The 144,179-nt window shown below is 45.5% G+C and overlaps 1 protein-coding gene across 1 annotated transcript; it reads right to left on the bottom strand.

Annotated features, from left to right (window-relative positions):
• Window positions 1–42,507: 42,507 nt before the first annotated feature.
• Window positions 42,508–136,901, bottom strand: LOC138259796 (homeobox protein SIX5-like). Its single transcript, XM_069207687.1, has 3 exons — window positions 136,205–136,901; window positions 107,063–108,549; window positions 42,508–54,158 (listed from the first exon to the last, which is right to left on the bottom strand). The coding sequence occupies exons 1-3, from the start codon at window positions 136,852–136,854 to the stop codon at window positions 53,383–53,385; spliced, it is 2,913 nt and encodes a 970-aa protein (XP_069063788.1). The 5' UTR covers window positions 136,855–136,901; the 3' UTR covers window positions 42,508–53,382.
• Window positions 136,902–144,179: the final 7,278 nt, after the last annotated feature.

Below are 144,179 nucleotides of genomic sequence, written 5' to 3'. Positions count from 1 at the left end.
GTACAATATAAACGCAGCAGATGCCGCAGTTGAAGCTCACCTTCTGGAAAGGACAAGCCACCCTAACTCTTGGACTTGGCAAAGATAAAGCAAGGCTGTGCGCTCAGAGATCCCATAGCAGAAAAGATCTAGAATCCTTCCTGGAGGTGAACTGAGGATGTACTGGAGCGTAATCTGTATATGACTGAGACGCGCGGGTTCTATCTTCCTCTGCTGGAGACACAGAGTAGAAGGCTCTCCCTTTATAAAGCACCTGTAAGCTCCGCCCGCTGAGCCACACCCCGTCCACCCTCGAAGTAGGTAAAGGAATTCCCGCCTTTTACCAGGATGATGGATGGATGACTAAATATATTTGTACCCATGATTCTAATTATGTATTATATGTGCATATGTGTGTTGTATTCATATGTGTGTGTGTATAAATATATATATATATATATATATATATGTGTATGTATGTGTATATGTTGTTTCTGTGCCTGGCATGTTTGTGGATCTTTGCATGGCTCCTGGTTTTTTTTGGGTTGTTATACTAGATATCTATGAATTTCTGCTCTCTTTTATCACACTTATCTACTCATCACTCTTATGTCATGTCTCTATCAAACTATCCTCCATTCTCACTCGGACTCATCCCAAATCCCTTCGACCACTTTCATCTCCTAAACATCTCTGCCTAAGCTCTTCCCTCCACCTCCACATCTAACTCACCAAACCTCACTGTACCTCTGTGACCTCCCACACAACCCTACTAAATTCTCCTGCATTCATCTCACCCTCCTACTATGCTCTCCCTAACCCTTCCACATCCTCTTTCCCCTCCGCTCCCCCTTTTATTCATCTCAAGCCTTTGGATTGAGTAAATGAAGGATAAACTCCCAATTAACACTTCTGGATTTCTTTCCTCCTCCACCCCTCCATTACTCCAGTCAATCTAACTAACAAACTCTCATATCCGCAACTCAAATTAACTCATAATAATACTAAAACTGTACTCCTTATTAAATTATACTAATCCATCACTAATTCTTTTGGGTACCGGAGTAGCGTGCTACTCATCGAAAAGCGCTTCGACGCCTCGTCAGGGGTAGTAAGCGCTATATAAATACGATTACAATTACAATTACAATTGTGAGCCCGGCGGTATGTACCGCCAATGGCTTACCACCGTTAAATGTCCACCCTGGTGATTCGTGGCTCATAACGTGGTGGGCGTTGTTCTGTTGGCGTAACGGTGTGGGTTTTGATACCGCCACTTTATTACTGACCTTTGGTCTGGCAGATCTGTGTATGTGGATGAATTCCGACGGATTGGTGTGTGTGTGTGTGTGTGTGTGTCATAATATGGTGAACGGATATCTGCCGCCGAGGCGTTAGGTTGGCAGCCGTCAGTGTGGCGGTAAGCAGGATTTACCGCCAATGTCATAATGAGTGGCCGCTCAAATATTGGGCTCAACGCAAATGCAGGAGGATGCATCTGTTAACAAAACCTTATCACTAACTCTTCCTTCTCCAATGGCCACGGACCAAGGTTTAATGCTCGAACCCCCTCTACAAAAGTTTTCTGATAAACATGCGGCCGCAGAGCATGGTTCAGTCTTAGACCCTGAACATCCAGCTGGCCCCACAGGATATGAAGATAACGTCTAGTAATACATTGGCTCAAAGGAAGCCACAGACGAGCAGTACTCGAGTTACGGCCCTGGTCCATGCTTCAACGATAATGAATCGGTATCAAAGCATTGGGCAGCAAAACACACAACTAATTACAACAGTGACAGATAAGCCACACAGTCTACAGCTGCCAATTACTCTTGAAAATCAGGCGGATGCACCCAACAACTCGCTGTTTATCGGAACTCGCCAGCAGTCGACTCCTATGTTGCAGCAAAGCCGAGATACACAGGGGCTTAAAAGGAGGCCGAAAGCCTGCAATAGTCTATCTATAACAGAGCTGGAAGACTCCTGGTTGCATTCAGTTTCCATAAAAAATGATAAGGATCTAGTCCAAGCCCTGGACTTGAAAACCTTTGTCTCGCCCAATATTAAAGAGCAGCACTTGGATCAATTACTACGGCTGCAGGAGACAAATCAATGCTCTACCACACTGCAACAAAAAAAAGGTATCCATTACGGGTATCGAAGTTTCAAGCGGCTAGAGCGATCTACACCAACTAAGGGAACAAATGAACCTAACAATATGGATATTCCAGCCAGTAACACCAGCCTCCCTGACACCAACAACAGCGAAAATCCACCAATAAGACAACATTTAGCTGGCCCCAACAGTTGTAAGGTGGGGGATCTTACTTGGTTGCATTCTTTGCTCCTAAGTGCCATCCACACCTCAACGACAATACTCAATATGCAATCCGATAAATTGGATCTGCAAATTGACCTAATGAACGTCATGGCATCACATATTGCTGACATTAACAGCAAACTGGACAAGTTAGCTAACTGGCCGCCTGTTTTAATGGCTATAATGGAACTGCAGCAAGATACCTGTAAGTGTGGTCCAATTATTGATAAATTGAGCACGCTGCCCAGCATTTTAACATATATAGTAGATGAACTAAAAATAAATGAGTGCAAGTTCTCTCTATCTAGTCAGGCAAAACAGCAATTAACTTATCCAGTTTCTCAGCAAATTAAACCAGAATAAGAATTAATCAAGGATCAACATCTGGACTGTCCAACAAAAAATAGGGAGAAGGACTCTGGCACCACCATCTGCCCTACTGCTGACCCAACAGCTCAAAGCAGCCCATCTACAATTTTGGACACCTCTAACATCTCCCGGGCCAATGCAATGAGGGGCCAGATGCTAAAAAATCGTGTCAACTGGATCAAAGAGCTCAGTCGAACCATCAGCGCAGATATCTAACCTATTAACCAAAAGGCAAAAAAACAAAAACAAGCCAGAAAGGCAAGAAAAAAAATCCATAGCAAAGAAAGCAGTTGTAATTTTTACCCCATATTGATAATGCATTCAAAGCCACAACACAGACTTCCCTCCCTTCAAGTCAATTGCAGACTCAAAACCACACGGAAGCTACACGGCCAGGTTTAGCAAATGACTCAGTACAGTTAATTTCCCATGATATACAGCCAGCAACCTCCCCTCATTAAATAAAAGCATGCAGTGCTCATGATGATGGAACCATACAAACTTAACCCATTGTGTCAGGATATGAGAGAAGCAATGCACAAGGACTTCCCTTCATCAACAAAACAACAATACAGGGAGGCATGACAACAGTGGCAGCAAACATGTCAGCATACACAAGCAGTAAGAGGTCGTAGGTGCAATTCATTCCTTCACTATCACCGCAGGCCCCCTCAAATATACCGTCAGTATTGACAATGAAACCAACAGATGGCTCTCAGATAGTGGCACTGGGAGTCAAGTTATGACCCGGGAATCCGGTGCCTCCGGCATATTTAAAGCTGCCTACACAAGACGATCACCTTGTGTAAGTTATCCGTGTTGCAGTACTAAGAGCTCCCAGGTCAGGGAAAACACCACAGAAACAATCCCAAATTTGAACTACTCCCCTAAAGTGGTAACAATTAGTAACGAGCAGGGCCTAACAACCACAAAAGTAACTTTACAATATATACGAACCGCTACAATGGATCTGCAACATAAGACTCCTCGAATCAGTCAAGTAAGCCGGTCTACGGTGGTCCAAAACAGTGAACAGCGTGAAGATGAATGGCTGAGGAAGTTAGCACCACATGAAACCACAGACTACGCCCTCCAACCTTAGTACAGCAATAATTCAGTAAATAGTTGGGAATCAAGGAACATCATTCTAATCCCACAATACACGTCACAGGGCCAACAAGATTGTCTGAACAGAGGTAACATCCTGAGGCTGCTGGCTGAGTTGCCCTCAACCCAGAAAATAACATCTACGGATTTAATATCGCTGAAAAAAACTTCCACCTGTAACCGCAAGGGGCCAGAACAAACATGCACCATCTGGAGATCAAGGGAAATCACTATATTGATCCTGGATTCTAAAGCTCATTTTGAAGCATGGGGGATAGTCCTTGCAGAGCAACCTAGGTGGCGCTACCCTTTTCCTTTATTGTCCATTGCTTTGAAAAAAACAAATTACCACTCTGACTCAAAGGATTAGGCACCTGCGTTGAAGACAAAAACCATGGAGACCCACAGAATGACTCCCAGGTAGAACGGAGGTGGATGACTCATTAAATGCTCCAAGGAGTAACTGACTCCAAAACCATAATGTAGAAAATAAAGATCAGGGGAGTGCCGTAAACGTTCTGTCCTGGAACATCGCTGGAGCAAAAAGCATTATAGCAGATGGCTTCACATTAGTAAACAGCTGCAATTACAAATTAATCATATTGCAAGAAACATGGTTAATAGACCCAATCCATCTATGTGGTTACATATTACACCATGTGTGAAAAGAAGAAAAACCACGGCATATCGCAGGATTGTAGTGAAATCCATTTATTCCTTAGTGATGTCTCAAGAAACAAGTCCCCTGATCCAATAAAACACACTAGGTAAGTTGTTTGAAAGCCAAAACAGTTTTCATGATTGTAAGGAAACAGCCGACACGTGTTTCGTCAACATTAACTTTTTCAAGGCTCCTAATATATAGAAGTTGAAGATGTATTAATAGGCTCCAATTCTCAAAGATGTTAAAAAATATACACATTTTGGCATGAATGATAGGAGAGTCCAAAGACCATGGTAAGTCTGCAACCGGCCTGGCGCCAAAGACCATGGTAAGTCTGCAACCTGCCTGGCGTCTATTCCGTCTGTGTGCGATGCAGTGTTGACGAAACACGTGTCGGCTGTTCCCTTATAATCATGAAAACTGTTTTGGCTTTCAAACAACTTACCTAGTGTGTTTTATTGGATTAGGGGACTTGCTTCCTGAGACATCACTAAGGAATAAATGGATTTCACTATAATCCTGCGATGTGCCGTGGTTTTTCTTCTTTTCATACATGGACTGTGACTTTTCTCAGGTGACAGCTTATACACCCTGTGGCTGGGTGTACAACCACTCGAGCACTCCCTTCTTCAAATAAGACTTTCTCATCATGAACTTTGTACATTGAAAGTAGCGGAAATTTTGGAAGTGCGCACCACTTACACACAGCCACAATTGTCGATGTACATATTACACCATGTCAGTGCTGCAAACCAAACAGACCTGGCAGACCAAGTGGAGGACTGGCAATTTATGTTTCGACGGCGCTATGTGTAACAACAAAGCAATTGCCATTCTCAAATGATGATCTGCAGGCCATTAAACTCACCTTTAGCGATAACCGACAAGCAACTCCTTTCGTAATATTTGTTTACGCCCACCCACATAAACGCGGTAAAGCCCAACTCTTCCAGAAAATATTGAACAAAACTGAGGAAATTATATATGCCCATCCATCCTGGGACATCCTAGTGACAGGTGACTTTAACGCCCATTTAATTCATACTCCAGAGCCCGGTGAACAGCTGGTCGCAGAAAACGCTTTATGGTCAGTCTTGCCTCAAGTCCCGCTACCAAAGAAGAAACCAGACGGCATTGGCATGTAACTGGTCAATGCACTAGAACATCTGAGCATGAGGGTCCTAAATGGTAGGACCAGACATTATATGCCACCAAGTTATACTCATTATAGTTCAAAGGCGGTCTCCAAAACAGACTATACTGTTGTGAATCTCTCTCTGCTACCATGAAAATTGAAACCACTCTTTACAGCGATCACTCATACCAGCGTATAGAACTGAATTTGAATGTTCCAGATTCTATGCCTGTCGCTGTTGATCTTGCTAGTCTTACATCCATTAACTTAAAACATTTGAAGCCAGTCTGACTTAGGATACAATGCAAAGGCAGTATCTTTAGTCATTAAGATGCGGCGCAGGGACGGTGCGCCTGGCCTCAACGGCCTCCGCCAGTTGGTATTCAAGGCTGACCCAGACTACTAGTCTACACCGATTGCAATTCTCTTTATGGAAGTAGAGAGAATCAGAACCATCCCAGACAGCTGGAGAGAATCTATTATCAACCCGATATTTAAAGAGCGGGGGGTCGAGCAAATCCAGGCAACTATAGATTGATCGCCTTAATTGATAGCAAGGCCGAATACTTTGCTTCATTGATCCTGGATGACCTGCTTGATTGGTCCAACTCAATCAATCTAGTTCCCTTGAATCAAACCAGCTTTAGGAAAGGCTATGGAACTTTTAGACTTGGCATCCTTGGCGTGGTCTTCCGTAACTTTTTGCCTCTGTTTCCCAGGTTGTTGATGTGTGCTGGACTCTGTTTTTGTTACTCTGGGCACTTTACCACTGCTATCCAGTGCTAAAGTGCAAGTGCTCCTATACAAAATATGTATGTAATTGGCTTATCCATGATTGGCATATTTGATTTACTGCTAAGTCCCTAGTACAGTGCACTAGAGGTGCCCAGTGCCTGTAAATCAAATGCTACAAGTGGGCCTGCAGCATTGGTTGTGCCACCCACAATAGTAGCTCTGTAAACATGGCTCGAGCCTGCCACTGTAGTATCTGGGTGTGCAGTTTTAAACTGCAAATTCGTCTTGGCAAGTGTACCCACTTGCCAGGCCTAAACCTTCCCTTTTCATACATGTAAGACACCCCTAAGCTAGGCCCTAGGTAGCCTCAGGGGCAGGGTGCAGTGTATATGTCCTAAAATTGAAATACTGCCAAATTCGTTTTTCTCTGTTGCAAGGCCTATCCCTCTCATAGGTTAACATGGGGGCTGCCTTTAAATATGATTAAAGCATAGATTCCCTTTGGGAGCAGATAGACATGTGGAGTTTGGGATCTCTGAGCTCACAATTTAAAAATACATCTTTTAGTAAAGTTGATTTTAAGAAGGTCTGTTTGAAAATGCCACTTTTTGAAAGTGGGCATTTTCTTGCTTAAACCATTCTGTGACTCTGCCTGTTTGTGGATTCCCTGTCTGGGTCAGTTTGCCCCTTGGGCTGTTTCAACCTCTCTCTAGACAGTGACACAAAGGGAACTGTGGTGTAGCCTGCATATCCTGATGAGCCATCGGTGCCAGGAGGGAGGGGAGTGGTCACTCACATCTGAAAGGGCTGTGCCTGCCCACATAATGCAGTCTCCAACCCCCTGGTGTGTGTCTGGGGCCTGAGCAAGGCAGGATTTCACAGACAAGAAAGACTTTGCTTTGAAGTAAGCCTACTTCAAAGGCCAAAATGGGTATAAGAATGACACCTAAAACCACAGACTTAAGATCACTTCAGAACATCAAGAGGAACCTCTGCCTCGAGAAGAGCTGAGGAGAAGTGTTGCCCTGCCTGTGACTGTGCTTTGTGGAGCTATCCTGCAGTTACTGCTTCTGCCTGGTGAAAGGGGACAAAGCCTGGGCTTTGTTGTGCATTCCTGCTTGTGAAGAAATCTCCAAGGGCTTGACCTGAGCTTGCCTCCTGTTGTTGAAGTCTCGGGGCCATCAAAGACTTCCCCTGCCAGGACTTGGACTCTCTGTAGAGACTCCTTTCCTGCGCATTGGTGCCCAAACCAGTACTTGGGGCCTTGACAGGTGAAGCTGGCAGCCTGAAAATCCACGCACAGACCGCCGTGCGGGTAAGTTTCCGACACAACCTCCAAGAGAGGCTAAAGAAACGATGCGCCACCGGCACACAGTGTGGTTTTGCGATCACCGTGCGGCATGATTTTCAACGCAAACATTGTTGGGCGTGGAAAAACAGCGCAACTACTGCCCGGACCAGAGTGCTGCCCGGATCGACGCATCACTTCCCTGCGGGGAGGAAAAACGACGCACGCCGGTCTGACCGGAGAAGGAGAAACAATGCACAAGCTCACTTGCGGGTGAGAAATCAACGCACCGCTTACCTTTTTTGATGCACACTCACCCGTGCGTGTTATTTTCACGTGACCCAGGTACTTTTCAATGCTAACAGTGTTTTATCTGTTCACCAAAGGATTTAAGACTCTTTTTGCTTTTTAATTAATAACTTGACTTGTGTATGTTGGATTTTTGTCGTTTTGGTATTGTTTTGTTTAGATATATATTTCCTATTTTTCTAAACCTGCGTTGTGTTATTTTGTAGTGTTTTCATTAAGTTACTGTGGGGGTCATTACAACATTGGCGGTAAAAGCCGCTTACCGCCGTGCAGAAGACCGCCAAAACACCACCGGAGCCGCGGAATTCCGCCACAGCTATTATGACCCACATCTCGGAATCCGCCGAAATTCAGACACCCACACAAGTCCGCCACACCAAAGGTCAGTGTTAAACTGGCGAAAACAAAACCTCCACCGTCACGCCAACAGAAACACGCCCATGCTATCAGGACCCACGAATCCACGCGGCGGTCTTTCAAACGCTGTATTCCATTGGCGGTACACACCGCCACGCTCAAAATACACACACACATCTCCAAAACACCGCCACATTGGACAATTCCAAATACACACACCTGATACACATACAAACACCACTCCCACACACCCAACACAATATAAAACACACACCCACATCACCCACAAACCCCTACGACCCAAAATCAGAGACGAAGGCGACAGACAGAGAGCACAGCAATAGAGAACCCCACCACACAGAGGCACACAACACCATCACCCATACAACATTCCACGCACAAAACACCACACACCACTACACATCACCACACTCATCAACACATACACCACCCCACACATCACCTACACCACCCCATGTCACGCCAAAGACACCCCAGGTTTTCCGAGGAGGAGCTCAGGGTTATGGTGGAGTAAATCATCCGGGTAGAGCCACAGCTATTTGGATCACAGGTGCAGCACACCTCCATAGTCAGGAAGATGGAGCTATGGCGAAGAATCGTGGACAGGGTCAACGCTGTGGGACAGCATCCAAGACATCAGGAAGAGGTGGAACGACCTACGGGGGAAGGTGCGTTCAGTAGTCTCTAGGCACAACATCGCGATTCAGCGGACTAGCGGCGGACCCCCACCTCCTCCCCCACAACTAACAACATGGGAGGAGCAGGTCTTGACCATTATGCATCCAGAGGGCCTCGGAGGAGTCGGTGGAGGAATGGACACTGGTAAGTCAAATCTTAACTATCATATCCCCCACCCTACCTGCATGCCAACACACACCCCCACCCTCACCCCCTCCCCTATCACTCCAACTCCTCACTAATGTACTAATAACACAAACCACCCATCCCAACACCAAGCCCTGCATGACACAACTAAGCATGGACACCCCTCACTAAAGCATGCTCACTGCACATACCCATAACACCCCCCCAACCATCATCACACAAGCCCACACACAGGAATGCTTGCACTGGGGTACACGCACACCCACCCATGGCACACCATGAGACACACACATGCAATAATCATGCTCTTATACCCCTGCAGGACATCTACGTAATGTCACCAGACAGGAGGGTCCAGACATCTCCACCCACAGAAGAGGCCCACAGTGACGACAGCAGCTCTGGCCAACTGGATCCTGATGACCAGCCCGGACCATCGTGGGCCTCGGGACAGTCGTTCCGCTTGCAGAGGCACAGCCCAACACCGACCTTCCACCCTCTGGTAACACCAGCACAGCGCCCACCCAGCGGGCCCATACCTCCGTACCCAGGACACGTCAATCAGCTGTGTGTCCACCACTACAGGGAACCCAGGATAACCCACCACCCCAACAACAACAAGGACCTGGGGGCAGTGGTAGTGGGCACACAGTCCAGGGGACGGGGGCACAGGAACACAGGGGAACTGGGAGGACTGCTGTGCGACAGGGGGCGGACAGGTCAAGGGAACCCACTCTCCACGAGGCCCTATCCTCCATCATGGGAGCATACCACCACTCCCAGGAGACGATGGCTACGGTCCTGGCCAAGTTTCAGGAGACCCAGCACAAGCATGAGGAACAGTATTTGGGTTTCAGGGAGAAGCTCAGAACCATCAGCTCCACCCTGGGCACCATCGTAGGGGTGCTGAAGGACATACAAAAGACCATGAGGGACGCCGTGGCACTCCAAGGGGCCCCTGACACTAGCCTGGACTATGAACTGCCCACCACCTCCGCCGGCCCTAGTGGACAGGACGCCCCGCCACAGGACCACCACACCAGCACCCCATCCCCTGCAGACGGAGAACCACCCCGCAAGCGGTCCCTGAGATCCAGGAACAGGACAGAGCAAGATGGCAAGACCCCCGCCAGGAAATGAGACCACCCTGATTGTCCTCCCACTGTCCCACTTTGTTACCCTGTCCAGATTGCAACTGCCCCAGCTCCACTTCCTATGCCCATATGGGCAAAGCACCTGTGAGACGAATAGACTGGACTCTGCCATGGACATTCCTCCACCATCACCCATCGCCATTTTACTACCCCCCTTCATTTTTGAGCACTTAACTAAACACCCTTGAAGCACAAAACAACCTGGAGTCAGTCTGTGATTTTGAAAATGTGTATTAGCTATGACTATGACAAAATCAGTTCGAAAGTTTAATGTCAACATACCTATGTCACACATCACAAGTCCATGAAGGATGCAAGCAGATGACACACGTTGGTAACCACACCTGTGAAACCGTAATAGAAATGTACAACTCAGTTACCAAATACTGCTTCAAATTGACAGACAAGATAGAGGTAGAAGTGTGAAAGTGAATATAAAAGTAAACACATTTTCTCACCTGTGTGTCACTGGAAATATTGCTGTATGACTGACTCCCTGTTGTCAATGTCTTCTTCCTCAGCTTCCTCCTCATCACTGTCCACAGGCTCCACAGCTGCCACAACACCGTCATCTGGACCATCCTCCTGCAGAAAAGGCACCTCGTGTCGCAAAGCAAGATTGTGAAGCATCGAGCAGGCGATGATGATCTGGCACACCTTCCTTGGTGAGTAGAATAGGGAACCACCTGTCATATGGAGGCACCTGAACCTGGCCTTCAGGAGGCCGAAGGTGCGTTCGATCACCCTCCTAGTCCGCCCATGGGCCTCATTGTAGCGCTCCTCTGCCCTGGTCCTGGGATTCCTCACTGGGGTCAGTAGCCATGACAGGTTGGGGTAACCAGAGTCCCCTAATAGCCACACCCGGTGCCTCTGGAGTTGACCCATCACATAAGGGATGCTGCTATTCCGCAGGATGTAGGCGTCATGCACTGAGCCAGGGAACATTGCATTTACCTGGGAGATGTACTGGTCTGCCAAACATACCATCTGTACATTCATCGAATGATAACTCTTCCGGTTCCTGTACACCTGTTCACTCCTGCGGGGGGAACCAGAGCTACATGGGTCCCATCAATAGCACCTATGATGTTGGGGATATGTCCCAGGGCATAGAAGTCACCTTTAACAGTAGCCAAATCCTCCACCTGAGGGAAAACGATGTAGCTCCTCACGTGTTTCAGCAGGGCAGACGACACTCTGGACAACATGTTGGAAAACATAGGCTGGGACATCCCTGATGCTATGGCCACAGTTGTTTGAAATGACCCACTTGCAAGAAATGGAGCACTGACAGCACCTGCACTTCAGGGGGGATTCCTGTGGGATGGCGACATCTTGTCTGGCTCCAACTGGGTACACAGTTCCTGGATTGTGGCATGGTCAAACCTGTAGGTGATGATCTAATGTCGCTCCTCCATTGTTAACAGGTCCACCAGCGGTCGGTACACTGGAGGATTCCGCCATCTCCTCAAATGTCCCAACTGACGGTGCCTAAGAAGGACAACAGCGACCACAGAGTCAACAAAATCTCAGGTATGTACCCACAGCTACACAGAACACGACACCAAATACAAAACTCTTCCTGTATGTGTGTTGAGTGTTGGCCAAGGTATGTGTGACGCAGTAGTAAATGAAGCCATGTGGGCCCCTGAAATGGCGGCTGCCTGACCTCTAAACTGGGACAATGGGATGTGAGGTAACTGCGCTGGTGTTGTACACCGCCGCAGTAGGCGGTCGTAGACCGTGGCGCAATGCTGCATTGGTTAACATTGGACGCTATGGGTCCCAGGAGCCAATGATGAAGTGCGCCGGCGGTGATGATACGCACCGCCGCAGACGTCACCGCCATTTTCTATCTGTTCAATCACTCGATACCTGATCTTCGACAGGAGAGGACCTACACTGCAAGTGCTGCTGTGACCTCGGTCTGGAAGAGACAATGGCTGCTGCGTCTGGGGAAAGGGCCCCTGCCTTCACTGCTCAGGAGTTGGAGAAGCTCGTGGACGGGGTCCTCCCCCAGTACACGCTACTCTACGGTCCTCCAGACCAACAGGTAAGTACACAGGGAGCACGTTTTATGCGCTATGGCTGGGTGGAGAGGGCTTGTTGTAAGAAGGAAGGGGGCAGAGTTCTGCGAGCATGAAAGACTGTGAATGCATGTGCCACATGGCAAGGGTAGGGATGTGGGCCACTCACTTCGACGGTGCAGTTGGTAATGACTTCTCTTCTTCCCATGTACATGCCATGTAGGTCGGCGCCCACCAGAAGAAGGACATGTGGCGTGCCATCGCCAAGGACGTCCGGACCCTGGGGGTCCACCAGAGACGGGGCATCCACTGCCGGAAAAGATGGGAGGACATTCGCCGCTGGAGCAAGAAGACGGCGGAGGCTCAGCTGGGGATGGCCTCCCAACGTGGGACGGGTGCCCGTCGCACCATGACCCCCCTGATGTTCCGGATCCTGGCGGTGGCCTACCCTGAGTTGGATGGGCGCTTGAGGGCATCACAGCAGACACAAGGGGGTGAGTACACTCTCATTCTGCGGACTTTGCGCGCAGTGGAGGGGTGTGGGTGGGCGTGGAGGGCTGTGTGTTTCCCTAGGCCAGGGCCAGTTCCGTAGGCTGGCCCCTCCCTAATGCAGGCCATGTGCCACTCCACCCCACCTCTGTAGAGTGCCAAGTACAGGTAGACATGCCCCCGTGTCATCTATGTGGGCAGATGACACCCATAGCCATGTAGGCCATATCCCAGGAATTGCATCTGTAGAGGCCAAGAGCACGGCGTAGTGCAGGGGGCTGCTGTGTGTGTAATGTTCGCCAACGGTAGCGGTACGCCATACAGTCAACCTGTCTTTCTTCTGTCGTGTCCCCCCCCCCCTTTTTCTGCTCTCCCTGTTCTTTTGTGCATCAGCATCATCAGGCGGAGGTACAGTGGCACCGGAGCACGAGGGAGCTGCATCCCACATGGCCATGGAGGGCCACACCACAGACTCTGAATACACCAGTGGGACGGAGGGTGAGGGGAGCTTCACGTCGGTCACCGGATCAGCAAACAGCGACACGGACTCGTCCTCCGATGGGAGCTCCCTTGTGGTGGCAGCACCATCTGTGCCCCCCACTTCTACAGGTACAGCCGCCACCCCCCCTACCAGCACCACCCTCCCAGCAGCCCTTCAGCCTTCGCTCCGTGCCCGCTCACCCAGGAGGGTGGGCATCACCTTCGCCCCAGGCACCTCAGCCCCTGCCCCAGTCACCGCTGCTGCCCTCAGTGAGGAGGCCATTGACCTCCTCAGGTCACTCACTATTGGGCAGTTTACCATTGTGAATGCCATCCAGGGTGTAGAAAGGGAGTTGCAACACACTAATGCATTCCTGAAGGGCATTCATTCTGGTCAGGCGGCCCATCATCGAACCATGCAATCTCTGGCCTCAGCACTGATTGCAGCCATTGTCCCTGTGTCTAGCCTCCCCCTCCAACTTCCTCCACCCAGACCCAATCCCCTGCACCCCAGCCTATCCCAAGCACACCATCAGACAAGCATGCACACACCTCAACACACAAAAGTAGCTCAGGCAAACATAGGCACCACAAAACCCACAGGCACTCACACAAGCATCACCCACATACAGACACAACATACACTGCCTTCACTGTGTCCCCCTCCTCGTCGTTTCCCTCATCCCTCCCAGTGTCGTCTACACTCTTACCTTCATGCACTACATCTACAAGCACTAGGACTCGCACCAGAACACCCAGCACCACACCCCGCTCACCTGCACTCACCACCCCCACTACCATTTACATGCCCCCTGTGTCCACTCCCAGTGTGTCTGTGACGCCCCCTCCCAAAGTACACAAACACGGGCACCCACACACCCAACATCCATCCACCTCACGACAGCCTCCAGTACCTGCACCTGCACCCAAATCACCTAAAGTTACACCTCCTACAACCACCTCCTCTTCCTCCACTCCCAGACCCCCTCCAGCTACCCATCCCAGTCTTCGTCAGAAACCTTTCCTGAGCAACGTTGACCTCTGTGCCACCACCCCCACCCCTCCAATTCATAGGTCCCGTAGTAGCACCTCAGCCAAAAAAAGTCCGGTACCAGTGGTGCGTGTTAGAGGTCTGTGGAGTGCACCGGCCACCAGGGCAGCCAGTGTGACACGGAGCCAAAGCACTGCCAGTCCACCCCCTGTAAAGCAACTTAAGTTGGACAGTGCCAGACGGGAGGGGGTCAAGACTCCTGCCGGCAAAACTGCTCACAAGGGTCCCGGGGGGAGCGCAGAGTCAGCTGTGACTCCTCCCAATCTGGTGAAGGGGCAGAAGAAGTCTCCAAAGTCTGGTAGGAGCAGCACGGCGGGGAAGGCCGCCATCCTCCCCGCTGGCCAGGACGCCACCGCCAGCACTATCGTCACTGGTCCGGAGACCACCGCCAGTGTCAGCGCCCTGGAGGGCACCAGTATTGTCACTGGTGCGGAGACCACCGCCAGAGTCAGCGCCCTGGAGGGCACCAGTTTCGTCACTGGTCCGGAGACCATCACCAGAGTCAGCGCCCTGGAGGGCGCCAGTATCGCCACTGGTCCGGAGACCACCGCCAGCGTCAGCGCCCTGGAGGGCACCAGTATCGTCACTGGTCCGGAGACCACCGACAGCGTCAGTGCCCTGGAGGGCCCCGGCAGCCACAACCCCGCTGGGCACTGAGGGACTGTCATGCCACACACCAATGCACAGGTCAGAGACAGCAAAGTCAAGCACCGCTGAACAGGGCAAAGACCGCCATGGTAAAGACCGCTGAACAGGGCAAAGACCGCCATGGCAAAGCACTGCTGAACAGGTCAGAGACAGCAAAGTCAAGCACCGCTGAACAGGGCAAAGACCGCCATGGTAAAGACCGCTGAACAGGGCAAAGACCGCCATGGCAAAGCACTGCTGAACAGGTCTGAGACAGCAAAGTCAAGCACCGCTTAACAGGGCAAAGACCGCCATGGTAAAGACCGCTGAACAGGGCAAAGACCACCATGGCAAAGAACCGCTGAACAGGTCAGAGACAGGAAAGTCAAGCACTGCTGAACAGGGCAAAGACCGCCAACTCACGCATCATTAGCCCATGTGCAGCTGGGACAGTGACGGAACTGGGACCGTAACAGGGAGCGTGATGCACTCTGGGTACCAGTCCCCCTCCAGAACCAGTGGAGACATGCATCCACTACCTCTGTCCTTGGCAGGATGAAGCACTCTGGGCACCAGTCCACCTCCAGAACCAGTGGAGACATGCATCCACTACCTCTGTCCTGCACAGGATGAAGCACTCTGGGCACCAGTCCCCCTCCAGAACTAGTGGAGACATGCATCCACTACCTCTGTCCTGCACAGGATGAAGCACTCTGGGCACCAGTCCCCTCCAGAACCAGTGGAGAATGTTATCGACTTGAGAGACTGTGGTTTTGCACTCCCCAGGATGGAACAGTGGGCAAACCACCCACTGTAGAGACTTGAGAGACTGTGGCTTTGCACTCCCCAGGATGGTACAGTGGGCAATCCACCCACTGTAGGGACTTGAGAGACTGTGGCTTTGCACTCCCCAGGATGGAACAGTGGGCAAACCACCCACTGTAGAGACTTGAGAGACTGTGGCTTTGCACTCCCCAGGATACATCAATGGGCATGGAGCACCGTCGTGGATTTGGTGTGGTGCTGTAATCCGGCTGAGGTGCCCCCCCCTTCCATTCCCCCTGAGGTGCCTGTTGTATTTCTATCCGATGCCCCTGCAGTGTTCTCTCCGTTTGTGGACAGGTATCTAGTGTGGGCGTCGCCCATGCTTTGTGGGCCCAGTGGTCCACGGACATTGATATGTGCATACCTGCACTACTAATCGTAATGTATACATTCTAGAATGTGTATATATATCTGTATATATTTGGTTACTGTGTGTTGATACATTACAATGGTTGAACTAATTTCCTTTTGTCTTTGCATTCTTTCGGGGGGGTTGTGGGTTGTTACTGTGATGTTTGGAAATGCATTGGGGTGTGTGTGTTGTAATGTGCGATGGTCGGGGTGGGGGTGTTGCGTGTGTGTCCCCTTGACTTTTGCCTCCCCTCTCCCCTATGTCGTAGGTGCAGTACTCACCGTTGTCTTCGGCGCCGCCGTTGCTGGTGTTCGTAGACGAGCAGGAAGACAAGGGCAGGGAGTATTTGTAGTTCCGGCTCCATGGTGCCCTCCCTCCTCGTGGACTGTGTTAAGGTGAGCGTTTTCCCATTGCAAAAGCTGTTTCCGCCGTGTTTTTATCCACGGTGAATCCGCCCCGGAAAAGGTGGCGGATTGGTGGGTTGTGATACTATGAGCGGTACATTGTCTTCCGCCTGTCTGTTGGCGGTGACCGCCGTGCTGCTTGTGTGTACCGCCGTGGCGGTCGGAGTGTTAAAGTGGCTGTATATGTTGGCAGTTTCCGCCATGGTCATAATTCCCTTTTTTTTTTCGCCGGCCTGTTTGCGGTATTACCGCAGCTTTAACACCGTCCGCCAGGGTTGTAATGACCCCCTGTGTGTGTTAGTACAAATACTTTACACCTAGCACTCTGAAGTTAAGCCTGCCTGCTCATGCCAAGCTACCAAAGGGGTGAGCGGGGGTTAGCTGAGGGTGATTCTTTTTTACCCTGGCTAGAGTGAGGGTCCTTGCTTGGACAGGGGGTAACCTGACTGCCAACCAAAGACCCCGTTTCTAACAGGCACCACGAAAAATGTACTAGCACTAGGCGATATCGCAGGCAAAGCAAACCACCTAAAAAAAAAGCTACATCTATGCTTTATAGATTTTAAAAGTGCTTTTGAATGTGTGGACAGAGCCCTTATTTGTCGTAACCTGCGAAGGTCAAGCCCGCACAAGAGAATTTTTCAAAGCATCGAAATACTATATGATAAAACCTGGGTGCAGATCAAGTTAGCAGACAGCTCAAAAGTCTCAAAAAGAATCCCAACTAACATAGGCCTGAAATAAGGATGTGTCCTGGTTCGCACCGGTTTAATCTTTTAATGGCTGAAGATGGACGTGATAAACTCACACTCCCCGAAGCTGGGAAATTTGATTATATCACACCTCTCATATGCTAATGACATAGTTTTACTGAGCCATACAAAAGTAGGGTTACAGTGGTTAGTCATATCCTTGACCGTTTTTGAAACATCAAATAAACTGGAAATTAACATCACAAAGTCAAAGGGCACCCACATTGGGTGCCCTTTTAATTCTGCAACAAAACTTAAGCTAGGTAATACAGGACTGGAAGAGATCAGTCACTACAAATATTTGAGCTTCAATATAGATAACACACTTAATTATGTGCCACAAAAGCAGCACATTGCACAGAAATGCAAAAAGTTGACATTTACCTTTTGTGCCCTAGCCAAAAGGTAAAAAGGGCCATCGTATAAACCTCTACTGTCTGTTATGTCTGCCAAACTCCTATCAGCCATCACATATGTAAGCACAGCTCTATACGGGAAAGATGCTTTACTCCTGGAACAACAACAAATAAAAATCTACAAGCAAGTTTTCTGTCTCCCTCGCACTGCCTCTCCTTCGCAAGTTAGGCTAGAGTTTGGCCTTAAACAACAACAGTTTGACATGAAATTCCATACGATAAGGACCAAGAGGAAACAAAACGAGCAGTCTGGCTGTAGCCTAATGGAATTCAGTAGTCAAAGACTCAAAGTCAGTGTACAATAGGTATCTACAGCATTCGCTTCACGAGACTCAAATGACACATCTATGGGAGTCCAACATGACTTGCCCCCTCTTGTGTTGCACATTAAAAAAGGAAATCAGACTGCAATCCTTATTGGCCGACAAGCAAAAATGTGCAGGTCGCTCACACGCTTGGATCGTCATGCACAATTACAGGAGTTTGGCACCATCGCAATACTTGATCTCAACATTTCCAGTGCACATTAAATGCTAGCTGCTTGCAATACGATTCAGGTCTCTTCCGTCCCATGTGCATCAACCACCATGGAAGAATGGGGGTGAGATGTCATGCAGGCTATGTAATGCCATCAGAGAGGGCATGGTTTACTTGATTTGTATCTGCCCGGCCATAAGAGAAGCACACCGTCAATTGCTAAAACCAGTTTTTATCATGAATGGGGTTCGTACCTGTCAGCCAGCAGTAATGAAAATGTTCAATCCAACTGAACCACAGACAAACTGTAGGCTTGTGAAAATGTTAGCCTTGCAAATTAAACACTTGAACTCACTGCCCGTGGCCATTACTTCATAGCTAATGATAGTGCATTGAGGATTTAACGACTTTTATGTAAATGGTTTTGTGCAAATAGATAAGATGAATTCACCATTTTAGAGGATGAGATCAAATAACAAAAGTGGGCTTGGTAATTTGTAGGGTTCCTCTCTAATCAGGCCCCATTGAAAAGTACCCGCACTTTCTTCGATTCATCGTCAATGCTCACCTCTGTTTAAAACTCCCAGCACGGGATGAGGATTTTTGGTATAGTTTCAATGGGCTCATGTAAATTATCTTACAGTGTATGTAGGGTTTTTTAACTGTGTACCAGACTTTAATACATTTTAAAGGATTTCCATGTGACTCAAGGCCTGCAATAGTTTTAACGGTTTTATCCAAAAATGTCATGCACCGTTATGAAATTCTCTAATCGTTTATAATTTATGTACTTTGTTTGTTCTTTTGCTAAGATTTTAATTAATCATGCCAATAAAGAATCTATCTATCTATCTATCTATTGTACAAATGTAAGAAATAAGTAATTTTGAAAAATACCCTCCAATTCACATGCTGGTATGGGTACCCCTATATTCAGAGATGTGCAAATAACCCCTACTTCTAAACTCCATATCTTGTGCCAATTTCTGAAATACATAGGTTTCCTTGATACCTAGTTTTCACTATTTATATTTTACCTTATGGATTGCTCTATTCCTGGTACACAATGAAAAACCATTGCAAGGTGCAGCTCAGGTATTGGCTCTGGGTACACTGAGTTCTTGGAAAACCCACAAACCCTATATATCCTCAGAAGGGTCTAGCAGATATAATAGTATACAGCTTTTGTGACTCGGCCATCATAATGAAAAGTTACAAATGAAAATGTTGTTAAAAATGCCTGTTTTTTTTCTTTTCTAATTTCCAATACTTATTTATTTTAACACTTGGGGCCAGATGTAGCAAGCAGTTTTGCCCATTCTGTGTCTATGGGAAAATGTGTTCGTACATATGGCCCTTGGTGTCTTTTTCAGAAAACCTTGAAGGATCTACACCAATGACCCCTTGCTAAATTCAGAATGTTGTCTAGTTCAGGTATGTATAGCTTTCCAGGATCCACCATGGGTTTTACACCTGTTCCTACCACAAACGGTAGGGCGGTTGAAAGCACAAAAAAGTAGGAAAAATGGGCTATCTCCCAGTAAAATGACACAATTCTGTTAGAAAATTTGGTTTTCTGCATCAACTATGCCTGTTCCTGAAAGTTGGGAAAGTGGTGATTTTTTCCAGCATGAACCTTTCATTGATGCCATTTGGAGGGAAAAAACTGACACTTTCTTCTGCAGCACTTTTTTGCATTCCCCCCCCAAAAAACAAAATGTAGCTATATTTTGGCAAATTTATCATTCTCCTCCAAAGGAATCCACAAACCCTAGGTGCCTTTAGAATCCCTAAAATGTTTGAAAAAAGAAGGATGCAAATTTGCTGTGGATAGCTTATGTGGACAAAATGTTATGGAGGCCTTAGCTCAACTGACTCCTAATAGCCAAAAAAGGCTTAGCAGGTGGGAACAGGCTTTGCAGCAAAGGGGTTAAAGGGCCATCAGTATACAACAAAACACACCTCTACTTGTCCACTTGTTTAAACAGTGCTGCGTTTCTACGAATCACAAAAATAAATGGGAATTTAACAATATGTGTTTGATGTCAGCTGAGGTTCTGAGATAGACAGTGACATTATTCATTGCATGCCCACTTTAATGCCAGAGTCCAGTGCCTCCAAATGGTTGCCAAATGGCAGTGTGCAACACTTATCTTTAACCTGGCATTTTGATGTCATCAGACCCACAGCCTTTCAAACAAGCATTTGCAATGCAATACAATAGGTATTGCATTTTCTTGAGTTAGGCCTACTGGCATTGCAAATTCATAACTGGACTTTTATTGCCAGATAAATTGGTCAACCCTGCCTCATATTTTTGTCTTTCCCTGCTATATAATTCCAGTGGCCCAGCATTTAAATAAAGCACTTCCATTGACCTTCTTCCTCTATCTTTAAACATATACAATTTTCATATAGATCTTTTTCAGAAATAAACTTTTGCCATTAGAGTGTAATGGTCCAAACACCATTACAAAAATATAATTTGGGATGGATTGGAGGATGAAAGGAAAGAGGAAGTTAAGAGAAACAATGGAGAGGACAAGTGGTGTAGTAACAGTGTCATGGGTCCTGGAGTAAGAAAGGAAAATGGTTGACTGCATTTGCGGTAAGAAAATATAGCAGTAACTAGAGTTGAGTGAAGTCCATAGATCTCTGGGCCCCAGTGCCACTGCACCTGTTTCTCCATTGATAACTAGGCCTCAGGAGAGAGAGTGGACGGGGCAGAAAAAGAGAAGCAAAAGGAATACAACAGACAAAAGGAAGAAAGAGAAGTGGTCGCAAAGCAATGAGAGAAGGGAAAGAAAGAACGAGAAAATAAAAACAAAACTAAGAGAAGAAATAGAGTGAACGTGTGAGACAAAAGAAGAAAGGTACAGAAGCTGGCGAACGAAAGCTAAAGAGGAAAAAAGATTTTAAAAAGTGTGAAAAGAAAGAGAAAAAAGAACATTAGAGGGAAAAAAGAGCGATGGTGAGAGAAACAAGCAGCAAAAGAACCAGGTCATGTATGTACTGATACATTTCCCACATACACAGAATGGGAAAAATCACTTTGACACTTTGGGTCCCGAGAAGTAACTTGTGGCTTCCACATACAGACAGGAAAAAAGAGGGATTTATAGTGAAAGGTGAATTGACAGATAAAGCTAAGAAAAACACCAGAGAAAGGAAGGAAGAAAGATCTAAAAAAGAAAAAAAAAAAGGTGAAAGGATACATACAAAGTCAAAGGAAAGATCAAATAAAAACAAAGAAAGAAGGGAAGAGAAAGAAATAGTGAAAGAATGAATGCCAGATGAAAAAAAAGTGAGGAATGAAACAAGGAAAGAAATAACCAAATTTTTGCAAGTTTGAAAGAGAAGGTAGCAAGAGGAAGAGGGAAATATAAAAAAGGGAGAGGAGTAGAAATAAACAGTTGAAAGAAAGAGCGAAACTGTTAACGTGTGGATTTTAAGAGCTAGAAAGTGAAAAGTGGGGGAGAAAGAAAACATCAGGACTAAACAGAGGAAAGGAAAGAACGGACATAGGTGAAACAAACCCTCCCAGATAAAGATGGCAGCTAAAAATAAATTTAAATGGCTCCCCCATGTCCTCAAACAAAAGTCAGTGTGGAACAGCAGGGGACACTGCAGAACAGCAGGAGGTGCATTAGCAGAGTTGTATGTGAACCCCAATACAGCAATATTGGGGCGCTTCAGATTGTGGGTATAGACAGAACTGTGTCCCGCCCATTGCTGGAATAACAAAAGGCAGCGGGTGAGGAATGAGAAACGGACGCCATGTAATACCTAGTATTGGAATAATGTGGCGCTGCAGGTTAGGTTTGAGGTGCACTGATAGAAGTGAGGTATGTTAATGGCGCTATGTGTGGAACCTAGACTTGGCATGCTAGTGTTGCCAAGTGTTAGCCTGGAGGTACCCTGGTGAAGCTGCCAGTGGGGGCCAGTATGGGAGTGGCATTGTCTCTGAACCACAGAAGCGAGGAGTCCTGAGGAGCACGTGTGTGAGCCTTAGTACTGATAAGAAATGTGGACTGAATGTTGGAATTGATGGATTCTGGCGGAGCTGTGGTAGTTCCCATCAAATGTAGCACTGGATGTTAGACTTTAGGTGCACTGGCTGAGATGTATTTTGCTCTTTTGGGTCCAGATCTGGCTTGGCAGTGGGACAGAATATTAGAATTGAGCTGCTGTAATGGTACTGCATGTGAGTGGGGTCTCTGTATAGAAAAAGGAAGTTACCTCACCAGGGTAGAATAGAGGTGCACTGATGGAGCTGTGCCAGAGATCCCAGTACTGGAGCAGCAGAGTGTACTGACTAAGAACTGAGGTGCTCTGGCAGTAAGCATGTGTGGGGTTCTGGCAAGGCTGATGGGCTTGGAGTGTGTGAACTGAGGTGCACTGATGAAGCTGCGCCTGAGGTCCCAGTACTGGAACAGCAGTGTGTACTGACTGTTAGACCTGAGGTGTTCTGTCAGGACAGCATGTATGAGGTTTGTGGCACGGCTGAAGGCTTGGAGTGTGTGAACTGAGGTGCACTTATGGAGCTGCAATCGGATCTCAGTATGGAGCAGAAGGGGGCACTGTCTCTAAGGATTGCGGTGCCCTAGTAGAGCTGGGTGCGTAGGCTAAAAACAATTACAAGCGCCCTTGCTCTCAGTACACATGCAGGCACAATTGGTAAAGAAAATACAAGCCAAGGAAGGGGAGGAGCCAAGCATCTGAGATGGTGCAGAGAGCCCACAAAGACCAAATGTGACCAAGATAACAGCCTGATTTATGGCCTTGTTTCCAGCTACGCTCAGAGGAAGAATGCTCAGCAAATTAAAAGGTGAGCTTCCCTGGACAGGAGCAGGAAACAAAGTGAAAACAAGTCCCCTAGAGACCACATAAACAGGACAAAGCATAATTATACAGTAGTAGGTCCCTGCTCCCATACAGGAGGGACACGAATACTCTATTGACCACTAGCAAGCAAGGATTTTTAAATGACACTGACACTAACATAAGAAATAGCTGGAAGCCCACAGAGGAATTATACTTAAAAGTATACAAGCGGTCGTACGCTTACGCTCGACCCAAAAAACATTTAGGAATTGCTCACTCAGTGAGAGGTCTCTCAAACAGGCTGAACTGTAAGAGAGAAAGTTTTTCTCACCACTGCGATTAAGCCATGGCTTTCATTGACACTCTGTGGTTAGAGGAGACCTAAAAACAACTACTGTGCAAGAATAAGTTCTAGTCCCTGACAGAAATCAGAAATGGGATATGGAAAGTGACATCGACGTAATTCATTGTGTAAAACCGGTCCAGTAGCTGCAAAGTAGAAATTACTTATGCTACAGTTCCCAATTTACATCTTTATGAAATGGTACAAGGCATGTCTGAGGGACAGAAGCATCAATATCCTTCTTTCACTACACAAAGGGGTGACGTTTCGTGGGTAGTTTCTCTAACGTATAACATCTGAGAGATGTTCACAGTACTGGAAAGGCGTGATATTCAGGGCAAGAGGGCCGAAAAGGGGCAACAAGTGAAGTTTGCTTACTTTTTTTTCTAGATAAGAAATTGAATGGAAGGTGCTTGAAATGTCCTCCTCTGATCTTCGTTTGATTTGTCCCATTATGTCCAGAGTGGGTCCTGACCTTACCATGTCTTTGGAAGATTGCTGAAGTAGTGGGTGACAGGCCTTTCAGTGTCCGCACAGCCATTTTACAGTGGACAGAGCCTGTCAGTACACTCTTATCATATATATTTAGTGCTTCATGCCCTTAATGAGGCCCCGAAATGCACCGCAAGGTATGTAGCATACTACTGTTTGGGAATGCTACTGATGAAGTGTGTATGTCAAGTGGTCTACTTGTTTAGTATTTTTTCATTTTGTGCGAGGACTGTAGATGTGCTGTTATTCTGATTTGTCACTACGCATGCATGAGAATTTGAAGCGAAAGTAGTGAGAGGTGGGATTCCTTCTTGGCCAAGGCATTACATTTTTGATGTTATGGTATTGATGCTTGTGTAGAGTGCTGTTCATCCATTGGGTATGCAAGTGTCCCATAGCAGGTGTGAGAGGTCAGCTCTGGAAGGCTTACTTGAAAAGCCAGTTGTTTAGCTTCTTGGGAAAGTCAAGAAAAGGGGAGGAGGCTCTGTTGTGTTGTGGGAGGTTGTTCCAGTCTTTAAGGGTCAGGTCAGAGAAAGCGCAACTCTGCTTTTGTGTATTCATGGGGTGTGTGCTAGTGAGAGACCGGCAAAGTAGAGGTGTCTGGAAGATTAATGGAAGTGAATGGAGCTGTTCAGGTAAGCAGGGGCCTGTGTTGTGGAGTGCTTTGTAGTAATGGGTGAGGAGGCTGAAGTGTGCGCACGTGTATCAGGAGTGAGTGGAGTTCCCCTAAGTATGATGTGATGTGGTCTTTGTGTGGGAAGTTGGGGACTAGTCTGGCTGCTATGTTTCGATGGTCCGCAGTCTTCCTGTGAGTTGGGTGGTTATCCCTGCGTACAGAATGAATGAACGGACCGGTTTGTAAAGCGCTCAGCTACTGCGAGTGTGTCCTGGCACTAAGCTCAAGGCCATCAAGAGGGTCATTGTCACATTAATCTTTAAACAGATGGGTTATTTGTTTACGGAACAGGTTTTTTTAATCTGATATGCATCTGAGGGGAAAGGGGAGTTTGTTATGTTGAGTGGCCAGGACTGAACATGCAGAGCGGGTCCATTTCTTTCTTTTGGTGAAAGGGATAGTCAATAGACAGGCCAACTGAGAGCGCAGGGATCTTTGAGGGCAGTATGTGGTCATCCTTTCATGTAAGTATTTGGGACTGGTCTTGCAGAAAGCAGAGTGGGCTACTATCCAGGCTTTAAAAAATGACCCTCTTCTTTACTGGTAGCCAGTACAACTGGTTACAATACTGGGGGATTGATGCAGGTTTGGGGAGGTTAAGTAAAAGGCGGACTGACATGTTTTGTACCATTTGAGGTTTTTAGATAAGACAGTCTGGAAGTCCTATGAACAAAACATTGGCATAGTTCAGCCTGGACAGGATCAGTGCCTGTAACACTGTTTTCTGGGCTTCACAAAGGAGAAGTCTGAGGAATTTCCTCAGCATCCTTAGAATCCTGCATGCGGATTTGACCACAGCAGAGATCTGCGGTTTAAGGGACAAGTGTGTGTCAAAAATAACTCCCTAGGTTCCTGGCCACCTCCATAGTGTGGGGAGGAGCAGTAAAGTTGGTAAGGCCATGCCCCGGACCATACAGGAAGTGGCCGACGACGAACAGCAGGACCTCAGTTTTTTGAGGGTTGCATTGCAGGGAGACGGTTTTGAGCCATTCCGTCACTGCTACCATACAAGCTACAAATGTATTTTAGGTCTCAAACTCATTGTTATTATGTGTCAGAAGAAGATGGGTATTGTCTGCGTGGGACAGGGTGTTCCCATTGTCTACTCTGCTGGTATTGAGGGCTTGGCTGATCGTTTTCCTGGTTTCGATGGGTAGCCAATTGAAGATCTTTTTCAGTATCAGTGCTGAAGCAGGACGAAACAACTGCATTGTCTTGGGAAGTCATGTACAGTTTGTTGTCTGTGATGATTTAGGAATTTCTCACTTACAAGCAAAGTATGGGGTTGGTCCAAGGCCTGTGGGCCACCTAGTGGAGCCCCACAGCGAAGCATTTTTCCCCAAAGACCACCACTTTTGTCCTGTCCAAGTTCAGTTTGGGGCAACTGGATTTCATCCAGATGGCCACTTCTGTCATGCATGTGGTGAACTTGTTCCTAATGTTGGGTGTTTAATCTGAGTGGGACAGCATAATTTGCATGTCATTGGCGTGAGTGAGGATGTTTATGTTGTACGCTCAAATGATGACGGTCAGTAGATGTTGGGTAGCGTCAGGCTGGGCAACAAGCCCCACGGGACTCTGCAAATAAGATCTTGTGTTTCAGGGGAGTACATGGCATGTTCACAGTTTGGGTTTCCTCAGTGGGGAAGGATCAGATCCATTCAAGGGTGTGTCCTTGAATGCCTGGTTCATGGAGTTGATGGATAAAAATAGGACGATAAAGGTTGCTGAAGGCTGCTGCTAGGTCCAGAAGGATGAGGAATGCAGTTTCCCCCCTATCATCCGTTGTTGCTAGAAAGGCAGTTTCCATGCTGTGGATGGGACTAAATCCGGATTTTGTACTGACAAGCTGGTGTTTGGCAAGGTGGTCGGAAAGGCGCTTGTTGAGGGCTTTTTCCTAGACTTTGGCTGGGTAGGGAAGAAGGGATAACTGTCACTAATTGGTGAGTTTGGTTGAATCAGCCGAGTGTTTCTTTAGGAACGCGTTGATGGCTGCATGTTTCCATGGTTCTGAAAATGTGGTTTGTACTGATAGAAATGTTGAGAATCGGGTGAGGCTCACGCTGACAGCGATGCCCCTTTGTGAAAGGTGGGGGCAGGGGTTCGCTGGGATCCGAGAGGCAATGGTCTTTATGATTATTGTGGTTTACTCTATGCTAATGGGGTCTCATGTGGTGATTGTGCTGTCTTCATTCATCACTGGCAGAGTTCTGAAGAGGGTCAGGTGGAAAGGCTGCCTTATATGTTTGTGATCTAGCTACAAAAGAAGTTTGCCAGGTTGTTACACAGATCTTGTGATTGATTGTTGGTTGCAGGCGCCAGCTGGGGTGGAGTGAAGTCTTTGACAATCGAAAAGATTTCTTTGCTGCTGTTGGAGTTGGACTAGGGCCATCCTCTTGGTTTATTGGATTAGCTGGTGGTACCTTCTCTACGTGGCTTTGTGTCATTTTGCACTTTCCCTTTGCTGTTTTTCCATTTCCGTTCTAGTTGTTTGCAGTGTTATTTGGTCATTCTGAGGGCTTCTGTGTATCAGTTGGCTTGTGTTCTGATTACTGCTGTCCTGCTTTGTTTCAGGGGAGCCAGTGTCGGTGCAGCTGGTGATGCACTTGTTGAAATTCTTGATGCCGCGTTCCAGGAGGGCCATGGGTTCCAGTTTGCTATCTCAAAGGGCAATGATCCAATCCGCCTCTATTAAGTTGTTTCAGCGTCTGCATGCTATGCCTGCTATGGGGAGCCTTCTGGGTTGATGGATGTCAATTGTGAAACTGACTGTGACGTATTCTGTCCAGAAGACGGGCCTTGGTGCATTGATCGAGATTTTGGTAAAAGATGTGAAGACAGGGTCTAGGACTTTCTGGGTTCCCCTTAGTAATTGTAATTGTAATCGTATTTATATAGCGCTTACTACCCCTGACGAGGCGTCGAAGCGCTTTTCGACGAGTAGCACGCTACTCCGGTACCCAACAAGAATTAGTGATGGATTAGTATAATTTAATAAGGAGTACAGTTTTAGTATTATTATGAGTTAATTTGAGTTGCGGATATGAGAGTTTGTTAGTTAGATTGACTGGAGTAATGGAGGGGTGGAGGAGGAAAGAAATCCAGAAGTGTTAATTGGGAGTTTATCCTTCATTTACTCAATCCAAAGTCTTGAGATGAATAAAAGGGGGAGCGGAGGGGAAAGAGGATGTGGAAGGGTTAGGGAGAGCATAGTAGGAGGGTGAGATGAATGCAGGAGAATTTAGTAGGGTTGTGTGGGAGGTCACAGAGGTACAGTGAGGTTTGGTGAGTTAGATGTGGAGGTGGAAGGAAGAGCTTAGGCAGAGATATTTAGGAGATGAAAGTGGTCGAAGGTATTTGGGATGAGTCCGAGTGAGAATGGAGGATAGTTTGATAGAGACATGACATAAGAGTGATGAGTAGATAAGTGTGATAAAAGAGAGCAGAAATTCATAGATATCTAGTATAACAACCCAAAAAACCAGGAGCCATGCAAAGATCCACAAACATGCCAGGCACAGAAACAACATATATACATACATACACATATATATATATATTTATACACACACACATATGAATACAACACACATATGCACATATAATACATAATTAGAATCATGGGCAAAAAATACTTAGTCATCCATCCATCATCCTGGTAAAAGGCGGGAATTCCTTTACCTACTTCGAGGGTGGACGGGGTGTGGCTCAGCGGGCGGAGCTTACAGGTGCTTTACAAAGGGAGAGCCTTCTACTCTGTGTCTCCAGCAGAGGAAGATAGAACCCGCGCGTCTCAGTCATATACAGATTACGCTCCAGTACATCCTCAGTTCACCTCCAGGAAGGATTCTAGATCTTTTCTGCTATGGGATCTCTGAGCGTACAGCCTTGCTTTATCTTTGCCAAGTCCAAGAGTTAGGGTGGCTTGTCCTTTCCAGAAGGTGAGCTTCAACTGCGGCATCTGCTGCGTTTATATTGTACACTAGGGGTACGTGATGGGCCATGGGGTAAACGTCTCCAGCAACCTTGTGTGCCTTTGGCAATGTTATTGTTACTAGTGCGTCTTTGTGGAGATGTCCTCGTGCTTCTGAGCATCAATAACGCACCACGTGAATCGGCGGTAAACCCAGTGGGGTCGTTTTGGAAGGATGACCATCATCCTGGTAAGAGGCGGGAATTCCTTTACCTACTTCGAGGGTGGACGGGGCGTGGCTCAGCGGGCGGAGCTTACAGGTGCTTTATGAAGGGAGAACCTTCTACTCTGTCTCCCGGAGAGGAAGATAGAACCCGCGCGTCACAGTCAGATACAGATTACGCTCCAGTACATCATCAGTTCACCTCCAGAAGCTAAGCTTCAACTGCGGCACCTGCTACTATTATAATTGTAAGTACTTCCTTTGAGGATTAGTTTCTGTAAAATGAGCATCGTGGCCTACTCAACCGGAGTATTTTCTACGAGTATGTCAGTAAGCGTTACCTAGCATGTTTCATACGCCCCGTTTATATTGTACACTAAGGGTACGTGATGGGCCACGGGGTAAACGTCTCCAGAAACGTCTCCAGTACCTAGGCTTGACATTTTATTTTAGCTTTAGACCCATAGCCTGTGCTTTTCAGTACATCCACACATTTTATTGTTTTATTCCTTTCAATATTTATTAGCACTGCTAGTTTTTTGACTTGTTTTTATACTTTTTAATCAGTTGTCTTTCCTGAGAAAGCATAATTTTTCGGGTTGCACAATTTATCAGTACCTTCGCATGCATTTCACTCAGTGCCCTGCTAAAGGCTTCCATGCTCGGTACATGAAATTCTAAACAACAATTTCATCTCCATCAGTTAGGGGACAACCCTCAACCATAGACATATGATCATGTCACGCCCGTTCTTAAGAACACTGTTCAATTTATTATATAAAAATCATATAGGCCTAAGGAGGGTAGAGGGCTTTTCATTCACAGCCGCCCAGGAACAAACACCATTCCATTGACACCTTCGCTGATCCTGGCACTGACTCTTCAGCCAACCAGGAGGATTGCTAGCAGACAACAGGCAGACCCTAGCCTGTATTTCAGGTATGGGGTCGGGACTCCTTTCATAGACCGGGATAGGCAGAGGGACTAACTGTACTATGCTCCCTGTTTTATACATTAGGGAGTAGGTAGGAATAATTAGGTTTTAGAGTCATACCAGTATGGTGGGATTGTTTCTTTTCTTCACTCTGTTGGTAACCATAATCAATGTTTTATGTTACATCTGCCTAATTATCGCACCCCATGTTTTTTTTTTTTTTATAATTAAATGCAAACGCTTCAAAAATTATATTGAAACCTATTGTGCAACTCTGCATTTGCCTTGGTATGTGTGAGACTCTGTGGCACCGATAGAAAGGGTATGATCTACTCACCACGACTTCCCTGAGGAGTCAGAGGGTCATGTCTTTAGGCTACGACAAATCACCTTTACTCTAGGTCTGCGCAAGGTGCTGCAAGCTAGCTGATGAAGTCAGGCCACAGTTTCCAGGCGGCGTAGGACAAAATCAGTTACCCCCACTCAGTGGTACTGCCACCCTAAACTACACAGTCTTATCCTCAAGGTAAGAGTCCTTCGACAAAGGTTCTACCCATAGTGAAATTTACTGTGATCTGTAATTTAAAGGTGAGCTGCTCCATGTAGCTTGTTCTTGCTTCAGCGGAGGCAGTGCACATGAAGGAGTCTTCGTATACAACAGTCATTCCACCTCCTGGCCTTTTTAGGCAGGCTTGCCTGGTGAACATGTATCTGGCAGGGGTGGCGGTATCAACATCAGTTATTGAAGCTGTGGTCAGCCAAGTTTTCTTGAGGAAGAAGCGGTCATGGTGGCATCATTCAGCAAGTCCCAGATCTCCATAGTGTGCTTTCTGACATAGTAGGTGTTTAAGAACATGCATGATATTGGTATGTAGGTGTGCAAATGTGTGTTGGAGTTTGAGTGTGTGAGGACTGGTGTGGGTGTGTGCTTGGTTGAAGGTATGGGAGCAGTGGGGCAGGTGAAGCAGTAGAGGGAGCAGGTGAAAACTCCTTCCGGCTGTGGGACACCAGCAGAGCCTGAAGAAGCATTGGGGTTCAAGGTGCAAAGGAGAGCTGCGGTGTAGTGGTGGTTCGAAGGACCAGAGATTGAGGCACTGGGTGTGACCTAGGCATGGACGGATAGAGAAAGGCTTCCCTGGGAGATGGAGGAGTGCAGGGGGACCTGGGCGGGGCTGTGGAGTAGCACGACCACAGTGAAGGAGAGAGGCCGAGAACAGCTAAGCAGCACAGGGAAGAGAGTGGGGGTGTAGAGACGGTGGGAAAGGGCTGCAGAGAAGATGGAGCGATGACAGAGGCTAGAAAGGAGCATGAGGAATTGCACAATGAGCGAGAAAAGGCTAAAAGGGCAAGAGAAAAGGCACAAGTGGCAGAAGGGGTGTGAGAAAAGACAAGTAGAGCGAAAGAAACAGCATAGAGAAGCCACATAAACAGTGAGAGAAAAGACATGAAGTAATAGAAAAGGCACAAAGTGAGTGAAAAGGCTCAAAAAGTCACAGAAAGAGTGAGGAAAGGCAAAAGGAGCAAGAGAAAAGGCACAAAAGGAGAGAGCGAAAAGGGACGGAGAGCAAGAGAAAGGACAGGGAGTGACAGAAAAGGTACAAAGAGTGAGAGAAGAGGCACAGAAGCCACAAAGAGAGAGAATGAGGTAAGAAAGTGAGAGGAAGGCAGGTGAGGTGGGTACCTCAGGTACTGGAGTCGGGTACGCAAGGGCCTTGACCGGTCAGAGGACTGGTCACAGGTAAGTCCAGAGGGGGTTAGGGGAGAGAGATGGGTATGGAGGCTGAACCTATGCACTTGCTTAATTATACAGGAGATGTTCTATCTTGATAGAGTTCTCTTCTGTGCTGTCTTTTCTTTTTTTAGCACTAGCATCTCAACCTTATGAAGAACTGAGCAACAATACCTCTGGGGTCAGGCCAACAAGATCTATTCTCCTCTTTCGAAGAATAAGGCAGAGAGAAAAAATCCGGGACAGTGACGGCCTTTCCTATGTGAAAGGGTGATACCATTTTAAGTTAAAAAAAAGTGGCCTGGGTCCTCTGTGCCAATAGTCTGGAAAGAAGGTAGTATATGGAGGCTGAATTGACAGCACCTACAGCTTACTAACATGGCGTGCTCAAGGTATCACAACAAAGAACACCGTTTTAACAGTCAATAGTTGCAAGGTAAAATAGTACACAGACTCAAATAGTAGGAAGATCAGAAACAAATTAAGGTCCCACTGAAACATTACAAATGTTTTCAGGCAAAACATGTAAGGCCTTTCAGGATACACATCACAAGAAGAAATTTAGAAAGAGAAGTCTGATCAAGCAAGCAGAAAAACCCCAAAAGGGTTGATGTGTAACGTTTAACTGCCCACCAACAAATGTTTGATGGGCCAAAGATAAAACTAGTAGCACATCAGAAAGATTTGCCTGTAGAGGATCACAACTGCAAACCCTACATCAGGCCAGAAACCTTTCCAAGTGACCAGAATAGACTTTATCAAAGGACATCTGTAGGAGGCTGGCCTGGCTTATAAGTGGGTACCTTGTGGTACTTACATGTTGTGCCAGGTCTAGTTATCCCTTATTAGTAGATTAGAGGTGTTCCAGCAGCTTAGGCTGATAGAGGTAGCTATAGCAGAGCAGCTTAGGCTGAACTAGGAGACATGCACAGCTCCTACTAGACCACTTATATCATATAGCACTATATCATAAGAAACACAATACTCAAAGATACTAAAAATAAAGGTACTTTATTTTAGTGACAATATGCCAAAAGTATCTCAGAGGATACACTCCCTTAGGAGGTAATATACACCAAATATATACACACAAACCAAAATTAGGTAAGTAACAGTTAGAAAAGTAGTGCAAACACTGTAGAACACAATAGAATGCAATAGGGAGAAATAGGCCTAGGGGCAACACAAAACATATACTCCAAAAGCGGAATTCGAACCACAAATGGACCCCAGGCCCAGTGTAGTGTGTAGAGGGCCACTGGGAGTGTAAGAAAACACTAAGGGCGTCCAAGATACCCCACCCCAAGACCCTGAAAAGTAGGAGTAAATTTACCCTACTACCCCAGAAAGACAGTAAAGTCGAGATAGGGGATTCTGCAAGGACAACAACTGACTGCAAAACACTGAAGAGGGATTCCTGGACCTGAGGACCTGTAAAGGAAGGGGACCAAGTCCAAGAGTCACGTAAGTGTCCTGAGGGGGCAGGAGCCCACTAAACCCCGGATGAAGGTGCAAAAGGGCTGTCTCCGGGTGGAAGAAGCCGAAGATTCTGCAACAATGGAAGGTGCCAGGAACTTCTCCTTTGGTCAGAAGATGTCCCACGGTGCGCTGGATGATGTAGAGTTGTTTCCACGCAGAAAGACCGCAAACAAGCCTTGCTAGCTACAAGAATCACGGTTGAGGATTTTGGGGGCTGCCAGGGCCCAGGAAGGACCAGGAGGTCGCTCCTTGGAGGAGGAGACAGAGGGGGCGCTCAGCAGCACAGAGAGCCCACGCAGAAGCAGGCAGCACCCGCAGAAGTACCTGAAGAGGCACTTAGAATATCTGAGGACATCGGTCGACTAGGAGTCACAAAAGAGGGTTCCACGACGTTGGAGTCCAACTCAGCGAGTTGGGCAATGCAGGACGGAGTGCTGAGGACCTGGGCTAGGCTGTGCACGAAGGAAGTCTTGCAAAAGTGCACAGAAGCCCGAGCAGCTGCAGTTCACGCGGTACACAGGATTACTGTCTGGCGTGAGGAGGCAAGGACTTACCGCCAACAAATTTGAACAGAAGGGAGAGGGTGTAACACCCTCTCTCAGAGGAAATCCTTTGTTCTTCCTTCCTGGGACTGGGCTGCCCAGGCCCCAGGGGGGCAGAAACCTGTCTGAGGGGTTGGCAGCAGCAGTAGCTGCAGAGGAGACCCCGGAAAGTTAGTTTGGCAGTACCCGGGCTCTATGCTGGAGACCCGGGGATGCATGGCATTGTCCCCCCAATACCAGAATGGTATTGGGGGGACAATTCCATGATCCTAGACATGTTACATGGCCCTGTTCGGAGTTACCATGGTGACGCTACATATAGGTGTTGACCTATACGTAGTGCACGCGTGTAATGGTGTCTCCGCACTCATAACGTCCAGGGAAATTGCCCTGAACGATGTGGGGGCACCTTGGCTAGTGCCAGGGTGCCCTCACACTTAGTAACTTGGCACCTAACCTTCACCAAGTGAGGGTTAGACATATAGGTGACTTATAAGTTACTTAAGTGCAGTGTAAAATGGCTGTGAAATAACGTGGACATTATTTCACTCAGGTTGCAATGGCAGTCCTGTGTAAGAATTGTCTGAGCTCCCTATGGGTGGCAAAAGAAATGCTGCAGCACATAGGGATCTCCTGGAACCCCAATACCCTGGGTACCTAGGTACCATATACTATGGCATTATAAGGGTGTTCCAGTGTGCCAATCAGAATTGGCAAAATTAGTCACTAGCCCACAGTGACAATTTTAAAAGCAGAGAGAGCATAAACACTGAGGTTCTGGTTAGCAGAGCCTCAGTGATACAGTTAGGCTCCACACAGGGAACACATATAGGCTCAAACTATGAGCACTGTGGTCCTGGCTAGCAGGGTCCCAGTGACACATATCAAACACAATGACAAATAGGGTTTCCACTATGAGCACTGGGGTCCCGGCTAGCAGGATCCCAGTGATACAGTAAAAACACCCTGACATATACTCACAAACAGGCCAAAAGTGGGGGGTAACAAGGCTAGAAAGAGGCTACCTTCCTACAACACCTGACTGAAAGGATAAATCAACACTGCTCAGATGCTGCAGTTCAATCACCATTCATGATGGTCTAGGCTGTGGAGGTGGAAGGCCCTCCTCTGTTGCTGAGATAGGAAGTCCTCCCGAAGGGATACCCAAATGGTGAATTCTCAGGCACAAGAGATTTCAGTACTACATTTTCCTGGCCCAATCTGAGGCAATCATAATAATTTGGGCCCAGTCTGTCCTAACTTTCTGCAGAACTCAAGGCAGGAGAGGTGTTCAGGAAGTGTGTTCTACAGCACGCGGAATGCCAGGGAACCACTGCAGAAAAAGTTCTGTATGCAGTAATTGTGACACTGTCATTCACAAAGGTGGTTAGAAGATCCAGCCTGGGCACATACTCCACTGAAAGCCCCTGTGTAGGAATAAGGCATGATTTCAGTTGAGTAAGTAATGGAATACTCCAGAGATGTAAAAAGTGTGACTGCCGCCCCGATGTGGTCTGCCACTGAATGAAATTTACTTGCGCACATCCAGTTTGCCCATAAGCGGAATGCTGGTGCTTAACCCCTTTACCGCCATGCACGTAATGGTTACGTCCATGTCTGCGCCTGTGTGGAGCCATGGATGTAACCATTACTTCCATATACCGGCACTCAGGGGGAGCGCTAGAGGGCGAGGTCAAGGCTGGAAGGGGAATTGCTTACCCTTGCCCTTCCACCCTCGATCTCCACCCAACCCCTCAGTGACGTCAGAGGTCACCTCCCATCGCGCTGGAAGTATGCTTCCAGCGCGATTGCGGAAGAGAAATGCTTAGCATTTCTCTTCCGCTCGGGAGGAGGGGGCCAGCAGAGACATGAAAGGAAAGGAAAAAAAGCCTTTCCTTTCCTTTCATGTATCTGCAAGCATTTCTGCTGCCCACTAGAAACCAGGGAATTTGTTTTGTTGATAATGGACATTTTCAGGCCATTTCTGCCCCCGGGGGGGCAGAAAACCCCCTAGACATCAGGGATTTTTTTTCTTTTATATTTAGGGAGCGACCCCTCCAGCAAGGGTCGCTCCCTGGGGGGGCCAAATTGTTTCTAGGCCATTTCTGCCCCCCCGGAGGCAGATCGGCCTAATATAATTAGGCGGATCTGCCCCCAGGGAGGCAGAAACCACTAGACACCAGGGATTTTCTTTTTAAATGAACATAAGGGGAGCGGCCCCTTGGGCGAGGGCCGCTCCCCAGGGGGGCAAATCATTTTCAGGCCATTAACCCTCTAGACACAGGGATTTTTTTTTTCTTTTATGTTTAGAGAGTGACCCCTTCAGCAAGTGTCGCTCCCTGGGGGGCCAAATTGTTTCTAGGTCATTTCTGCCCCTCTGGGGGCTGCCCCAGGGGGTGGGGGGCAGAAACCACTAGACACCAGGGAATGAATATATATATATATATATATATACACATACATATATATTTATATTTATCTTATGGTGGAAATGAACATATGGGGAGCGGCCCCTTGGGCAAGGGCCGCTCCCCAGGGGGGCAATTCATTTTTAGGCCATTTCTGACCCCCCCCCCCGCCCCTAGGGGCAGAAAACACCCTAGACACCAGGGATTTTTTTTTCTTTTATGTTTAGGGAGCGACCCCTTCAGCAAGTGCCGCTCCCTGGGGGGGCGAAATTGCTTCTAGGTCATTTACGCCCCTCTGGGGGCTCCACCCGGGGGGGCAGAAGCCACTAGACACCAGGGTATATATATTTTTTTTTTGGGGGGGGATGAACATAAGGGGAGCGGCCCCTTGGGCAAGGGCCACTCCCCAGGGGAGCAAATCATTTTTGGGCCATTTCTGCCCCCCCCCCGGGCAGATCGGGCTAATGTAATTAGGCCGATCTGCCCCCGGGGGCAGAAAACCCCCTAGACACCAGGGATTTCTTTTCTTTTATATTTTAGGCCATTTCTGCCACCTCCCTCTGGGGGCACAAACCACTAGACACCAGGGATTGGTGTGTGTGTATATGTGTGTTTTGTTTGGGGCCGCTGCCCCTTGGGCAAGGGTCGCCTACCATGGGGGCACATTACTGTTGGCCATATCTTCCCCCCTTGGGGGCAGATCGGCCTATTTTTGGAAGGCCCATCTGCTCCCAAGGGGGACAGAAAGCCCACCAGAGACCAGGGAAGATTTTTTTTCAAAATAAGAGGATGGGGCTATGGCCATACTCCCACCCCTAATAAATGGGGCCAACGTTGTTCTGCCCAGCAGTGGGCTGATGGGGCAATTACCCGCGATCCACACCCCGGGGGGGGGAGAAAGTCTACTAGATGGCATGGAATTAAAAAAAAAAAAAAATAGTGGGGTGGTGGCTATCAACCAGTATGGGCCTGGTTATGCCCTCACCCCAACTGAAGGGGGTAATAGTTTTACAGCTAGTTACAGCTCTCCCCCCCACAATAAAACATTTTATCCCATGGAAAGCAAGAAGACATTTGATTATTTTGGGTTTTGGTTTTACATTTGGGCCATGAGAGCTTGGTAACTCTCAAAATCATCCACCTTGGAATGGTGAGGGCTGCACTTAAAAATCCACACGACCCAGACACATCTGAAAACTAAACATCTGGTTGATTCCAGGGTGGTGTGCTTCACATGCACCCCGCACCATTTTCTTACCCACAATGCCCTGCAAACCTCCAACTTTGCTGAACATCACACATTTTTCCCATATTTTTGTGATGGAACCTACCGGAATCTATAGGAATGCACAACATTCCTACCACCCAACATTGTCCCATCTATACCGATAAAAATTCTGCTGCCCTGGTCAGCCTAAAAATGTTCTTTTTCAAACTGCCCTTTTGGACCCGCTTTGGTTCCCCCTTAATTTCGACATGTTTTTGGCTCTTCCCTGTCACAGGCACTTGGCCCACCTACGCAAGTGAGGTATCATTTTTACTGGGAGACTGTGGGGAATGTTGGGTGGTAGGAAATTTGTCTTGTGCCATGATCCCACACAGAAATGTGGGAAAAAAGTGATTTTTTAGCTAAATTTGAAGTTTGCTGAGGATTCTGGGTAAGAAATCATTGGTGGATCCGCACAAGTCACACTTCCCTGGACTCCCTAGGGTGTCTAGTTTTCAGAAATGTCTGGGTTTGTTAGGTTTCCCTAGATTGCTGCTGAGCCCAGGACCAAAAACGCAGGTTGCCCCCTCCCCCCCAAAAAACAGGTTCTTTTGTATATGATCATTTTGATGCGTCCAGATAGTGTTTTGGGGCATTTCCTGTTGCGGGCCCAGGCCTACCCACACAAGTGAGGTATCTTTTTTTATCAGGAGACTTAGGGGAACGCTGGGTGGAAGGAAATTTGTAGCTGCTCTCCGATTCCAGAACTTTCGGTCACCGAAATGTGAGGAAAAGGTGTTTTTTAAGCCAAATTTTGAGGTTTGCAAAGGATTCTGGGTAACAGAACCTGGCGAGTGCCCCACAAGTCACCGCATTTTGGATTCCCTAGGTGTCTAGTTTAAAAAAATGTGCAGGTTTGGTAGGTTTCCCTAGGTGCCGGCTGAGCTAGAGGCGAAAATCCACAGTTAGGCACTTTGCAAAAAACACATCAAATTTTAATGTAAAAATGTGATGTGTCCATGTTGCGTTTCCTGTCGCGAGCATCAGGCCTACCCACGCAAGTGAGGTACCATTTTGTATTGGGAGACTTGGGGGAACACAGAATAGCAAAACAAGTGTTATTGCCCCTTGTCTTTCTCTTCATTTTTTCCTTCCAAATGTGAGACAGTGTATAAAAAAGACGTGTAATTGAGAAATGCCCTGTAATTCACATGCTAGTTTCGGCACCGCAGAATTCAGAGATGTGCAAATAACCACTGCTTCTCAACACCTTACCTTGTGCACATGTTGCAAATGCAAAGGTTTTCTTGATACCTATTTTTCACTCTTTATATTTCAGCAAATGAATTGCTGTATACCTGGTATAGAATGAAAACCCATTGCAAGGTGCAGCTCATTTATTGGCTCTGGGTACCTAGGGTTCTTGATGAACCTACAAGCCCTATATATCCCTGGAACCAGAAGAGTCCAGCAGACGTAACGGTATATTGCTTTAAAAAATCTGACATTGCAGGAAAAAGTTGCAGAGTCAAACGTAGAGAAAAATGGCTGGTTTTTTTACCTCAATTTCAATATTTTTTTATTTCAGTTGTTATGTTCTGTAAGAAACCCTTGTAGGATCTACACAAATTACCCATTGCTGAATTCATTTTGTCTACTTTTCAGAAATGTTTAGGTTTCTGGGATCCAGCATTGGTTTCACACCCATTTCTGTCACTGACTGGAAGGAGGCTGAAAATACAACAAAATCGTAAAAATGGGGTATATCCCAGTAAAATGTCAGAATTGTGTTGAAAAATTGGGTTTTCTGATTCAAGTCTGCCTGTTCCTGAAAGCCGGTGTTTTTAGCACTGCAAACCTTTGTTGATGCCATTTTCAGGGAAAAAAACAACAAGCCTTCTTCTGCAGCCCTTTTTTCCTATTTTTTTGGAAAAAAGAAATGTTCACTGTGTTTTGGCTAATTTCTTGGTCTCCTTCAGGGGAACCCACAAAGTCTGGGTACCTCTAGAATCCCAAGGATGTTGGAAAAAAAGGACGCAAATTTGGTGTCGGTAGCTTATGCGGACAAAAAGTTATGAGGGCCTAAGTGCGAACTGCCCCAAATTGCCAAAAAAAGGCTTGGCACCTGATGGGGAAAAAGGCCTGGCAGTGAAGGGGTTAAACAAGGCTGACTGAAGAAAACAGCTTTCTTGTTCCCAAGGTGCCATTTCCCTTAGAGTGTCTGTTGGAAGGAGTGATAGGAAAGCCTTAAGGATTCATATTACTGGTTGAAGCTTGCACCACTAGACTTTCCGGCATAAAATGTTGAGTATGAAGTCTTGGATCACCAGGGGTCGGTTATGTTGTCTGATGACAGGCTGTCCGGAGGGGCTGAGCATGGTTACATCCAAGTGGCCATAAGAATGCATGGGTGTGCCTCAAAGGCAGTTGGGGCTCATTGGAGGCCAGCTCAGGTTGGATATGAATCAGTGAATTTGATATAGCTTTGACAATAGGCAGCTGTAGGTCGAGGATTTCTCCTGCTCTGCGCACCACAACAGCGAATGAAACACTTTCCTCTGTTGTTGGATACGGTGGCGAGTCAAACTCTGTCTCCGGAAAGAAGTCCATCCATTGCATTCTAAAGGTCTGAATAAAGCCCCTCAACCCTGTAGTGAGAAGGACCGCTGTTTCGAAGGTGACTTATTCGGGTTGGTGATGTATGGCTTTGTTTGTCGCCCTCAGATTGCGTCAGGGTGCACCAGGGTTAACATTTCACAAGACAGAATCCTGGCCGGAGCCCAGGCATTGTAGACATAAGTGATGGGAGTATGTAACCTAAATTGTTTCCTGCAGGCACAGCACAGCTTACATTCTGTTTTCAGGGTAGGCATTTTTCCTGGCATACTGTCAAAAAAATCTACAAAGAGTTGAGAGACCGATAAAAAGGGAGTAGAGCTCAAGATTTATGTCTAAGGAAGCAGAAAAAAGGAACTGAGGTCAGCACACAGAACCAGGGTGGCACCTAAATGCAGCTCCACTTTGTCAATCCAGGGCAATATTACTGTGGTGTCAAACAGGCTCCACCAGGCTGCACGCCAGAGCTTGAAAATCTACGAATTTAAACTTATGTCTGGAAGTCTTCATCACGAGGTATGGATCAGAAGCCCATAGAAATTAGCTGTTTGTAACTAGCTGTGAAATGAGCTCCAGTGAGTCCATCCAATAACTGTTGGGAGGAAACCACAGGAAGGGTCATTTTACAAGCAGTCATAGCATATGTGCTAAACTTGATGCCAGAGAGTTGCTGATAAGCAACCCAAAGCATGATCAGACACCGCATGGGTATATGGTTTCCACCCTGGTGCGGTGATAGTGCAACCAAAGGACATCAGCGAGATCTAAAGATTGCTAAGACACTAAGCACATGGGTCTGTGGTCTTCAACCAGGATCAATAATGGTGCAGTCCAAGGAAATCAGTACTAATAAATACGACACCACACATACAAGGGTCTGTGAAGGACAGTCAGGACAGGTAATATTAAAATTCACCAGCGTGGGTGACATAAAGAAACCAAAGAGGCCGTCATTCAGAGATTCTTTGGAAGGAACATGTTTTAGGTTAATAAACATGAGGGATGGAGGAAGTGTGGTTCAAGGTAGGATGTAAGGGAAACAAGTCATGGGTTTAGGCCCAAATAGAAAAGACACAACTGGAAGATGTCCTTAACAATTCTGTCTTTCACCTGGATGCCCTGAAAGGTGGCGTTAAGCAAACTAGTGAAATGTCAATTAGCAGAAGAGGGGGAGAGGTGAAAGATGAGAGGGCCAGATCACCTATTTGTGGTGACCAACGTGGCAGCAAAGGTTCTGTACTCATTCAGCAGGTGGACAGGGAAACAATGGGCAGAGAAAGGTTGAGCCTCCAAGGCCAAATATAAACCAAACCTGCAACAATACAGAAAAGCATTATTTCACACAAGAATACGATTGAAATTGAAATATCCAAACTATGATTCATCTTAGAGCCCCTTATTAGTAGCTAACGTTACAAGTTGTTTCAAGTGGTTCACTGGACACAAGCGATTCTACAGAATGGGCCTGGGTAACACGTTGAATACAGCTACAGTGCAAGACCCAATTTGGGTTCTTAGGATGGTGAAGGAGCTTCAGTTTGCAAGCTGATAAGAATGCATCTCTATTAATCGACACAAAAAGGCAATCGGTATTCTGGTAAAACACTTTTACGATGGAACCAATGCATTTACTTAGGGAAGCAGAGCTGTGGATGCCCAGCAATTTACTCTAGGGGTTATACAGAAGGTGCAACCTTGTATAGAATTACACACACCACCTTCATCTGCTTGCTCCCTGTACTAGCTTTTTGCCACAGCAGCTGCCGAAGGAGGATTCGGCAATATCATGGAAGCCAAAATGCAGGTGCAATTCTATATACTGATAGAATATCCTTTTATGACCTTGAGTAAGTAGATAGGAACAAGAACTTTGTTGGACCACTGCTCGATAACCGACAGTGTAAGTAGATGACAGCGGATTCCATGAGGTAACTGAAAAATCTGATCTTTGAGTGTCATGCATCTCCCACTGCTGTCTCCACTTAACTGTGGTGACATTTAAAGGTCTGGTTAAGAAGCTAAAAAATGGACGTTGTGGTATCTCATGAGGTGCACTAGCATAATTGTAGGGTAAGTTTGTGGCACCCTTAGGCAACAGAGATTACCAGTGGAAATAAAAAAAACGAGGCAGTCCTACCAACAACTGCTAAGGAAAACATCCATAACCAGCTCTTCAAAAATATATTAAATGTATAAAATGCCCTATTCAAAACTGAAATGGGGTGCCTGGAGACTGCGTTATTGGCAGGAGTCACAAGTGTTGTTAAGGTAACGTTTGCGAGAATGAGAAAGTAGACTAATGATGTATGGCTGTGGGAATACCGATGGTAGGAGGTAGAATGCCTTGTGCTTCGGAGACGACAACAATGATGCCTCGAGCCCTTCTACGTCAGGAATGACATAAGCTTCAGAAGGGTATCTACAAAGGCTAGAACAAAAAATTAGCCGGCAACTCATCCCCTTACCTGCTGAATCTTACTGATGCTGGTAGCAGTGTGCACAGATGTAACCCTGACTACTTGGTATGTGGCACCAATGGGATTGCTCACTGGCAACTGCATCTACATCTCTTGAACCGTTTGATAGGGATAAGAGAACTGTTCTTTCTACAAGTCTTGAAAAGCAGCACCAAGTAATCCATAACCACTCCACCAAGGAGGAGGATACCCAAGTGGTGCCTTAAACACAGTTGCAGTGGTTTTGGATGAGGCCAGAGAAGCAGACAGTGCATAGCTTAGGCTGGCTATTTTTCTCATCTTCTATGCTATGGAAATACTTCCGCATCTACCTTGACGGTTTTCCAACTTTGAGCCAGCCACATCCCTTCCCATTATCAAATGTTTTTGGGAGCAAGTCAGTAACAATATGTGTGCTGCTCTGCACATACCTCGATTACAATTACATCTTTAAATTATGTTTTTTTTTGTTTTCAAGATAGCATACAACACAGGAAACTGATAGATAACATATCTTTATATATATCAATATATAAATTCCATGTGGAATGATACTGTACCAAACAAACAGAAAAGACATACAAAGACAGCTGGTATAAAAATATATACACACAATAATGAGTGTAAAACAGGATAAAAATGATTGTTCTGCAGAAGATGCAACAAAAAAAAAAGAAAATAAGAAACAAACGCACTTGGTACCTTTCACTTTGGAAGACTTGTTCTAGCAAACAGGTCAGTTTTAGAAGTACATAGGAAAAACATGTCAAACCAGGACTTTGAGGAGCACTGGATTCTGGAACAGATGAACAGCAGAGGCGGCGGATACATAAAGCTGATGTCTGGGCAGTATTTGATAGAGAAATGTGACAGATAAGCATTACAAAGACATAGAAGATCAGCCAACCACGTGCAGTACCTTTTAGAAACCACTCTCCCTTACTGCTCGAAGCCAATGAAGGCAGGGAAGGTTTCATTATGTGATCTACAAGTAATGCTTCTCAATCTTTTTCACAAGTTTGTCCCTTATTATCAATAGATGATAATGTTCTGGGGGGGCTACATGCATAGTCTTGGGTTGTACAATTTATGTGTTCTCCACCACAAGATTCATACAAATGGATTCTGTCACGTGCAATGGAAACAATTCAGAAGTATATGCTTTTCCAACTAAACGTTCTCCAATGATCCTCCCACGGAAAACAGCGTAGAATCTCATTTCTAAAAGCCAGCTTCTGCCAAAATTAGAAAGTCTTGCATTTAGTAACGTTAAAAAAAATAGGTGAAGTTTTGGACCTTCTTTAAAAAACAAACAAGATAAAACTATATCTAAGGGTCATGAGTACTGAATAAAAACTAGTCATCACAGTGAATAATAAATAATTTTCTATTTAACTTCACTTTTTTCTCAGATTTCTCTTGTATTATTTGAATGGTGCAGTAAAGATATAAAACGTTGGTCCATGCTGTGGTGTCTCATCTAAGGCAGGCACATCTATTGCAGACTGTGGATGAACTGCTTTCAATACCAACTGAGCCTCAATGTCTTACACTGCTCTTATCAGTTAAGGTCTCAACCCCTTCACCTGCTTTCAGCCACTGTAAAAAGCAATGAGTTATCTCAAACAGCGAGTCAATATACACTTTAACACATGTCTGCAATATTTAGATAAGGCACTTTTATAACAGATTTAATTTCAAGCTGCTCTCATTAAGGTAAAAACAGACTAACAGACAAGCTCTAGAGGTTGCATTGTCTCGCTTTATATCTGTCCACGTTGTTGCCTTAGGCTGCATATTTCATTTGGAGAGAAGGCAGACGTGTCCAGAAACGTTATCATTTTGGATTTACAACTAATATTGTGAACTCATTTCAATAAGCATTTTGTAGCCAAGAGTGGAAAGCACCATTCTTTCCATTACCCTCTGATGTGTTGCGGTTTCCCCATTTGTTCATAAACCAGCCCCCTTGCCTACAACAATGATTTCTCTACAATTCACTCCACGCGATTTCTAGTGGACACGGCCCTGATTTGCTACACTGCGCCCCTCCACATTTAAAGTGCTTCAGAATATTGTGTCAGGGGAACGGCAGGCACCTGCACTGAATCTTTGGTAACGGATGTTTGTGCTTGTGATCTAACTTTGGCATTGCAGCAATACTTCAAAAGTCCTCCCAATGCGTTGCTTCATGTCACAGAACGTCACAAATTCTAAGAAGAATTACTTCAGAAGTAGACTCTTCAGCACTACTGACAACTGAAGTTACGCAAGTTCTAGGTGACAGAAAGGGGGCAGCTGCCAAACCTTTGCTTTACCAACAGCTAAGGCACTTTTCTGAAAAGAGAAACTTAGGCCAATTATTCAATTAAAATACAGCCATTTCCATAGCTTTCTAACGCTAGATTGGGCTTGAACTGGTGAGATGATGCTGTATTTGTTTGAAAACGGAATGAGTTAATTCAGCAATGAACACATGTGTATAGTGCACCTTTAATCTATTTCACTCCTAAATCTTTAGAGGTATATACTGGATTCATCTCCGGATTCCTAGCCTTCCCAGACACAAATGAGAGGAGAATGAGGGCTATATCAGACATCAATCAAATGAAGAGAGTCTCAAGAATAATCAGATTGGAATAGTCTTGAGAGTCATAGGTGGCTGAAGAATCAGTGGAGCCATGTCTGCTGATTGGAAACTGCCAGTTCCATACCATGCCTGCATTTCAAACCCAGAAGCACAGCCTTTGTGACACTGACCTTGTTGTTCGGTGCTGGAGACCTAGAGCAGTTCTGAAATAAGAGAGAGGCACCGGAAGCCTGGTCAGCCTCCAGGAGCCCATGCATATTCTGCTTGTGGCAAAAAACCTCTCTGAAGCCAGAGAAAATCTGTCCTTTTAGTGAATAGGTCGCCAGATGCTCATGGGATACAATGCAATACTGGTTTAATTTCAAGTAAAGATGGTCTTGACATTTCACTCCAAATATCAATGTCCATGACAAAGCCTATAAGGACATCTCATCTGCTGGAGAATACCCTTGAAGACAACGCTTCGGATGTCATACACAAGCCCTGTGAAGGTCATCAGCTGACAGCCCACAGAGCAAGTAAACCTTGATGCTGAGCTACTGCATCAAACAGGTCATACAGCTGAAAAGACAACAAAGATAGCATGCCCCAAACTAAAAACAGAAAAAAGGAAAATTACCATGTCAATATCATTTTGAAACCTAATGCGTATTACGTCTTGGCAAAAAAAGAGCACAGTAAGGGTTCAATATCTCATTGACTATCAAGAAAACAGAACGTTGCATTAGCCCACTGATACAATAACAAAATGGGGCTAAGGCCACACCTGAAGGGTGTATTGGCATTCCTTGGGCTTCGAAATTTTAAAGTGCTGAGGCAGAGTCTGAAGTCTATTCATTTAAGGCACAGTGCTCTCAATATCTGTAAAATGAAGGAAACTAAACTTAACTGTGCAGGGTGAGGAAAAGCAATGCTCCGTGCAAAGAATAATGTGTGTTATAAAATGCACTCATGAACTTCCACAACTGCAGGAGCAAGATTAAAGGGAAAATATATATCATCACATATATACAACGAAAATGATCAGAAAGCAATGTGTGACTAATGATAGAGGAACTGGTCAGTTAGTATTAAAAGCATTTGAGGAAACTAACTAGGAAATCAACATTACCAGCAAGTGGCAAGAGCAACTGGATAGCTTACGAGGTACAAGACTAAAAGGTCAACTTTCCGAGCTTGCAAGAAGATGGACTGGAAGGTCAGTTTTAGGAGTGTGCAAGCAAAACTGGAAGGTTTGCTTTTATGAAAGGGTGACCAGGCATCCTGGATTTGACTGGACAGTTCTTTTTCCACCATCTGTCCTGACAAATGTCATAAGTTTAACACATGTCCTGGTTGTCAGTAAGGTTTGCCTGCATATTAAGGGAGGCAGGCTTTCTTCTGTTCCAGTATAGGATTAGTGTGTAGCCACTAGCAGACATCATTTTAGCTAACATAAATTATACTAATTGTAAAACTTGATTCCGGTCCCTTAACTTCCTAATTATTGACATTTTGGGTGCTGCCTATTAAATCACCTTGTACGCCTAGGTATTTGCAGGATTGTAGTCTTACTCCCATGTTTGTGAATTTTTCCCAATTTTTGACTTTCAATTTCTGGTCACCCTGCATTATGACCCTGCAAGAAGGTCTGCAAGGTCAGCTTTAAGATCGTAGGATAGTAGGATGAGGGCCCAAAGAAAGTGTGAGTACAGCAACTGGAGATTATCTCTGAGCGTGAAAAAGGAAAACTATTTGCGAACTATGGACAAAGAGAAGGATTGTACGCACTAAGGGCTCAGAAGCGAGTGCCCCAGAGGGGTAGGTGCTACTATGCACCAAGGTTTGGAATTCAGGAGATGTAATAAACAGCACCTACGAGTTAGGCTTCAAAAAATGGCATAGCATACACATTTTTGTGCTCCAAAATCTTCATGTCAAGGTATTGACGGTGTCTCCTCACTTGTAAAAATTCAGCAGGGTTTAGCAATCCTAGATTTAGTGGAAGAAAAAACAGAGTGCGATCTTTACTGCACCCAGTAAATAACAAGTGAAATAAAGATTATAAAATGTCTAACTGCGATCCTGCAAATACACCTTTTAAATTAAAAAACACATTGAATCGCGGCCTGAACGAGGGTGACTGGAAGACCAGCAGTAAGAGTAGTCGACAGACTGGAATTTTTACATCAAGATCAGCTGTGCAAGGAAAAGTGCTAGGAGAGTACACGAAGAGGGACTAAACGGTCAACACAAGAAGCATGATAGGAGGGGGGTTAGTAGATTAGCATTAGAAGAGTGAGCGAAGATGCACTGAAATGTGAGCTACAGACGCTCAAGGACAGTGCTTGAAAGATCAGCACTAAAATTGCGAGTAGAAAGAACGGACAATGCCACACAAAGAGAAAATCTGGGGATCACAACTCAAGGTATAGTACAAGAATGATGCCAAGAACGGCACTAGGAGCAAGCAGAGAGGGACTGGCAGTCAGCACCAAGATTGCGCAGGTAAAGAAATGTAAGGTCACAAGTAAACCTGTGTGATTGGGACGACTGGAAAATATGGAGACAGAGGGCCTAATTTAGATATTGGTGGAAAGAGCTACTCCGTAAGTACAATGACGAATATCCCGTCTGCCAAAATCTAAATCCCATTATATTTTATGGGATGTAGATTTCAGCAGGTGGGATATCTGTCACCGTTGTGATGGAGTAACCCATCCGCCAATATCTAAATCAGGCCCAGAGTTTGGACAACAGTGAGATGTTGTGAGAAGGACTGAAATCATCGGGATGGGAGGAAAAGCATCACAAGAGTGGTAGGGGAGCGAAAGGTTAGCATTAAGTGTAAATGTAAATATTGGAGGAAGGCACTAAACAGGTTGGCTAGAAAAGGCTGAAGGCAGCACTCTGAGCACGTGCAGAAAGGGACTGCAATTTGGCCGGGAAGTTGTGTTAAGACAGGGATTGCACAAGGGCATGCGAGAAGAGAATTTGGAGGAACATACTTATAGGATTGCAAGAACTGTAACTGGAAACCAACACACGGAGCACACAATGAATATTAGTGTAAGATCAGCTTAGAAAAAATCCAATGAACTCGACTGAAAGGTCAGTATAATAACCAACAATTAGAGATACTGTGGTGCAGTAAGCTCCAAAACCGTTTGAACAAAAAAGTCCAGAAAGGTGGTGGTCGTGAGTAGATAGATTTCTAAACAAAAATGAATCATGAGTGAGCATTTTCTACATATTCAGCTTATGATGGTGGCAACTGTAAGCTGAAAAAGGCGATTCATCATGATAGAGTTGGGCAAAAGATCAAGAAGCGGGGGAACAGGGATCTTTGTGAACAATAACAAGAACTCCACAAGTTAAATCTTTCCAACAAGCTGTGTAGCAAACAGAAGGGTTGATCACAATGTATTGTTGTACTGATCCCAGGGCCACCGAAAGTGAAGTGGACTTCTTTTTTTTCAAGGAAAAGAGTTAGAAAATATTGGCATTCTGGGTTTTGGTGTGGCCGTTGCTGACCGTTGTACGGTAAGGGGGGAGTTCTTGTGTGCCAACTATCATTTAAAACCTACTGTTCTGTTTGTGAAATTAAAATATTATTTGCCTTTTTCAAATTATTGATACAATGGGCTGACTTTTGGAAGGGCTAAAAGCTGAAAGCAAAGATGGGTGTCAAGATTCTCCACAATGTGCGTTATTCAAATGTAGTCAATCAATAGGCCAATTTGTAGCCAGCCTTTAGTGTTGCCTTCTTGTAGGTTAAAATTAGACGACCGTAGCTTTAGGCAAATTGCCATTCAGCATTGGTATACATAACTACCAAGTTCAGATTCCTCTCTGCAGCAAAGTGTCTCCTTTTATGGACGTGGTTATTTCATATCAGTCTAGACAATTTGGCAGCGGTGTCACCTTGGGCAGAGCTACCAACAGAAGAGGGAGGACATGCAGCATTGTAGCCACAGCTTTCTCCTAGGGTCCACATGATAAAATGCTTACACTGCAGCAATAAAATGTTCATTTTCCTCTAAGAAATCTGGGCCAACTTTGAAGAGGAAGAAGAGGGAACAGAATACTATTCTGCACAAGCAAAATATTCACTACAGGCTTCTGTAAGGATTATTAAATAAAACCCTTTCTTCAATAACACAGCAATGACATTTCTTTTCTGATGCCAGGGAGATCCCAAACTCTGAAAAATCGTTTTTTTATTGGTTGTGACTTTACTTTCAAAAATTGTATGTTGAAACCATGAAGTCTTACAATCTTTGTGCTACCACTGGACAGCATTTCTCATCTTGTTTTCTCGTGGGTTTTGTGTTGGCTAGGTTTTAAATACTTTCCATGTTCATTCAACAGTTCTATTTATAACTGGTTGAGAGCTTTGTCAAGGATATTAGCTTGATGACAGAACTTGTTTGTTTTGTGTTGGAATTGTCTACCACTTATTTATTTCACTGTTAAAGGCACAGTTGATAGGCTAAGGACGTTTTGAGCATTCAGACGCCAATTCTGATTTAGGACAAGTGTATAGGAAGCAAGATATGTAAGGACTCTCAATGCTATCTCCATCTGCGGGGCACCTCTAATGGCACAATGGTGGCAGGAATTCCATCATCCAATCCAGCAGTGTGCAATTTGTGCCAGCGGTTTCACAACCCAAGTAGCTCTTCCATGAAGTAGAAACACACTTCAGAGGGAAACTTCCTCTCACAACAGAAGGTGCTTAACAAAAGTGACAGAATTTCTACCATCAGAATAGTGGAGGATGTACCTCCACCATATTAACCAACAGAAATTCAGCCACCAAAACTCTAAATAAGTTTATACACTGCTACACAGGTACTGGTTCAAACCCAACCCTAAGCAAAAGCACAGATATACCTTGATGTAGAACAATCATTTACGAGTGAAGGAGAGGCCCTTGTTCTGTACACGGACTCCTTAGTCCCAGCAATTTCATTTGTTGTGTAGATATGCTTAACATTAACCGCTTTTCTGAAAGCAAATATGTTAAGTATTCCTCCTCAGATCCGAATATTAATCATAAACAACCACAACCAATTGAGTCTTTCTTTAAGGGACTGGCTCTGCTGCAGCCCACTGGCAGTGCATTTATGCAGTTCTCCCGCTCTGCATTTTATTAGTTGTGTGTGGAGCCATTCCAGATAAATACAAGTATGCATCCTTTTCTTTGCCACGAGACACTCTCCAGAAGAGTTTCTCACGGCATGACTGTTGAGCCAGAAAATAAGGAATGAGCTAAAGTTACTCATGAGATCATGGAGGGTAGAACAAATCATTGGTTCTTACAGGGAAAGAAGTCTCTGCTTCTAGAGTGGTTCACTAGGGTAAAGCAACCCAACAGCCTCTATGAACAGATGAAATGACTTCTGTTGTGCAAAATCACAGCACATGGTGCACAAGAAGCAGATGCTTATTTCAATTAATATTACTATATTTGACGAGGCCTGTTTTAGTTCGACTTGCAGACATCATGATCCGGTTGCAGGGTGGAGTCAGTCGTCCCTACTTGTCATCTCTAAACTAAGTAACTGACCTCTGGGGTTCCTCCCTTCCAGAATGTGTGGCCTGGAGCAAGGCGAAATGGTGACAATAATCTCCTGTTTAAATTAAGTGCATATATAAATATATATATATATATAAAATCTCTCAAATTGATATTCTGAAACTCTGGGACTGCATTGAATACGGACTAACTCTGGACATCCCCGTCTATATGTTAATTAGTGGGCACATGTTCAAGGAAGACTGCCGACTATCGTTCACATTTTAAATTCGAAGACTTTTAAATTTCTGACTTTCAAAAGGGGGTGTTGCAGAGTGTTAACCTCTTGTGTCGGCATGAACTCCTGGCTCCTGATTATATCTAACATCTTTTTTTATTCATCTTCATCGTTTTTCAGTGTGTTGGTCTTTATTTCACTTATACGTCTCATGGCAGAAGTTGCTCTTATTCTCATTTAAATTTCCTTTCTTTGGGTCCCAAGAGGGCTTTGGTTTGGCTCTTGCTGTTTCGAAGTAGATATATGCAGCTTCTACAGCATTCATACACACAATCTTACATTTTGAGGTGTTCTATTCGGATTTATTACGGTAGCACCCTCACTCTCTTTAGATGAGGAAAGGGGATGTCTGAAGTTCACAGAAATAGGATTGTGCTGGTTTGAATACTTCCATGTGCCTAATGGATCGATTTTAAGATTCCCTGGAACCAGTATCCCTCTTCTAGGGTGGGCAAAGGACGCAACGAAGATCACGGATAAAATCAAGTGTCACTCTCTTTAACGCTCATGAGATGAAGAATATTGGTTATGTTTTTTTATAATGCACGAAAGGGGCAGGACGCCAAGCTCCCACCATGCATGCTGCTAGGTGATATGTGCCTTGCATGTTTTGTTTTGCTGTCAGAGGGAGGTATAGATCTATAGTGTCCATAAAGTTCTTTTCATGAGGTGTTGATTCTTCAACTGTGATACGAGGTGTCCAGGTTGTATCTTTTTGTATAGGTTTCCATTACCTGGCAGATGTTCATTTAGTTGTGCAGTCGGATTTCTAAGACATTCAAAAAGAGGATATTTCAGTCAGGAAAAGTCCACTACTGTAACATTAGTTATCCAGAAAAGTCGTTCTCCTCTTACTCATACTTCCCTGCTGTGTAGCCCAGATTCTGTTTACAGAACGTTGTGTTAATTCAAACCTTCTTCTCCAAATTAAGTGACAAAGGTTCTGCGCAGTAGGTTAGAATAAGTGTCTATGAAATGAAAGAGCGAGGAATGTGAAAGGCAAATGTTTTTCAGCACATTTCAGGGCTCTGTTTTTGTTTTCCAAATACTAATTAAACTTTTTTTTTTTTTAGGATGGTGTTTCAGGATCTCCCAGACGGCAGAGAAGATATTGTGAAGGACATTAACTAGAATATACCTACCCATACTGAAGAAAAACTTGTGAAAAAACCTATGAAACTTTCCCGCGCAGAACCACTGGATTGCAGGGGTATGTATGCATAGCATGAAAAATATAAACACGTTCTGCTGCCAAAACTTTCTAAAACAACCAGTTCTGCGAGTTTCTATATGAGCAAGTGAAAACTCTTGGATTTTTCAAATGTTAAATGTGTAGGAACACACACCCCTTAGCACACAACAGAAATAATCAAACATTAATACTAACTTCTAAAGCAGAACACACTGGCCCTCTATGAATGACAAAGGCCTTGGAGTGCAAAGGTAATTGGCTGCATTGTTACATGTGCATTAGAGACATTTCTGGATGCTACGCATACCCTAAACCTCCACCTATGTGATACAGTTTTGCTGTGATCATCACCAACCACATTTTGGTGAAAATTCAGAGTATAGCAGTGGGTGGAGATAACTCCAGATGACCCTGATCAAATTAATCTCTAGCACCATGTTTCCTACCACATGCTCCAGAGAAAACGTATATCGTCATTTCATCTCCTAAAAGTGTTGTTTAGAAAATCATTGCAATTCAGAACAAAATAGGTCCAGTCTCAAGATGTTCTACAGTCATATCCAATAATGCTGTATACAAGCCTCAGTGTATCCAACGACGACATTCCTTGTAAAAATCAATATTAGTTTGCTTCATTACCTTGTAAAGGTACATTTTGAAATGGTATTCATCACCGACACTTGGGACCAGCCTCACGCTGGTCAGTGTGGATTACATTCATTAATTCTTTCATTGATTCTTGCATTTGAAATCTTTGGATAGGTGTTTCGGTCGCCCTCCCATCTTCTTGTCCATTCCCTCTGTGCACAAGTATATATGGGGGCCTACGAATGTCTCCTGTGATCTAGTTCTATGACTTGCTTATAAAAAAACTACTGGTATAACAGTTCATCAGAGGAAGAGCTTCTGATTGGTCAACATACTATTTAGCTGAAGAGCTAATCTTGGGAGCTTGTAAAGCTCAGATAAATTCATGGTTATCACAGCAGGTGGTGGGTAAGGCACAGCTCCTGTGTAATGAGTATTAGTGTTGGAATGAAATGAGGCAACAGGAAAAGAAGGCACTGCAGACAGGTGTTCAGATTCGAAGAAGCTCTTGCTACAACTCAAAGTCGTACGGTAGCCACACACTCTTGCCCAACATACCTAAGAATTCAATTTAGACTATGTCACTGCCTTTTCTTGACTTAAAACTGGAACTTCACACATAATAACCGTGTCAGGCAGGGCTGACCCTTAATGCTCGGCACTGCCTTCCTGCTCCTTAGGAAGATATTCAGGATGCTATGGCCCCAAAGGTATTGACACACACCACAGACGTTTAAAACGTCTCAAAATCAAGAATTCGAGTGCTGAGTTGCTGGAACCAAAGTGTGACCACTGTTTTCAAACAAAGGAGAGGGCACATTCCTTATATCGAAGCTGAATAATTACAATGTGCAGGAGATGTCGCCAGCAGATGAAGAATAGTTCTTGACTGACATCAAAGATCTTTCTTGACTTTCACTTTGGATTTTTTTTGCGAACATAAGCAAAGCTGACTTTAGAAAACGTATAGAAGAGGTGGAAAAGTGTGTGCAAAGATTCCCTTTGTTTTAAGTCCTACAGATATCTCATGGAGCATCCTCGCGGTAGTAGGGCACTCTGGAACACATCAACAGCCCAGGACTTTGTAGTGTTATGAGAACCGTTCAATGAAATTTCTGAAGTCTGCTGCACTGTGAATTAGAGGCAACCTAGAATGCAAGTCAGATAAGAGATGCACAAACTAATCAATTGAACCTTGAGTAAAGGTTACATATCCAAGGGGTCCTCAACAGGCACAGACTGTAGTTGTGTCAGGACTTTTCCTTCACGGGTCATCTCATCAGAGTCCTCCCCAGAAAGGTGCTGGTGGCTTTCCCCACAGCCAGGAAGCATTAGACTCTCCCCATCAGCAAGGCGTAGGAGGTTACTGTTCTCCATTCCATCCAGCATCTGAACAGCACCCTTTTCCATCTCAAACAGGCTGCTTGATTCTACCCCTTGCACCTGGATTCCTGTTGTGTTTTGTCCACACAGGGATCCAGACCACACCAACTGCTGTGGTGAGAAGGAAGGGAGAACCATGCCCTCCAGGGGGCCATTGGAGAGGAAACTGCTCTGTGTCAGGGTCCCCATGCTAGTGTTTATATTGTTGTGGATGGGGTCAGCAGTGCTACCAGACTGGTCAGCTTCAAATGCTACAGCTGGCTGGTTCATTGCATCACTTAAAGGTCCATCGGAGTTCATGGGAGCGGGGGCTACCACCACTCCGCTGGATGGTGAAGGCATAGAAGAGACACCTGAGCTGACAATGGAGCAAGGCAACACAGAAGCACCTGCTGTGCTCCCAGCATTCACTGTGGTGACTGGCACCATGATTTGTCCATTAGACTCCAGGGCTTCTTGCTTGATTGGAAGAGCCATGCCACCAGAGACCGGCGAGGGCATCAGCATGCTGGCAGGGAAGGTGGCTGTGAAAAGGAGCTTTCCCTGTTGCAGTGCGAGAATGGTGTTTCCAGTCACCGGACTTGACAGGAGGTAATTTCCTGCAATAGAAAGAAAAAAAACACTGGTTTCTAAGCAATGTAATACATGCACAAATGTCTACATCTCTATGGCCCTCGTCATTTTGTACGCTGCCTGGACGATTATAGCACACAGACAAGTTGTTATGGTAGGGTTGACAAGTAAATCCCAATCCCTTTAACCAAAAATATTCACATCTCTGTGTTCATTACAAGTTTGTTGGAGTACCGAACTTAAGTCTGACATTGTTAATTCATCTGTCATCAATCCCTTAACATTAATGATATTCGAACTCCTATGAAGAGATTTCCCTATGCTCACTATAGCCTTAGAACCCGCCGTAGCGGGCTCTACCGGCTATTAAAGGCCCGCTCCCCGCGTTAAATGCCCTTGCCTTCGGCTCGGGCATTTAACAAGGGAGAGGGACTTTAATAGCCGGTAGAGCCCGCTACGGCGGGTTCTAAGGCTATTAGAACATTCTGCCACTCAGGGCAGAATGTTCTATTAAAAAAAAAAAAATTCACGGAGCCCGAGGGGATTAAAATCTCCTCGAGCTCCGTGAGGCTTTGTTCACAGCTGTTGCTGTGAACAAAGCGAACATTGGAATGTTGGCGCTGCTGGCTTTTACCGGCCAGTAAAATCCCGCAGCACTCCATTGTTTTCAATGGAGCCCCCAGCATTCCAATGTTCTAATATACATATCAGCCCCACATTAGATCCCCCATCCTTCTTGAACTCCGCAATGACACCATTTTACTTACAGTGAACCAGACTGTAGAGAAACTCAACTCACCAAGATTCCAACCATCCTCCAAATGAGCATAAAACAAACATTTTGTGAAACATGTTGCAGTGACAGACCCAAAACTGACTGTAAAGGTGAAGGAATTTGAAATTGAAAACTAAAAATTAAGTTAGTTCCCTCAGCTTGAACTGTGCATCAAACAGAATTTAGTGTGGATGATAGGTGGCCTCAACTGAACTCAGAAAAGCTCCGGCCTTCCTATTAGAATTAAAAAAAAAATTTTTTTTATTTATCTAAACACTTTTGCCGGTTGCAGCCTTGGCTCTACTATGAGCATTTGAAACTAAGATTTTGTACCTAATTTTAACATAATTAATAAACATTGATTTTGCTGCTACCGATTCTTTTGGGCTTTTCCGTTAATTTTAATATGTATATTGTAACTTAATAATAAAAATAATAATTCTATTAATGTTCGTTTATAGTGCAATGATTTGTATTAATTGTCAATACAGATTTTTTGTTTTTCCTTATTTTTTTTGTGAATAAAATAAAATATTTCATAATTTGCATGTTTGATGAATGTTTGTTTCTGTACTTTTTGTGTTTGTTTTTCGGTTCAAATCACCAAAAATGCGCAGGTATGAATCTTCTATTTCTATGAATGACTCAGTGGGGGTCCTTGGATTCCAATAATGATTCATTGGGGGTTCCCAGGTTTCAGTAGTGTTTAAGTGGGGGTCCACAGAAGACAAAGGGTTAAGAATCATTGACCTAAATCATAAGTTGCAAGTTAGGACGTATTTGCAGTAGCAGTGTTTTAAAGCAGACTCACCATTAAGTCCCATATACTTTTTCAGCATCGATACACTGATGCTGTTAATAAAACATCAGTCAAATGACAGTCTCAGATAAGCATGAGGAGGGCAGAGGTGGTTGGGCAGGGCAGAGTAGGGCTAGATTACAGCCAGCAAAGGCCTTTCCCACCAGTAAAGGTATCTGGGGGCATTTAGCAACTGCATAATACACTGTTGTTATCTACAGCTAAACGGGGGTGAGGCTGACCCAGGAACGCTAGCAGAGCACTCCGTGAAGAGATAGTGCCAGAAATCAAGCACACACTACTTCCAATACTGAAGACTGTGTACAGAAATGAAATTAGGCAGATTCTGGCATCACCAAATTCCATAATGACACAAATTAATGTGGTGGTCATTTTGGATGGATAATACTCACAAAAAATGTGTAAATATTCACAAACACATTTGTTCACATCATACCAGGCAAACTTTGAGCAGCAGTGAGACGGTGCTGGGCAAAGCTCAATTAATTCAGGTGGGATGGACTAATGAGAAATAAAAAAAAAAGACAGAGAAAGTGTTATTTTTTCTGCCCTAGCCTCACTGACATTGCGCTCTTATAAAAAGGAACGCAAACATATCAATTTTCTGCATGTAGGCATCGTGTCTCTATTTCTGCCTTAAGCAGTGGGATTTTTCAATGTAATTTATTTACCGATCCAAGACAGCAAACATCACTTGGATCAGTAAATTAAATTTTTTTTTTAAAGTGTAGCACAAATGCTTTCCTTTTTTTTTAAATTTATTTTTTATTTAAAGGCGGAGGGGAGCAAAACGGAGGGTGCAGGTGGGGAAAGCGAGGGTGAGTTGAAACAACTTGGAGGTAGGCAAAAAGCAACAGACGAGCGTGCAACATGGAGTGGAGACAAGCACATGGGCAACAAGGGAGAGTCCTACATGAAAAGGAGTAGGGACTGTACGGGGAGAAAAGCACACAAGGGAGACACCTGGAAAAATCATACTGCTTCTGCAGAATTCTACAGTATGATGGTGTGTTGAATTTAAAGAACTGAAACCAAAAGCCTCCCCCAGGCCGCCTGAAGCAAGTAGGACGGGCAAAATGAAACCTGCTGCTGGCGAATAAAAGCAAGAGAAAAGAGCAACATGCAAGCCTACCAATGGGAGCAATGTGTGGTCAGTAAGCCCTTTTTTAGGTCTAACGTAAGCGTACAGTCTTTGTATATTTATTTCTGTGGGCTTAAAGGCATTTAATTTGTTCATTTAATTGTCAATTAAAATCGTTGCTTGCTAGTGGTCAGTCATGCTTCTTTGTCCCTGCTTTTTCTCTTTGGGTGCAGGGACTAACTCGGGAATAACTACGCTTTGTCGTTTTTATCTGTTCTTTGGGAGACTTTTTTTTCTTGGTTTACGGCTCCTGTGAGTAAACATGCTTACAATGCTGAGTTTGGGGCACTGTACATGCACCTTATTTCTTTGTCCATAGTGCTTAAATCACACTCCCCCCAAGCCATATTCTTGCTTGTCCCGCCACCCAATCACCCTCCTCTCACTGTCGCTTGTTAACTCCTATGCCACTGTGGCCGCTTGCCCCGCACCTCCTTGTTTTCTTCTGCCACGCCACTTCGCGCTCATGGCTTTATGTTGTTTCTTCTTTGTTTTTTGATAGCTTGATGTTTCTTTGTGATGTCTGCAAGGTCTTTTTTTATTTTATTTTTTTGCAGTTTTATTTGCTTGGATGGAGGAAAGGGTGGAGCCTCATCTGAAGAGCCACGTCTTGAGGTTTTTCCTGAAGATGGTGAGCGATGGGCTTTGTCTGAGATCTAGGGGCAGGTTGTTTTAGCTCTTTGCTGCGAAGTAGGTGAAGGATCGTCCTCCGGCGTTTTTTCGAATGCGTTGGATATTGGACGGATCCAGTTGAGTGGAGCAGAGGGATCTGGCGCGGGTGTCGAAGGAGACGCTGTGGTTTAGGTATACTGGTCCGACGTTGAGTATGGCTTTGTACATGTGGGAGAGTAGCTTGAAGGTGATTCGTTTTTCTATCGGGAGCCAGAGGAGGGTCCTGGGGTACTGGGAGATATGTTCTTGACGTGGATGAGTTGCAGCTTTTTGATGTCGTGGTGCTGGCGTAGAGAGTGTTGCCTAAGTCAAGCTTGCTTGTGACTAAGGCGTGGGTGACTGTCCTGCAGCAGTCTGCTGGGATCCATTTGAAAACATTTCCGGAGTTGGCAAAGGGTGTGCCAGCAGGAGGAGGTGACTGAGTTTACCTGTCGGGTCACAGATCAGGAGGAGTCGAGGATAGTGCCTCAGTTGCAGGCATGCTCTGTCGGTGAAGACGGGGTGCTGAGAGAGTCGGGCCACCAGGAGTTGTCCCATACTGAGGTGCCATGTCCGAAGATGATGACCTCTGTCTTGTCAGAGTTGAGCTTGAGGTGGCTCTCTCATATCCAGGTGGTGACGGTTTCCATTCCAGAGTGGAAGTTCCTTTTGGTCGTGTCTGGGTCTTTGGTGAGGGAAATGATGAGTTGTGTGTCATCTGCGTATGAAACGATGTTCATTCCGTGGCTTCTGACGATGGCTGCGAGTGGGGTCATGTATATGTTGAAAAGAGAAGGACTCAGAGAGGCTCCTTGGGGAACTCCACAGCTGACTCCTGTGGGTTTAGATGTGTAGTTAAAGAGCCTGACCCTCTGAGTCCTTCCGGACAGGAAGGAGTGAATGCATTTCGGGACTGTTCCGCAGATTCCTATGTCATGGAGTATAGTGCACAGTGTGGTGTGAGGGACTGTGTCGAAGACCGCTGAGAGGTCGTGTATTAGGAGTGCTGCGGTGTAGCCTCGGCCTAGAAGTGATCGGATGTCATTGGTGGCTGCCAGAAGAGTTGTCTCCGTGCTGTGGTTGCTGTGGAAACCAGACTGGGAGCTGTCCAGAGAGTTGTTGACCTTGATGAAATTTCGTAGTTGTGGGTTGATGGCTTTCTCCAGTACTTTGGCCGGGTAGGGTAGCAGCGAGATGGGCTAGAAGTTCTTTGGTTCTGATGGGTCGGCTGAGGGTTTCTTCAGGAGGGGGCGTACTTTGGTGGGTTTCCAGTCCTCGGGGAAGGTGCCAGTGGTGATGGAGCAGTTTATCGTGTTTCAGAGCTCGGGGCGATGGATGTGCTGGATCTGGTGTACATGTGGTGCGGGAAAGGGTCTGTCCGGGCTCCGCAGTGGGTGCTGTTCATGATGCTTTCTGTTTCCTCCGTGGTGAGCGTGGGCCAGCTGTGGATGGTATGGGTGGCTTCAAGGTTCAGTCATAGGTTCTGGTGCTAGGTTGGTTTTCTGGGAGGAAGCTGTCGTAGATGTCTTGGATCTTGTGGTGGAAGAAGGTGGCGAGTTTGTCGCAGAGGTCTTGCAATAGGGGGATGATGGTGGCTTTAGAGGGGGGGGGGGATTTGTGAACTCAATGACTGAGAAAAGTTCCCTTGTGTTGTGTGTGGAGGAGTTGATGCATTCCCGGAGTACGTTCTTTCTTGCATTCTTGATGTGTCGGGTGAGGAAGGCGGTTGCGGCTGTGAAGGATGCGAGGTCTTCACTGGTTTGGCTATGCCTCCATTTTTTCTTTAGACGCCTGCAGATACGTTTGGATTCTAGGAGTTCGGTGGTAAACCAGCTGGTTTTCTTTAGCATGCGCTCGGCCGATGTCAGACGGAGGGGGGCTAGAGTGTCAGCGCATTCAGTGATCCAGGCATTGAGGTTGTGTGCTGCAGTATTGGAATCATCGGAGGGAGACGGGAGGCATTTGTCGAGCGTTGTGGTGAGTTGCTTGTTGATTATTTTGTTCCATTTCCTGTGGGTGTCCTGGGGGCGCAGATACGGCGATGGGAATCCGGTTGCTTGAGGTGAAGATGGGGTCCAGTGTGTATCCTGCGATGCGCGTGGGTGTGGTGATCAGCTGTCTGAGGCCGAGGGTGGCGAGGCTGTTGAGTAGACAGACTGAGTTTGGATCGTTACGATCCTCGAGGTGGAAGCTTAGGCCACTGAGGAGGAGGTATTCGTTGGACGCCAAGGCCTGGGGGGGGTGAGGGGGTGATGTCTACAATGTTGTCGATGAATGCTGGGTGGGGGCCTGGTGGTCTGCAGACCAGGGTGCTGCGGACGAGTTGTGATCAGTGTGGACCAGGACGTGAAGGTGTTTCATGGTGGTGCACTGTTTCTTCTGAATTGGCCTTGATACGTAGTGATTACTTGTGTATGGTGGTTAGTCCTCTGCCCAGGCAGGAGGGCCGGTCCATCCTTAGGATGCTATATCTGCCCAGGATGGTTATGTCCGGTCCAAAGGAGGGGTTGGTCCGGGTCTCGGTAAGGAAGACGATGTCCGGTCGAGCAGCATTGATCAAATCACAGAGTTTGGTGGCGTTCTTCCGGAGGGAGCGGATGTTCAGGAGAAGGCAGTTAATGGGGTTGTGGTGGTGTTGGTGCTTTAGGGTGTGGGGAGTGCCTTCCGCTTGTTGTGGCCGGCACTGAAGTGTAGTTCCTGCGCAAGAAAGGTCTGTGGGTGTCCCTGAGGATGTGATGCAGCAGTCCCTTAGACATCCGGTGTTAAGGCGGTGGAGGGTCACGGCGTCATAATGGATGCTGACCAGGGGATGGCTTGACGAAGATCCAGGGTTCCTGTCGCTGGGCGCAGTCCAGGCGCAAACAAGCTTGCCTTTGGAGCGGCCACCATTAAGAGGGGGAGGGGGTCCGGTCAGCTGGGAGGCGGAAGGGCAGGAAAAGCGCTTTGTTGGAGGTGGGGGGCAGGGCCACATGAGCGGCATGGGAGGAACAGGGCCAGGGAAAGGACAGAATAGAAGGAAAAGCCAAAAAAGGACAGAAAAAGAGGGAAAGCCAAAGAGCAAAAAAACAAGTGAAAGAAAAGGCAAACACAAGCAAAGGCAGAAATAAAGAAGCAGGAGTAAAGGAGCGAGAGCTAAAGATACTTACTTGTGATTTCCACTAGACCACCAAGAATGAGGGGCAGGCAGGAGCCTGCGGGTGGAGGAGGGCCTCGAACTGAGAGTCAGGCAAGCTCTCAGTTCGTTCCCAGGCAAGGCAGAGGCAGCAGCAGCAACAGGAGCTGGGGAGGGCAGCAGACACCGACCAGGAGGTCAGTGTAGTTGCCCTCTCAACACGCTGCGGTCACCATTAGGAAGGGGAAGAACCGTGGGGGGGGGGAGGGGGCGGACAGCCGGGATGGCGGGAAAGGCGCTTTGTGGGGGAGCGAGGTGGGGCCAGAGGGGCAGGAGCGTCATGGGAGGGAGAGGGCTAGGGAAAGGACAGAAAAGGGGGAAAAGCCAAAAAAGGACAGAAAAAGAGGGAAAAAGAGGGAAAGCCAGAGAGTAAAAAAAACAAGTGAAAGAAAAGGTACACACAAGCAAAGACAGAAATAATGAGGCAGGAGTAAAGAAGAGAGAGCGAGAGATACTTACTTGTGATGGCCACTAGGCCACCAGGGATGACGCGCAGGCAGGAGCCTGCGGGTAGAGGAGGGCCTCGAACTAAGAGTCAGGCAGGCTCTCAGTTTGTTGCCAGGGAAGGCAGAGGCAGCAGCCAGAGATGCTGAGGAGGGCAGCAGATGCTGACCAGGAGGTCGGCAGTCGGCAGAGAGTGGCTGCAATCTCGACTGTCAATGAAGGATTGCCCTGAATAAAGCTGAATTCCCTCCAGTTTAAGGCACTGCTCACTGAAGGGATGGAGGTTATTGCCAGCAGAGAAAGCAACGCAAGGCTCTTGATTCCAAAGGAGATGTACATTTCAATTCTCCATACTTCCAACAAATTCCAGGAATTTCCAATAGTAGCATGAACCTGATCTTTGAACCAACGTCATTTTCCTTCACTTCAGCAGCACTTTTGTGTCTTACAACATTTGGCTATCCATCTAGCTAATCCGTTCATTGAAATTGGATTATCTTTGTGAGGCAATGAAAAAGATACAAAAAGTTGTTTTGATTTGCTAAAACTTTTTGTCCTGTCAATGTAATACATAAGAGCTCTTTTAACATCCAGTGTATTGAGAGCTCTTTCAGCAACTGAATCTGGCTGTGGGAAAAAGACCAGCAACTCCACAGATTGATTAATGTGAAATGGTGAAACTACTTTTAGGTATTAATTTAGAGTTTGTCCTAAGAACTATTTTCTCTTTATGTAGTTGGAGAAATGGTTCCTCTGAAGTGAACGCTTGTATTTCACTTACTCTTCTTAGTGAAATTATAGCTACCAAAAAAGTAACTTTCCATGAACAAAATTGCAAAGAGTAGGAATGCATGGGTTCAAATGGTGGGCCATAAGACTAGTTAGTATGATGTTGAAGTTCCATACCGGAGCTGGAGGAACTCTAGGTGGAATAACTCTTTTAAGCCTTTTCATAAATGCCTCAATAAGAGGAATTATAAACAAAGAAATATGTTGTCTGTTTTGGAGATAAGCAGCTATCGCTGCTAAGTGAAGTCTAATAGAAGAGTATGCTAAGTTTGCTTTTTGTAGATGTAGCAAGTAATACTAGGTCTTGTTTCTGAGGCTTTAAGTGGGTCAACTTTCTTAGGTTGACAGCAACATACAAAACGTTTCCATTTAGCAGCATAACACTGTCTAGTTGTAGGTCTGCTTACTTCTTTAGGAATGTCCATACATTCAGAAAGAAGTTGTAAATACCAAAACTCTATGGCTTCAGGAGTCGTATCGCAAGATCGAGTGTTTTGGGATTTGGATGTCTGATTTGACCTCTCTTTTGAGTCAAAACATCTGATCTGTTGGAAAGTTTGTGTTGTGTACCAAGGATGACGTACCCTTGTGGGGGCTACAAGAATTATGGTGAGTTATGTTTATTTCAATTTGCATACTAGAAACGGAATGAGTGGGAGCGGCAGAAAAGCGTAAGTAAATATCCCTGACCAATTTATCCATGCAGCAGTGGAGCCGGGGGTCCGCGACTGCTTAGAAAATTTAATATTATTAACAGATTAGATCCCCAGCTTTCAGTAATGACGCAGTTGGGGGGGGGAGGGGTCCCCAGATTCCACTTATGATTCAGTGGATGTCCCTGGGTTCCAGTAATGATAAAGTGGGGGTCCACAGAAGTCAAAATGTTGGGAAACACTGCCATAGAGCATTGCACTTGGACTTGGGGGTGGGTATTTGGGCACAAAGTTTTGGCATTTTTAGTTTTATGCGGTGGCGAAGAGATCTGTGTCTGGTGTTCCCCATAGGTGAAAGTATTGTTGAAGTACTTGTGGGTGCATTTCCCATTCATGGACTTGTTGCTGCGTCCTGCTTAATAGGGACACTAACTGATTGTCTGTTCCTGGGAGATATTCAGCAGTAACTGAATGCGATTGTGAATCACCCACTTCTAAATTGTCTGAGCTAGAAGGGACAATTGAGATGAGTGTGCCCCCCAATCCCGTTTTTGCAGAGAATACATTGTTGTCATATTGTCTGTATGGACTAACACCTCTTTGTGTAAGATCTCTGTAAGGAATGCCTTGAGTGCTAGAAAGACTGTTAGCAACTCCAAATAACTGGAAAGATAAGTCAGTTGAATGGGATCCCATTTCCTTTGTATGGTTAGATGTTGAAGTGAGCTACCCAACCTATCTGTGATGCATATGTTGTGAGAGTGATCTGAGGTACAGGGTCCTGAAAGGGCCGCCCTTTTAAAAGATTGATGGGATTCCACCACTGCAGAGAGTGGTGAGACTGGTGGTCCAACAACACTAGATCCTGAAGATGACCCTGTGACGGAGACCAGGGACGAGAAAGGCACTGCTGCAGCAGAAGCATGGCAATGCAAGAGGCCATCACCCCTAACAGTTGCATCACTAGTTTTACTGTGTAAGTATGATTCTGTTGCAACTGAGCGAGGAGAGCTTGAAAAGCTTGAATCCTTACTCGGTTTGGATATGCTAATGATGACTGAGTGTTCAGAGTTGCTTCCAGATAAGGCTGTATTTGTGAAGGTTGAAGGTGAGATTTGAGATAGTTTATTGTGAATCCCAAATTGTGTAGAATATTTCCTGTGTACCGAGTGTGTTGTTGGTATGTTAGAATAGTATTGGCTTTTATGAGCCAATCGTCCATGTATGGGAAAATGTGTATGTGTTGTCTTCAGTAAAATGCAGCTACTACCGCCAAGCATTTTGTGAATACTCTTGGGGCTATCGTTACCCTGAATGGCAGTACTTTGAATTGATAATGCTTTACTACAATGAAAATAGTCGATATTTACAGTGTGCTGGATGTATGGGAATGTGGGAATAAGCATCTTTGAGATCTAATGCGGTCATAAAATCTCCTTGCTGTAATAGAGGGATAACATCTTGCAGGGTGACCATGTGGAAATGCTCTGAAAGTATGTATGGGTTGAGAGGCCTGCGATTGAGAACTGGTCTTAAGGAACTGTCTTTCTTGGGTATGAGGAAGTACAGTGAATATACTCCGAACCCTTGTTGGGACAGAGGAACTGGTTCTATAACCCGTTTATAAAGGGACTGAATTTCTTCGTTTAATGTAACAAGATGGTCATTCGAGAGTTTGTGAAAACGAGGAGGAATGTTTGGTGGAGTGGAGATGAGTTCTGGACAATACCCATGTTGGATATCTGATAGAACCCATTGGTCTGTGGTGATGTTGTACCATTGTGGGTAATAATTTTACCAGTCTTCCTCCTACATGAGATGTATGTGCTCTGGGGATTTGTAGAAAGTCACTGTTTTGTTTTAGAGGAAGATTCTCTAGGGCAAATGTTTTGCCTCTTCCTCTATTATTTGGCCTCTATATGATCCTCTAAAAGAACCTCTATTATAGAAATGTGTTCCTTGTTTTTGTTGTGAGGGAAAAGGCTCTGTGTCCGATGTTTAAAAACCACCTCTAAATTGCAGCCTACGAAAAGTACCCCTGCTGGGTGCAGTGTATAAGGCACCCATAGCTTTAACTTTGTGAGAGTCCTTTTTAAATTTTAATATAGTGGTAGCTACCTCTGGGCCAAATAGATGTTCTTTGCCAAAAGCATGTGCAAGACTGCTTGTATCTCTGGCTTAAATCCTGAACAACTTAACCATGCGTGCCTACTTATGATGACACTAGTGTTTATCCAACGTGCTGCTGTGTCAGCTGCATCAATAGCACATCTGATTGAATTATTGGAGATGGCCTGTCTCTCTGTTACTATCTCATGTCCTCTTTTTTGGTGTTCTTGTGGAAGATATTGTAATAATTCTTCCATTTTGTCCCAGTGAGCCCGGTCATATCTCACCAGGAGAGCTTGACGATTTGCAATTCTCCAATAATTAGTGGCTTGAGCAGCCACTCTTTTGCCTGCTGCATCTAGTTTTTTTGCTCTCCTTATCTGGAGGAGGAGCATCCCCTGTGGATTGACTATAGCACGCTTTTGTGCCGCGCTTCACACTATAGAGGCTGGTAGTAGTTGTGTCTTTATAAAAGTTGGATCTGAGGGTGCAACTTTATATTTCTTATCTCCCTTTGTGTAATAATTGTTGCTTTAACAGGTTCTTTAAATATGTCATTAGCATGTCTAGGCATGCCTGAAAGCATGGGAAGAAATTGGGACTCTGTGTGTACTTGTTAATGTGTTGAATAGAAAGTCTTCTTCTATTGGGTCTGTATGCAGTTGCACACTATGATACGCTGCTGCTCTAGCTATAATTGGTTATATGCAGTGGTATCCTCAGGGGGGAAAGCCTTGCTGGATATAGGTGAGGGTCATTGGATAGATTGGGATCTGGATCATATAGATCCCATGAGTCTGTATCTTGCGGAACTTCACTTGAATCATCCTTATGAAGTGATGATGATGCTTGTGGTGAAAATTGTGGATGAATAGAATATGCAGGTGATGATGGTGGAGTAGACGGAAGTATAAGAGAATGAACTGTTGAAGGTGGAAGTTGCTCTGGAGCCTTGTCCTTTTCTTTGGAAACTTTTTTAGGGGGAGGCTCAGTGTCCAATGTCTCTTGGAATATAAGTTTCCTTTTAATTGGGTGAGGAGGAGAAGCTATAATTCTTCCTGATCCTTTTAGTACATGAATTTTGCGCTGTTTAGCGTCCATTACTTAAAGGATAGGGTCGATAGAGGATGACTCCTCTGAGGGAACTGTAGAATTTTTGCTCACTCCAGTTTTCCCTCCGAGACCAATTTTGTTTTTTATTTGAACCAAAAATGACAGCTCTGAAGTGGATGGTGTATTCTTCGGCTCCGAAGTGGATGTGTCCAATTTTCGGCTCAATCCTGAAACAGACTGAGATGAAGATGGATGTTTGGTCGGTGCCAAAGGCATTTTGGTCTTCGTTAATTTCGGTGCTGAACTGGAAGGTGGGGCATTCAAATGTATTTTGGGGCTCCTATGATGGCCCAAGAGCAGTAGAGGACCGACAAACTAATTTAGAAGTCTTTTTGAAAGTGTTTGTTTGGTGCGATAGTGCTGGTGTACTCACGTACTGCGTCGCTGTGATGGACTGACTCTCGACGTCCGAATCTTGATCCGACTTGGAGTCTTGAATCTAGAAGGCTGACTGGTGTCCAATTTCTTCTTGAGCATGCTCTTCTCCAAAGAGGCCAGGAGTGTAGTCTGTTGCTTTTGACGCCTTTTCTAGACAATGCTTTCTTCGGTCCCAGAGGATCTTCTTTAATCAAAAAGACCTACAGGCATCACAAGTCACTTCTTCGTGTTCTGGGGACAGACACAAATTACGCACAGAGGGCCAGATGTAGGTAGGCTTTTGCACCTCGCAAACGGCGAAAAACGCCGTTTGCGAGGTGCAAAAGCCCTCAAGCGATGCAGAAACACATTTTGCGAGTCGGAACCGACTCGCAAAATGTGTTTCCGACTCGCAAATAGGAAGAGGTGTTCCCTTCCTATTTGCGACTCGCACCGCGATTTAAGTTGATTTGTGACCGCGAAAGCGGTTGCAAATCAACTTTCAGTTAACATCCACTTGAAGTGGATGGTAACTCATTCGCAAAGGGGAAGGGGTCCCCACGGGACCCCTTCCTCTTTGTGAATGCTCACAAAATTATTTTTTCAGAGCAGGCAGTGGTCCTATGGACCACTGCCTACTCTGAAAAAAACCGAAACAAAAGGTTTCGGTATTTTTTTCTATTTGCAGCTCGTTTTCCTTTAAGGAAAACGGGCTGCAAAGAGAAAAAAAAAACTGCTTTATTTAAAAGCAGTCACGAACATGGAGGTCTGCTGACTACAGCAGGCCTCCATGTTTGCGAGTGCCTATACTCGCTATGGGGCCGCAATTTGCGACCCACCTCATGAATATTCATGAGGTGGGTCATTGCGACCCCACAGCGAGTTGCAGTCGGTGTCTGAGACACCGTACTGCATACCAATTTGCGAGGTGCAAATTGCGAGTCGCATGGACTCGCACTTTGCACCTCGCAAATTGCCGTTTTGCTACATCTGGCCCCAAGTGTTGATCTGTGTAGGCAAACTTGGAGTGACACAGAGAACAGAACCAAAACGGAGTACGTTCCATCAGCCTATCATTCTCCAACCTCAGTTGTCAAAGTAGGCCCAAAAAAGGCGTGAATGCCCCAGAGGGCATTAAATCGACCCAGACAATAAAATTTGGATCGACTATTAAAAGTACAGAATACGTAATCGAAAACTATACCGACGTTGATAGCAAAGTAGAAATAAAGTTCAGAAGATACCTAACCGAGATTCACCTGAGCGCGAGGAAACACATCCGAACCTGAAGGCAGAAAGAAAACAATCTAACAAAGGATTCAATGCCCATGTGCACTGTCACCGAGAAGAAGAGACACTTGATCTTGGGACTCTGAAATATTATTTGAAGAAAAACAACATTGTAACACTTCGAGCACAACACTAGATGGAGTACTTATGCAAAGCACGTGTATCTACAGCTACACATGCCATCAAACATATATTTCTGACCTTATCAAGTGGCCCTTTTCTCACTCCTCCTTCTACTGGTGTTCCTCTCAGTGCTTCACCACACTTCCCAATGTCTATAGGAATATATGTGTACACACCCCAAGGACTACATCTCAAAGTCAATCCTGGACAGTGACAGTAAAGACTCTATAGGCAGGAGATGTTTTTAAACAGGAGAACTGCAGTTTCACAAACTGTGGCCACCAGGACCAGCCACTGCTTGTACTTATGTAACCCAATATGTTGTTGTGACTGAAGTGTTTTTTGTGTATAAGATAACAAAAAGGCAGGATCCATGCAAGGTGACCACTATGCAAATAAGTTCCATATAAATAATTTTAATGTAATTTATGTTATGTGGGTATCAAGAAACTCTGACATGGTTCTGGACCTACCTACCTTGGATTCCAAAAGGTACATACATTTGAATACTTTTCGTAGCCCGAAGAAATGCCAATGAACCAGGACTGTAGGATCTTCACTGGGCACCACTGGTCTAGGCTGAAAAACATTAATGTCTAAACCCAGGCTTCCCGCTCTACTCTGAGTGGTCCAAATGGCAAGGCCAATACTTCATATTTTGAGTTGCCACTCCCAAAAAGATAATTCTGACTTCAAAACCATCAGCCAGTGCACACATGTATGTACCGAAATGGCACCATCAAGGCCCAGTAGATTCCGGTATATGCATCTGTTCTACAGGGTCTAGTCCTGAGCCGAGGGCTGACATAAGACTATTAACCCAAGGCAGTGTTTTAAACGAGTACAGACTACCAGCCCTTCTGTATTTCCATATAAAACACTGACCCAAGTCACAGATAGCGCACCACTGGAATCTATCCAGTTGCCCCATCTACCACTGAAGCTCTGTTTCACCTATCTGCACACACTTGAAGCTTCCTGTTCACTTAAGCTACCTCTTTTGTTATTTTCTTTGTATACATTTTAAAATTTAGGCTGATATCGCCACAGAAAAGGAATAATTATTTTAGACGTTTAACCCACAGAAATATATGGCTGCCCCTTTTTATTTGCTCCTACCTATTTTGGACCCCTCAGTCTCCGGGTTAAATGCCACAAAGATGCCTATTTGTGGCTTGTTTGGTGCTATAAAAGTGTAAATAAACACACTAGAAAGGGTCGCATATCTAGGATATCACAGTCAGGCTGCAGAAATGAGGCAAAACATTCCCAAGATGGCAGCCTTGTTGTGTCCTCTCTCCTGCATCAATAGGCCTAGGAGGGTTCCTGTGGCACCTGGCAAACATCCAGTACACTCCAAACAAAAACTCATAGGTAAAAAACATTGTAATTTACAATGCACAACAGATCTAACTCTCACAAATGCGAGACCTATTGCTTTGTAAATGCTTGTTATACATATATTATAAAAAGATCAATAGACTCGCCAGAAACAGGGAATGCAGACTCAGACGGGACTTAAATAATTTCAATGAACTGTCTGTTGTGGCCACGTCATTTTGTGAGCCCTAATATGCCTCATTAGGAAGGTGTCGACACAGTAAGATAGGCACCATTTTTTTATTTTAATTTGTAGATCCGAAAAGGATTCGTAAATAAACGAAGAAAATAGGAGCAGGACAGAGATTCTTTTACTGTGGAGTGGCCAGCAGCAATTTGCTGCATGCTCCCACCCTACCCAAAAAATATTTAAAATAAAAAAAAAACCATTTGGGTGCAGGGTGAAACAGAGGATCAGATGGGAAAAGCGAAGAGTAGGGGAGAGGGGAAAGCTGCACACAAGGTAGAGCTACAAAAAAAAAGGATGACAAGTGAAAAAGCAACAGAGAGCGTACTGGAGGCAGGCAGTTAGGTGGGGGAGAAGTACCAGAGAAGACACTGCAACACAAGAGGCAACACAAGAGAGAGAGCAACGGGGGGCTCATTAGTGGGGGGTGAGCACACGGGTAGTGAGAGATGGAGAACAAATGCACTGTCATGGAATACTCGAGCAAAAAGAAAGAAGTAGTTCCCTTAAATTGAGCATGGGAAGGACAGAAGCCAACCAATCTGAGATGGTAAAGAGCCTATGCTCAACGGAAGGGTCAAACACAAGATAGGCAAATTGGGACAAGGAAAGCCATCAAAAAGGAAGCAAGCAAATTACAGTGATAATAAAGTCAATCAATCTTGGAAAGCCCACAACAGGCCTTTTGCTCGACCTAACGACGTTGATACCCCAACCAAGGTAATACCAATATGGAGACAATCAACAGGCCTAGTGGGTCAACATTTATGACTGCTCTACAATAAAATGAGCGGTTTCAACTGTTCAATTACTTAACAGTCTGAATGGCCCCCCCAAAGCAATAAAAAAAAATTCTATTAAACTGAAAAGCTTGGGAGAGGTGTAGGAAACCAATGGACAAGCAGACGCAGTTGTTAAGCCTCATGAGAATGCAGGGGCAAAAATATATGGGGTGGTGCAACCAAACAGGGGAGAGAGCAAGGAAAGCCATGCGCTCCCATGAATTGCTCAAAGTAAAAAAAAAAAAAAGCAGTACTCTCATGTTAGAAGTGGAATGATAAAATTCATCCAATCAAAATGGTAGTAAAGAAGCTGTTCTCCAGGAGCAGCACCACAACAATACAAACAAACAGCAAGCTTTGGCAAAATCAATAGGCCTCACCTATGCAAGAGCTATTGGCTTCTGCCAATGTGTTTTAGTCATGTTGTACACAAGCGTGGTGGTGTGTTGTGGAGTGTCACAGTGTCCTACAGCAAAGTGGCGTTAAGAGTCAAAGAATATAGCAGAGTGGCATAGAATGTCGTAGAGTGGTGTGTCATTGAGTCAACTGTCGTGGATTAGAGTTGAGTGGAGCAGTGTAGAGTGGAGTGTGTAGAGTGGCGGGGAATGGAGTGGCGTAGAATGGAGTGGAGTAGAGTAGCATAGAGTGTCATGGCATAGAGTGGTGTAAAGTGCCATAGAGTGTAGTGGCACAGAGTGTCGTGGAGTGACGCAGTGTGGTGTCATCGAGTGTCACAGATGGTTGTGTGATAAAGTGGATTAGAGTGTCGTAGAGTGGAGGGTCATAGAGTGGTGTAGAATGGAGAGGAGTGGGGTGGTGTATAGTGTAGTGGCGTACAGAGGCTTAAAGTGGAGTAAAGTGCTGTGGAACGGACTGGAATGTTTTGTCGTAGACTGGAGGGGCCTAGAGTGGAGTCTTGTAGAGTGGAGTGGTGTAGAGCGGCATAAAGTTGAGCAGAGTGGCGTGGACTAGAGTAGAGTGTCAGAGTGCAGAGGTGTAGATTGAAGGGACATATAGCAGAATAGAATAGGGTGGAGTAAAGTGTTGTAGAGCGGAGTGCCACAGAGTGGGGTGCCTAGAGTAGCAGAGAGTGGAGTAAAGTGTCAAGACTGGTGTGGCGCAGCATGGAGTGATGTAAAGTGGAATAAATTGTTGAAGAGTGTCGTAGACTGGAGTGGCGCAGTGTGTCTTGTCAGACAAGAGGGGCACAGAATGGAGAGGCACATAGTGGGGGGGCCTAGTAGTGTTGTGGAGTACAGTATCGTGGGAATGGCATGACGTCAAGTAGAGTGGAGTTAGTGATGTAGAGTGGATGACATACAGTGGCATAGAACACAGTGGAGTAAAGTGTCGCAGAGTGCAGTAAAGTGTTGTAGAGTGGAGTGCCACAGAGTAGAGTGCCTAGAGTGATGTAGAGTGGAGTGGCCTAGCATATACAGGGAGTGCAGAATTATTAGGCAAGTTGTATTTTTGAGGATTAATTTTATTATTGAACAACAACCATGTTCTCAATGAACCCAAAAAACTCATTAATATCAAAACTGAATATTTTTGGAAGTAGTTTTTAGTTTGTTTTTAGTTTTAGCTATGTTAGGGGGATATCTGTGTGTGCAGGTGACTACCACTGTGCATAATTATTAGGCAACTTAACAAAAAAAAATATATACCCATTTCAATTATTTTTCATTACCAGTGAAACCAATATAACATCTCAACATTCACAAATATACATTTCTGACATTCAAAAACAAAACAAAAACAAATCAGTGACCAATATAGCCACCTTTCTTTGCAAGGACACTCAAAAGCCTGCCATCCATGGATTCTGTCAGTGTTTTGATCTGTTCACCATCAACATTGCGTGCAGCAGCAACCACAGCCTCCCAGACACTGTTCAGAGAGGTGTACTGTTTTCCCTCCTTGTAAATCTCACATCTGATGATGGACCACAGGTTCTCAATGGGGTTCAGATCAGGTGAACAAGGAGGCCATGTCATTAGATTTCCTTCTTTTATACCCTTTCTTGCCAGCCATGCTGTGGAGTACTTGGATGCGTGTGATGGAGCATTGTCCTGCATGAAAATCATGTTTTTCTTGAAGGATGCAGACTTCTTCCTGTACCACTGCTTGAAGAAGGTGTCTTCCAGGAACTGGCAGTAGGACTGGGAGTTGAGCTTGACTCCATCCTCAACCCGAAAAGGCCCCACAAGCTCATCTTTGATGATACCAGCCCAAACCAGTACTCCACCTCCACCTTGCTGGCGTCTGAGTCGGACTGGAGCTCTCTGCCCTTTACCAATCCAGCCACGGGCCCATCCATCTGGCCCATCAAGACTCACTCTCATTTCATCAGTCCATAAAACCTTAGAAAAATCAGTCTTGAGATATTTCTTGGCCCAGTCTTGACGTTTCAGCTTGTGTGTCTTGTTCAGTGGTGGTCGTCTTTCAGCCTTTCTTACCTTGGCCATGTCTCTGAGTATTGCACACCTTGTGCTTTTGGGCACTCCAGTGATGTTGCAGCTCTGAAATATGGCCAAACTGGTGGCAAGTGGCATCGTGGCAGCTGCACGCTTGACTTTTCTCAGTTCATGGGCAGTTATTTTGCGCCTTGGTTTTTCCACACGCTTCTTGCGACCCTGTTGACTATTTTGAATGAAACGCTTGATTGTTCGATGATCACGCTTCAGAAGCTTTGCAATTTTAAGAGTGCTGCATCCCTCTGCAAGATATCTCACTATTTTTGACTTTTCTGAGCCTGTCAAGTCCTTCTTTTGACCCATTTTGTCAAAGGAAAGGAAGTTGCCTAATAATTATGCACACCTGATATAGGGTGTTGATGTCATTAGACCACACCCCTTCTCATTACAGAGATGCACATCACCTAATATGCTTAATTGGTAGTAGGCTTTCGAGCCTATACAGCTTGGAGTAAGACAACATGCATAAAGAGGATGATGTGGTCAAAATACTCATTTGCCTAATAATTCTGCACTCCCTGTAGTGGAGGGGCATCGAGTGTTGTGGAGTAGAATGGCATGGCATACAGCTGAGTAGAGTGGCGTAGAATGTCAGGGTGCACTGACGTAGAGTGGAGGGACGTAGAGTGTGATAGAATAAAGTGGAGTAAAGTGTAGTGCATTAGAGTGCCACAGAGTGGAGTGCCCAGAGTGGAGCAGAGTAAAGTGTCAGAGTGGTGTGACATAGCATGGAGTGGCGTGGAGTGGAATAAATATGTTAAAGAGGGTCATAGACTGGAGTGGTGCAGAGTGGAGTGGGCAGGTGTACAATGGAGTAGAGTGGCATATAGTAGAGTGTAGGGTAGTGTCTTGGGTGTGGCGTAGAGTATAGTTGCTTGGAGCAAAGTGGCAGAAAGTAAAGTGGTATTGTGTGGGGTGAAATGGCACTGTGTAGAGTGGAGTGAAGTGGAGTAGAGTGACACTGTGAGGAGTGACATGAAGTGGCATAGAGTTGTGTCCCATAGAGTGGCCTACAGTGCAGTAGCATAGAGAAGAGTGAACTGGCATAGAGTTGTGTACAAAAGAGTGGCATAAAGTGCACTGTCGTGGAGTGGAGCACAGTAGAGTGGCTTAGAGTGCAGCGACATAGAATGCAGCCGTAATGAATGCGTCAGTATACAGTAGTGGCCTAGAGTGCAGTGGCGTCAAGTGGTGTAGAGCTGATTAGAGTGGAGTAGAGGTCAGCATCATAGAGTGTAGTGGTGCAGAGCAGAGTGACTAGAGTGCAGTGGTGTAGAGTTGATTAGCCTGGAGTAAAGTTCAGTGTCAGAGTGCAGTGGTGCAGAGTAGAGTGGGTAGAGTGCACTGGCCTTAGAGTACAGTGGTGTAGAATGTTGTAGGGTAGCGTAGTCAGCAAGGCATAGAGTGCCAGGGTGTAGAGTAATGTTGCATAGAGTGCAGTGGGGTAGTGTTGTCGAGTAGAGTGGCATAGAGTGCAGTGGTGCAGGGTACAGTCCTGTGGAGTTGAATGCAGTGGTGCGGAGTAGAGTGTAGTGTTGAAGAGTGGAGAAGTGGTCTAGAGTGGTTCAGAGTAGAGTGAAGTGGCATAAAATGGAGTGGTGCAGGGTGGAGTGCAGTGGCATAGAGTAGATTGACAGAGAGCAGTGATGCAAAGTAGAGTGAACTGGTGCAGGGTTCAGTGGTTTAGAATAGTGTTTTGCTTAGTGCAGTGGCATACAGTAGTGTAGTGTGGAGCAGTGCAGAGTGGAATAGTGGTGTAGAGTGGTTCAGAGTAGATAGAAGGGGCATAAAATGCAGCAGTGAAAGATTGAGTGCAGCAGCATAGAATACAGCGGCATAGATTACAGCGGCATAGAATGCAGCGGTGTACCATGCAGCATTGTATAATGCAGCAGGGCAGAATACAGAGGCATAGAATGCAGTGGTGCAAAGTGGAGTGAGCAAGTGCAGTGGCATAATCTTCAGTGGAGAAGAATAGAGTACAGTGGCTTTGAGTGCAATAGTGTAGAGTGTTGCTGAGTAGTGTGACAGAGTGCAGTGTAGTGAAGCACAGAGGCATTGAGTACAGTGGACCTGAGTGGTGTAGAGTGCAGTGGCACAGAGTTGAGGAGTGCTGCAGAGTAGAGTGGCGCTGACTAGGGGCATAAAGTTCAGTGGAGTGATGCAGAGAAGACTGGTGTGAAGTGCAGTAACATAGAACGCATTCGCAGGGTGCAGCAGAACAGCGTAGAGTGGTGCAGAGTAGAGTGCAGTGGTGTAGAAGCAGTGTGAAGTGGCGTACAGTGGAGCAATTCAGGATAGAGTGAAGTGGCACAGAGTACAGTGAGGCAGAGTGGAGGGGAATAGAGTGCAGTGGCCTGGAGTGGTGAGAAGTAGAGTGGAGTGGCGTAAAGTGTGGTGTGGTATCACTTTTCCATTGCAGGCAACACATTTTCAATTGAAATGACCATCATATTTGCACCGACAGTTTTACTTGATAAAAGTATACAGCGCACAATGTGTGGAAATGTCATCACCTAAGGTATTGCTTTGTTTTTATCGTAGTAAAATATCTGTTTTCACCACATTTCAGAATTACAAAAAAATTGCTTAATTTGTGCTTTCCCAATTCTTATATATTCTGAGATGTCGGCTTAGTTCATTTACAGACATTTTAATTTGGTTGTGTGCTAGAAAAAAGCATTCCTTTTGGAGCAAGATTGTCACATAAATCCTCTCACTTTTTAATCAGAGAAAGTAAAGTAAACACCAGGCTCCTTCCGAAGACATAGCCTGACATTTGACCTTTGTCTGAGAATGCACAGCAAATGTGACAAGATAAGATCAAGATTTAAAGACCGGTTTAAAGAAAGCGAATACTGTGGAAAAATGCAGTAAGCAATTTATGCTTCACGGGTGGGATGACCTCAAGCTGGACAGCCTAAAATAAATGAAGCCAGGAAAATAGCAAGTAAAATAATGTGAGTTATGAACCACAAAGCCTTTGGTAAGCAATCGCTGGTGCTTTCCGAATGTCCCCCAGATGTTTTAGCAAACCAGACAGCTGGGCTGTCCACTAGGCTTTGACCTAAAAAACAGGACGGGACGACATCAAATGAAGAGCCGGGATCCGAGATAGACAAGAAAGGTATCAAATAGTCAAAGTGCTAACATTTTGACCCCAAAGATTGAAGACTGCAAATACACAGTTTTGAAGCAAGCAATAATCTTTCAGTCAACCAGCACAAAGCAACAATTGTAATTATGGATGTGGAAAAAGCATTTGATTTAGTACATTGGCAGGCACAGTTTTTTTTTATTTTTGAGGAGTTTGGGTTCCCAGTTACATTTTTAAATATGCTGAAAAACCTATATGTGGGGGCAGAAGCGAAGGTTCATGTTAACTTTAAAGAGGACGGCAGAGTTATGATCAACCATGGCACCTCACAGGGGTGTCCCCCAACCCAGATTTATTTACATTTTTTATAGGGCCATTAGCAATATGAATCCGAAGCAATGACTCGCTATGCCACCTCTGGAAGGAATGTGTAAAATAAAACTATTCACTGGTGACATTATAATATATTTAAAAGTGGAGAGTGAGAATTTAATGAGGTTATAAAACAAATGAAGCAAAAACTAAGTTCTGATTATGTAATGGATCTAGATCTGATCCTCCTGTCTGTTTACAATCACTAACTCAGCGCCCCATACAATATCTAGGAATCTATGTTACTAATGATTTCTCCTAACTTTTCCAACTAAATTACAGAGTAACTTTCAATAAGATTAAAGCGTTGCTTGAGAGTTGGACTCTTACCACTTACATTGATCGAGAGAGTTGCTTTCATTAAAATGTCGTTTCTGCTTTTAATTTTATTTCTTTTTATAAGCTTCCATTTAGGGTTCCCCAACTCATATTTTAAAGAGCATGATATCACTTACCAAAGATTTTTATGGCAAAATAAAATGTTGAGGGTAAAGAAAGCAATTCTAGAATTAGAGGTGGAGAAAGGGGGACTGGCACTTCCTCACCTCAGGACTTATTATCAGGCAGAACTTCTGGGCAATCTGAACCAGCTCGCAATAACTGCTATGGGGTTTGACTGCTTTTTTTTAACGTCCTGGTCAGAGAAAGTGAGATTAAATTCCGGCGATTTTGAAGACGGCAAAGTTACCTAAAAAGCATAGATTTTGGGGGTGTAATAACAGCCTCTGCAAGTACTTTTTAAATGTTGGCTGATTCCAATTTGTCAAACGTAAACCTGGCTACAGGATTGTGAAATCTGGGGATAGGCTGTAGAAAGGCCAATGATATACCAATGGAAAGATAAGGGGATCACTAAACTGGGGGAGTTTTATATTTGTATGAACTTAACAACTTGGGACCAAGTAATTCAGCGATTTGGGAGTAACAGTTTTGGTCTTCGGTTCAGTTTTAGACAAATAATGAGTTTCTTAAAAGTAAACTACCAGGAAATTAAGGTGGAAACCCGTTCATTGGTCCACTTGTTCAACGAGAATAAACTTTTAGGAGTGGGAAATTGGCACAGGTCTTTGGGAAAAAATTCTAGTCAAGTTGTGGCACCAGATTTCTGAGAGAGAGTATTTAGAGAAACGAGATGTAGAGTAACGATGGGTGGATGGGACTATATTTGTGAGCTGAGGTGTAAATCGGTAAGAGCAGCCAATTATCAGAGGATGGCACTTCTTTTAAGATAGCTTGAATATTATACAGCATATCAACTTCATAAAATGTATCCATCTCAACCGAATCCATGCTTTTGGTGTGACGCTATAGACCATGGGTACTCACAAACTTTTTCTCGGGGGCCAAAATTGCAGTATGGTTTGCGGCCGAGGGCCGCACTGAAGTGACAGCGGGGGGTGGGGCTTAGAGGGGGTGGGGCTTAGAGGAGGAACAACCACCCCACACCCTTTTTCAAAACAATGCCCCTACCCCAGTAACACACACAGCGCGCACACATACAGCGCCATCTGCTCTCACCCCTACCCCAGTAACACACACAGCGCGCACACATACAGCGCCATCTGCTCTCACCCCTACCCCAGTAACACACACAGCGCCATCTGCTCTCACCCCTACCCCAGTAACACACACAGCGCCATCTGCTCTCACCCCTACTCCAGTAACACACACTGCGCCATCTGCTCCCACCCCTACCCCAGTAACACACACAGCGCCATCTGCTCTCACCCCTACCCCAGTAACACACACTGCGCCATCTGCACACAGCGCCATCTGCTCCCACCCCTACCCCAGTAACACACACAGCGTCATCTGCTCTCACCCCTACCCCAGTAACACACACTGCGCCATCTGCACACAGCGCCATCTGCTCCCACCCCTACCCCAGTAACACACACAGCGCCATCTGCTCTCACCCCTACCCCAGTAACACACACTGCGCCATCTGCACACAGCGCCATCTGCTCCCACCCCTACCCCAGTAACACACACAGTGCCATCTGCTCTCACCCCTACCCCAGTAACACACACTGCGCCATCTGCACACAGCGCCATCTGCTCTCACCCCTACCCCAGTAACACACACTGCGCCATCTGCACACAGCGCCATCTGCTCTCACCCCTACCCCAGTAACACACACAGCGCCATCTGCTCTCACCCCTACCCCAGTAACACACACAGCGCCATCTGCTCTCACCCCTACCCCAGTAACACACACAGCGCGCACACACACAGCGCCATCTGCTCTCACCCCTACCCCAGTAACACACACAGCGCGCACACACACAGCGCCATCTGCTCTCACCCCTACCCCAGTAACACACACACACAGCGCACACACACAGCGCAATCTGCTCTCACGCCTACCCCAGTAACACACACTACATTAAAAACAAATAAATAAATAACCAAAGAGCCTTACCTGACTCAAAGCACTGTAAAGATGCCACAAATGTGGAACAGCAGGCAGGCAGGCAGGCAGGCAGGCAGCAGACGACCAAAGCCCCATAAAAGTTAGCTGCAAGCGCTGACTTTTATGGGGCTTTGGCTTCCAGGATCGTCAGGGCAACGCCATAAACAATGGCAGCCGTATGTAAACATAGAAGAGGGCCGCGGGAGCCCTCTTCTATGTTTACATACTGCTGCCATTATGATGTGGCGTTTGGTGTGCGTCTCGCGGGCCGCCAAGCTAGGTCCGTGGGGCCGCTGGCGGCCCGCGGGCCGTACTTTGAGTACCGTTGCTATAGACAGAGGCAATTGAGGGTATATATATTTTTTTAGTATGCCCCAGGTTGCAGAAATTTTGGATTGAAATTACCATAACAATTCAGGTATATTTCAACAGTTTGCAGTAGCATGCTCGTTCATTTTGAAAAACTGAAGATCAACCAATGTCCCCACTGTGAAGATATGGGTTGAAAAATGAGGAAGATTAAAATCTTTGAGATGGCATACGCAAGAACGGTGGGGGCTCTTTCGAGGTTCTCCGCAATATAGGGAGATCAGATGTTTTTGGACCTCTCCCCCTCAGTAACTGGAGAAAGATTCAATAAGTGATATTTGGAATTGTAGAAGGCTTACTGTTGTAAAGGTGTTTGTGATTAATGGCATTTTAATAGCAGAGTCACACTTTATATCGTCCTAGAATTATGTTGGCCAGATTTTGTAAATCTACAAGTGGTTACTGAACAATGACAACATATTTATTCAGTTGCACTTTATATGTCTGAGTTATTTTGCCAATTAAAAGGCTTGTGATCTTATTAGTTTAATTTTCACCTAATCCTTGATTATCTGTCTTAACTGTTGATTTAGGTTACCAATCTTAGACGTCTAAGTGCACTATAATAGTACGAATGTACTCTAAATATTGGATATATGCTGTGAGTAGAGAGGTTGATGAAAAATCTGTGATATTTGTAATGAAAGTGACTCAGCTGCACATTATCCCCACTTACACAGAACAAAACTATTTGTTTGCACTATCTGACACCTAGACAGTTCAATACTGGTTTCAGCAGATGCCTATTAGCTGCATGCACGAAGGGTGACAAAAACAAAATATGTAGTTAAGTATGTGGTTCTTACCTTTTGATTTATGTGGCCCCATACTGAGTCAGTATTGCATTTGGGGACCCCCCCACCCTAAGCTATTTCATTGATGTTAATTGAAAAACAATACACAAAAATAGAACATCTATCAAACACATGATAAACTATTTTATTTAATTCACAGAGAAATATAAAAAACGACATTTTAATGGAAAGTATGGAGTTTTTCTAAATAGAATTGAGGCCACCCATCACTGTTACTGTATTTTGTTTGATGCACTTGCACTGCTCCCACAAATCAATTTAAGGATATCAAATTAACTTTTAGTTTTTAATTTCAAATTGCTTTACGTTTACAGAATGTTTAAAATGTTTTTAATTTCTATTTTCCTTCTTGGTTTATACACACTTCATTAATATAATTTATTTTTCTAAGCATTCGTGGACACCCTGATAGCTATCATGGATGCCAAGGGGTCTCTAGATTACAGACTAAGAACCATGTTCTAACCAATCACAATTATAATCAAGTAACTGGCAATTTAGTGATCAATTCCAGTTACTCCTGCTAGTCTCAAATTCACGCTATGGGAACAGGTGAAATCAAACATTGATAAAATTACATTTTGTAGAAAAAGCTAAAAGAAGATAGGGTTGAACACGTTCCGTATCATAGCTATATACCATCACCCATGTATTTTTCTTAGCATGTAATATGGTAAAAGTGTTCTAGTATGCTAATCTTTTGGACTGTGGTTTAATCATCCATTGACGTTGTGTGGGAAGTTAAGTCCGTGACCCAGGCTGTTTCAAACTGAAGGATTTTTTATTTATTTTTTTATTTATTTTTTGAGAGATTTTGGCATGCACTAACACCAAGCCTTCACACAAACTGAGAGAATGTCTAGCTCTCTCGAGATTAAGTTTATAATGGATCATTTTGGAGCTAAACAGATCTCCAAGGAGGAACTAATAATTTTTGACTCAAAGACTTGTTATTTAGGTAGTCCAAACTGAAGTTGAATTAGCACCTGGCACCCGAACTGTAGCGTTTGAAAAGTACCAACAGTTGTCTATAAGCGCAACATGGCGACCCGTAGCCCATTGTATCAATTTGTCCAAAAAGGTAAGCAGTCCATAGTTTAAAGGGGGCATCAATTTATGGCCAAAACTTGAAGAGTAGGTTCCATCAAGGGCCGACATAGATTTGTAGCAGTTTCATGAATGCCTATTCTTGTATTTGTCTTGTCTAGGAGCTTTTTAGGTCCTACACTGTTATACCTGGTTGACGTACATTCTTCTGCTGCTCCCGTTGCCTGCATGCAGGGAACGACTGTTTACACTTCTTCTATAAACTCCATGAAGTGCCTGTGCTTTCTTCTTCTCTCTCCTGGGAATTGTTTCTCCCATGACTTTCTCCAAGCCCCGTTGCTTTCCATGTTGCTTCTCTCATGTCAACTTGTTCTCATTCTAAATGCTTCTCCTGCTGTTCCCTTAATTAGTTCATCCATTGATCCCCTGCCCCACTCCTCTTGTTTTTTGTTAAATATTATCTCCATCCCGCTCCTTTGTTGCTTTTCCTTCCTCTTGAAGCACCTTCTCCCCACTCCTCTACAGCTTTATTTTACTTTCCTTTAATTTTTGATTGCTCTGGAAGCTGTCGGCGGGCGCTCATCTTAAAATGGGTTCTTACTCATTTCAATATGGGCACTGGTGAGTAAGCATGTGCACACATGTATGGTAGCATAAAAAATGGTTTGTATTATTTGTACAAACCTATTAAAAGAAGCTCACACCATGGTGATCTTTGAATGTGTTTGTTTAAATAATATAAACGTGTTCAAAGACAGTAGCCGTGGATGTGTGTGTATCCACTGCAGCCATCTTTGAATAGGATTGTTCAGAAACTACAAATGCATTCAAAGAAGTCTTCCATGAATGCACGCACACCCATGAAAGCTATTTTGAAATACATTTTTAACCTTCGACAAACCGATTTAAAAGTAATGACCACCTCAGATGCACAAATATCCGAGGAAGCTATTTAATACACAAAAAAAGACAATGGCAAAATCAATAGGTTTCACTACTGAGATCTTTTGATTTTGCCAATGTATGTTCTGCTAGCTGGTGTGAGGCATACTTTTTCTCTATATGGTCAAGAGTCCATGTCTGCAGTATTTGCTATGAATCAGTACCAGCTCTTGTCACTTATAGAAAACAGAGGCCACAGGCACACAGATTTTGTTCTACATGAAGAAATACAGACTCATAGGAAAAACAGACCATTGCCAGCACAGTAGACACATAAAGGCTACATGGAGCAGATGATACGTTTGTTAAGCAAAGTTATAGGGTACTATACTGTGAGCAATCTCTGTTCTAAAGTGTGATAGATACCCAGCTGTTCTCTGGGATTTTCAGAGACAATGAAAATGTATAGATGTAGAAAAGGGGAGTATTTACAGTGATGCTGGTTAGGCTTCACTATGTGATAGTCTCACAATGCTCCAAAGATGGCCCTTTCGATTCACTACAATAAGTCCTCAGCTCAGCCCTGGTAGTATAGCAAAGAGCTTTTAAGCATTTCAGAGTACCAACATGGACGATAAGTAATTGACATGAATCTAAAGAAATCTGACACCAATTTATAATCATGAAGCAGATTTTTCTATTAAATTAGACACCAAAACAAAGTAAATCAATCAGAGACATATAACCAGGTTTATGGATTTTGTAGGGGGGGGGGGGGGGGGGGGAATTCAATACAGTACAAGCTGTCAAATGTTTACCTTTGCGATCAATGGGAAAATTCACTGCTGACACTTGGTCGCTTGCGGGGTAGGTTCAGAGGGACCCACTCGTGGTTACAGTTGTGCTGGTCCCAGGATCAAGCTGTGACAGTCAGAGACCAATTTCACCTGGCTCATGGTATCCGGGTGCAGAGGTGCCCTTTCTGTCCTTAGAGATGAACGCAGGAGTCATGAGTGCTGAAAAATGGTACTTGTAACACTAGGTTACTTGCAGGTCGAGTCTGTCAGGATTCACCAGGCGGAACAACTCCTCCTAGCTAGGACATCCCGGGTGCAGAGGGGTGCTTGGCTATCCTTGGTGCTGCAGTTGCTGGTATTACCATGGGGACGGTGAAGACAAGGTAGCGGATGCAAAAACTCGACAATGGAGCCACTGGTGATGTCTGGTTGAAGGTGTTGTGGTGTGCCCTCAAGTTTCAGTGTTGAGTAAAGGTGGTGATAACTGGACTGGCCACCAACAAGCCTTGGCAGTGGTAAGGGGTAGGAGAAGTTATCTTCCCTTCTGGAGGTCCAGTGGAAAACAGTAGCCAGAATTAACTTGGAGAATAGCTGGACTATACTTTCCACAATGCACTGGACCACTTGCTTTTGGGCAATCCCTAGGACGGCCCGATGGCTGGCGCCTCTTTGGTTCCGGTAGGTGCTTTCTTTTTTTACCAGTGGTGGGCAGAGACTGTTGCCACTTGTCCAAGGGAGTCTGGTCTTGCCTTTGCTCACAAAAGGTTCCCTCTTGCTGGGGGAATCAGCCTTTGGTCCAAGACAAGCCGCATTGAAGCAGTTTCAGGAAGACTGCCACAGATTCAAGGTATTACACTTTTTGTCAGTGCAGGTTCCTGTTTTCATCAATGTCCTATCTTCGCAATTTGTTCCAGATCTGAAATTCTGGTGCAAGAGAGTCCCCTAAATCCTGGATTTGCGGCATTAGGGATGTGGGTGCAAGTAGCCAATGGGCTACTAGCTCCAGCAGCTAATCCGCACATAAGGTGAACACATCCGGTGTGTTGTGGCACCCACATCCCTCTATTTTGCCACTTTTCAAGATTGCAGGCGACTTCCTCAGCTGTACAGACCAGGCTGCCCACCCTAGTGTGGCTAGCCTTTTTATGGTGGTACTCATCCAGACAAATTTTCCCACCTGCCCACGTGCAGTGCTGGGGACAGGGGGGATGGCCTTGTCCTCCACTGGGGGACAGCCTACTTGCATATCAGAGGCATGGTAACCTTGGAAGCTCACCGCCTTGATGTGCCACTTCACTAGCCTTCCTGGAAGGGAGGAAGGTGCGACTTCCTTTCCATCCAGCCCATTTTCTGACCAGGTAATACTACCTGGTCAGTCATACATAGGGAAGCGATGAATGTGACAGAGAGAGGCTGCAGAATAAGTCCCTAGATGCATGAACCAGAACGGTCCTGTCATTTTTTTTTAAATCTACGGAATATCAGGTAATTTCTTGTCCCACAATCTTGGCTAAAGACTCTAGAAACACGAGGCATGATTTCTAAAACTTGAACAGATGTTTTGACGACAGCAGCCTTGATTCATGGCAGTCAAGTTAAAATCTAGAATTTTAGGGCACAGGAGGAAATCAAGGACTGAAAGGTGAAAAACGTGAATGGGTCCTTTCAAGTCTCAAAGATCTGCAGCTTGTGACAGGTAGAGGGGAGGAGGGAAATGCTTAACTAGGTTTCAGCCGCTGTGAGATGCTGAGATTTGTTACAGTACATTATAATAGGCTGTATTTAGTTTTGGATAATTTTAAGAAAACAAATAGGAAGCACGGCTATTCAGAAAATATTAATGAAATTGGTCATATCATTGAACTGTCCAATAGAAAAATGCTACAAGGTCGGTAACTGAGGAAAATGCATCAGATAAAACAAGCACTGGCAAAGCCAATGGGTCGACCCTTTAGGACCTACTGCCTTCGCCGAGGGCATTTAGCAATGCTGTAAAGCACAGCTGATTCATTTTGTAGGCATATGCACCACACGTGTGCTTACAACATGAGGAAGTTGTTTTTTTTTCTTTGCATTTACTGATTCTAGTAAGGTCAGTCAAATAAAAATTCGCACAAAAGCGTTTTTTTGTTTTTTTTTTAAAGCAGAGGGGGAGGCAACACGAAGGGCACAAGTAGAGTAAGGGTGGGTGTAAACAATCTGATTAATTGCCTTAGGGGAGAACCCATCCGAAAAAATAATCTTAATCCTTGTAAGAGTGAACTGCTAAAGTCACTAAATAAACCTGTGCTTTACCCTGTGGTACTAGTTGCTTGATATAAAGTAGTCAGGCTTAACTTAGAAGCAGTGTGTAAAGTATTTATGCAGGACTCAAAATGTAAGAAAGTGAAAACGCAACACAAGAAAAATCCTGAACCTATTTAGAAAGAGACTTTCTTAATAAATAAAAATTACACCAAAAGTTTGAAGTTCAAGGTTCAAAATTGAACCGAAAATCGTTTAACACCTTCTCGTCACGCTACACAGGGACAAAGTCAAAAGTTAAGGATGCAAGTGAGGGATCAGGTCGGATACAAGGACCATGATTCTCCGGGTAAAAATTTGCTTCCAGAGTTAGTCTCTGAGATGGAAGTCAACAAACCTAAGCTGAGCTACCCTGCAGGCTGTGGCCGAAAAGGATTCACGTCGAAGGGACAGCCGCTGAATGATGTATTGTTCAAGTCTTTGACTTTTGGCGAGAAAGCTCAGAATGGGAGTTACATGAATTTCATGCCCTGAGAAGGGCCCTTGACAGCCAAATTTTTTTTGCCCCTTCTCCTGATGGAGGTTACTACCTTCAGACTTGTTCACTTTTTTGGAAATTAGTTCCTTCCAGTATTGCAAAGCTGCAGCCTGTAGCCAAAGAGGGATCCAGAAGGCCAGACACCTCCACGAAGTCCTGCTTGTTGTGGACAAGAAAGTAGCGATAACCTGAGTCAATGGCCCAGGGTCAATGCATCTCATTGGACAGGCCGAGTAGGTTGTTTCTGGTCCCCCCCATCAGGGTTTCCTTGCAGGGTGTCAAACGCCTTCTGGCACACCTCTGGCCAGATCCAGATTCGGGCTGCTTCTAGGAAGTAAGCACAGTTAAAGGGGCAGTAATGGTGCCATATCCTGTATCAAATCTACTAGTACCTAGTGTGGCCTAGAATGGCTTCAGAGGCTCCCAAGCCATGAGGGTCTGTATCTAGAGCTGAAGATGCTGACCCTTGCCTCCACCGACCTGGTTGTTCAAGTCCACCACAGAACCCTGCCCCATCTGGCCCTATCTGTCTTGATAGTCAGACCTGCCAGTTACAAGGCCTGACATACTTCCTGAGCGTGGTGTATGTGATCATCCTTGCTAGAGCTGAAAAGAAAAATGTCATCCAGGCAGGATGCAGTGAAGTTTTCTTGTCCATCTAGGACTCAGATAGCCAAACTCTGGGCGGTGGCAGGGAATTCTTTAGTTCAGAGGGCGTCACTCTGAACTGAAGGTGGACCCTGGGACTGGAGAATGTGGACCTGTCCTTGGCTTTTTCTGTAAGGGCAATCCGGCAAAACTGATATTAAGTCAGAGGTACTGGGTACCTTGCTATCCTCCCACTGATCAATTAGGCCATCAGCTCCGGGACAGAGTAAGCATTAGGCTTAGAGGCTGAACTGAGGCCCCCGGTAATCCACACACAATCTATGTTCTAGGGTTGTGCCCTGTAGGGGAGCCTTCATTACCAGTATCACTGGCCTAAAGCAGAGACTACAGGAGAGCTCAATAACCCCCACATCCAACATTTTGGATAGCCCCTCCTTTATACTGGCTCTTATTTTGTCAGACTGCCTGCAAGTCTAGTTTCTGACAGGCATGCTGCCCTATGCGTTTATGTCACAGGTACCCCAGTCAGTGGGCCCTGGGTTAAGTGAGAATAAAGAGGCAAGCTGCCCTAACAAATGGAAACAGTCTTTCTGTTTCTCTAGGGCCAGGGTATGAGAGAAGACAACTCCTTCCACTGACCCATCTTGCTCCTTTGATGACAGGAGGTCGTGGAGGATTCGCTCTCTCTGCCTCCTCACCATTATGTGTCACCAAGAACATTGTCACTTCAGACCTCTTTATGAGGGGCTTGAGGCAGTTCACAAGTAGAACCCATAATGTGTTCCTAGATTTTCTGAGGTCCACTGGGTAGGTGATCTCCCCTTTCCACTCTTTTACTTCTACCGGAGTTTCAAGGCCCAAGGCATCCACAGGCTCCATCACCCCACCTTTTGGTAGGCTGATGCTCCATAAGAGTGAACTTCGGGTCATCCCACTGCTTCATGACCTCCTAGTTGGCTTACAGATTCTCAATGTCCTTTCTAGAAGCGCTTCATCTGAGACCGGAGGGACAACATGTAGCTTGCTACTTCTTAGGGGGCAGGGTTTCTTGGGCGCTTAGCCAGGGCTAAGAAATCCACACACAGGGTGGCCTAAAAGAACTTCACTGGACTGAATTCCACTCCTTTCTGGGGCACCCCCATAGAAAACCAGTGTGCATGGGAGCAAGGAATCACACTTAAGACTTAGGGGCTCTGGTACGTCCATCATCAAACTCCTTTGGTGGCCTTTAGAGAGCTTGTTTTTTGTTCTTTATCTCCCTCACTTTCTTCTGATGGGGTTCCTGGCCACAATTCTGCACTCTCACCCATGGTAACTTCTTGAAAACTCTAGTACTAATCCAGAAGTCGGCTTCCTTCGCATGCACTTTGGCTACAGTCAACTTTGAATCAATCAGGTGTTATTGCAGCTCTGCAAAGCAATTACTAAACATGTGTTCTCTTAGAATATGATTGTACAACCCATACATTCAACCACTTAGCTGCCCTTCACTCAACCATATACTGCCTTACCTGAATAATCCATGAAATCAACCTAATACTGGTTAGACAGTTTCTGACTGTCCCTCAACTTTAAACTGTAGCCTTCTTTGGTACAACCAAATTGGACAACAAAGGCTTCCTTTAAGAAGACGTACCTCATCCTGTCAGCCATATCCAGGGCCTGTAGGGTATTCCTCCCAGTGACTTGCATATACTTCCAGAGATTAGCCTCACAATCCTGTTCTTGGACCTGAGCATACACAAGGCCAACTTATAGGCCTCATACCACTTGTCTTTGTCACCCCCATAACAGAGCTAGGTAGCAGATCTTTGAGGATGTAGAGCCTTTTACCTCCCCTGCACACTTCTGTGCTGCTGCCAACATCTTCACTGGACTCTTACTTTCCAGGCTTTCAAGTCCAGTTTCTTCGGACTCACTTAATGAGCCAGCAACAGTTTATTCTTCTCCACAGCCAGCCCCTTTTCGCCAGGGTCGTCTGGCAGCTGCTTCTGCTTTTCTTTCTTCCATGGTCAGGGTGGCCACTCATAGCTTCAGGGCCCTCTCTGCTGATCGGTCTTCTATCTCTTCTAGGGGTCACACATTGCCCCTTCTCTCTCCTCGCCCTCAGGGGTTTTTTCCAGGACAATTTCTACCTCCACCTCTATTTCATCCTACTCCTCTACACCATCATCTTCCATCCCCTTTGCTGGAGACTGCAACATGTGGCTCTGAGGGCTATCTGGTACTCCAGCTTCTTGGAGCTCTTTGGTAACTTCAGCCCCCTCTCCAACTTTTCAGCTATGCCACAGTGATGCTTTCATTTCATCAATAATATCTTTATTGAATTGATTTATATCCATATGTACAGACAGCCAACACATGTTTCAAGTGACACACCCTCTTCCTCAGGGCTTATAATTCTTTTATGACATCAGTATCATCAATACTGTGAAGGTGGGGGCATTGCGAAGATGGAGGCTGTGACGGATGCTTTGTGAAGAGCTCGGTGTCCAGCCCAACAACTATCCTCAGAAGCCCATCCAGCCCTGACATAGCTGTGACGTGCTACCCGACCTCCATCTAAGGCGAGACGGCCTTACCTGTAGAGGCGTGCCTGGGGTGTTGCCACACTAGCAGAGTAACGGAGATGTGGTGCTGGCCGGCGAGGTCAGCCTACCGCCTGGCTTAACAGGCAGCCACTGGGAGCCTTGGCAGAGGCGGCCTGCGCAGTGACTGTCTGGAAGAGTGAGGATGCCCAGCCCTCCACTGGTATGCTGGAGGGAAGCACCTCGGTCCCCGATGAGAGTTCCCCTGTTGCGGGGGCCTGCACCCGGTGTTGGACTGAGGAGACAAGTGGAAGCAGGCCGTGGCCTTCCATGATCCCGATCCTGATGGCATAGCTTTCCCCATACTTACATCGGTACTGCTGGAACCTGACTGACTCCGCTCGCCCTGCGTGTCCTGGAGGTTGTGTTGTGGTGACTGAGTGGCCCTGGGGCATGAAGCCCGGACCGCGTTGTGCGGCTGCCTACCGTAGGAACCATGCTGCAGTGTTTGATCCTCTGTGATGGACCTTGACGGCCTTCGCTGTCCTTGAAGGGGCAGTATGTGGCAACGGCTGCTACTGCACGGTGATCACGCCACCGTCTAACGGCTTTGAAGGCATGCCCGAGACTGAGTGCTCCATGTTTCCTTGGAAGTGACAGTACCATGAACTGCGCCAGGCCCACAGCTGAAAGTACTGAGGAGGCCATTATTACATCCAGCCACGTGGCTGGACAACGGCAGTGCTTTTGTTGCCGCAGGGTTGAGTCACCCCTCCTTCCCTGTACAGCTTCCTAGAAGGGCAAAGGGACCCCTTTGACTGAGCAACGCTTAAGGGAGCTAGGGGGCTCTGACGCCCATACCTAAGAGTTGCAAACTTGGCCCCCATTTTGCGCTGGGTGGACTGACACCAGACCTGGACCAGTGTTGTTTCTTCCTGCCCCCGGGGCTGGTAACGTTGCTTCGCGGCCACACATGTATGGGCAATAAAAGGTGTGGTGTATACCCTGCTGGGGATTTTGCTGGGGGCTTGCTTTCCCTAATCCTAAGTGCCCATCTGTTGGAAATGGCCCTTTTTTGCAGGGTTATCCCCAAACTTTTTGCCTTCTTCCTCCTATTTTTTTAGGTCTGTTTTTGCTGGTTGATTTTCTCTGCTCACTTTACCACTGCTAATCAGTGCTAAAGTGCAAGTGCTGCCTATAGAAATTGTACTGTCGATTGGTTTATCCATGATTGGCATATTTGATTTACTAGTAAAGTGCACAAGAGGTGCCCAGGGCCTATAAATCAAATGCTACAAGTGGGCCTGCAGCATTGGGTGTGCCACCCACATTAGTAGCCCTGTAAACAAGACTCAGACCTGCCATTGCAGTGTCTGTGTGTGCAGTTTTAAACTGCCAATTCGACTTGGCAAGTGTACCCACTTGCCAGGCCTCAACCTTCCCATTTACTACATGTAAGGCACCCTTACTTTAGGCCCTAGGTAGCCCCATGGGCAGGGTGCAATGTATGTTTAAGGTAGTATATACTACTAGTGTGTTTTATATGTCCTAACAGTGAAATACAGCCAAATTCGGTTTTCACTGTGCAAGGCTTATCTCTCTCATGGGTTAACCTGAGGGCTGCCTTTAAATATCCTTAAAGCGCAGATTCTCTTTGAGAGCAGATAAAAATGTGGAGTTTTGGGTCTCTGAGCTCACAATTAAAAAATACATCTTTTAGTGAAGTTGGTTTTTAGAATGTTAGTTTGAAAATGTCACTTTTAAAAAGTATGCATTTTCTTGCTTAATCCATTCTGTGACTTTGCCCGTTTGTGGATTCCCCGTCTGGGTCAGTTTGACAGTTGGGCTGTTCACACCTCTCCTCTAGACAGTGACACAAAGAGGGCTGGGGTATAACCTGCATATCTTGATTAGCCATCTGTGCTGGAGGGGAGGGGAGGAGTGGTCACTCACACCTTAAAGGACTGTGCCTGCCCTCACACAATGCCGTCACCGACCCCCTGGTGAGTGTCTGGGGCCTGGCCTGGACAAGGAAGGATCTTGCAAACACTTGAGACTTTGCTTTGAAGTTTGCCAACTTCAAAGACAGAACTGGGTATAAGAAGAAGACCCAAAACCCCAGACTTTTAGAATCTTTCTGGAATCAAGAGGAACCTCTGCCCAGGAGAAGAGCTGAAGGAGGAGTACTGTCCCTTTGCTGTGTTGCTTTGCTGGACTGGCCTGCAGTTGCTTCTTCTGCCTGAAAAGAGTGCAAAGGGTGAACTTTGCTGTGTCTCCTGCTTGAAAAAATTCTCCAGGGGCTTGGAGTAGAGCTTGCCTCCCGTTGGAAGTCTCAGGGACACCAAAGACTTCAGTTTCCTCGACCTGCAGCACTGGGAACTGTGTGTTTTGTGCTGTTCAAGAGGAGAAACCACTGTGACGCCGCTGGCCTGCACTGTGAGCTGCCGACGCCACACGGAGTCGCATTACCCCACTTCGCACCGCGACCCTGGTCTCCCTGACTCAGTCATTGGACAACTTCACCAAGCCGCTGCTTGCACCGCGACCTTTGGGCCCCGCACTCCGGTATCGCCTGCTGACACCGCAACCTGGGCATCCCCGATGACGCCGCTCCTGCTGACACCGGTGCCGCTGTCTGCGCCTTGGCCTGTGGACACCGCTCGGGAAGAACACAAAGCACCGTCCCGTCCCGCGCCGCAGCCCCGGTCCACCGACGCCAGCACCATCGACTCCTGTGTCGTCACCAGGCATCCTGCCTGCACGTGGCCTGTGGACAACGCTCGTGAGGGTCACGAAGCACCGTCTCATCCCGCTGGCTTGGGCCTACCGACGACAGCACTTCAGCAACGACGACGACGCTGCCTACACCGTGACCTGTGGACACCGCACGTCACATCGTCCAACTTCGCACCGCATCCCTGACGCCATCCTCGCCAGCGCACCTGACTTCATTTTATCTGCAACGCGTGTGACCTCAAGGGCCTGACGACTCCTGCACCGACTCCGGACCCGACACTGCGCCATCAGTGACGCCGCCATCCGGAGCTCACCGCGAGGATCACAACGTCCTGCAAATCCAAGGTACTATTTGCGGGTCTTTACAACATCGTAGCTGGCCCGCAAGCCGCGGCCGGCCTGAACTGTTGGTTATGTTGATAACGCCGCTGTGATAGCCCCAGGTGGAGCTATTGACTTCAAGGAACTGTAGTTTTGAGTAAATCCTGCATAATTCATATTTGTCTTACTGTATAAATATTGGCTATTTTTCTAAAACTGGTGTGGTGTCCTTTTGTAGTGTTTTCACTTATTACAGTGTGTTATATGCAAATGCTTTACACATTGCTTCTGAGATAAGCCTGACTGCTCGTGCCAAGCTACCAAGGGGGTGAGCAGGGGTTGTCTGAGCGGGTACCTTCCATATCCTAACCACTAAAGGGATCCATTACTCCCTGCACCTCCTGAAACAGTAAGGACCATTATCTCCCAGCAACATGTTGACACCTAAGTGCACAAAGTCCACCCTTTCCGAACAGGAGGAGACAACACCTCAGCTAGCAGCCACTGACTACACTGCGACTGCCTTTCAGCGCCTGGAGGCCACCCTCCACAAGCACTCCACCTCATCATTAGAAGGCATAATTGATACGGTGTCCCAAGATGTAAAACTTCTGCGTGCCAATCATCGTAAACTGACCAAAAGGGTGGCAGAACGGAGTCGTTCCTAGTAGCCTTTCGACCTACCATCAAGAAACTGCAAGCGCAGATGAACCGACTGAATGCAGAGGTGGTGTCTTTGCATCGCAGGGTGGAGGACGCAGAGTCATTCAAGATGCAATAATATCCAATACATGTGGGTCCCGAACTAGCAGAAGGCCCAAGCGTGGAGCTTTTTCTTGAAAAATAGTTGATGGATGCACTGCTTCTCGAAAGAGTGCCAAAACTCTTCTCGATTGAATGGGCACACATGATTTCGGGCAGACCTCCCCCTCCCAGGCCCCCTCCTAGGCCACTCATTGCCCGCCTCCTTAATTATCGGGACTGCAACTTGATTCTCCAGCGTATCCAAGCCCAAAAGCCTTGTAAATTTGTGGATGCCTCCATCACTGCCTATCCCGACTTCACAGCGGAGGTACAGAGACTGCAGAGCTCCTACAGCAAAGTCAAAAAGGGTTTCAGGGCCACAACATTAGATATGCTCTTCCATTTCCTGCAAAACTTTCAGTAGTGGATGGTGAGAAGACCCATATTGTTACCTCAACAGAGGACATGGCTCCACGCTAAGGGCATTCTCAAACCCCAGCTGGAGGATGCAGCAGCAGGGGATTGGCGGACTTCTCATCCCCCCGCAAATTATCTGAAGACAGCTCACCAGGTCTTAGGTGGCGGAGGATCGGGCCAGGGCTTTACAGGAAACATCCCAACACACCTCTAACTCCTCTGTAGTGCTCCAAGAAGAACGCATATCTGTCTCCAGATGTGACGTGGAGAGCTTCCACACCTCCTCTACAGACACCGTCTGGGATCCGGTGGTCACCCCGCGCTAAGCAGATATCTCCAAGGAGTCCCTTCAACTAATTTTCCCTAGCTTTGGAACCACATGGCCCTACCTGCGTTGACTGCGGCGAACCTCGCTGCTCAATGGTCAAGACGCTTCTGATTCTGGCCTTGCTTGCATCTGAATGAGACGTCACAGGATTGCAGTAAGCCTGACCCTTGTACCGGATTGAGGGTGATCGGTTCTATAAAGACTGAATCCGGACGTCCTTGCACTGCGCAAAGGGATATCTGTAACTACCTAGCTACATGTTGCAGGCAAGGTATGTCCGCTGCCTGCAGATACAAGAATGAGACACTGGCTGGTCCCCAATTTATGATGATACAAGCATGAGCCCCTCAAGGTGAAACCAATCAGGGATTGAGTGATGGTGGTACAGGCCCAAGCGATGTTGGGGCCCTCCCCTTGCGTCATCAATTCTTCCTGCTCTTCTTTGCCCTTAGCACCTACCGGAGTCAAGTTCGGACTCTGGTGGCTCGCTCTCATCTGCTGCGGTGGCCCACTTAGGCCCGAAAGTCATTCTCCAGTCGGCGTATTGGTGTCCGAGGTGGATCGTACTGATTATGGGGTGGATGTCCTGGCGAGGTGGGATCTTTCTTGGATCGTTTTTCCCCTTCTGGAGGTAAGCCGCATGCACTGTGGTTGGGTGGGGGGGGGGGGGAGTGGTGGGTGGCTGGATGGGGCATCATTCGATTTGGGCTCCATCGAGAACACACTGAACATTGCCACTTCCACGCTCCATGTGGCCTCACTTGGCCCGTCCCTGAGTGTTGCGCATGGACATGGTTTTATCTCAGGCATTAGTTATGTGCCAGTTACACTTTTAAAGGGGGTGTAGCATGGATCCGGAAGGCACCCAGGGCTGGGGTCAGGGAGTTTCACAAAATTGTTTGACTGCTTTTAATTTTTCTGTCTGGTCAGATGGGTGGCAGTGCTGCTGGGAGGGGGGGGGGGGAAGAAAGGGGACTGGGGGGGTGGCATAGGTCCTGGAGCTTTCAAGATACATGCTGTGCACTATGCCTGCTATTTGTAATTCTTTAACTTGGAATATCCGTGGTATGGCAATGCCTGCCAGGAGAGATAAGATACATGCCTACTTTGATTCAGGCATATCCATTTCACCTGTCTACAGGAGACTCATTTGAACTTCGAGGACCTTAATAAGGCGGCTAGGTGGGGGAGAGGACAGGTCTGTGGCCCCAGATATTCAGCCTATATCAGGGGAGTCCTCGTCTGGGTCACTCCAGAGGTGCAGTTTATCAAGACTATAGTCCTGGTAGATAAGGAGGGGCGTTATGTGGTTCTGGAGGGTACCCTCAATGGATGCCCCTTCTCTGTCGTGCCCCTTTACACATTCAACACCTCACATCATGGGTTCTGGGATACTATCTCCCAAACCATGTGGCTGGACCCGCAGGCTCTGGGATTCTGGGAAGGGGACTTTATTTGCATAAATAACACTGATTTGGACAGATCGATACACCCATTCCCAGGCACTCCAGACTTCAGGCAACAAAACATTTCCAACAATGGTAAGGTTGTTTAACTGACATGATATCTGGCATTTGAGGCACCATGGGGAGTACTCTTACTATGCACCGGGACACAAGGTACACACTCCGCTAGATTCCTTCTTTTGTAACTCGGACTGCTGACCTCTTGTGCGTAGCTCCAAGTACCTCAGTAGGACCCTCTCAGATCACAATGCACTCAGTCATGTTTCAGTGGGGCGTGACAAGGGCAGCTATACCAACATGGCGGCTTCGGTCAGAGGCCTTACAGGACACGATATATACAAGCTCTGTAGCCAAACAAATGTCCCAATAGTTTGAGAAGAACACAGGGTCCATGGACTCCAAAAGGACTTGAGTGGGATGCTCTGCAGGTCGTAATGAGAGGGCATTGCATCACCACGACATGGGGCGTTAGGTCAACTCTAACCCATAGTGTGATGACCATGAACTTCTGGCTATAGAGGTAGAGGTAGTGTCAGTGCCTGCCTCTAGCCCTCACCCAACAGTCTTGTGTAGCCAACATCAGGAGGAAATTAAGCGTTTCTGTGATCTTGAATATAAGTCCTATCTAGTCCGCCAGCATGCAGATTTTGATAAGCTGGGGCAAACACTAGCGTGGTTGCTACAGGCAGAGACCCCTAGAACTCTGTGTTTGCACAATTTTATGAACAGCTATACTCTTCCGCACCAGGTCCCTGAATAGCACAGGTGCAGGATTACCTAGGGGCAGTAACGCTCCCCACTTGACCCCAATACAATTGTTGGATTTGGAGCAAACTCATCAAATAGAGGAAATCAACTTGGCAAATTGCCAAATAGTACGTGGTAAGACCCCGGGCACGGATGGGTTCCCCGTGGATTATTATGCATCTTTTAAGGCCACGCTTGCTCCTCGTCTGCTGGAAGTCTGCTGATAAGCGCATCAACAGGGAATATTGCCAGGATCCCTCCACAAAGCACTCATTGTGGTGCTTCTGAAACTGGGCAGAGGTCCCCTTGAGGTGAGTTCTTATCGACCATTATCAGTCCTGAACATTGACTATAAAATCTTAAGCAAGGCCTTGGCTAATCGACTGCTTCCAATACCAAGCTCCCTTGTTCACACAGGCCAGTGTGGGTTTGTGCCCCAGAGGGTGACGCATTCCAACATTTGGCACCCGTGCCATGTTATGGATGCGATGTCAGGCAAGGCCAGCCTCCTGGTAATGGTCTCCCTGGATTTTGAAAAAGCTGTTTGACATGTTGAGTTGGTCCTATTTGTTGCAGGTGCTGGAGGTCCTTGAGATGGGTCCTAACATCCTCGGTTGGGTTAAGCTTCTATACACTGACCCACGGACACAGGTTGTCAAATCTCGTGGGCTTTTTCAATAGGTAGGGGGGACTCGTCAAGGGTGCTCCTTATCTCCAGTGCTGTTTGTGCTAGCTATGGAGATGTTTGCCGCCATGCTATTAACCAGGGGCCCCATGTGGGGTGTTAGGGTGGGCACAGACTGGCACACTGTGTCCTTATACATGGATGATGTGTCGATAACCTTAAGAGACCACAACCATTCGCTACCGGCTCTCTACGATCTACTTCATCGATTCGGCGAGCTGACGGGCCTTAAAGTAAACTGGGTAAGTCCTGTATCTTCCCCCTGCGCTGGACTGAACCAGAACATCAGGAGATATTGAACAAAAGGTGCCTCCCCTGGTGCTGAAACCTTCTGCTACCTCGACGTGAACATTTATCATAAAGATTAGGACTTACTAGATGGTAATCATGCCATCATTCCATGCATTTCTGGACTCGAATGTCACTATTGCTCATGGGCAGGGCTGCAGTAGCAAAGATGCTGGTTCTTCCAAGGCTCTTATATTTCTATCTGGCTTTTCCAATGATACTGACCAGATCCTTTTTAGGACCCTGAAAGGCCTAGAGTCTGACCTTGTTTGGGGTCCCGCGGGGAAGCGGTTCTCCACCTCCATGCTTCAGCGCCCCGTACTGGAGGGAGGACTTGGGGTCCCAGATCTGGAGCTGTATTACATAGTGGTCCAATTGCAGTGGCCTATGCGCTGGCTGGCGGGACTGGAACAACGGAGGGTAAAGTGATTCAGGCAGAACAGAAGGGCACATATGTGCTGAAATTGTAGCTTTCCCCAAGAGGGCCAACTAGGGATCTAGATAGACTCATGTGTGCGGCCAAACTCTTCTGGATTTGTTATATGCAACGCAGACATGCACTGGCTCCATATGCACCACAACCGCCTCTCTGGAGCATGCCAGCTCTGTAAAGTCTAAGGGGAGCCCATGATTTTGATGACCTTGGCTTGGAGCCAGGTTCACCCAGATGGATGACCTGTTCAATTATGGCACTCTGCTTTCTTTTCAAGGGTTACAGGAGGCCTACGAGCTCGGAGCGGGCCTTTTTCTCACATATAATGCGACGGTGGCAGTGATTGGGAACGTCTGGGCACATCTGGGCAACAGAACAGGCCAAACCACCAATACACCTAGGCTTACAGTGCCTCTTAACAAATGGACTAGGCCATTGGGCGATTTCAATGTTATATGCAGCCTTAAGAGAGGGATGTAAATACTTTTTAACCTAGAGCAAACACAGATGGGACATCTGTCCCAGTAAGGAATTGACTACTAAACAACAGATCATGGCCTTAGAGCAGTTGAAGCGACTCTCACGCAATGCGCGTCTAAAATCTATGAAATTAAACTATCTGCATCAAACCTATTTCCAACACAAAATGATTGCAGCAGTGTCTCCGGAACGTTTGAGATGTGGCCACATAGATGCCACATTTATGCACATGGTATGGGAATGCCCACAGCTGCTTGGCATGATAGAATACATATCAACTGTGATTGAGGTCCAGTTAACACCAGACCCACTACTCTGTCTCACAAATTGAATTAAACATTATCTAAAGCTGTTTGACCTATCGCTAGTCCATGATTAAGTGATGGCTTCAGGTGACCCATAAATGGGCCTTGGCAGATGCCACAATCGCAGATTACGGGGGAGGGGGGTGGTTTGGAGCTGCATGAATGTGGGATACTTATGTTCTCAGATTATTTGACAGACTGAATCCACTTCAACCATAGGCTTACCAAATTATACTACTGAGCGACCCACTTACTCATTTAACCACACACACATGCTCGGCACAGATCAACAAGGGACCCCACACCCACCAGAGGGAACCCTGTAGGGGTCGGCCCGCTGCCCTTCCATCCCCACCTACTGCCCACCTACACCCATACATACCCTTTTTGTGTGTGATATGCTCATGCCACTTATGCTCCTGCATTTTCGATTAACTGCCTATTGCAGCGCCAGCCAGAAGAGTTTTAAGAGTTACTGTTTTACTTTACTTCGTGTTATGTATGTTGGCTGCTCCTCTACAAAACGGGGTGCATTATGTTGTTTTGGGTCACGATCCTACAATAGGATTCTTATACACTGCTGCTCCCTCCACATTGTTGTAAGATTTCCTCTTGAATATTATCAATGTAAACATGCTGGGATGTAACTGTCCATCCACTTAAGGAACAGATTTACTATTGTATCCTGTGCATCTAGTAGAACCTGTGATAACATGCCAATAACAAAATGTAAACAAAAAAAATGAATATCGTGAAGGTTCCTACTCATGGTAAACATTTTGTAAATTCAGTATCCAAACTCTAAATTGCTCTGTTACGGTATCAGCAAGAGTTGTGTAGCAGCAACCTCTCCAGCACATTCCTGATATATATCAAATTGACTAAAGATGTACTTGAAGTGAAAAAGGAATTTTTCAACTTATTGTGGAATATTTCAAATGAAAACATTTAATAAGATGAGAATCTAATATTACCTCCTTCTGATGGACTTGAATATTTTGACAAGCCAAAGGGGCTGGTTTTTTAAGTGAAGGCGCCAGAGAATAAATCCCTAATCCTAAAATCCTTTTGATATGCATGAACCGTAATTCTTAACGCTGATTAAGTGGGATAACCCACTAGCTTGGAGCGTGGTGTGAGAATGACAAACCGTGGTGCAAAGGTGGCTGACAACAGACAGTGTTACAGGTGGAGCGAGGCATTGGAGTTGAGCAGCAGAGTCAAACAGCTACAGAGCTCGCAGAGCTTTCAATGGACTACTGGCAGCGCTCCAGCAGCCAGGCGATCCTGCGCTGATGAATTTCCTGGTGAGTCAATAGTGTGCATCTCCAAGGGGAGCCTGGGAAGGGTAGCGGCAAACCTAGTTTGTTTCCTGCTTGACCGCCTGGTCCTGCCTGGCCCTATATGAGTGTTGAAGTGGGCCAGACACACAGTTTGGACTGGAGAGCCTACATCACTACTGGTAATATCAGAGTATCTTGCAAGCCCCCATGGAAGCGCCAGGGGGGTGTGCGTGCCTGCTGCGCCCTGGGTGTCCGCAGGAGTCCAAGAGGCTCCAGATCATCTCCAGGTACACCACCATAGCTGCTACTACAGCCTTCTTCCTATTTACTGCCTCCTGCAAACACTTGCCAATTTTGACTAACCCCTGACAACTCCGGTACCTAAGTTCTCCAGTGCAGACAATGGTGATAATCTCCTGTATGCAGTAGTGTGCTATGGGCTGGAGGGGCTTCTGGCAGGGGGGTAGTGGCAAAGAGAGTGGGTGTTTGATTTTGGAAGAGGCAGTAGGCAGATTACTGAAGTATTATCTGAAGTAAGTCAAAGGGGGTTAGTTGTGGCAGCCCGTGGTGAGTCTTGCATGTCATCGGGTATCGGCCATTCTGCATCTAATTTGTTGGATAGTCAGATCATTATGGGAACCTGTATTCAAGAACCAAGACAAGAGTTAGACTGAAGTGCACTGGGTTCCTGCTAATCAGGTACACAGCAGTAGTGTTCCTTCCCTAAAACAAGACACTTGGTCACTTGATCACCAAGTGACCAGGCCCTTCAGCCTATTGAAGGTCCCTGTTAAATAGTACCCCTGATGCCTAGGGCATAGGCCCCTCAGAGCTGCAGCACAACTTGTGCCACTCCGAGGGACCCACCACCAACCTTATGCAGACTGCCACTGCAGGCTGCGTGACAAGGTGCTCCCAAAATTGAAAATGCAACATGGCAGATACTTGTGTCCATGTCCCCTAAAACACTGCTGCTAATATCTGTAAGTCACCCCTACAGCAGGCCTTCAGCCCAAAAGCAGGGCGCATTATATTACAAGTGAGGTCATGTATGCATGAGCAAATATGCCCTCTCGTATGTCTTTTCGATTCTTAGACATAGTAAGAGTACAGGGAAGCCATTTTAAATACATGTGCTGGACACTGGTTACTACGAATTACACAGCTAAATGATGGCTTCTCTGAACGTAGGGATGTTTGGTATCAAACACCTCGTATTAATAAACCCTCACTGATTCCACTGATGGATTTATTAATACATGCACCCAGAGAGTGCCCACTGAAAAATCTACCATCTGCTGGTGAGCTCACTGACAGGTTCTGGCAAGATGAGCATCTGACCTCCCAGGTGGACAGCCTGCACTCTCGAGCAGCCAGAAACAGCCAGTCCGGGCTGGGGTGTTAACCACCCCTCCCCACAGCTTAACCTGCATTCCAAGGCAGGGGCTTCAAAGCAGCCCACCACCTTTTATATGCAGAACTGGCCTTCCTCAGAGAAAGATCCCAACCCCCTGCCTCAGGGGGCATCTGGCATCTGGACAGGCTTGAAAATTATCTATGCAGGAGGCGTGTCAAACTTCCAGACTGGGAACACCATGAGGTAGGTCAGCCTGAAGTGGACATCACTTTAGAAATTCCGCCATCTTGCATGTGGTGGAACTGACAAACTCTGGTTAGGGTGATGCTCACTTCCCACAGGAAGTGGTCATCTGGCGGGTGTAGTGATCCCAAGGGTAAGTAGTCCATTGGCTACTACCCTGCATTCCCTTTAACGCCCCCTAAATTGAGTATTTAGGGGACCCACAATACCAGATCCTCATCAGATCTTCACTGGACCCAAAAGAAGTGGTGAACAAAAAGACTGCTGGACCTGAGAACCAAGGAGCACAAGTGATATGGTGCCAACCCTGACGGCTTTTGAGGAGCAACTGACCTGTCCTGCTGCAGCAGCCTCCAAGAAACTGGGAGAGCTGCCAGTGCTTTTCCCATTGCCAGGAGGAACTCTCTTGAAGTAGGGGAGTTGCTTCCCTGCATCTGCAGACACCCATGAAATATCTGAGAGGACCAAGACTGCCAAAACCCCGACACTGTCCATCACAACAGTACCCGAGCCGCCTAGCCTATGCTGAAGTGGGCCAATGGTGTCAGCGTGGTCCCCAGGCCCTTCAGAAGAGAAGCCCACCCTGTGCTCGCCCACTGTGGACTTCACAACAGTGCCTGCAGACTGTTTCTGCAGACCCCTCTTCAACCGCGAGGGACCAGGAGGCGAAACCCGACACCCGAGGACACCTCTGCAGCAGTCCGCCCTGGACCCAGAAGGTGTCCCCAGGTCTCCCCACCTAAGCCAACTTGTCGGTTGTGTCAGACTGCACCCCCAGTGCACGCCTGCAGAGTGTTTCTGCAGGACCCTCTTTAATTGTAAAAAACTCCAGTGCTGGACCGAACGCCAGAAGACACTCCTGCACCTGGGCCCTACAGCCAGAGGAGAAGTGGACTGACGGTGTTCCCACGTGCCCGAGGACTTCTAGGGTCGAGCTCCTCCTGTGGGTTTCCATGGACTGTCCTTTCAGTCTATACCTGCAGCGACGTTGTAACAGGTCCAATCCCCATTGACTTGAATGGGACACACAACGCCGTAACACACCTCTGCACCGGGACGCACCAGAGCTCCCCAAGGTGACCTGTTGGTGTGGCCGTCACCCTGCCCCAAAACCCCTGTAAGTCTAGGAGATTGGTCGCATAAGTTGTACTCTACCTGGACTGCCGTCTTTGTTTTCCTCCTTTGGACTGCATTGCAGCTTCCTGAAAATGCATTGTGTAGACTTTTGAAAACTATAAAAATTCATAACCCCACCATTTTTTTTAGATTGGCGTCAAAGGTCTTTGAGTGTATGTCTCATTTACTGCATGAGTGTGTGCCTTAAATGCTTAGCACTACTCTCAGATATGCCCAAACTGCTCAGCCATACTACCCACAAAGGGAGCATTTGGGATGTCATTTGTGCCTCTGTGATACCTCTGGGGAATGCTTGGACACTTTCCACAGTGTACTTCATTTTGGTCCACTATAAAGAGCCAGCTTCCTAAACTGATCATTAAATTTGTTATAATTCATAGAATCCAGAAGAAACAATACCACCCCCTCCCCCACCCGAAAAAGTGTCACTGTTCAGGTGTTAAAAAGTCCCATATATGTGAATCTGAAAACATGGAGGAGCTAGCTCCTTTTACTATTATTGAATTTGACTGAGTGACAGATGTGATGAAAGCGACAAGTCCCCTGCCGTGTGGTTCACGGCACCCTAAGGAGACCTGAGAAAAAGAAAATTCCTCTTACTTCTCAAGTTCACCGAGGAATTTCATCACCAAACATTTAAAAGTTTTCAATAGCCCTAAACCACTGAAAAGTCCTGGCCTGATCTGGGCTTCGAGCAAAAACAAACTGAGTAATAATTTGAGAATCTCCAATATAGATGTGTCGCATACCGGGCCCCGGTATTGCATTCCATAAAACGAATGAGGGTTTTCCCAGTGAGTTTATGTGCACTAGTGAAAGTACTTCTTAAACCTTCTGAAACTGAGGCCGCTTGTGACTACCCTACAGATTTGCTGTCATTCTGTTGATCCTGCCGAAAATGCCCTCAATGGGATAAAAATGCGACTTTTTGGCCTGTTGATGACAGAGAAAAAGACTTGGTGACTACTGTAAAAGGATTAGATATGGCTGTTGCAACGGACTAGTTTCTCGAGGTCAACTTTCTTCTTCTCTACAACTTAATGCTCATTTTGTCCAACAAACAACAGACTTACATTGTGGTTTCTTCTCATTTTACCAAGAAACTGTTGAGTCTCTCTCCCCAAAGTCACTCCAACTTAGCTCTTCTTATTTTAGTTTATCACAGGGTGTTTCTAAAATTTTCGATGCTGACTTTATTGTCATTGATGCAAACAACTCTTCAGGTGATGTGAAGAGCCTTGGCAGCAGATTTAGCGCTATGTAATGGCACATTAGCGTAATTTTTTTAAGTGAGTGTGGCATTAGATGGCCAAAAACGCAGCGCCAGATTTACAAGGTGGTGCGATGCATGCATTGCGCCACTTGGTAACCCTTTGCGCTAGATCATGCATGTGCCATGCTAATGTATGCAAGGTGGCGTTTCCCATTGTAAGGGGGGGTTGGGGGGGGGGGGAGGGGAGGTTTGAAAAAATGACCAAAAAATCCAAGAGATTTTTTGGAAGCATTTTTTTCTGCACTTTTAATTAAAAGGCGTTAAAAGGAGGTGCAGCTTTATTCATAATGGGCCTCAATGGCCTTTGCACGATTACCGTCAAAAAGTTTACGCTAATCCTGCAAAGCTCCAAACTAGCGTTCTAAATGTTGATGCTAGTTCCCTAACTAACGCCATGGTGCACCGTATCTTAGATACGGCACAAACATGATGGCGTTAGGGGGAGCTAAGAGGTGCAAGAAAAGTGGCGCTGCACTGAGTGCAGCGCCACTTGTTTTAAATCTGGCCATTAGTGTTATCTGACTGTAAGCAGGATAACCAGGTCCAGTTATTAGAAAAAATAAACATAGCGCTTAACTGAAAATCTAAAGAATCACCCCAAAAGCCATATTTGAGCACAAGACAGAAGAGGCTTCCACCTGTTTCAATTGAAAGGAAGCAGATGACATTTATGTATCTCAGTACCCTGGACTGGTCTATCGCTTGGGCAAAAGATACAGCATGCTTTCCTGTTGTAGCCTAATTAAGGTGTGAGGTCAGGAAAACTCCCAAGAACAAGGGTCTCCATAAAATCATTGCAAATTCCCAGAACTAGAGGTTCTTTTTCAGCCATAGTGCTAGGCTTGGTTAACAGGCCCAAAAGGGCCAGTAAGAGCACTATGCCAACCTGCAAAGATATGAGAGAAACAACATTTACTCCAACCCTCCAAACTGCGGGAAAACAGGCAATACAGATTAAATCAGGGTAATTTGAACCTAACTGTGACCTGTCAGGGCCGTGAGTATGAGGCTCAAAGGAAAACAGAAAATAAAACAAATCTCAGTGTTCGATAGTCCATCGCTTTAAACCTGAGAAGGTAGAGTACAGAAATCCCAACCTTTGCCCTTTAAACCATTACAAATGATTAAAGTTGTTTTTCATCTATCCCCTCCTTGAGGGAAATGGACTCAAATGATCTGCACCTTGTAGGTTTTCACATGGTAAAGGGGTGCAAGGTAACTAGGGCACACTTCCATTTTAAAAGTGTCACAGCAGCAGTCCAAGAGAAAGCGGGGGATTTGAATAAGCATGGTACAGAGCTGTGCGACGGCCCAGATACTACAGAGGGTGTTATATCTAAGATTTATAGATGTATTCCCTGTTTTTCTTTTTTAGGAATTACAGTAGGTTGTCGGCCACTAAAATTGACTTTCCAGATCAGCACGTGTTTCAACTACGGATTGGTCACAAACAGATGTATAAAAGTGGCGATCCTTCAACCGAATCATAACAATAACATTGTTGGCAGAAGGACCTGATGGTACTATATCAATCAGGTTCTCTTTGGTGGGAGAATTACTTAATCTCTTTTTTGTTTAAAGGGCTATCACAAACTGGAATAATACCGTATTCATGGCAGGCACAATATTAAAGCCCATTTATAAAAAAGGGCCCTGAAATGACCCCACGAATTATCGGCTAAAATCCTTGTTCAACACTTTGTCTAAAATCTACACCAAAAACCTGTTAAAATCCCTGGAGACATGGGTCTTTGGGTCTAGTATTATTCCAGGAGAGCATGGAGGTTTCAGACAAAATTATTCCATAAAAGATTACTGTTTTTTTAGTTTGGGGTGCTGCTAAGAGGGTGACAGCAAAAGTTAAGAACCTCTGTTCCTAATTTGTAAACTTTCAGGTCAGCCTTTGATCAGTGCGAGTCAAAGGATTTTATGGACACCGCTAATAGATGGAATATTCCAAGTGACCTGCTGGACATGCTCCAACAACTGCCGGTTAACAACTGGATTCAGGTTAATTTAAGTGGGGGCAGGCATACTATCAAAGAAAATAACTGTTGATAATGGCTTAAGGCAAGGACGTAGTTTTATCGAGTCCCCTGTTCTTTTTATTTAGGATCTTGCATTGATATTGGCTAGTAGAAAAACCTTCTAAAATTGGAGATGCCCCATGTTGATTGTCCGAAATGTAGGCGGATGATCTTGTCGTAAAGGACCATACCTGATAGGTCTGTAATATTAAACACATCTGTTTTGGGGAAGACAGAATACTCGTTAATGTGGGGAAAAAACAAGACCTTTATTTTCTCCAAGTAAACAAAGAAATGTACTTGGTTTTTAAATAATATAGCTCTGGAACAGGTCTTTGATTACAAATATTTGAGTATAACATTCACCACTAATTTAACATGGGATAAGAATATAGCAATAGCCAGACACACACTTCTGGCAACAGTTAAGGCTTTAAACGCTTCGCTCTGTAGGCCTCTCTGTGGAAGCCCTAAAAAAGGGCTTTAAGAGGAAAGTTAATTACTCAGACACAGTATGGGGCCTAGCTTGTTGCAACAGGCAGGCTCGTCTACTGGGAGTCTCAGGAATATCTCTGCTTAAAGGCTCTACTGGCTCTCCCAAGGAACTCACTGATCCATGCGATAAGGCTCAAACTAGGTTTAGATTCCTGTACCCTTTTGGCCAAGTCACAAGTAATAAGGTTTTTAATGCAGCAAACAATGTAATAGTAGGGATTAACTCTCCTCCCTAATGATAGAGGATAATATGTTACGTACTGATGAATTTTCACAACTGACTGTTGATGCTACTACAAGTTCTGATCTAGGAATAAGTATTTATTTAAGATTGAAGACTCTATATCTCCTAATAAGGTAAAGGGCGCCCTTCAAGGCGGAGTAAGGCAAGATTCAATAGCCAGGGACAAGTAATACACTGTGAGGAAGAGCTTAGTTGCCCATGTTAGTGGTAATCCTGGGACACTGAAAATTGTCCCTATTTGTATTAAGTCCGAGACTAACAAATGTGGGATACAATTTTCATATTTTGTTTAGGAATTGCCCACTGTTGGAGAACCCCAGTTTCACGAAAAGAATCGTGGATAATAAACGGCTACTGTTTTTGTGATCTGAAAATGAAGTACAATGCATGAATCAATTTATTCTCAATGAAGTCTTTAGATCAATCGCAATTGAAAGTTACATTTTGTCGTAACAGGAGTGGTTTTTAAAAAAAAAAGTTAACTTTTTTTTTTTATTGTTATTCCTATGGCCAACAAAAACTGATTCAGTGGAACAAGGCAAAAATCTGAGGCAGCTCCATACAAAAGATGGGAATTTCCAACAGTTGGGAAAAGGAAACATAAGGGGGTGGGTGGCGAAGCAACATTGAGGAGTCACAAACAAAAAGGGCTAGAGACAGTAATGTGGAACTGGGCGAGAAGCACACAGGTGAGAAAGCAACACAGGTGGTAGAAGTACACGAATGCAAAAAAAGGATGACGGTAGCAAGGAAGAGGTACAAGGCAAGAGACAGCAACACAGCACTGCTGATGGGGGTGGGAGATGTACACGGGGGAGAGAGCTGGCAAAAACATGCACTCTCAATCAAAGCAACAAAAAAAAAAATATATATATATATAGTAGTGCCCAAAAAGCAAACAGTAAACAGATAAGTAATGATTCCCTGCTTCAGTGGACTTACAAACATATGAAAACAAAGGAAAGCCCACATAAGCAGAAAAAAAGCAAACAAACAAGAGTGACAATAAAGCCAACTGTTGGTAAAACAATAGGTAGTTTTGCAAACAGACAGCTTTAGCCCCCAGAAGAGGGTGTCATCATTCTAAATGGCTATAGTATGGCCTCACTGTAAGTAGTGCAACCACATCCAAAGAAGGTCAACAACTAGAAACACTCCAAAAATGAGACTATCCATTGCGGGTACTCATGAATCTAAACGTACTGAGGGATAGACAAACAGGTCTCACATACGATTAAAAAAATCAGATTCCTAAAACGAATAAACATTCCATTAGTGAGGAAGTCCTGGGACAATAGCCCTGCACCACCCTGTGTTTTTAGGTTTCTAGTTAAACCTGATTTATTTCCTGCACAGGAGATTCATATACAGAGTAGCTGCTGTGTGCATTTTGGAAAACACTGCTTAACACTGTAGGAGATTGGGTTTAAAGAAAGTAGACATCATTTCAACAATGGGAACTATTGTCTCGACGTTCAGGCTGTAATACAGCTAAATGCTGGGGGAGCTGTGTGAGAAGTGACTTTTCAGCTTCACCTTAAAGATAGGAAGTAGCTACTGACCCTTTGGGTAAATCAGAACAATCTGTCATGTCCCACCAGTGTAGATTTTTGATACAGTGCATTTATAAAAGTGGTTTTTGTGATCCAAAACCTTCTTCCTCCTAAACTTCCCCTTCTAGCTTTATTAAGCATTCTTAACTTCCCATCTTTTGAAAAAAATCTGCTTTGCTCTGTATATAAAAAAAACCATACATGATTGAAATATGTGTGCATAAAAAACTAGATACAATTGAGTTGAGTTAAAGGTATGCCCTTTAGTAACTCTCATCAAACACTGAACTATATAGCAAACTATATTGCAGCAGTAATTATAACAGAAAGGGTAGAGAAAATGTGTCATTAATGAGAAGACCTGCAGTACAAACAAAAAGAAGCGAGACTTACCAGTAGCTGCAGCAGGGAGCTGCACTGCTGCCATTCCCATGCTTGTGTTGATCAAGTGAATATTTCCCTGGTTGAGAGGGGAATTGACAAAAGGTGGTGAGCCAGCTTGATTGAGTTTCACAGGGGAGTTGTTAGTCAGGATCTGAAATGATCCTGTGCCTTGCTGGAAAGTCAACATTTGGGATGAGGGGACAACCTGAGGGAGTGAGGGGAGTGAAACTAACGGAGACCCTTGTGGCATCTGAGGTATGGGAAGCAACGGCTGGGCTGATGTGGCCATTTGGGGGACTGAGTAAACTTGAGAGGGAGTGACAACTGGGGAAAGCGGGACCATCTGGGATGGAGAGAGCATGTGTGTGCCTTGACCAGGCTGAGACAGTGGGACCACCTGGGGGGTCAAGGAAGCTTGGGAAAGGGGAAGGAGTGGTGGTGATGTCCCAACTTCTGAAGGAATGGTGACAACAGCAGGTATTGAAGTTGCTGGCATTGTCTCAACGGAAGATGTCAGGTGATTGGCTGCGGGAAAGGAGACTAATGCAGAACCCTGGAGGACATAGGGAAAAGGTGCTGTTTGGATGCTAGGGGACACAGGTTGTGTTATGCCAGCCTGAGATGGCTGAAAAGTGTGAGCTAGCTGACCAGACTGAGTGTTAGACACAACTGCGGAAATAGGAATAATCTGGGAATCAGAAACCATAGGTTGTGCCTGGATGACTTGAGCCATGGAAGCCACTTGAGCCACAGTGGCCGTATCTCCTGATGGGACCACTTGAGGAGCAGACAATAACTGAGGAACGTGAGATGTCTTTGGATCAGAGGTGAGTGGTTGTGTTTGGTGCAGCTGGGTGACAGACAAGATCTGATGGGAGCTCTGACCAGTCTCAGACTGATGGAGGACTTGAGAGGTTGTGGTCTGGCATCCTTCTGACTTAACCTCTGCTGGCCCAGCTTGGCTGGTTTGTGGAACCTGGAGGGCTATAGGGCCATTTCTGGCAAACACCAAGGAGGGCAACGAGTCTTCCCCGTGTTCTACTTTAATGTCTGCACGACACTGTAGCTGCTGCAGATTGGTGGAACTGCTTGTGTTCAGCAAAACTGTAGAAAGAGTGTCCTGTGGCAAGCCTGACTCCTGCTTTAATTGTGGGCGGGTGCCACCAAGGACGGTGGCTCCGTTGAACAGGATGGGAGGGTTGGTGCCCACTGGGCTCAGGGTAATGGACTGGCCATCTCCTAGAGCCAAACCATTGATGATAACCCCATTAGGTGTCTGGATGACAGATCCCCCGTTCACAATGATGGGCTGAGGGCTGGTAGTGATGAAATTGCCATTTAGGAGGATGGAAGAGGCAGTAGAGCAGGACGTATTGGCTGCCAGGAAGAAGTTGTCAGGAAGAGGAGCCCCATCTTGACCAGTCGATCCTCCAACCTCCATATCCTCAGGCCCCTGGCTTGACTCATCTTCTGTGCTGTGATTTCCATCAGACTCGCTGCAGAAAGAAGAAAGATAGGTGGTTACTGGAAAGGTTTGCAAATGGTAGAACATGCATTTCTTTCAATCAAAATAAAATTAGATGCCTCAGGTAGCCAATAATACAAATGTGGTGATGTGGGTGGGGTAGACAACACGTCTTCCCAAGACTACCTTGGAGTTGTTTTTTATAAATGGAACTATATCTCACCAATCCTGGCCTCAACTACAAGCTTTCTATTACAGAATAATAAAACCTAAACAGATATAGACACTCGTCTCTCAACTCTTACCTTGAAGACAGCATAACTAGTCACAGCAAGCCATCCACTGCTGTGGGCAGATTAATATTTTACCTGCCACCACCTGAAGAAGTAGACTGGAGATAAAGGCTTGTTTTTATAAGTGATAACAATACAGCTGTGGAGCGTTAATGGAAATCCCACACCCCCCCAAAACTGGACAAACAAATTCTCCATCATCCCTCGGAAGATCAAAATCAAGATGTACTGCAGGGAAAGGTAAAGCTTATCAAAGCACGTTTCTCCTAACAAATTAAACTGAAGTTAAGCATCTATTTCTGTAGGTCAGTTCTCTCACCAGGGCATCTATAGTCTGGTGGGCTTGGAGGGAGAACTTTACCTAAGACAATAAAGAAGAATCAAATGCGGAAATCCTTAACACAACAATAAACGTTATTTTCAAAGAGTTCTTCTTGCGTGTTATTTCATCTTTAAGACAAATGATGACTTGTTTAGAATGTTGAATTTACTCATTTAAATTTATTGTGTGTAGGACTGGACCCAAACTTTTTTTTTTTTTTTTACACTTGGTAACTATTGCAAATTGAGTAGAAATTGTGTTAGTTCTGAAACATTCAGTAAATTTCTGATAAGAATTTGGGTAAACAGGCCTAATACAATAGCGTAAACATCTTTGGAGTCAATTATTCCCCAATAACATCGAAAAAATTGAGGCATTTTAATGTTACTCAACTCTATATTTAGTTATTTTTCTGAGGATATTTTACCTGTAATGGGTTGTTTTTAGGCCTCGGCTCAAGACAGCATGCATGCACTCTCTCTCTCAAAAAGAGACTTGTTGTATGTATTTTGTGGGCTTCAGCCCACCTATAGGCTTCCCATTTTCTGGCACCATTGTCGCATTTCAATGCTTTATTCCCATTAGTCCATAGCATGCATCTGTTTAGCCGGCCCGAGAGCAGGGACCAATTACTACTATTCATCCACAGGTAGCATTAAAGCAACAGTTCTTGGGACTACTTTTTTTTAAATAGATTTTTAGCACTTTACATGAGCTCTTGCTCCAGTGCCATTTCTCCATGCATTTAAAAAACAAGGCAAAATATCAGATGCTATTTACTGAGGGCCATTTACTTTTCTTTCGCAGAAGAAAGGGCTAGTCCGATTTTTGCTTTCCAGCTACAGTGTTTCCCCGTTATTTAAGATATTCTACTGAGAAGTGGAAAAGTATGACGAGACGACTAAAGATAAACGTGTTTTAGTGGCCATCTTGAGAGGGTTTCCTCTGACCACAGATTTCATGTGTAAAGGAAGGAGAGCCCTCAGTAAAACAATGAATGCTTTTTAAAGACACTCGGGGTGAGCTGAGCGAAAAGAACTGCAGGGAGAGTGTATCCTTTATAACTAAAATACTTTTCTAGGTTGATTACTATCAACAAGTCTTCCCTTGTTCCCGACTACTATATTTCTCGCCTACATCTACTCTGTGTCTGCTATAACTCTTCTTTCACTCATGGTTCCTCCTGGTCATCCCTCCATCACTTCTGATTCACAGACGTGCTCCCTTTCCCAGGATGCCTCGTGCGCCCACTCTAGGTGATGGCATTTTGCTAGAAACAGACGGCCCCTCCATCTCCTCCCACCTACCTCTCCTCCTGCAACATGGCGCACGACAACCCCCGCAGCCACCATGAACAACTGCCACAACAAGCCCCAGCAGCAGGGACAGCAACAGCAGCATGGCTGAATGAAGCTGGAAGAGTTCTCGTAGGAGATCTGCGAGTGTCCCATTTGTTAAACTCAGAGAGATGGTCAGGTAATTAATATCTGCTCATTGGCAGAGTTATAGTTTTCCAAGGTATTTTACCTTGGCATTGCTCAATACCAGCTTTAATGTAAACAATTATTCAGCCTCAGCAGGATGATGATCGGGTGAGTTGGTCTGACCGAGATTTGAACCTGTGATGGAGTGGTTCCACAGAAATCAAATAACTCTCCAAGCCATTTAAACAGACGACAGGCATTCTTTGCTATTTCCAGAACTGTCATAATTTATTAATAATAATAAAAACCAGAAGTGCATTTTAATAGTTAACAAGTTCCTTTAAAACACACACACAGTACTTGTCCCTTACCCATCCAGGTTAGGTTAAGAGGCTGATGACCAGCAGGAATCAGGCTCTGGGGGAGGAGGAGGAAGTGAACCCCTCAATGGATGAATTCAACAAGCATTGGCAAAAACAAGAGGCCTCAGCATTCTAAGACCTATAGGCGTTGGCAATGTTAATGCATTTATGGATATCAGTAAAATCAGCCCCAGAGCCATACACAAATGCAGTTACACTGCCAAGGCCTATGGCTCTTGAATTGCAGAGAACTTTTGGCTTTTCCAATGCTTGTTTAGGACTTGTGACCTGATCAACAATATATAAAATTAATTAGTTGACACCCCATAGTTCTACGGGGGGTCTCTAAAACCTAAAAACCATCGCTGAAGGATGGGGAAAGAGCAGTCCCAGGCATTGTGTGTCATAAGGAGGCAGAACCTCCAAGTTGGAGTGCTGGAGTTGGAGTGCTGTGCAAAGGCCAATACACCCTTTCTCTCTGCAGCATTGCCAGTCAAGATTTCACAACCCTCAGAGAGCGTGTCACAGAACCTAAAAGTCCCAAGTCTGTTATGCATCCGATCGCTCTCTGTCCCCTGCAGCACATAAAATAAAACCTGCAGCGTTGAAGTGAGATCCACAGCATGCATCAGTTTGATGGAAGCCCGAGCAGTCACTAAGACACAAGGTTGGCCCGGCATCCCCTACACACCAAAACACATCCAGTTACAGATGCGCTGAAAAGCCCCAAGGAAAATTAGCAGGTACTTAGCTGCGACGGCAAGTAAGCAAAGGCCACCTGCTTTGAATCCCGCCCGGTAGCACTGACAAACAAACGGCAGCAGAGCAGCCGAGAGAAAAGTGGTGAGAGCAAGAATAAGTATGAAAGCACACACCACCCACGCTAATAAATACAAAGAAACAAGAACACGAAAAAACACACATTTATCTCAGCTGCAGAGCATCTAGAATACAGGAGTACTGGGTGCTTGTGGAGCCCTCTATGTGTGTTGGTTCGTCCCGATTGGTTTCACTGTTTGGATGTTGTGATGTAATGTACGAGAGGCTCAAGGAACTTGTGGTCATTTGTTTCTTGATGGCATTTTTCATTGTCATTTAAAGGGCTGCGGAGCCGCTAAAGTTGAGGGAAACAAGCACAAGCACTCATGTTGGCTGCGCACTGCTAAAATAAAGGGAAACAAGCGCTTGTGTTAAGTGGTGAAAAACAAAACAAGGCACTGGCGCAACATATGAAATGTTATATCTGTCTTTTAAGAATAAAAACAGCGCCTGTTTACTTTCCTTAAAATACCAGTGCTCCTCAAGTGCGGCAGGACCATAACCCATTTGAAAACACAAGTAGTCCCAAAACAATGCAAGAAAATGGGCAATGCAAGAAAATGGCCATTGCATATGTTTAGCAGTAGTAGGGCGGTGTGCTGGGGAGAGCTAAACACTGTAAGGGGCATGATGGATGCATGCACTTGACATCTGGGGAGAACGCAAAATGGAGTGAGGATGGTGCCAGAAAAAGGCAAGCCTGTGGGCGAGCTGAAGCCCACAAGGTAGATACAGCATCTTTCGGTTCAAGACCAAGCATGCACGTCACCTACAGCCAAGATCTAAAAAAATGGTGGACTCTTCTTTAAATGGACCCTCTTTCCCAGTCAGCCTCTCAGGAAAGAGTCACTTGTTGAAAGAAGAGCCTGTATGGAAAGAGTCTCCGCCCTCGCATGCCATTTCCTACTAAACACACCGACAGTGACACCATGGGTGCCCTTTGTGTAGCTTGAAAAACAGTTCGGACACAGCAGCAACTTGTCTCTATGTAGCAAGGCGCCCCATAAAGTGTCCCCACTTTATTTCCTATATTGCAGTGTATGACGATACTATACTATCACACCCTTTTAATCTCTAATCGCTCTCTCTCACTTTCTTTGTTTTATCTCCCACCTCCAAACCCCTCTCCCTCTGTGTATCCGTACACTTATTTCTCTTCATAGTCCCCAACCCCTCTAAATATATTTCTCCCCGTCATTCTCCATAAATATTTCTTTTGCGAGCCTCTCCATTTTCCATCAGTTTATCACCACTCCGTTTGCCTAGTTTCTCTCTCTTCTCTTTCCTGTTTCAACTATTTCACCCCTCCCCCATTCACCCGCCTTCTTCACTCCTTGCATCTCTACTCATTTTTTTCTCTGAATCATTCTTTTTCTCTCCCTGCCCCTTCCCCACACACACCCAATCTCTCTCTCTGATACAAACGTACATGCATTCTCTGTTGCTCCCATATCTTCAAACGGTTTGTTTCAAACAACTCTGAGAATATAGATCAAATGGGTTACAATTTAAAAACTGCTGCAGTGTAGTGCATTTCATTTGAAAGCATGAATTTTACAGCGTTCAGGAGCACATGTGAACAACATGTTGCATATTTCTACAGTCACAAAGCATCAGAGATTCCAAATGGCAAGAGGGTAGAAGTGCTTGAGAATTTGCAGATTAGGAGCTGGCCAGATATTTTAGCTTACTAAAAAAGCTCAGTGATCTGGAGACTGCTACTGGTCTCAAAGATCTAGTGCAGCAAACGACGTCTGGAGGGGCGGGGAGAGGGGTGGGTGTGTGGGTGTTTGTGTGTGGTGTGGTGTGTGTGCGTCAGTCTTTTTTTGCCTCCTCCCCCACAAATATTTATCTCCTTAAATTCCTCCACTTCAACTCTCCTTCAGTACACCTCATATCAGAATTAACATGTTGTATGGAACTAGTGCTTCACCGGAGTCTTTGAAGTTCACTTTAGTTTTGCATGTTTATGTAAAAGTGTCAACCCACAGTGCATCTTTCCCTGTAGCTGCCTTTACAGAACACATTAATGTAGATCTTTCGTATAGTTCAAGAGGGTGTGCTCATTAGCACATTGAATATAGCCACTCTATACTTAGAACCCGCACATAGACGAACTGACAAATATTTCTCAACACGAGAATTAACGGAACATAAGGTACTGTTTGACCTTTGGGGGCTACTTCATCCCCTTCCAGACACCTCCTCCAGCCATGCCACCTTTGTACAACCGAATATCGGAGGATCATATGGCGCTTCTCCGTGCGTAAGTCCAACCCCTTTTGGCCAAAGGAGCTATAGAGAGGGTTCCATTGCCAGGAGTAGGTTTTGGTTTCTATGCCCGCTACTTTCTGGTGCCGAAAAAAGGACAAAGGTCTTTGACCTATATTAGATCTTCGGTCCCTCAATCTCTTCCGCAAAAAGGAGAAGTTCAAAATGTTGACATTGGCTCTGGATCCCGGAGACTGGATGGTAGCGTTGGACTTGCACAACGCATACTTCCACATTCCCGTCTTGCCGGCCCACAGACGTTACCTACGATTCGTGGTAGGTCACGAGCACTTTCAGTTTACCGTGCTCTTCTTTGGTCTTACCAGTGCCCCTTGAGTCTTCACGAAAGTGATGGTACTGGTAGCAGCTCATCTGCGCAGGTTAAGGGTCCCAGTCTTCCCCTACCTCAATGATTGGCTGTTGAAGGCAAACTCGCCCCAGACAGTCGTCTCCCACCTCCAGACTACGGCAAACCTTTTGCATTTGCTGGTGTTCACTATCAACGTGCGGAAGTCACACCGGACTCCTTCTCAGACGCTCCTTTTCATCTGAACTGTTCTGGATACTGTGCAGTTTTGGGCATATCCTCCCTAAAAGCAAGTCCAGGATATTTGGGCTATGATACAAATGTTTCAGCCTCTGTCCTGGATTTCGGTGAGAATGACTGAGGCTGCTGGGCTTCATGGACTCCTGTATCCTGCTGGTTCAAAATGCCAGATGGCATATGCGGGCTCTGCAGTGGGACCTGAAGTTCCTGTGGGCGCAGCATCAGGGGAATCTCTCTGACAAGGTCCAGATCTCAGAAGGAACTGCAAGAGTGCTGCATTGGTGGTTACCTAATCAGGATTGGGCCGGGGCAGAGCCCTCTCCTTTCCCCAACCAGATCTAACAGTTGTGACAAAAGTGTCACTCCTGGGATGGGGTGGTCACATGGGAGAGGCGGAGATCAAAGGCCTCTGGTCTCCGGTGGAAACTGGGCTCCATATCAATCATCTGGAGCTCCGAGCGATTCGACTAGCATTGAAAGCATTCCTTCCCTCTCTCAAGGGGAAAGCAGTGCAGGCATTCACATACAACACCACCGCCATGTGGTATTGCAACAAACAAGGTGGAGTGGGGTCATGGACCCTTTGTCAAGAGGCTCTTTGTCTCTGGACTTGGCTGGAACATAAGGGCATTTCCCTGGTGGTTTAACACCTGGCAGGCTCCTTGAATGCCAGAGCAGATGAACTCAGCCAACAATGCGTGGTCGATCACGAATGGTGTCTCCATCCGGAGGTGGCGCAAGGTCTCTTCCTTCAGTGGGGAGAACCTTGGTTAGACTTGCTCGCCTCCGTAGAGAGCGCACAATTTCAGCTGTTCGAGTTTCAAAGGCGGCACTCACTCAGCAATGCTTTTTATCAAGAGTGGAATTCAGGCCTCCTGTACGCCTTTCCACCCATACCACTTCTATCCAGAGTTCTGACGATCAGGCAAGGCCGAGCCCATGTAATACTGGTGGCTCCGGACTGGGCACGAAGAGTCTGGAATCCAGAGCTGTTGACCATGGCCATAGCTCCTCCGATCAGATTGCCTATTCGGGAGGATCTTCTGTTGCAGCAGCAGGGGAAGGTCCTCCACCGGAACCTGTCAACTCTGCGGCTTCATGCATGGAGATTGAGCGGCGACAGTTGCGTCTTTTGACTTGCCACCCGAAGTCTGTGACGTTATCTTGGCAGCCAGGCGCCCCTCAACCAAAACTGTATACGCCTGTCGTTGGAAGAAATTTGTGACATGGTGCATCAACAAATCTGTCGATCCTCTATCTGCTCCTCTTTTTCGAGCCCTTCTCTTTCTTCTTTCTCTTGCCCAGCAGGGTTCCATCTTGAGCACTCTTAAGGTATATCTTTCGGCTATCTCTGCTTTCTTGAGGTTACCAGATCAGCCTTCCTTATTTATATCTCCTATAGTTGGAAGGTTTCTTAAAGGCATCACACATCTCTTTCCTCCTATCCCTTTCATCAAGCCCCAATGGGATCTTAATCTCGTATTGACATACCTTATGTGAACGCCATTTGAGCTGCTTCACAACTGCCCTTTACGGCTCTTAACTACCAAGACTGTCTTTTTAGTTGCCAATACTTCGGCCCACAGAGTAAGTGAGCTCCAGGCTCTGTCTCTAAACCACCTTTCCTGGCCATCCATCCTGACAAAGTGGTACTTCACACAAGGGTTTCTTTTCTACCTAAAGTAGTGACACCCTTCCATGTCAGGCAGTCCATCACCTTGCCTACCTTTTATGCACCCCAACATCCCTCTAATGAAGACTCCACCGCCTGGACCCAAAAAGAGCATTGGCGTTGTATCTTGATCGTACCAAAGACTTCTGGGTGGATAATCAGCTCTTTGTGGGATATGTGGGTGCAAAGAAGGGGAAGGCAGTGCACAAGAGGACCATTTCACAATGGGTACTCTTATACATCAAAATGTGCTACGCTCTGGCTAAAAAGCAACCTCCTGAAGGTTTGTGAGGTCACTCCACCAGAGCTACTGCTGCTACCACAGCACTAGCACACAGCGTTCCAGTCCTGGACATCTGTCAGGCAGCGACGTGGGCATCTCTGCACACTTCTACCAAACACTACTGCCTGGACAGTCGGGTCTGGAGGGACGGCTACTTTGGCCGTTCGGTCCTGCAGGACTTTTTGGTGTGATCTTGGTTCGCAGCCCACCACCCGGGATGGTATTGCTCGAGTATATATTCAAAAGGTAAGGAATCTGCAACTAGAAGCCTCTATCAGATGTATAAGTTACTTACTTTTGGTAACAATATATCTAGTAGAGACATATTCTAGTTGCATATTCTTTACCGCCCGCCCTTCCTCCCCGAACTGATTTCTAGGTACATGAACTTCCCTTTAAGGGCCCTAGTTCTGGCACACCATTCTCAGTGTTCTTTATGGGTCTGCGCTACTGGCGTGGAAAGTTGTGAAAAGAAACTGACGTCAGCTCGCCGGGGTGGCGCCTATATACGACAGCGACGTCATCACGGTGAACACGACACCAGCAGAGTCAACCGACGCCACCAGACGGCGCGCAGAGGTACTGCTCGAAGAAAAATCTCCAGATCCAGTCTGACGCTGGGGAAATTCAAAGGTAAGGAATCTGCAACTAGAATATGTCTCTACCAGGTATATCCTTACCGAAGGTAAGTAACTTGTACATTTTATTCGACGAGTGGCCTCAATTGTATTAAGAAAGGCTACAACCTTCCAGTTTTAAGTGTTGGCAATTAAGGTTTGGTGCGGAGCACCAGAATCCACTGGCTCAAATTACGCACCGACTGTGGGTCCCCCAATCAAGTGGAGTCCTCAGAAGTCAAAAGGTTAACTGTCACTGCTCTACATTGTCAACTACTAACATCCTACACTTGTGGCTATTTACCAATGTAACACTGCTGTAGCTTCATTGTTGCTGCTTTTGTCTATGACTGGAAATTTTGAATACTTTGACCTGTGTTCACAGGTCCACCTAACCTGTGTTGTAGATTTTTTTAATGTGATCTAACTCAGTTCAGTTGCTATAATGCTCAGCAAATTTCCTTTAATAGAACCCTCTTTTGCCTTAGGCTTTGGCTACTCTTGATGCCATTGCTCTCTGGTGACTTGCACTAGTGGCAAGTAGAAGAAACATTGCCTATAGGGTCATCAATGGACATTAAAGTGTAGGGGTGACAGAAATAAAGATGACTGTGGATGTGGAGGACAGTAAAGGGGTGCTCGCCCCTAGGGAACAGAGCTTGGTAGAAGGCAAGATCACTGCAACTTCATTAGCCCCAAAACGTACGCTATAACTGTGCACTGTAAACTGGGTTGGGTTACATTTGCTCCCCTACAACAGCCACCGTTTCCCTCCCTGAGCCAGACCCTGGTGAAGGAGGAGCATGCGACAGGGCAGAGTAAAGGGGAGTTCAACTTTCATTTCCAACCTATATGGTTATTTATTCTACAAAAGTTCTACTTTTCTACATTTTTGTTAGACTGAACTGTTTTGAAAAAGGTTTTAATACCAGCTAATCTGGCAAAGCTATATTATTGTTATATGGGGTGTAGGCAGCAGCTGTCAACTCGCACAGAAGACAGCAATTAAGATTTAGTGTTTACTATTTTAAATTGTTTTGCTTTTGATTTTAAACAAGACCATGTGAAACTTTAGATCAGGGAGGTTAATTCTAAGGAGATCTTGTAATAAAGCAAAATCTAATCCCATAAGGAATAAATCTTCCCACCTTAGAACTCTCAAAGTTTTGGCATATATACCCATTTTCTTCTCAATAATTGATTACAGAAATGTAAAAACTGATTCAAGTTCACCAGATTAGGCTACTATGAATTCTGATCAAAAGAATGTGAATTCCAGCTTCGATGACCTAAATGGAAAATACCTTCCACAATCAGTACATAAGGATCTAACCACCATACCAGAACCCGTTGTGTTTAAGATTTTACTCTGACACAGAGTGTGTATCCTTCCTCGTGCAACACCAATAAAGACGCAAAAAGCCCTCATAAACTTATTCAATCTGCAAGTTATCAGTAACTCCAGAAACTGACTTACAGATGTTCTGTAACCTCCCAGGAAATATGTTCAGTATTGAGAAACTCTTCATATTTTGGAATAATTTTATCTTCATTTTACTATTACTGGAAAGATCTACAAATACTTCTTCCAGGATCCAGAATGCACTTTAAGTAATCCTCCAAAATATGGGACCCAAAGTACTAAAAAGGTCTTTCTAGGATCTCAAGGTAACATTGATCTAAAAATTTTTAAAAAGTACCTCAACAAGATCCATTTCCCTCAGAATTATCACGCCCTAACACACTGGTAAAACATCCTCTACAGACTATACTAAGCAATGCTAGGGTTTGGGTCGGTTGGCCAAAAAGAAATTAAATACAACTTAAGGACATAGAGAAGATTTTTTTCAAAGATACCCAAATTTATTATCAGAAAAAGCTTTTTTTTTTTTTTGAAGAGGCTACTGTTGATAATGTTGCTGCATCCTTAAAAGACTTCTGCTGCTCCTTTGTCCCATTTTCTCATTTTTTCTAAACAAGTAGGTGAAACTATCAGAAGCAGAAATAGGCACTCCCATCAAAAAAGAAAACAGGGGAGGCGGGGCCAACCAACATGGCCGATCGGACGTGAGCTCCGTCTAATTTTCCCTAGGCCCGATGTAGTGAGGAGGCATTGACGGGCCTCCCCAGAGTCGGAAATCGGCCGCAAATCCCCAGGAGAGGCAAAACCCGGCGAGATTGGCGGTGGAGAGGGGGGCGACGCCCGGCGTTGCTCCGCGAGCGGGCCCGTGGTGAGATGCGGCCCTGCGGCCCCGTGCTGGATGAGCGGGAGCCGGCTGGAGCCGGAGAGGGGCCCTGCCCCGAGATGGATGACTGACGGCGCGAGACCCGGGGACGGGGGGAGAGCGACACCCCCGACGCCAGAGACGCAGATGAGCGGCAGTGGGCCGCGCGGAAAGGACCACACCCGGCCACAATAAGGGCGAGGTGAGCATGGGGAAGGCATCCCCTTCTACATACGGAGGGGCGCGGCCGGGGGAGGCCCAGTTTGGGATTAGGCGGCTGGAACATGCGGAGGCCCCCCACCCGCTAGAAGATATAAAGCAACAACGGGACGGTTCCCCCCCCCCGATGGGTGACGGTAACTAACACCTGAAATATTCTCCTGGCTGGGATGGCGAAGCTGTGAATTTTAGGGTCAGAGGAGGACTTTTGAAGGCCATTTTGAGAGGCACTGAGTGGTAAAGCCTCCTTTACAGGAGACTCAGAGAAAGTAGAGTTTGCAGAAGCGAGTGTGGGCCCTGACTGGCAGATCATTGTCACTGGGGGCGAGCCCACAATGGGGGGAGAGAACCCTCAACGGGGGGAGAGAGCCCACTGAGGAGAGAGGACACAGCTTTGAGAAAAGGGAGAGGGGGGACAACCCTGCCCACCCCCCCAGAGGTGTGGAGAGACGGAAGGGCGAGGACCCAGAGGGGGCCCCTGCAGTGAAGGAGTGTAAAGCTGAGAAAAGGGTAAGATCCCAATGTTAACACCGGGGCAGGGCCCTTAACAGTTTCATATGCCACAACGCAAAATCCAGGCCAATCGGGTCTCCAGCTATTTCACACCGGCTAGAGTGGAGAGTTCTGACCAGACACAGGGTGAGGAGATGGCGCTTACAAAGGAGGACCTCTTGTCCTCTCTCCGTGCCTTTAAAACCGAGTTGCGTGATGAGCTCACAACAGATATCAGAGCAACACTAGGGTCCTTCCAGACGGATGTCAATGGAAAGCTAGCCACCCTCCAAACAGATGTGGATTCAGTGGGGGCCCGCACACTGGACTTGGAAACACACATACAGAACTTACAACAGAAAGTGGCCCTGGTGGAGACTGATCTCGCAAATGTAAAATCGCGCCTACACCTCACCACAATGAAGTGCGAGGACTTGGAAAAACGCGCACGCCGAGATAACATACGGGTGAGAGGCCTGGAGGAGGGAGCAAAGGGGCCTGACCTAGAGGACTTTGTGGTGGGGCTGTTTTCCTCACTACTGGGAGAGGATCAAGCGGAGGTACAAGTAGAACGAGTGCACCGTGTGGGGAGCAAAGTCCTGGGCGACGGGAGGAGACCGAGAGATGTTCTGGCTAAATTAAGCTCATTTAAAGTGAAGGAACGGATACTTCTAAGGGGGAGACACCAGGACTCCTTCTACTTCCAGGGTGCGCAATGCTCACTCTTCCAGGATATAGCGCCAGCAACTCTAGCTCGACGTCAACAGTTCCGACCAGTGACAGAGGCGCTGAGAGAGAAGAAGATAAAATATCGATGGACCTTCCCCTTTGGCGTAGCGTTTGAACTCCATAATAAAGCGTGCAATTTCTCAATGGTGGATGCGGCGGCTGCTGCACTGGGTCTAGAGACCAGAGGAGAGGGGGTGCTACCTACTTTGAGGTGGGAGGGGGGCAAGGAGGAGATGCCCCTCCCGTTTCGGCGGACCAATGGAAACAACAGAGGAGAGGTAGAAAGACCCCTAGAAAATGAAGCCATGCGGTAATCCGGTACCGACTCGGACGGGGGCGGCCCCGGTGGGGGGCCCCCAGGGGTTCTATAGAGACGGGGGAGGTTCCCCCCCCTTGTCGAGAGGGGATGGAGCTGGTCTGCTTGTTCCGGATCCTGGTGTCGCTTGCTACTCGAGCATACTTTATCTCTGCTAGTCACTGGGAGTCCGGGGCCCCTGCCTTTGCGATGCCCGTTGGTGTGATTGGGCCTCGGCGGAGAGATGAGACAGAACTGGATCCTGTCCACGACATGAAGATTTTAAGACACTTGGCGGTTGTGTGCTGCCAGGATAATATCTGTATTTCTTTTAGGAAATGTTTTTCAAGTTGTTTAATGTTTACCATCCTTGTCACTATGCAAGGAGTCAGGGGAAAGCGTCACAGCTGATGGAGTATTCCTGGAGAGGGAGGGTGAGAAACACGATGAGGGGCACTGGAGATTTTACTGGGGGTCTGGGTGAGAACATTGATGCTACACAGAGATAATGCTGGAACTACTGACATGGAACGTGAAGGGCCTCAACTCCCCAATAAACGGTCTCAATTGAAAAAATACCTTGAGGAGCATAGGTATGACATAGTGGCCCTACAAGAAACACATTTGAAGAGGGGGAGGGACACTGTCTTCGTCACAAACACTATTCTCAAATTGCCCTAGCATCAGCTCCCACAAAACACTGTGGGGTGGCGTTACTATTTAGCAGATCAGTCCACTTTAAGGAAACAGGGTCCAAGAAAGATAAGGAGGGACGATTTCTGATGTTGAAAGGCAGCCTGAACAGGAAACTTTGTACGATAGCTACTGTCTATACTCCTAACAGTGGTCAAACTCAATATCTGTTACAATTCCTGGGCGAGCTAGAGGGCTTTGCGGAGCGCGAAGTTGTCCTGATGGGGGGACTTCAACCTGGTGTGGGACTCAACATTAGACACAACGCACCCACAGAGATCACAAACGAGTGCCTTTGCCAAATCAGTGAAAGCCTCCTTTCGCCGTTTGGGGCTGTTTGACTCCTGGAGGGCCCTGAAGCCTCTGGAGAGGGATTAAACCTTCTTCTCACACACTCATCGCTCATACTCAAGGATTGACTATGTATTTTTGAGCAAACCACTGAGACAGATCCTTACAACGGTAACTATTAATCCAATTGTCATCTCAGACCACGCTCCGGTGGTGGTAGGTTTAAATTGGTCACTAGCACGCAAACCATCCAAGCGCTGGTACTTTCCAGGGGTGATTGCCCGGGACGCAACATCCCGCAAAGATTTGCGATCAGCGATTAGGGAATATTTCCAACATAATGGGTCGGGTGATACTAACCCCCATATCCTCTGGGATGCCTTTAAAGCTCTTATAAGAGGTAAATGCATCGCGCTCGCCGCTACCATGCACAGATTAAAGATCAACTCCTTTTGGAAAGCGAACTTAGGGTGGCTGAACGCGAACATAAATCATCCCCGTCCTGGCAAGCTCAAAGGAAGGTGGCGACCCTCAAAGGTAAACTACAGGCTATCTATACGAATAGGGCAGAGATGACCTTGTTGAGATTGCGGAAAGCCCACTACGACAAGGGCAATAAAATAGGCACCCCCTTAGCTAGACAGTTGCGAGTCCAACAGGCCCGCGACTACATTGAGCAGGTCAAAGACGAGCACGGGGAACACTTTACTGAAGAGGGAAGGGCGAGGGCATTTAGGCGATTCTATGAGCGTCTTTATCAATCGAACCACCCACCCACCCATGCCCAAGAGTCCTATTTGCACTCAGTCCACCTACCGCAGGTCTCCCAGGAGACGAATGACATGCTAGAGGCACCCTTTACAGCGGAGGAAGTACAGGCGGCCATCGACACCCTTCCCCTGCATAAGGCTCCAGGTCCTGATGGTTTTACAGCCCTTTTTTATAAAACCTTCGGGCAGAACTAGCGGGCCAACTCGCGATACTGTTTAATTATATACGGGGGAGGGGGCGGTGTCCACATCCATGGGGGAGGCCCTGATAACTCTCATACCCAAGGCCGGAAAGGACCCTCAACTCTGTGCATCATTCACACCCATTGCCCTGCTGAACCTAGATGCCAAATTATACTCTAAAATCCTGGCGCAGAGGATGGAGGATGTGATGCCAGAGCTGATACATCCAGACCAGTCTGGCTTTATTAAAGGTCGCCAGACTCATGACAACTTAAGGCGTGTCATACACTTAATTGAAAAGGTACAAAAGAAAAAGGTCCCGGCACTCTTATTGGCTTTAGACGCCGAGAAGGCGTTTGACAGGGTTGAGTGGTCCTTTCTAGTAGCAAACATGAGACAGTTTGGATTTGGGGAACAATTTATTTCCAGGGTGATGAGCAACTATGCCTGCCCCAGATCCCGCGTGTTGGTCAATGGGGTAACTTCTGAATTCTTCGATCTATCTCGAGGCACGAGGCAGGGATGCCCCCTTTCCCCTCTGCTCTTTGCGCTCAGTGTTGAGCCCTTGGCGGTACGGGTGAGGGGGTGCACGGAGTTCCCAGGCAGTACATTTGGTGCAGACTCCCATAAAATTTCCCTATTCGCAGACAATATTTTATTATTTGTCGCTGAGCCCAGTACATCCCTCTCAGCCATAAAAGAAGAATTGACTCGGTTTGAACAAGTTGCGGGGTTCAAGGTAAACAAGGGGAAATCCCATCTCCTAAACCTGACACTGCCAGAGGGTGTGATGACCCAAATAGCCTCCCTGACCCCATTTACTTGGGCTAAGAAAGATATTACCTACTTAGGCATTCGGATTGTTCCCCAGGTGGCTGGGTTGTTTAAAGCAAACTACCCCCCTTTGATTAGGTCTCTACGAGAGGACTTCAAGAGGTGGTCCCCGTTATGGATATCCTGGCTAGGGCGCATCAATAGTATTAAAATGACAGTGCTCCCCCGATTATTATACCTCTTTCAGAGCCTCCCCGTTGAGATCCTGCCAGATTTCTTTGCGGAGATTCGAACGCTTTTCCCGAAATTTATTTGGCAGGGTACTAGAGCTAGGGTTTCATACAGGGTACTGACGCCCCAGAGAGAGGGGAGGGTTGGCGCTCCCAGATCTCCTGTTATATTATAGAGAAGCACAATTGCGCGTCCTAGCTGAGTGGTCCCTCCGAGAGTCAGATAGGATTTGGCTGCACATGGACAGAGCGGTAACAGGCAAGACCTAGTGGGATATTCCATGGAAGCCCAAGGGGGCACGACCACCAAACGCATACCTTAGAACACCCACCGCCACCACCCTCAGAGTGTGGGACAAAGTTACTAAACTCTATGGGCTTACGTCCTTCCCCTCACCACACAACCCTATCCACCTTAACAAAGCATTCCCACCAGGGGAAAATACCGGGACCATTTGATCGATGGAGAGAAGGGGGCTGCTTATGCTTTGCAGATCTATACCATAGAAACCAACTTAGGACCTTCAATAATTGCTGTAGGGACTTCCAACTCCCACAATCCGAACATTACCATTATACACAGTTAGTGCATTGGGTCACACAGCCACATATAAAGGAAGCAGCTACAAGGGATCTTCTACCAGTGGAGAGATTTGTGCAAAGGGGAGGAGCGACAAAAGGCAGTATCTCTACGCTATACTCTATATTAGCTACAGCACAAATAGCACCGACCCCTCGACACATCCCCTTTTGGGAGAAAACCTTGGGTGTCTCGGGGGAGGAGGAGCAATGGCGCTATCTTTATCACGATATACACCGCTCCATGGCAGCTAGAGAGGCTCACTATAAACTACTCTATAATTGGTACCTGTATCCTGAGAAACTTAAGAAGCTTTATCCCCAGGTGTCAGATAGATGTTGGAGGGGCTGTGGCATGTTGGGAGACTTTAAACTCATATGGTGGGACTGCCCATCGATCCGCCCCTATTGGAATGAAATTCTCTCTCATTTGAAAGAGATGCTCGGAATATCCCATTCCGATCACAATGGAAAATGCCCTCCTGGGCCTTCGAGCCCAAGAACTACAGCATCAAACATACGGGAACCGGGCTATCATGTGGCTGGCTTTAGGGGCGGTAAAGACAACTCTAGCTGCTTTCTGGAAAACCGCCTATAACTCTGTGGCTTACGTGATTATGGAAAAGCCTTGCCATGGAGCGTCTGGTTGATAAAGGGGAGGGTACACGCAGAGGTTTTGATTACGTATGGGATCCCCTGGTCAGGTTCCTTTCCAGGGGACTTCCCCTCACGACTTGTAGCCCCAAACTAAGGGCCTTGCACCTCTTCCATATATAGAAACCGGAGTCTGAGACGGGGGAGACTAGAGTGGACCCCACATAGGCCGAGAGATGGGGACACGCAACCACCGACTTCTCTTAGCTACTCTTGATTTGACTAGAGACGGATGGTTTGTTGTATGTTAACTTGCTTAATGTAGATTTTTTACACTGTTTCACTTATGGTACGAGCTGGCTATACTTACAACCTTGCATGATGATAAATGTCCCTTAAAGTAGAGTATTCTTAGTGCACAATGTAACACTTACTTCAGCTGAGGACAAAAGACAAAGGAAACGGAGTTGTATGGAATAGTCTATGATGCTTCTTGATTAAGTATGCTTGTACTGTATCATAAACTGTCAATAAAAAGATTACACACACAAAAAAAAATAATAATGAGGCGCAAGAATTGTACAATCTGTTGACAAATGTGTGCAAAAAAATAAATAAAAATCTGATTTGTGTCATCAAATATCTCTTTTATATTTTGGAGTGACTCCAAGTCAATCAAGTGATTTAAATAAATTCAATTTTACAAACATAAAATACAACTCGTACCCTGGGACTCTCCATTTCTGGTCATTTAAAAAAATAATTTGTCACATTCTACTGATTCTCTGAACTGCACCAAGATGGATGGACTGTCTCAGAGGAACATTAAGAAAAACAACTCAAGGTCTTTCACAGAGTTTAACCCAAATGCAAAATAATTTATATGTTTACCTATGTTTAAACCTTGTCCAATAATCACAAAGCCCACTGAAAACACTCTTGTTTCACTACAATACCATCCATTTTAGATTTTATTTTTAATGACCAAAACATCTTCCTGAATAGATCATTCTTGCTGATTTGTCTTTGGGAAGTCAAGGCACTAATACAAATGGTGAGAAGCAGTGATATTAGCTGTCACCATCCTCTACTATCATTATTAACAATCCAGATTAACCTTTATTTAACAAATAATTGTGAATCTGATCTTAGAAAATTGTAAATATTTCTTAAGTAGAGGAACTGATGCTATGCCTATTTCTTTTTCATCAAAAGGTAAAATGCCCTTCTCCGAGTGTTCTAGGAAACATGACCAATATGGTAATAATTGTATACCCCCAGAAAAATTAATAAAGGGTGGGAAAGCCAGAGGTATTTCATTAGGGTCAGGCGGGAAGACTGTACCTATTTAACAGCAAAATGATGATGCACCACGTACTTCCATTTTTGGAGGGGATTTGACACATTGGAACTGGTTAGCTGGAACCCTTAACTGTAAATCTAATCCGGAAAAGATAATACATTACAGAGTTAAATGCCGGCATGAATGTCCTATCCTGGAATATGGGAGGTAATTCCACAGAGCATAAAAAAATGTTGCTTTTTTGGCTTGTTTAAAAGTAGAAAATATATACCTGCAAGAAACCCAGTCCACTGCTAAAATACAACTGGATAACTACTAGGCGTTTAGTTGCCCAACCAAAAATTCCAGGATGGGACACTCCAGTGGAGGAATAGCAATACTATTATCTACAAAGTATTCATGGCCATGTTATCTTCTTAATCATTCATCTAATATATTAAGATTATTATAACATCTGACAATTTGTATAAATACGCTTGGCTTTTGATTAGCGAATATACGCCCTGGGGGTCTAAACAAATATTCAATGGTTAATTCAAAATTGGCTACTACATCTGAAACTATTGAATCTGAGAAATGCAGCTCAGTAATCATGATGGGCGAGTTTAATACTAAAGTATTGAATCAATCATTAGAGTCCTTTACAGATAAATAAAGAGATGCATTAAATAACTCTTCTCTAAACTTTCCGCTAATTGTAGGGCTGATGAATGAGATTTGTTAGTCCTAGAATTCTTGAGGGAACAGGAATGCATTTCTCTAAAAGGATATTCCTGCTCACTACAAACAAAAGCTGTAAGGGGCCTTCTACATTTGCCAATGTAAGTCCTCCTACTCAGCACGTGGTTTCTTATCAGACTCGCATTTAACAGACAACACTTAGTGATCACAGAATATTATCCTGAAAAGTAATCATCTCGCCAGAGAATACATTCACCTGGAACACGAAGAGCAACACAGTGCTGCTCCAGAAATCCAATGGCCGAGTGCACTAGAACTGGAACAGTTAATGGGTGTCAACATCTGCCACCAGCCATTAATGAAAATTCCAATTCTGCTAAAAATGTATTTGCAAAGCGTAAATACTACATTTAGGGGGTCATTATGACCCCGGAAGTCGGCAGTAATATGGAGGAAAGTACTGCCAACAGGTTGGCTGTATTTCCACCATATTATGGCATTGGCAGTTTGGCTGAAGCCAAACCGCCAATGTACCACACCGACCTCCAGGGCGTTAACGGCCACCAGGCTGGAGATATCAATCTCCAGCCCGGCTGCTGTCACTGTACTGCCTGCGGGATCATGACCCCACCTCCCGCCATGGTTTTCTTGGCTTCCTTACCGCCACGAAAACCATGGCCGTAGGCACTATCAGCGACAGGGAATTCCTGAAAGTTAGGGGGGGTAAAGAGAGGGGGCTGAGATGCATAATACATGGCATGCAGTACTTCACGGCAGATATGGCCCCTCCCTAGGGCAAATCCACCTGGGACCAAATATAGCATCTGGTGAGTCATCTCGGGGCAATCCAGGCATATCTGTGTTCATCCCGTGCATAATGGCAGTCAGTGAATAATGTTGATATTTTTTGCAATATTATGAGCATCCTTGGTCTAAGTGTGCCTCCCTCACTCTCCTGCCACCATAGTGGCTATTGACATTTTTTTTCTTCTTGCCTAACATTGACCACACCTGGCATAAGGGTAGAAGGTTCGACCATTCATGAATGATAAACACTCTAGGGTCAGAATGGAGAACATATCTTCTCTCTCATTCAGAATTAATTGGGGGTTGTGCAGAAATCCTCTTTCACCCAAGCCCGGACTTACATTTATGTAAAATGCTGCATCAGAGCCTATGGGGTCCTCTTTTGTAATTATAAATGTTCTATCCTAGATATTAGCCTCTAATTCCTGTGAGCTAGAGGATGGGTTTGCTGGTGCCTAAATCCTGAGCTTGAACAACTTGTGTACCGTAGGGAATAGCTTTGCTACTGGTACTTTTAAATGTAAGAGTACTGAAATCCAGATGATTGGTTTCCAGTCATGGACCTAGGCATGTAAGACCTGTGTAACTCAAAGACAACTCTGTTATCATAATCTTGAGCTGGCAGATGTCTGTAACGAGCAACAGATTTGGCTTACATGTGATGGACCGCAGGCTGACCGAGAACTAAGTGTAGGATAGGAGTAACCTTTGCTGACAGATAGGCATGTGTGTAATAAATTGTGATATGTGCCTTAGTTCATAAGCAATGTGTATGCTAAGGGGTAGCCTTGCTGTTCAAAGGCAGAACCTGCAAGGTTGACACAACCATGTGTACAGTTCTTCGTTATGATGCTTCAGCCTTTAATGTTTCTAACTTTAGGCATAAGCCTGACCCAAACAATTTGGAAATTGTATGTAATGAGGCTGATACGTCTTTTGTCTGTAATCTCAGAATGTACCAATCTCTGTAACCAACTGGTCACCTTTGAAGGTCTTAGGCTGTAAGATCCATGTGACCTGCAGAATTTTTTGTTGACGTCTGTAAGATGCATAACCTAACAGATAGCATGGTTAACTGAAGACTAGCCATGTGAACTTGTGTACAACCAGCTAGCTCTGCATATGAAGTCTCAGCCTATACAGTATCTATGAACTAATGACCAGTTGAGATGGCTAAGCCTAGAAGATCTCTAAAATGGGGCATTGTTGCAACCTTTTTTTATGAACATTGAACAATATTAAGAGCTGTGCATTCCTGGAGATTAGCTGCCCTAAAACGCAATTCTGTACAATTTGTTTAACAGGGCAGATAGTGTTGTCCTGTCAGAGATCGGACATCTGTACTAATTCCAAATAACTCATAATACTAAATCCCCCTTGTCACAGGTGGTGGTGAGACTGACACTTCTTGTATGTCATATCCTGTTTGTTTCTGTAGGCGAAGGTCTCTCCCCCCCCACCCGAGATGATGAAATGTGATTGAGAATTTCTTTATATGATACAACGGTATATGTGTATTGTACGGTGAATAATTGAGAACTATAGCCAGATAGGCACCATTGTGGTTGCGGTACATCCTATCATTCTGCTTAACATGGGCCCAACCACATCAGTTTTAAGATTTCTGTTGGAGACTGCATTACTCCTTCCCTCCCCGGGACACCACGAGTGAAAATGCAAACTACAAATTGCCCTTGCAAGGGCTTATGGTGTACTATTGGTGGTTAAGAACCATGAAGTTACCCACCTGTTTCAGTCTTACATCACTGTGTGATTTACAAAGTGAAGTCTGTATCTTATCAATGTTTTGGATTTTTTTCTCTGAGTACACATCTACAGGGTTTAAACAATGAAATACCCTGGGGAAAAACGAGAGTTTGCCACACAAGTCGTTCATGCCTTTTAAAGTGGCCATGGTGGGTGAAAATGTTTGTATGTATAAGATCTAAGCATGTTGGCACCACTTTTACAAGCATGATTAGTGCTGCATACATGAGAATTATTTTTCACTCTTTTTTTCTTTATGAAATATTCTTTGGACTGATTTCTAAACTAGGGGAGTCACTTTTCATTGTTTCTGACTTTTTGGTCCATTATAAGTGTGGTTTGGTTCCATGTGGTAATGTTGGGCTAATCATGTCTTTAGAATGCATGTTTCTTTTATTTGCACACAATAGGGTGGTTGACCTAGTTGAACAGGCTACAAACTAGGATATGTTGTTGTTATTTTAGGATTATGCCTGGCACAGGTGGAGCATAAAATGAAGTGTTTTTGACTTCAGATTATTATTCTTGGATGTCTCTCCTGAAGAAGACGCTCATGCGCCAAAACGCGTTAAGAGTCAGCAAGACGCAATATATAAACATCCCCTCAAGTGCACACGCAACAGCATGTTGTTTTGGATTATTCGAGTTTCACCAGATTTGCGACAACTAGAGTTGGATTTAGTGAACTTCAATGCACGTAGCACGTTGTAAAATAAGATAATATTCTATAAATATTCACAGATTTGGTTGTAAACCTTGCTCAATTTTAATGGGTAGAGAGTGGGTAGATTTATGTATGAAGATACAAAAGGTGTGTGTTCGTGATTTCATTTTTGTACTGTTTTTATTCATATCACATTGAACAGCTTGAATAAATAACACTTCATATCAATTTGCATTGTATATTTATTTTAGTTTGCTAGCTATTACCCGTACCATGTGATGTGTTTATTCATTTTTGGTTGTTAGAGTTGCCATAGAAATTTAACTTATTTAATCATCTCTACTAAATATATTTTATAAGCATTACAAAATAACAAGTTGGGCGAATGTAAACATGACCATCTGCAAAATAATCGCAACCAGGATGTGTGAACTGCTGTAGCGATGGGAATCACATTATGCAGAGCGCACACTCTAACAACTCTAGTGAAAAAGGTTTAGAATATTATGTAAATTTATAAAGTGCACAACAAATAAAAAATTGAAATATACTCGGTAATTTATTAAATGAACAACATTATATATAGCGTGTTGTCGATGTGTATCGGTTTTTCCAATCTAATTTCTTTGTCGATGTCATTTATAAAACTTACTATTTAAATTTCTTACACATGACTCTTAAATGCCTTTCTCTAGATCCCCATACATTGTTATGATGACCAATACATTCTTACGATGGCCCTCTCTTGTCCTTAGTCTTACTCCATGATAGGCTTCAGTTGCCCAGTGTTCTGTAAACCACATCCTCGCTGATTGTCAGACTGCTGCATGTGTGGTGCATATCATGAAGAGGTCGATCAGAATTTTGCACCAGGAATACTGGCTATTCCTATTTGTGAGACCAAGAGCCATCTATCCCAAGCATTAGGGGGCTGCATCAATCCACTATACAGCAGTGAGTAGCAACCTTTCTTGTCTGGGGTATAGAACAACAGCTAAAAGCTGATGGAACATGTACTCAGGGACACTTTAAGGCATGTGTCTCTAAGGAATAGCTCAAGATCTTAAATACAGAGCCTAGCCTAGTATATCATTCAAAGGATCTCAAGCAGAGCAGAGATGCCTACTTCAACATGCATGAGGAAGCAGGACTCATCCGCAATCCTCAAGGTGGCTTCTGCCCTATGGTTGAGGAGAAGTATACTCTTGGTTATCTGACAAGCCCATGAATTGCCACTATATAGGTGAATTCCAAAATGATCAAAATCTTAAACTCTCTCGACATTCACTCCCTCCAGACGTAAGCCCCCTCAAAAGTACCTATGCAGGTGGATTGCCATGAGCTTAGTTTTGCTAGTGTTGACAGCCCAAGCCGTGGTTAATACAGACAAGATTAAGCCTGGCAAGTTAACTCTCTATTCCTTTGATGAAAAAAAGATTTCTCCAGATCCTCAAAACACCTTTTATGGCGAACCATAATAGTGTGCAGGGAAAGGCCAGGATCGCTGAATGCAGACAGGGTTAGGCTCAAATGATGGTTTGGTTGAGCGTAAGTAACCTCATTATTGACTACAGTGTCCCACTCGCCGTTCCTCCGGTTGTCAGTAACAGTTAAATCCTCCAGGGGCCATTCGGACCAACAACCTACAGGATCAGGCTTGCCCCAGACAGCGAGGAACAGGGGAAAGTGGTGTCTTTCATATCACTGTAACACTTGCATGTTGATAAGATTTGACCAGGAATGTAGGTCCAAGAATATGTAGTCGAGATTGCTCACATAAGTATTCCTTCTAAAAAGGTAGGCCGCCTTGATAAATCTGAGGCTGTTCGGGCATTACAGGCTCTCAGATGGCAACATAGGGAAAGGTCAATCATCTACAAAAGTACCTTGGTCATTGACGGTATACAAGTACCTAATGGTTGCAGAATACCCACAGTTGGTCTTCATCGCACGCAATGCCCCTTAAAAGGGCTGAAGGCTCAAAACGTGAACTGAAGTCCCCTCCCAAACAGCAGCAGCCATGTTACCTGTCCTTTCAAAACAATCTCTCAAAAATGATATAACCTGGGAGACTTAGCTCTGCTTCTATTGTACACACTTGTATATAAGTTTTTTCCCCCATTCCAAGATAAAAGTTCTAACCCAAGTATGTCTGGTGAGTCAATAGTTAGTTGTTTTATCCAACACCACAGGATGATGCTAACCCATGTAGTAAATTCACCAGAAGGTCTGCCAGCCTGAGTCCTTATGGCGGGTATAAAAAAAAGCTTTGAAGCCTTGCTTGCGAGATGCCACTATTTCCCAGGTTTCCTGAAACGTGACATTGCCTTTGTTGATAAAGTCCACCCCCCAGTCTTCTTGTAACATTTTGTTACTTAGTCCCTCTATGTTCCATAACACTATTGACTTGGTGCACAGGGGCAGGTTGTGGGAACTAGTACCAACTGCAGGAGTGGATCCTCCATTGATTGATATTTTAAAAAGTTTACATTGTGACTCTCTGGCCCAAGTTCGCTTTACCCAGAATAAAGAATGTAAGGCAGGCAATGGAGTCAGATAGGGCTGTATTTTAGCCCCCTTTTTTCTTTTATATAAATGCACTCAATCAATTCTTACAAAATATGGGGCAAAATCTTCCTAGGGTTGGGAGGCAACTGGTGCCAGTCTTACTTTACGAAGACAATGAAGAACTTCTATCTCGGAATGTTAACAGACTCCAGTCTCTCCTACACTCGTTTAACACATTTTTGGGGGACTTATGACTAAACATAAGTCACAATAAATCCTTAGTTATGGTCCTTAGTCCGAAAACGACAGTCTCTGAGATTTTCTATCGACGCGGTCCCAATCACCAAAGAGCAACATTTTAATTATTCAGGAATCTTGTATTATACAAACCTTAAATGGGACGAGCTCTTGGCCCAGAAAAGATAAAAGATGGAAACAGCAGTTGACGCCATATTTACATTTGCCATCAAGTTGAAACAGAAACTGATAGACATACTTATATCCCTATATGAATCAAAATGTCTTTCCCTAGGTCTGTATGGGACTGGTGTTTGGGGTTATATGGATTGCCAGCCCTTGCAGGTGGCCGAGAACACATTTCTAGCCAGATTTTATGGCTAAAAGTTTGCCAAATAAAAGTATTAACTGACTGACACTATTGATAGAATGTTAATTTCAGAAGTGTCAGTGGTCTGGGTTTCCTGCTGTGGGATTGTGGACCCCCTTTGTGGTATACATGTCAAGGTTTGCGTAAATGGTTTTTCCCACGGTAGTTTGAAGCAGCCCAGGGAAAGCCAATGGGTGGCTTATAATCATGGTGTCAATAGCTGACTAGTTCCCCTGCCTAGGTTTTACACTGGCCCTTGCTGGTCTGTTGAAGGTGGAATTGCCAGATGGCTCCCGTCAGTCAACAAGAGGCTATGGATCTCTCAGCTCTTTCTGACATAGGTGGATGGCTTTTGAATTGAATCTTGGAACTAGTTGGCGGGAACATACAGGCTTTGAATGCCGGAATACAACTTACAATGGAAGGATGTTTAAATATCTGTTTGATGGAATCTGAGTCGCCGAAGATAGATGCGAGGCCCCAAGGACGTCCGAGTGAATTACACCATGACACTTCCGGACATCTCTAATCCAGTGGGTGACTTTGTGGATTACAGAAGGCTTGTTTTCTCTTGGATGTGTCTGGCGTTTAGGGACCCCTGTCATGTAAACTGTCCTGCTGTGTAGGGAACTTTTTCTACCTAGGACCTCCCATGAACTATGCTGCAGAGTCTACCTTCCAATTACTATTTTAATTTGCATCATGGCATCCGCACAATAATTTCAGTTGCATGTATTTTATACGCAGTAGCAAATTACCAGTTTGGGGAATATAACCATGCACATTTTGGTGACCAACTGTGTGTACTGCTGTGGCTATGAAGCTGTAATGTTCCACAGTGCACAAATCAACATTCAAAACTAAATGGAAAATGGTTTTGAATATTGTGTACAGTGGTAAAATATGTAGTAAGTACAAAATGTAAATCTGTTCCCCAACATTATTCTGAAATTAATACAATTAATAAACTCCTAAACATATGCCATGCTACCCTTTCTTCTATTTATGCAGCTAAAGTTTCAGTCTGTCTTCTATAACTTACTCTCAGGCTTAAATTAGGAGAACCTATATTACGTCTGACACCCCTGCAAACCACTATTTGCATAGGTGACAGAACTAGGAATATGTCACTAAAATCAGACTGTCATATTTTTCACCTGTTAAATTTTGGCAGGTAAAACATGTGTTAAAAAGAACCAGCAAATAACGAGACAGGCAGATTTTGAAACCGTATGTACCTAAATCTGCATGTTGAACTCGCAATTGAGGCCTCGTTAGCTTCGATAACGAGGCCCTCATAAAAATGCCTTTCCCATGCAAGCAGGTCGCAATTAAGAATGACTGATTTTCCTGATACTGCTGTGCTTTTTGCAGATAAGTATCAGCTGGTCAAACCTATTGATAGTTTGATTTTTGGGGGGTATTAAGTGCTAAAAAAAAGGAGAACTATTGTGCAGTAAATGTATCAATCATAGCATTTGTATAGTGCACCACTTTCACCCCTAAGGGTAACTGGACGCCAAACTATGTATATTGTTTCCTGTTTAAAATGGGAAACTCTTAATATCTGTTTTTGCATCTGCTAAATAACAATCCCTTTATTATTTATAGGATGAGCCCCGATATATCTACTACATCTAAATAGTTAATATGGCGCTGACTTTCCTTTCTTACTGCCTGCCTTCCAGCAACCATGCCATTGTACAGCATATTACATCGCATCCAAAGGGCTGCAGCAGGTGTGATAAACAGTACGTATACCTCTGCGGTGTGATGAAAAAAACGTTTGTGCGTGGATTCTGGGACCAAACAGAAACAGGAAGTTTCCGGGTTCACATTTCACAACAATACCTACCATGAGGCTTGAAGTCGCAAGAGTGGGAAGGCCCAGTGACGTGGCAGAGCCCAGCCTGGGGAGCTTTCTAACAGCAACTGTGTACTTAGAGAGCTAGAGACCTGCTGCTAGGAGGCGTGGCAACCCTCCAGGGGAGGCAGGACGAGCAGCAGATGCGAGCTTTTAGAACCTTCGTCTACTTTCTTCAGCCATACGTTAGATTAATAGGACCCACATCTCACTTTCCAAACGATATATATTATCACTGGAAGTAATAAAACAAGTTTCCCCACCTAAGACATAGACTTTCGGCCCATGTTCTTTTTCAGTTGCCGGCTGTTCTGGTGATTCTGGGTCCACTGTGAATTTTCGTTAAGGACTCGGTTTACTGCCTATGTATAGACCCTATAGTTCTGGTTTCCCGGCGTGGCCTGTTTCAGCGCCATTACATTGCACTAGCTCTCACTGACCTGCTTTCTTTCTACCATGTTCCTCCTTAGGACATGTAGCTTTTATTCCAACAATCTTGGCATCAGTTGTTCTAAGCCCCAGAGCCAGAGTTGTGCTTGTTCTATAGGCTGAAGTTTTAATGTATTTTGGTTTCTCTGGCCCTAGACCCTGACATTCTAATCTCTCTGTGTCGCCGATTCTCGTTAACAAGTCTTTGAGCTTAACGTAGTTCCAGAGTCTCGGTTTCTTGTTTAAGGAGCGCGTTCAGATCTTTGGAGCCATTGAACACCATGACATTCTGATGCATCTGGTGTTATTGTGTCTGAGCCCTGTGCTGTGGATCGGACCCCCCACCAGTCCCTGAACACCCCAGCCGCTCACCTTTTGCCGGTCCCGGTGCGGTCGCGCTGCCTGCGGTTCTTGAACCAGTTGCTGACCTGGGTGAGGGAGAGGCCAGTCTCCCTGGCCAGTCTGCGCTTCTCGTCGGGAGCGGGGTAGCGATCGCGCCGATAGCGCTCCCGTAGGGCGCGGCGGGCCCGCTCCTTAAAGCAGTATACCGTCTCCTCGCCGTCCCAGATGGTGCTGGGCAGAGGGAACTTCTTGCGCAGCCGGTACTTGTCCACGGCGCCCAGCGGCCGGCCCCGCGCCACCTCGGCTTCCCGGTAGCGGGCGCGCAGGTATAAGTCCTGCAGGAAGCCGTGGTGCTCTGCAGGGAACGGTCGGCTCTGCACTATTTGGTACAGAGAAGGGTAGTCCCCGGCCTCGAAGGCCACCAGGGCTCGAGCCCGTAGAAGAGCCTCCCCGCCCGGGCCATCCGCGGGCAGTGAACGCAGGAAACCGGCCAGACGCTGCCCGTCCCCGGCCTGCAGCAGTGCCTCGCACACACATGAGACCTGCTCGGGGGAGAATCCCAGGGGTCCCGGGGAGGAGGGTGTCTGCTCCCCGGGATCCAGCAGGCCCTCCTCCGCCGACAGCGGAGACTCTTCCGACGGCTGTGGACTCCCGGGCTCCGGAGCGGGGAAGGAAGCCATCTTCTGGGGCTCTGGGATCCGCCCCTCTACCGCCCTCCTCCCCCGGCCCCTGCTCCACGTCTCCCACCTCTCCCTTGACCCCCTTCCCTCCCCCACCTAACTCCTGACCCCCTCTACCTTCTGACTCGCTTCCTCAGACCTGGACGCATTTCTTTCCTTGTCTACCTCCTGTCCGTGCCCTCACTTGGTTGCTGGCAACTTTTTACGTATATCCACAAATGATGGGGATTGGGAACTTTTCCGTATACCCAGAAATGATGGGACCATATATGCTTTCCGGGCTCGATTCTCATTTAGGTCAGTGTTTTAAATTTTTTTTAAAAACAGGAACATTAATTTTATTCCGCCTCCGCCAGTTCCCTAAAAAGTTACCTTTGTTCAGTGAGCTAGGCTGGAAAACTGATGGTTGGTATTTATTTTAGTGAGGAAATAGTATTCAGTGTTGAAAAGGGCCAACCGTGTTTATCACTCCCTTCTTCTTCACCCTTTCGCATTCTAAAACAATTGCTTTATTTAATCCCTTTTTCTGACTGCCTTCCTTCTGTGCTTTATTTAGCAGCAGTTTTATATATGTCTAGTTGGATAGCAGAGCCCCTTACACAAGGGTAGTTTTACGCTAACACTTGGAGACTTTGGCCCTAATTCCAAGTGAGCAATTTGATATCGATCAATGAGCAAAAAATATGTAAGCTACAAGTCGGTGCTTAGCATAGTGCACCACCCCCTGGTATTTTGCTGCTTCTGTCATTGCATTCAGATATGTATTATGTCAAGTAACAATACACCTACAACAAGCCAGGACTATTGGCTTTGTCAGTGGTTCTTAGTTGCCTAATATAAATAAGCAGCAACAATTGTGTTATTGTATATATTACTGAAAATGCCTCAGTTCTGAAATGATGAGACTGTGACAGGTCTATCGCAAGTCTCTTTGAAGTTACCACAAAGGCAGTGAAGGATGGTACCGCTGCAGTGTTCAAATCTTTTTTTTTCAGGCTGAGAGTGAGGGCAAAAATGGAGAGCCGTCTCATCACCTGCTTTTTAGAATACAGCCCACTTAAAGCCCTGTTTGCCAGAGATATTGTATACAGCAAGGCACGTACAGTCTGCCCATTGCTTACCATTTGTTGGCCTCAATGTCACTCTTATTTGCTGCCCTCAAATTGGCCAGCATGAGCTGGCTTCACTTCCTCTTCTTTCAGCTTGAGCACGGACCAAGTACTGACTGCTTCAGCTTGATTGCTGTTTTTCGCTGATCACGCTGTGATTGATGTATTCCTTTTATTCTTTCTTCTTCATGTCGTCCTTTTTTAAACGTTTCTCATTTGTAGCTGTTTTACTACACTACAACACACTTCAAAGAAGCACTTTTCTACTTTGAGGCGGATGTTTACTGTAACAATAGATCTTATCTGCTTTTAAATGTATTTTCACAAAGATATGGGTGCAATTGCTTTCTTTAGGTGGTAAGGTTTTTTTAAAATGTTATATTTTTTTCTTTTTCATAGTTAGGGAGATTATCTGATTCTCAGAATTACAGAAGTGTTGTGCCAAGACCTAACTAGCATTGACAATGCCAGTAGGTCTCACCTTTGAGACTATTAGCTCTGCCATTGCCTATTTGTTCATGCTGTACAGCATAGGCATTGACAGGTTTTGCAACAATTTGTAGCAATACTCCGTGGCAGCATGATTAAAAATAAAGTGCATGAGCCATGACTCCATCATAGCACTTTCTTAGATTAGCTTTAGCTATACTGCAAAGCAACCATGCAGTTGTACAGCATGGCTACAAAACATTGCCAAAGTTAAAAGGTGATGCCTGTTGGCTTTGTTAATATTTGTCTTTATTTTGTCAAATTAAAAGCCCTTCTGATGATCAGGAACAGTATTAATCCACAAAGGCTTTTGTTGCTGCGTATCTGCATATGGTCAACAAACTATAATGCAAGTTGTAAAGCATAATAGGCTTTACCATGAAAACGGGCAGTAATTCAAAGGACACCGTGGAGGTTTATTAAATAGTCAAACATTTGCAGACAATAGAATAAATAGTTACAGCCAGTCAATAAATCATTTAAATCAAGAAATAGCATGGCACCCAGAATAAAATGCAGGGAATAATGAAACCTAACTATGTATAGTTTAGTTCTAGTAATTACATGAGTCAAAGATCGGAGGTCAAACTGACATGATGCTGCCTCCTACGAGTCAAGGAAATGAACCATACAACCCAAACGAAGGAGCTTCTTTTGTATTACAAAATACAGTAAAAGTGATTCATTCAATATAATTGTGAGGGAGTGCCATGGCTTAGACCAACCAAAATTGAGAAAGGCTGATACAGTTACTTGCTTCAGATTCTCAACATTATCCCACAGATTCACGTAATACGGTTTCCATCACTGATGCTCTTCAGAAAACTCAATTGTTAATACACATGTGGCACTTAATATACAATGACCAATTCTCATTAAGAATCACACTGTGGTTCCAATGGATAAGATCTTGAAAACATTCACTCTCAGTGGAACAGCTTGCCACAGGACCCTGAAGGGAAAGAACAACATTCTATACCTGGGAAAGTGACACTACACCAAACCATTGTTTATAAAGTTGCTTGTGCCTTACTCTGTAGGCAGAAGACAGAAGTGAAAAGATCACTGTACTGAAAGATGGCTGCAAATGGTTAACCATTTGGAAATCGAGGCCTACACTATTAAATGGTAGAATATATGCAATCAACTTCACATACAGGTCATTATCTTGCTAATACTATTATATATTAAAACAAACCTTTGTCAGTTCTTCCCACTCATGATTTTCGAAATTCTTACTTCCTTTAGTACATCCAATTACACTACAGTTTCTCCGATTCAACCTCTTGCTTCTTCCCACTCCTTCATTACACCATACACCCCAGCGTTGATTGTTTCCGTACAAACCAAACAGAGTAGTAGTTGGTCGTTTGTGATCGCACAAGTGCTAGTGTTCTGGTTTTACTATGTAGCGCTACACCTAAGAACAAATCCCCACCACCCACAGACCTCACAAAATAGAATAAAAACGGAATAGCGAGAGCTTGCCAAATACTCACTGGCACATTGGAGTAGTGTCCATGTTAAGGCCAGAAAGAGATTTTAATCATATTAAAGTCCATTCAGATGGGAACAGAGATTCTTACATTTAGTTCATAAACACACAACTAGACGTAGAGGGCAGTCTTCAAATTCAGACACTTTATTCTTCACAAATTGAACATCCAGCCCAGCCAACGTGTTTCACCCTTGGACAAGAGCTTCATCAGGGCATAACAAGGTTTTGATCCTGGCGAATTCCCTCCTTCTCCCTGGACCGGTATGCAAAAAAGCCATTTTCCTCTCCCTCTAAAAACCACAGATGGCCAATCAGAACCTCGCCCTCAAAGGTACACTATCAGAGACGTGTTTCTTTACTCAATAATGGTTTTCATTCTGGTCCGCAGTAGTCTCCTTTGCACTCATTTCTATTATTTCTTCCTATGGGTCAATCAGCTGCCTCAAATCCCTGTCACAAAGCTTATCCCTCCTAGTGGTTTCCATTCTGGTCAGCTCAGCTTCGTAGAATCCTCGTTACAGCTAATCCATAAGACCCCAAGAAAATGATCAAAAAATGGTTTCCATTCAGGCCTCTTCTATTCTAATAGTAGTCTCTATTGGTTCATTCTACGGACCAGTCAGTCACATCCAATCTCCATCATCAGGCTTATTCCTCCATAGTTTTTCCAATCTGGTCAACTCTATTCTAGCAGCAGTCTACAGTCTAAAAACACGTGTTCAGTATTTCCAGCTACTACTTGACACTGCTTTATTTTTGAGTGTCTCCATGGGTTCCCCTCCCTAACGAATTAACAGTCCGTGATTGTATTATACCCCAATCAATTGAAGCTTTTGCATCTGTTGTAAAAAATGAATGCTGTTAAGTCCTAATTTCTTTATATGAAATTATGGACCTTTTCCACTCAAATGGGGTCCTTATGGAAATCACAGAAATACCTCAATAACCAAGGTGGGGGGGACGGAGGTTCAGTATCACAACCCTTGTAATCGCGAAGAATGAACCCCTAAAATTCCTACTCGTCTCTCTAACATGTTTCCTCAGCATTGTGACCTCATAATAAGTAGTCAAGCTCATTCTCAATGTTAAGTAATTTCTCCAAAAACCTCAAACTGCTAATCCATTTAGCCTCTGCCTGTCGAAGATTCAGTTCTGTTAGAAATTGGGTCTTTGGTTGGCAGTCAGGTTACCCCCTGTCCAAGCAAGGACCCTCACTCTAGTCAGGGCAAAGGAGAAACATACCTGGTTAAACCCCCACTCACTCCCCTGGTAGCTTGGCACAGGCAGAAGCAGCAACTGCATGATAGCCCAACAAAGCACAGCGACAGATAGGGGCAGCACTTCTCCTCAGCTCTTCTCATTGGCAGATGTTTCTCTTGATCCCAGAAGTAATCTAAAAGTCTGGGGTTTTGGGTCCACTACTTATACCCCTTTCTGTCTTTGAAGTAGGCAAACTTCAAAGGAAAGTCTCTGTTGTTCACAGGATCCTGCTTTGCCCAGGCCAGGCCCCAGACACACACCCAGGGGGCTGGAGATTGCATTGTTTGGGGGCTGGAGACTGCATTGTGTGAGGGCAGGCACAATTCACTCAAGTGTAAGTGATCACTCCTCCCTCCACTCTAGCTCAGATGGCCCAACAAGATATGTAGGCTACTCCCCTGCTCCCTTTGTCTCACTGTCTAGAGGGGATTCACAAACAGCCCAACTCTCAGTCTGACCCAGACAGGGAATCCACAAACAGGCAGTCACAGAATGGTTTAAGCAGGAAAATGCCCACTTTCTAAAAGTCTCACTTAAATATGCTCCTAGAGGAATTATTTAGATGTAGTATGCGTACATATGTTCCAGTCTTCAATTAATGAATAAAACAACTCCATACTGTTAAAATCCAATATATCACTCAATAGGATTCAGGAAGTTGAAAAAATTGTACACCAATTCCAACGAATGTCCATTTCATAAAAACAACACTGAATATAACCCCTCTAGATCATAAGATTGAATGTTTGGGTCCCCATGTCCCAAAGATTTAATTAAAAGAACAACACTAATTACATACATTAAAACAGCTTTTATGGGCCTTCATATTTTCCTGAGAACACTTAAAAGAAGAATGCAGCACTCAGACACTAGCACCATCAAGTAAAAGAGACCAAGAAAAAGGCCCTGACCCTCATAATCGAATCTAGCTCCAACAAATGCAACAAACTTTTCACCATGGTGGAATTCACCAACCTAACACCCGAAGCCCAAACCATCACTCCTACACAATAACTTTGCGACAACCTCCCCAACTTCCACAAAAAAATCACCAAGATCGACAGTAACTTAAAACCCCAGCCACCCCCTCATCGACCTTCCCAGCCTGCTAACCTCACCAGCCAAAGACTACCAACTGACAGAATGGAACCCTCTATCCATCAAGGACACTGCAGCAGTAATGAAGAGAGTCCATGCGGGAGCTCTCATAGACCCCTTCCCCCACCATATCTACAAACTGGGAACAGCAACGATCAGCACTACACTCACTTCCATCAACAACACCTCCCTTAAGACTGCCTCCTTCCCAGATAGTTGGAAACACTCTGAAGTCACTGTCCTCCTCAAAAAATCCTCAGCCAATCCCAAAGTACTCAGCAACTACCGACCCATCTCGCTGCTCCTCTTTCCAGCCAAAGTCATTGAGAACAGCCAGCAACTCTCTGACCGTCTAGAACACAACTATCTCTTGATGACTCACAATCAGGATTCTAAACCAACCACAGCACTGAAACAGCCCTCATCACATCCACAAATGACATACGCACCATCCTCAACAGGGAACAGACGGCCGCCCTCCTCCTCCTTAACCTCTCACCGCTTTCAACACCATCTCTATAGCACTCTAATCAGCACACTACACACAGAGAGAATACAAGGACCTGAACTCAAATGGTTACCCTCCTTCCTCTCCAGAAGAACATAATGAGTCAGACTCTCACTGTTCATACCAGAACCAAAGGACCTCTTCTGCAGAGTCCCACCGGAATCAACACTCAGCCTCACACTTATCAACATATACATGACACCTCTGGCAAACATCATCAGATCATATTGAATCAACATCATCTCCTACACCAACGGCACTCAGCTCATTTTCTCCTCTCAGTCATTTCCGTCACCCCTAAAACAAACTTCAAACAGTCCGTGATCAGTGTGGCCAAATGGATGAAATAAAACTGCCTTAAGCTCAACACCGACAAAACTGATGCGCTTACCTTCGGGAATAAGAGTTATCCTTTGGATTCACCTGGTGGCCTGCCAATCTTGGACCCACCCTGTTGGAAATGGCCTTCTCTACGGGGTCACCCCAAACGTTTTGCCTTCTTCCACCATTTTGCTGGATTTTTCTCAGTTACCCATAGAACTCTGTGTACTTTACCACTGCTAAACAGTGGTAAAGTGCATGTGCTCACTCCCTTAAACATGATTTGATTGGCATATACCTGATTGCAATATTTAATTTACATGTAAAGTCCCTTGTATAGTGACATACCATATACTAAGGGCCTGTAAATTACATGCTACCCGTGGGCCTGCAGCACTTATTGTGCGCCCACGTAGGTAGACTGTATACATGTCCCAGGCCTGCCATTGCAGCCTAAAGGCAGTGTTCACATTTAGATCCCCTTGCCAAGCCTTAACCCCCCCCCCCTTTTATTACATATAAGTAACCCCTAAGGTATACCCTCAGTAGTTCATAGGGCAGGGTGCTGTGTAATTAAAAGTCAGGACATGTACTTGTTAGTTTTACATGCCCTAGTAGTGAAAAACTCCCAAATTTGTTTTCCCACTAATTAGGTGCCTACCCTCTCCCATATGGTAACGCTGGGAATTCCTTATTAAAATGAATATGTTGTAATTCCTAAACCAGATGTGACAGATATGTCATGTTTGGTACCTATGAACTTGAAATGATAAACCCTTATTAATGGCAAAGTCAGATTTATCATCACACTATTGAAAATGCCACTTTTAAAAGGTTTCCATTTTCATGCCCTTAGCCCTCTGTGCCTGTAACCTGCATAGGGTTGCATGACTGGGTGTAATTGACAGTTGGGACTTTGTGAATTCACCCAAGACAGTCACACAATGAGGGGATTAGCAGAGGCGGAATGGGCCAATAACAGACTTGATCGGGGCAGAGCTAAGCCCAGCTCTACTTGCAGCTGAATAGACTGGGTTCTGCC

This window comes from Pleurodeles waltl, chromosome 9, assembly GCF_031143425.1.
Source record: "Pleurodeles waltl isolate 20211129_DDA chromosome 9, aPleWal1.hap1.20221129, whole genome shotgun sequence".
NCBI classification, from domain to species: domain Eukaryota; kingdom Metazoa; phylum Chordata; class Amphibia; order Caudata; family Salamandridae; genus Pleurodeles; species Pleurodeles waltl.
The sequence above is the reverse complement of the archived record's forward strand: the minus strand, read 5'-3'. Positions and strand labels throughout refer to the sequence as shown.

What these genes read in the sequence shown, in the direction of transcription:
- LOC138259796 (XM_069207687.1), bottom strand. Translation starts at nt 136,854, where the DNA reads ATGGCTTCCTTCCCCGCTCCGGAGCCCGGGAGTCCACAGCCGTCGGAA. An exon ending in CGCACCGGGACCGGCAAAAG is followed by an intron (nt 108,550 to 136,204) that starts GTGAGCGGCTGG and finishes TTCTTTCTGCAG; the next exon opens with CGAGTCTGATGGAAATCACA. An exon ending in GCTCCCTGCTGCAGCTACTG is followed by an intron (nt 54,159 to 107,062) that starts GTAAGTCTCGCT and finishes TTTCTATTGCAG; the next exon opens with GAAATTACCTCCTGTCAAGT.